The sequence below is a fragment of the Actinia tenebrosa genome, unplaced genomic scaffold (genome assembly GCF_029948245.1).
Source record: "Actinia tenebrosa isolate PJP-AT-01 unplaced genomic scaffold, QUT_ActTen_1.0 PGA_scaffold2__45_contigs__length_23673736, whole genome shotgun sequence".
In the NCBI taxonomy this organism is placed as follows: Eukaryota; Metazoa; Cnidaria; class Anthozoa; order Actiniaria; family Actiniidae; genus Actinia; species Actinia tenebrosa.
Genome location: NW_028292579.1, coordinates 14,212,682 through 14,325,130, shown reverse-complemented (window position 1 = coordinate 14,325,130; position 112,449 = coordinate 14,212,682). Strand labels below are relative to the sequence as shown.

Below are 112,449 nucleotides of genomic sequence, written 5' to 3'. Positions count from 1 at the left end.
AACGTATCAAGACCAAGAAATTCTCTTATACTCTACGTATCATGATACGTTGCGTTCATTACTCATGACACGTGAGATTTCAAAAAGATTTCCATTGTCGGAAATTCCAGGATTTTCATTATTTCATGCAGTGGTATTGCGCAAACAATACCATTAGTGTAATTACTTTCATCTGGTCTTCTGCTTAGTAAACTGTCACGGACTGAGTCAAATATTGCGCAAAGAAAAAGCAACAATAAATTAGTTTTAACTGGCTTTCTGTATGGTCAAATGTCAGTCAAAAGTTACGCAAAAAAAAAAAAAAAAGGAAAAGAACACCACATCAACTATTTACTTTCATCCGGTCTTCTAGTCAAAAATTGCTCGAAGAAAAATGACAAAATTTAATTTTAACTGGCCTTCTGTTTGGGAAAATGTTAATCAAAAGTTGTGCAAAAAGATAACATCGCTTAAGTGTAATTACTTTCATCTGGATTTCTGTTTAGTAAACTGTCATTCAAAAATTGCGCAAAGAAAAACAACAATGAATTAGTTTTAACTGGCCATCTGTATGGTAAAATGTCAGTCAAAAGTTACGTAAAAAGATAACATCGCATCAAGTTTAATTACTTTCATCTGGTTTTCTGTTAAGTAAAATGTTACTCAAAGATTGCGCAAAGAATGTAACACCGTTTATTCCCTTATACAGTAATGGACCGTTGGGCCCAGTCTTGGAAAACAAAAATATTTTACTCAAAAAACATTAACTTTGAAAAGTTGATGTTACCTACGTACGACGTACTTAATCTAATGCAACAATTGTTTTCGTTAGAGGCTGTTATGGTACTATTGATTTACGGTCTAGTCCTAGTGTCATTTCGGATGACTGATCAATCTACCAAGAACCGAAGGACAAAATGCAACATTCAAGTGGACAATTGTATTTTGATGGAAATGTTCCATTACTTCTTAACTACCCACTGATAATGTGCAACAAACAAATGTAGTGCATCTGTAAGATGTATAATTTATTATCCTTGGCGTTGTGTAAGCATGGTAATAAACAGGGTTTTTTTTCATTCAAACGTGGGACGTCTGTCATGCTGTACTTTGTCAGTGTGAGTGAATAGAATCGGCGAACATGCCTCAAATAAAAACTTCAAGAAAGATGCGAGCCAGACTTGTGAGTTTAAATAAAGAACCATACTTCGGGAGTAAATCGGAAAGCAGCCAAGCGAGTATGAGACCGTGCATGGTGCGAAAGAATTTGATGTTATGATCATTAGCAAACAATAGAATTCCCAGAGCATCAAATCGTTGGGAAACGATCAATGTTTTCTGTATCTCCCGTTCGCTTTAGATCGTTTTAAATTAGATCAATGGTCTTGCAATTTTGTGTAATATTAATTTAAGTTCTAATTTGTATCCTGACGTAGTTTTGAGAGAAATTATCAGCGACTTTTAGAATAATGGAAGATCTAGAAAAGATTGACTAGAAAATGGCAATGAAAAGTGCGCATCAAATGTTTAACCCATCTTATGCACTATACGTTTTCACAAAATCGCATAAGTCGATTACCTTCAAAATGTTCTTTTTAAAACTAGATACAGAGTAAAACTGAATGAGCAATGACTTTTGTGAATTTATAGCTCTGAAATATTAATTTCGGCCGTATCAAATCCATTGTTTAGTTTTGAAGTAGATTATGCACTATATTTAAATAATCTCAAATATCTCATAATTAGCTAGATTTTTTCAAAAATCCCTGCAAATGGAGGCATCTAGTGTATAATTATGTAGTACGAAGCATTTTAGTGTTGAACGCTCTGCAAGGCTAACATTGCTCTCTAAACGAAAACAAATATTTCATCATAATCACGTGTTATGACGTCCGATCTCATTAAAAACTGCATCAAGCATTAATTCAATCTTTATGTGACTTATGTGCAAAAAAGATTTGCAATCGGATAAAACACGTTTACGCACAAGCGTTTCAAACGTGGAAGGTAGCGTTCAAGCGTGAGGGGGTCCAGCCACCTTAATGCCGGAGGAAATATAACATGAAGAGCATATTACAACAAATATTCGTCCTTTATTTAGCTTTGTAAATTTTTAACAATTCGGTTGTTTTTAACCAGCTATCGTATGTTTTTCGTTCAAGAAAAAGCTTGGTTCGCCTCCTATCGCGGGGTCCAGTCGGCAAAACAAAGAGACTTTCATTAAATGAAATATAAATTTTTACCAAATATTCAACTGCTTATTAAGCTGTTCGAGCAAGTATGATTATAAAAATGAGCTTAAATTTGTGTTGTTGAAAGATGTTATTGAATAAAGACCTACTAGACTTTCACTCTAAAAAGCTAAAAATATTCAAAAATATTTACAAACGCCAATTTACTGCCAAAGAAATGAGTCATTTTGTATTTTGCATTGCCTTTTGCATTATTTTTTTATTTTGTCTCAGTTGTTCTTGTCGACTGTTTAAATGAATGTAAGCTCTGTTTTTGGAAAACTGTAAAAGACCTTTTGAGTAAACCTCATTTTTTGCTCACCTTAACCAGTTTTCAAGTCTGTTTTTTGGTCTTGATTTGTCCTAAATCTCCAGATTTTCGATTTCAATGAAGACATCCAAGGTAAATTTTACTAAACTTGATATTTTATTGGATTATCTGTAGCTAGCTTTCGTTTTTCTTTAAATAAAAGAGATTCAAAAAAAGACCAATTCCAGTGGAGTTTTGAAGGAAGTTCGGCCAGTTTTGTCATTTAAATAAAGCCGTTCTCAATAAAAAGTAGATTGATCGCCACGCATTACAAGATTACAAATAGCCGAAGCAATGCTCAGATTGTATATGTTGAAATGTGCGAAGGTCTAACGAGAATTCACTCCAATAAATAATCATTAATTTACCGACTTGTATGAAGGCAAAATAAATAGCATTTATAAACGTATTTCTATAAAATATTTGCTCAGTTCACAGTGTAAATAAATAGTTTCATCCGAAACAAATGTAGGAGCCGTGACCATTGAAGGTCAAGATAAATAGTAATGTAAATCAACGCGCATAACGCAACGCTTTATGTTTATCGTCCCGATCGGCCGATTATCTTGTATATTCAGTTTGTGAGCTCGTAGGTCGAATGTTTGCTAGAATAAAACACACAGCCCGCCTTTGAAATTAAAAACAGAGAAAGCGTTTTCAAATAAATCTTCTTCCAATTATACTCTATACTTGACTCAGTTGACTCTATCGAAGTCGTAGTCGAAGTCGTCTTTCGTATTAATTGAAGTTCAGATAATTAATTCATCACAGAAATCGCTTTCAAACTCAACAAAATAGCGAAGAACTAGGTGTTAAAAGGAAAATAAAAAGGACAATTACTCATCTTACTAGATAAATTGAGTATTCAAAATATTAAATCGAGCGAAGTATTTGGAATCCTTTGAGAATGTCAACAAGCATGAGGGCACAGGAAGACCAATCTAAATATTCGAAAAGTGCAACAAGTATCCACGAGTTCGCCAAAGGGCCTTTGATTAGGGGCAATGACATGATGACAGGGTGTGGGGTTAATGTGTGGAGCATGTAGGTTAAATACCTGCACCTTGACCATTCTTCTGCTTTTGACTCCATTTAGATTCCATTAACTTCAAATCATCTTCATTGTCTGACAACACCACTTTACTGGCCCCTGAACTGAAATTTTTTCGATGGGCTGGTTTTAGCAGTTTAACAAACACAAATTACAATCATGGGTGTTTTCTATTGGCTTCTATTGGAAGAGTATACTTTAAAGTATGAGGAAGTGAGATCAAGAAAGGAAGAAATAGTAGTCCTTCATTATTCCCCTTCCAATTCTCCTTAACAGACATGCAAGAACAGCAAAAACATGGATGGCTAATATGGAGGAGGTTAATCTGTCAGCTTTGTTTGCATGGTAATTAGGTGATAATAATATATTTTCTTTTATACCCGATCCAGTTAAAGGGTTTTCAATATATTGCTTTTCAACACTTGTTAAAGAACAATGAGGATTGGTATACACATCTGATGTACTATAATTCTAGACTGCAGTTTCAAATAACTAACCTTGTACTTCAACCTGGACTTTCCTGGACTTTCATCACATGAAAGACTCCTCATGCAAGAATCAATGCAAGAATCCCTGTAATAATAAAGAAATATTATCAACACTTTATCAGAAATTGCATTATTTTCAAATTATGAAAATATTTTAATATTTAAAAATAAAAATAAAATCATACTTTCTTATCTGGACTTAGTGGCGAGTCTGTTATATCTATGGCAACAGAAAAACTGTTTGGGAGCTCAGAGGTCCCACATGCAATACAAAATGCTGAAGATACATCATTTATAAGAGTGCAAGTGTTGCACACCCAAGTCTTTGCATCCTGAAAAACAATTACTGTCATTTAGAATCATAATTCTTAATCATTATAAATCATGTAAAAATGATAGCTATAAGATTATAAAGATTAGAAAATATAATCAAGCTAGAAATCTATGTTAGTTTTCTTTATGAGGGGAGGTGAGATCAATAAATGGCTGTAGAAAGAATTGAAATAGAATATTGCTTTATCAATATAACTTAAAATAATAAAATCATTCATTCTTGACGCTATTCCTATGCAATTATTTTATCTATTTTGTAAAATTATTTTTCTTATAAGTCTTAGTAATGCAGTTAATTTGCATGTGCACATAATAGGAGTACTTTAATAAAATTGTGTTATATCGTGTAAGTAAATATGGAATAATTTTAGGATGAAAACCCTGTAATAGTTGTGAACATCACTTGACTGAGCCTAAACAGGCATCAAAGAATGTCTCAAATTTAGTGCAGAAAAAAGAAAAAATATTTACATGATAAAGGACCAAAATATCCTTACTACCAGTATCCCTGTACTATAGGGAAATACCCTTCACTGCCCTCTACACACAAAATTCAGCTAAACATTCATCTTCTGTGATGTTATCCAGATCGAATCTTTCATATTGAGAGTAAGGAATATTCGGATTTTTTTGGTTTAAAACATCATACAGCACCAAAAATTCTCCTTCATCTACAAATTCATCTAGAAAGAGATTTGCGAGGCATATTTTCATATTTTTTCTGTTCAACATTTCTCTAGAAGATAACAATAGTAGCAGCAGTAAGGGGGACTCGCGGTCACCATTCGGAATTGCCCGGGAATTACCCGTGTTTATGCACTAGCGTCCCCCGCGGGAATTACCCGTGTCCCGTTATATGTTGCTCGAAGATTCCCTTACTGCTGCTATGTTTGCGAAGGTTAAAATATTTGTGTCGCAAACGGAGGATAAAATATTCCTTAGATATAGATGGACACCATCAAAAGCATTAGTAACAAGACTGTGCGCCGACTGCGAACTCAGGTGCTGGACCGCTTAGACGCCGACTTTGCCTTCACGACATTTATGGAGGGATATACAGACGAGACGATGGACGAGGAAAGAGCAGAAAGGATAATTGGCTTGATGCCCGAAGGTAATTACTGCCTGGAGTTGACGTTTATAAAGTATTTAGACGGCGAGTGGATAATAGAAAAGGGCAGGAATCCAATACGGGCGTCTGGCAAGAAGGACCTGTTCGTTTTAAACAAGGACACGCGTCCTGGGGCGCTGGTGGGCATCGACATGTTGTTCTACGAAGTTGCTTACCCGGTCACCGTGGTTATTTACGGTGCGTATGAAATTAAGAACCCGGACGTTAAGAAGCTCAAACCAATGCGGCATCCGGGTAACTGCGTGGGTAAGTTAGTTAGAGAGTTCTTCGAGGATTCCTCTAGGGGAGGTAAGCTTACGTTGAAGAGAAGAGAAGCCATCAGGAAATGGGAGCATGCTACTCGTAGGGCAGGAGCCACCATTGAAAACATCAAGAAGTTAGAGGTTGCTTTAGAAAGGCGCATACACGTGAAAGACATCACCGACGGCTTCATTTACTCCGGGACGCACAAGTATGGGGGCCGGGGTGCGCCTATCGTAATTTACCAGCATAATGCACATGCGTGGGGGGAGTTAAGGTTCCCAAAGAAGAAAGAAACGCGCGTTTACAAGGAGTCGCCGCTTGCAGAACTAATGCACGAGAATTCTATTTGGTTAATGGATGCGGAGGAAAGTCAATTCATCACCCAAGATGGTACTTTGTATCGTCCTGAAGTGGAACAGCTGAGCATTCAAAGCGCCTGTGAGACTTTAGGAGAAGACTTCTCCGACGAAGTGCTTAGCTCCCGTAGCTTGGACTTCTTAGCCGCGAAGAAAAGAAACGGGTGGAAACCCACGCCGGAGGAGTTCGGAGACATAGCTAAAGCCTGCGTGGAGCATGGTCATGGTGGACTGTGGAACATGGAGTACGACGAAGACGAATACGTGTCGCTGGATATGAAACATTGTTACCCCGCCAGTTTTAAAGGCCTCGGCGACTGCAAGGAATATTACGACCGTTACGGACATCCGGACTCGCAGTTCTTCCGCGTGGCCTTAGACGGCAGCTACGACGCCCCAGCAACAGGCTTTGTACGGTTGACCACCTGGAAATTTACAAAAGACTTACATCCAATAATCTATGCGTGGTATGGAAAGCACCTGCAGGAGAAAGAATGGATACCCATACCGCTATTGAAGTTCTTCGAAGAGCGTGGGCTGCTTACCTACACAGCGCATGAAGCCATACTTTGTCACAGCGCCTTCACGCAATGGTTACCGGAGCACAACCCCACGGCGCGGGTGGTCATAGGAAAGTTCACACAGGGCGCTAAAAAAGGCGAGAGACATATGCAGCGATGCCTAATAACGGACGAAGGCGAGCTAAGCTTCCTCATCAAGCGCACGCATGACAAAGGAACGATGGTGTCTGTAGAGAAATGGGACTACCTTGTCGACGATAAACTACACGAATGGAATGCGCTGTGTTATTAACAGGACCATCGACCGCAGTATTACCATCTGCGTGCCAGCATGCTCGCATATGCGCACATTAACCTTCTCGCAATGCTCTTGCGGTTTGACAAAGAAGATATCCCCCGCGTAGCCACGGATTCCTTATACGTGAAACCGCACGTATTGGAAAAGATGAAGGAATTCTACACTGCCGATGAACTCGCAGAAAGTGGCCAATGGCACGTCAAAGATGAAGAAATAAAAGCCTGGAGGGCACGCGTAGAATATCACAGGGGCACCTCCGGTGCCTTGCACACCCAGGGCACCGTAACGCCTACCAAAGAGCCACTGCCCTCAGTTGCGGACCCTATTTCCTACCAACGCTTCTCTTACCTTTACGGTACCGGCGGCAGCGGTAAGACGACGCGTGTGTTAGAACTCTTTCCGGCCTTAAAAGTGCTAACGCCAACGCACCGTTTGGAACGAGAACTCTGCGAAGTGGGCCACAACGCGCAGACCTACCACAGCTTCTTTCGTTGGAATGGTCAAAAATGGGTGCCGGAAGGTATCCACGACATACCTCCGGTGATACTTTGGGATGAGATTTGCACCGTGCCTTTGGAAATCCTCAAAGAATTCGTAGAGTTCCTTCGCGGGAAATGTCAAGTAATATTCGCCGAAGATCCCTGCCAGCCTCCTCCAATAGCCGGAGAGATGCCCCACGAATGGCTAAAGGGGTTCAGTAGACCATGCGGAGGAAATTAACGCCGACTACCGCAGTAAGGATCAAGTAAGAAACCTGAAAGCGGAATTAAGGGGCCTTAGTGATGCAGAGCAATGCAAGACACTGCGCAAACGCGTACGAGCGAAGTCCTACGAGGACTTTCTATACGCCTGGCATCCAAAGGATCTGGTGCTGAGCAGCAAACGCGCAGCACAGTCTCGCATACAAAAGGATTTGCTAAATATACACCGAGAGCGCTTCCCTACGCATCCCGTACCTGTTTGCTACAAACCCCACGACACCCGCATGCAAAAAAGAGACGTCTGGGTACCTGGTAGCGACATCCAACTGCAAAATGCGGTAACGCACGATAAAGCCTGGGTACCCATAGAAAAGGTGGAAAAATTAACCTCCCATCCAGACTGGCGCTTGGGCTATTGCATGACAGTCCACAGCGCGCAAGGGCTTACCATAAAAGAAACCTTATGGATCATAGACCAGCGGCTGTGTTGGAGCAACCTTATCTACACTGCCGTAAGCCGCGTAGAATATGCCAAGCAGTTAAAAAGAGCCTGGGGTCTGCAACTGCGCTACGATAAGACGCCAGAGGACGTAGCCAAAGAGAATATCGCCAAGAAACTCCTTCGCTACAAGCGGCACGACAAAGAAAAAAATATGACGTTCGACCTATGCGTGGACGACGTCTATAAGAAAGGGGCAAGGTGTGCCAAATGTAACATACCACTACTATGGAGGTTTGACCCAAATGACGATCAGCAGTTCTCCGTGGATCGTATAAATAATAAGCGCGGGCATTGCAGAGGCAACGTAAGACTGACATGCCTAGAGTGTAATCGGGCGCGTGGTGCTGCGCTACTTTGAAGGGCAGCTAGCATTACTCTGAGTCTTTGGGAACTATGAGCAGCTCTTCCTTGACAAATCCGCGACTTGGGCCATTTAGGTAATACAACACGGGTTGCCCTTCCTTGGTGACGGACTTTGAAATCTCATGCGTTTCCAGGGACCAGTTAGGATCCGTGGCTCTCTTACTGCCACCTTCGAGTTCCTCCGGCTGATAGAGGTATCTGACCACTATGTCGCGGGGTAGCTATTCTTCCTTCAGTGCCGACCGCCCTTGAACTTCTGACGTAGGACTTGTGTTCCACGTGTTTCTTTTTTATGGCATCCTTGGGTTTCATTCCTGTAGCCCTGGCCGCCTCGTTGTTCAAAGCCGCGACGACCTGGGGGAGCCTCTGAGTCCATTCCCTGTTGCGTTGGGAGGGATCTTCCAGCTATTTCCAATACTGGTACCCAAAGAGACGCTCGGCCAGGGTCTTATTAAATCTTTCGACGATGCTCTGACCCCTGTGGTACTCTGCCTCGGCTCTCCTAATCTTAGTGTCGTGGTCTTTCAGGGTCTTAGTAACGACGCCCATGAACTCTGTCCCCGCATCCACTTGCAGCAGCTTAGGCCATTTCAAGACGTGCTTATAAATCCTACCTAGGGCTTCTGCGACTTCCCCAGAATCCTTGCTGGTTATGGGTTCGGCGTCCTTGTATCTGCTTGCGATATCGACTACGGTCAAAGCGTATTTATAGGTCTTTCTTATCACCTTATCGTGCGGTAAGAAAAGCAAATCCGCCTGATGAACTTCATTAGGGGTATTTACGGTAAAGCTGAGCCTGGGAATGTACTTGGGCACGGGAAGATAAACCTGCCAGAGGGTTTGTTTTCTTAGCCAATTCTTAGCCGTTTCTTCTGATACCCTGGCGGCGGTCGCGAGTTTCTTGATGGCCGACGCTCCTTTCCAATAGCCTTCAGGCCCATAGTAAATCCTTTTAAGTTTGTCCTCAGTTCGACCCATTATATGAATTCCAGGACGAGATTAATCTTGCGTCCGTTGAAAGCCACCGTCTTTCCGTCCACTTTAATGGTGATGTTTATGCTTTCTACCAAATTAGACAAATCATAGCACAAAGAAATGGGAGTGTATTCTACTGGGTCAAATGGATTACCTTTGGGCAGAAACTTGGACATAAGAGAAGACTTTTCTCCATTGTTGTAACTATGGACCAAGTCGCAATAGACTTCGTAAGAGGATGCGACTTTCCATTTCACATCATATGTATTTCCGCTATTTATCGTGGTACTAGTAAGACCCAGGAGTTCTACCAATGGACTGCCCTTTAGATTGGCGCTCCCATTATTTCTCTTGAATGTCATTTCATGGGGCAATCCTGTGGTAAGAGTATATCCATGCTTTGCTAGCTCCTTAGCCAGTGTTATAGGGGTGTAATGGGAATCTGGCAACTTTGGTTTGGTGCAGGAAGTTCCGATGACAAAGCCGCCAATCAAGTTATACCAAGAATTGTACAAAAAACAACTTATGAGTCGAACCTTATGAGCTTTAATGGGGGGATTCAAATAAGTGGTAAAGTCATTCTTGTCGCTTTCCAAAAAGACGATCATTATATTCTAGGCGCCACTGCTTAGACTAATTACGCCAAAGCTACGCCTACTGCCAGCCCTGCGATTCCTACGAAGACCAGCTCACTATCTTTTTGTTTCTTAGAAGGCTGGTAGTAATTCTTAAACTGAGGCCTTTTTAACCCCGTTAATGCCGCGGGGTGCGCCTGCGCATAGAGCTTAAAGGCGTAGTCTGTATTTTCGAAGTTCTTGTCTGCCTGCATCTTGTCTTGGTAATTCTTGTGCAACCAATCCCTGTAAGCTTGTCTTTTTCCATCCCAAGCCGCCACGTCCCTTTGATATTTCTCCAGCGCCAAATCGTGTCTCTTCCTCTCAACGGTTAAATCTCCACTTTTGTCGCCTCTAACTAATCTATCCAAATACTGACCACCATAATTAGCTCCAGTGAATGCTAAAGCTGCAATGACTCCACCTACGACCACGCTAGCCATTATATATTAGAAAATCACAGGGATTTTCACACCGTAGGCAGGTACTTTTCCTTCTGTAGGTAATTTCTTAGCATGATGGCCCCGCATACGGCAGCGGTCATCTTGGCAAAGTTACCAAGGTTTTTACTTGGGTCCTCAGTAAGGTCCTCCTTTAGGACTTTCTTACCTACCCAGCCAATAGCGGCGATGATGGAGGTTGTGATAGCAGCTTCTTGGACGGCGTCAATTAATTTGGTTGACATTATGTTACAAAGCGAGAAGGTTACTCCATTTCAGGGATTTTGCTTTTTCTAACGGGCGGCTCCGTAGGCGTGTAATGCGCTGGCTCCAACTTTACTTTTGGCTTTGCTGCCCGCCATTGTAAGTAAAGGCTACCTGCTGCTATGATGACTCCCAACGCGCCAATGACGTAGCCCGGATTAATAAAGGATTCCTCTTCTTTTTCCTCCACCTTTTCTTCTTTTTTGGCTTTGTTCTTCCTGTTCATCTCCGCGAGCTTCTTTCCGGCAGCAACTCTGCCTGGAGATTTAGCCTTGGTAATCTTCTGCTCGGGCTGCTCTACCTTCGACTCTGGTTCACTCATTTATATCTAAGGACTTGAAGGACTTGATAAGTAACTTAAGGTAGCCTGGGTAAGTACTTGAGAAGGACTTGATAAGTACTTGAGAATGACTTAAGGACGACTTGACTAAGTACTTGAGGCGACCTGGGTAATTCCTGAGGACGACTTGACTAAGTGATCAGGTACCTCAGTAAGTGCCGCCTGGAAGACCTTTTCGACTTCTCTGTCCTTCTTGAAGTCCTTCCAAGAGGCCCCAAAGGTGCCCGCAAGTTCCTTCAAGTCGATGTGCTGAGCTACGTGAAGTGCCGCAGAGGCGACTGCCATTAACTTACCGCACTTCAAAGACAACCACCCACAGGTTATCTTAAGTTCTTGGGTGATGACATAGTCCTCGCTTATGTCCTTCCGCAGTTGCTCCACGTCGTCTATGGGCAGCGCAAGTCCAAGCAATTTAGTCGCAAGTCGGATGGCTGAGTCTGCTACGGCTTCCGTGGTCTTACTTGCAAGGGCGGCCTCGTACCTCTTATGGAACTTTTTGACTTCCTCTTCCGACAACTTATTAACCTGCTCATGGGTAAGTTCCTTGCCTATCATTTCTTTGCACTTTTCCGAAGACACCAGGATGTTAAGTTGTTCCTTGAGGTTACTTTCATCTAGCTGCGTGGGGACTTCATCTAAGAGCTGCTCAATATCCATATATATTAAAGATCGCAGATCTTTATGGAATACGGAAACCTCAAAGAGAAGATCATCTTGGAATGTTGGTGCGTTTTTAAATGACGCATGTATTCATGCAACTGTTCCTTGGATATCTCACCGCCGTAGTCAGAAAGGATGGTTTCCAGATCAGACTTACTTGGAGTATAAAATACGACAAGTGAACCTATGTTTTCCCTAAAGGGCTTAGAGACGCTGGTAAGCTGCTGGGAAAGCAACCAAACGCTAATATTGTCGTGTCTGCCGCTGAAAGCGAGCTTCACTAATTCGGAGGTGCGCTTTTTTACGTCGTCCCCGCAGGCAATGTCATCCAGTATGAGGAGTGTCTGTGTATCCTTAGGGAATTGCTTATGCCAAAACTTAAGATGGCTGGATAACTCGTTGGGGTCTAAGATATCTACGAAGAAGTCGTCATCTTTCACTCCTATGCCCGTCCAGGTGCGGTTATTCACGTAGGTGGGGCATAATAGCACTATGTAGTCGAAACGGTATCTAAAGGGTCCTAATAGCTGCTCTACCACGAACTGGGTCTTTCCGCAGCCGGTGGGTCCTACTATCGGAGCGTTACAGGGCATGTGATCTGGGTTCATTATATCCCTTCTTTCGAAGGGAACTTGTTCCCTGATATATATGGAGCCAGTGGAAGCAGTGCAAAGAATTGTCGCCGACGCAAAAGATAAAAGAGACACCATAGAAATGCAAAGGGAGGAGATAGACCGGTTAAAAGAGCGCGTGCAGGAGTTGTACGATGAAATGTGTGGCCTGAAGCGCGCGGAGAGGTTTGGTGCGCTGATAACTATGGCGGGCTGGGCGAAAGAGTCCGTTAAGGACTTCATTCGGTATCCCTTATAAGGGCTATTAAATCCTTATTATATATGGAGTGTGAGCGGTGTAACAAGGAGTTCAGCAGCAAGCAAATGTTAAAATACCACCTGGAAAAGATGGTATGCGTTAAGAAGGTGCGCGAAAGGCGTTGCAAGGAGTGTAATCATCTGTTTAGCAGCGTGCAGATGTTGGAGTATCACGTTGATAACCGTGTTTGTTTAAAGAACATCTGTGAGCGCTGCGAGGAGGACAAAGATGAAGAGTGGCATCGTTTCCGTTGCCGCGGCAATTACGACTTAGAAGGCGCAGCTTGCTTAGACCATGGCGACGTTGCGGCGCGATGTTGTCCAAAGGAAACCAAAAGGCGGTTAACGCAACGTAAGAAAGAAATCGATCAGCGCTTTGCGATGTTTGACCGTGTCGAAGGCGTGCGCTGGGAGGATAGGGAATATTGGGAGGCGCCCTGCGAGCGCTGCGGCTGTCAAAGAAGTGACCAACATATTTGGCAGTGCTTGTATCCGCAGTCTGATCCCGTCACCTTTAAGAAGTACTTAGATACGTTCCAAAGTTGGAGCGGTAATAACTTAAAAGATAAGATCGCCCGTAAGGGCTAGTAAGGAAGTTAGGTCAGGGTTTGCGCAAAGAGTTTCAAATCCTGATCTTATTTTTATTTATTATTATTAAGGTTCAATAATAATAAATAAGAATAAGGACCCCTTTTAAAGGGCCTTGCAGAGCCCCTAAGTATATGCTATACTACGCAGCCGCCTTCTTAGGAGGATTCCTAATCGCCTTTTCAATATATGGACTGTATTACGTGCGAACCACCTGCCGACTGCATTACCCCTTGTAAGCCGCCGACACCCAAACCGCGTAAAAAATACACCTGCCTTCATTGCGACAGGGTATTCCCCGAAGGATCCTTTGTGGGCCACTGGTGCTCCGCGGATCCTAAAGCGCAGCGGACTTTAGCAGACGCGCTAGTAAGCTGAGGAACAAAGCTTAGCTATGCAGAGGACTCTCGGGCTCATACTTAACCACGTCGAATACGCACCTGCCATCCTTTTTACCATGACTCATAACATGGGTAACGTCCTGCCCTTCGATGGCGTACCTTATTCTATCAGGCGCCCAAAGGGTGTATGTTCTTTTTTTATCCTTTAAAACCAAGCGCAGCCGGTCCAAGTCTTCAAAGACTACGTAATTCTTTACCACCAAATCGCGCCAGTGCGTTTGTATGAACTTTAACTCGGCGAATTTGTCCTTATCCATTATACCTATGGAATATTCTCAAATGCGTTGCCAGAGTCTGCGCGCTTTTAAAGCGCTTACAGCACCCGCGGCAGGGCAGGCGAATTCCTTGTGCATACTCCGTGATCTCCCTGCAAATGACATCGTAGTCGTTGCCAATTATTACCTTATAGCCGTTTTCTTTGTACCTCTGCAACAGGCGTCGTTGATCCTCAGATAATACCCCGTTGCCTTTAGGGGCCTTCAGCTCTATGCAGAATCCATGGTATCGTACGTGTGCATTCAAGATGAGCAGGTCGGGCTGACCGCGTTGGTAGCCCTTCTGCCAGCACTTTATACGTTTGCCGTCCGAGTCCTGCAGTTCACCTAGACCAGGGGTCACGAGCATTTGGGGGTAAAACCTGCGGATGTAGTCCACTACCTTTTTATGCAGGTCGAATTCATTTTCGATCTTAAATACCAACTTGTTTGGACTGTCAAACCGCTTTTCTATCTCGTACTTGCCCGTTTTACGCAGCGCGGGTAGGACTTCCTCAAAGACCCAATCACGAAACTCCACAGCTTTGGGTAGCTTAGAGCTAAATATCAGTTCGTACAAACCAGGTTCGGATATAAACACGGAATGTGGTTGCGTAGTAGGGGAGCGGCGATTTGAAGCCCCTTGTAGATCGAGCCATCTTTTCTGGTATTTCTCAGATACGTGTGCTCTAATTGCATCTCTAGGGCGCTCATAGCCCAACGCCAAAGCCACCTCCTTTGCTTTAAAGTACAGTTTGTCGCCTTGCACTATGCATTGCAGTTTGGTTTCGTTGTTTTGAAATACGCGAAGCATATTATACGTAAGGAATATTTTAATAGGCAACGCTCTTTAGCTGATTCATTTCTACGCTCAGTTGCGCGTCAGACACGACGAAGACGTAGCAGTTTATCTTGTCGCCGTCGCCGGCACTGGCGTTTTTGGTGCGCTTGATCTCCAATGTTATGCCATCCTGCGTATTTACTAGACGTAAACCCTGACCATGCAGGTCTTCGTCGTTAATGGTGCGCATATCAATCCACAGCGCATATTTATCCTTGAAGAATTCCTCGGGGCTAATTTGGTCGCCAAACTTACGCTTTGCCTCCCTATAGACGTCTGCGGGCTTTATTCCCTGGGAGTAAACCTTGTTTGGGACTCCGTTGATATTCACGCCGACGTTAGTAATGTTGGGGTTATGGAAGGCCTCGGAGTTGCGCTTGCCGGCCTCGTAGGGTTTGGCAAACACTAGCATCAACCCCGTGAGACTTCTTCGGGGGAGGTTAATGCTTTGGTTGATAACCTCATCCGTCTTATCCAAGAAGCTAAATGTCTTATACATCACTACGTGGTCGTAAAGGAATGCCTTGCCAGAGCTGTACTCCATGCCAGCGCTACGGGCCAGCTCTTCGCTGTATACCGTTTCGTACTGCAGCTCTAAGTTGGTGATAGAATAAGGATCAACGGCCCCGCTAATTGCGCTGTCCATGCCTCCAATGACGTTCGTAGTGTCCGCCAAGGTTACTTCAAACTGTAACTCGGATAACTGTCTGGGGTAGTACACGCCATGACTCGTAATCACTTCAAAGTCCAAAGGGATAACGTACTTGCTACCATAGGTGGCCTTTACCCTTGTTGCGTCTGCTACTGCGGTTGCTCCGCTGGAGTCCGTAGGCGCCGGGTTGGTGTCGCTGCGAAGCTTACGCAAGATAACGCTTCCAATTCCTTGCTCTATCTTTTGTGGACGGTCGAAGGCTGTTAGCCACAGATCCTTATACGTGGTGTACAGATCGTACCTGTTCAAATCCAAAAGGGATTCCCCTGCGAACTTGATTCTCATCTTAGAGACGAGGTTTCTGCCCACGTTATTGACGGTATAGCGCTTGTCCTTGGTGCTTGGTTGTATTGATAGGTCAAACCTCAAAGCCAGGGTGCCGGGTACTAAGACTAGGTTATCCGTTAGGCGGGGTACGCCTACATACAGGGTTTCTCCTGGCTTTGCGCTGCTGGGGGTAAAGGTGACCCGGTGAAAGGTGCGTTCTGCTTTCAGCCCGCCAACCTGCTTAGGTAATACGTTTGGGTTTAACTTTGAGCTTATCATATATAATGGAAGTAGAAGGAACGGATTTTGATCCCCTTACCGAAGAAGGTCAAGTAGACATTAACGACGATGAGTACGAATCCCTGCTGCCGGAAGCGGATAAGCCGGGCTTCTTTGAAAAGCTACGTCGCAAGTACGGTTCAAAAGCCCGCGGCGCCTTACGCAGCCTTACGGACAGGTTCAAAAGGGAAAACCCCGACAAATCCCTTCCATCTTACATGCGAATGGACGACTTAGGACCGGCCCCCGAAGCTCCTAGCTCCGAGTGGTTGCGAAAAGTACAAGCGGAAATGGATGAATCCATGGAAGAGCCGCCAGACGACTTTGAAAGGCTTAGGGAGCTATTACCCGAGTGGATGCCAGAAAAAGCGCAGCTAATGTTTGAAGAAGACGAATACGGTAGGGAACTAATCATGGGTAGGCTTGCTAGAAGCGGCGCTAAGGTCTACGTCATCCGCGATGGAAAAGGAAGGTTCTTTGCTGACCCCCGAATTCCTCCAACTTTAATGGCAGCTATTGGCGAAACGGTACCCGAAAAGCTACTTACCGATGTACGTAAGAGATATCCTAAAGCCAGTTCGACTCTTTTAGAATTCCAAAAAGGTCCTAAGGGGCAAATTCAAATACGTTATGTAGGCAGAGAAAAGTGGTACGACTTTTATCAAAGCAAAAAGTCTAACGCACTTAACAATGCCTTACCGAAGGAAATAACGACAGCGCTAGGCAGGCCCGACTTATCCATGCTGTCCAGCTTAACTAGTAAGGAAACTATGAGGCTACAGGAGGAATTCCTTAAAGGCATTAAGACCCCCAAGGCTACCAGTCAAATGCATGCCATCGCTGGAATTCTGGATAGGGATCAAGGAAAGCTCGCAAAAATACGAGCTACCAAGGAAAACGTAGAGGAAAAGCTAACGAGTACGCCGTCGGGCAGCAGCGCTGCCTTGCAGCTGCAGCAGTCTTTAGAATCCCTCAACATGGAAGAAAAAACGCAGCAAGAACTCATAAACAAACATAGGGAACAACTTGACGAACTTACTGGGCAATTAGATGAAAAAAGCGCCGAATTGCAGCAGCAGGCGGAACACATTGAAGAATTAAAAAGAGTGATGGATGCTAGGGAAGTGGAGTACATGAAATTGAGACAACATTCGTACGACATTCACGAAACGGAAAACTTAGATAATAAAAGACGCATAGAAAAGCTGCAGCATGAAAGGGACGATGCTAGAAATAACTTTGACCGCGCAGTTAGAGACATCGGAGATAGGAACGCTGAACTTAGACGCGTGGGTGCGGAGCTGGAAGCCTCGGTAATGCAAGAGCGGCGGTTAAACACGGAAATCATCGTTAAGGAGGAGCAATTAAGACAAAGAGAGCAAGCCATAGAGGACCTGGCTTTTGTTAGAATATATTTAGGTTTTGACAGGGTGAGGCAGCTTTTACTCACTCACCAGTTTGAATAGAAGCGTCTGCGACGTTGCGATTGGGCTTCTTCAGCGAACCAAATTCATAATGGGAATCTTAAAAGAAAAATCAAAATAACAAAGTAAGAAGAACAGGCAAGGGCTTATCATTAAGGCAGGTGACAGGTTGATTTACTATCCAGTATTGGGATGTTGTGATGGAGAGGAACATTCAGGGGAAGGTCAATGTTACCTAAGTTCTTCATTCCAAAAACCTTGGCCAATAATCTCTTATTAAGTTTAAACTGCTCCAAAATCTAGAAATAAACAACTGTTAGGTCGCATAAAATTATTGTGACATTTTACGAACTGTTATGCTTACCACGGCTGCCAACATAAGGTTGCTTGGATACACCTGATGGTATGCAGCTCTCAAGGATTCAAGGTTGAACTTAAGAGGCAATGTCTGTAAAAATCAAACATCCGGCGGCCAAGTTGAAAAAATCGATTTGGTTCATATTTGGTCCAAAGACGTAAAATACCACCTAAATAAACGTACTGATGTTTATTTTGAAAAATTTCACTTTTATTTTGAGAAAATCGAGAAAATCCATTTTGGCCGTCGGCGCCCTCTATTCAGCTTAAATTCGAGGTGAAAATGATAGGTCTGGAAAAAGCGCTCGCGTATAAAAATGAAGCAAACTAGAGAAGATCTGTTTTTGGAATATGGTAAAGGAAAGATTAATGATTATTTTAAGCTAAAATATGAATAGGGAAACGCGATCTAATAAGTCGTCAGGGACTATTTACAAACTACATTTTTCGGGTTTTCAGAAACTTTAATTTCACCCTTAGTTTGCAAAGTGCATTTTCATGTGCACCGGGTGTTCGGATTTATCTGAAATTCCAACCATGATACCTTCGAATGTTAAGCTAAATCATATGTAAAATTCAGCTTGGGTTATTAAATGAGCGCGATATACGAAACTCTCGAATTCGGATAAATTTGGCTTGTTAGGGGTTTGCATCCAATCATTCCAATGAAACCAGTTCGAGGCAGACAGAGCTAACCGGCCTATATTTTCAATATATTCAGTTCTGACATTTGATTTAATAATTTTATTTGTTGAATATTGAGTGCAATACATTGTATTTCTTTGCCTTTTTTCGACATTAGTACGTTTAAAATACTGTGAACCTTACTACCACTTCGAAACAAGCATGTAAACACATACGACGGCACGACTTATATGATAATTTACAAACGCCCAAATAACATGTAAATTAGTACTTTACGAGTTCTAAAAAATTGTTAGATTTATGTCAAAACCGAAGGCTTAAAAAACCACAATATAACTGGGTGATCCGAACTAAAAGATAAATTGCTTAAATGTTTAAACCTAGTACTGAATTTCGGGGTTTTATAATTTCTGCTCGCCGTATACTGACCTGAGACAATGCGTATATTACCTTTAATCCAACTCACTTTTCAACACAGAATGACAAGTGTTCTACGGTTGGTTCCTTGCAGAGGTATTTGGAAATTGCCTAATTTCGCATCAAAGTATTTTCTTTAGACTAAGATTTCATTTTGAGGAAGCCCGAGATTAATTTTCACAGCCTTTTTCATTCTGCTTATGGACCTTCCAGACTTTGTCGTAATAATACTTGCTTCAGTATCGATAATGGCAATGCCGGAATGGCGTAAATGGAATCTCCAATCTCTTGAAAAATCCCGCTATCCGCGATTGGTTTCGCGTTTAAAATCCAAGAAATAAGATCACTGCAAGGGAGTGGGCAACCCAAAAATGTGACCAAATATAAAAATCGTACCTTTTTTCCTGCGGGTGAAAATGAATAAGTCTTATTTATCTAATTATTTGATAATTTTAGTCTTTTCTTTCGATATCAACAAGCTAATGTTTTGCACCTAGTCCTAGTGCCTTAATTGTACAAACCCCCTCCCCCCCCCCCCTCTCTTCTGGTCAAGACTTCGATAAGCCACTATTGCACGCTTCAGCGTTCCTTTCCATTCCGTATAAGTAAAGCCGACCACTTCGTTAACAAAAACTAAACAAGTCACCCGACAATCTCAGTCATGCTCGTGTCAAACGTTCAAGACATTTGTTGTGAGGGTCACTGTCTGAACTACACAGTCAAGTTCACCGAAAAGAATATACTTAAACATGATTTAACGACCCATTCTGTTCAGTTCACATTTGTTTTGTTTTATCCGGAGAGCTGGAGAGGTTGTAGAAAATCTTGGAAGCGAGTTCAGTGGGGATCAAACACTTGGTAATTATGTTGAATATCTCTTTGCCTGTAAAGTCGACGATCTAAAGAATATATCCGCCTTTGCCATCAATTATTTTGAGCTGCAGGAGCAAAGGTTTACCATCGAGTCTAATCGATCAATGTATGGCTTCTTCAAAAAAAGCAGATTACCAATAGATGGATCAATGACATGTTCAATTTGATTGAGAAAAGTGTCACGGTCAGGATTGTGATTGGGCACATAAGCAGTAGTGATAGAAAATGACTTGTCACAAACTGTAAGGTCAACTTTCAGCAGGCGTCCATTAGGAAAAGAGTGAGTATTCTCCACATTACAAGAAAAGGAACGATTAATGAGGATAGCAACCCAAAGCAGAACGAGAAGAAAAGAAGGAACCATAAGCAAGAAAAGGAGAGTACTTAAACCAGAAATCCAGTTCTTGTTGAGAAGTGGAATGAGTTTCTTGGAGACAAATGTTGTCAAGGTTTAACGATAGAAGCCAGATGAAAAAAGATGCCCTTTTAACAGGATCACGGAGACCTTTAACATTTAAGGTGGCAATCCTCATTAGGAAAATAATTATACGACCAAACATTCAATAAGCTTTTTTAGCATTCCAAAATTGCAACAGTAGATTTAATAATTAATTTTCACTTTCAAGTTATACATTTGACAACGCATAAATTATTGCACACATACATAACTTAACATTCGATAGATTCTATTTCAATAACTGCAATAATAATTTTCAAAAGAATAAAAGACAAATAATAAATAACTTAAAAAGAAAGGTAATTAGGACTTCGTCTTATTAGATGTAGGGCGCAGATGAGGGTCAGCAGACTGCATCTTCAGAACAGTTGGTAGAATTTTTAACGAAGCAGGGATGTGAGATTTCGAAGGTCCCTTTTGCACAATATTACTAAAAGAAGGGGAAGGCAAATCAGTCCCTACTGACAAAGAAAAAAGATGAAGAAGAGCCTTGAAAATTAGAAACATGAGATTGAGGTTGAGACGGAGTCAGAGGAACATTCGCAAGAGAGTCTTGCGAATGGGTATGAGGGAATAGAGTTCTAGAATCAGAAACAGTGACAATGTTGGCATTGACAAGAGAATCCTTTGATTGAACATTAGGAAATAAGGATGCAGAAGCAGTATTAGGAGTGGGATCGTTAATTAAAGTCGTACTCTTGTTATCAGGTGTTTCCATAACAACCTGGGAGAAAAGAGATGGTGAATCTTGAAGCTCTTCCACATTTTCTTCTGTATTGTCTTCTATATTCTCTTGATCAGGAACCCCATTCATAATCTCACTATATGTCTCCGAAAGATTGCCAGTTGATCCAAAGAGTTCGCTTGGTGTAGGCTGGTGTTGAAAATGTGTTCCAGGATCTACATCAAAAGTCTGAATGGTAAGGTCGCGAGTTATCAAAAATTCAGGAGGATCCAGAAGAAAAGTGTTACAATCGTAAGAAGAATGACTTGGATCACCACAATTTCCGCAGGATCCAGAAAGAGGGTAGTTACGATTAGAATGACCCCACTAGTTACAATGAAAGCAGCAAAGAGTTTGTCCACGATAGTGAACTCTAGCAGTGTAAAGGTCCAGCAAAATTCTGGCAGGTATATGAGAATTAAGAATCATTAAAAGACGTCTATCCCCAGTTTCAAGACCATACTTATCCAAATTCCTAAGCACTTCTTTGACTTCCCCATATCTCTCAAATACACCTTTCAGAGTTTCATCAGTTAATTCGCAAGAAAGATTAGAGACAGTAACAACATGGCTTCATCCTCAGAGTTGGGTTTTTTGTGAAATTGGGGTAAATTGGTTAGGGTTAGTTTGGACTTGACTAGGGTTTGTGGAGAGTTAGGGTTAACTTCTTTCTAGGGTTTGTTTGTGCGAAGAACTTAGGGTTACACATAGAGCTAGGGTTGGGGTTGAAATCCAAGTTAGGGTTAAAATGCAAGCTAGGGTTTATGCAGACTTAGGGTTAACATTAGTAGCTAGGGTCGAGGAAAAGTTAGGGTTCATTTGGAGCTAGGGTTCAATTGAAGGTAGGGTTAGGCCCGAAACTGCGGAAAAAGGCACATACACACGCGGAAATACGCACACTTTTGCGGAAAAACGCACACGGATGCGGAAATACGCACACGGATGCGGAAATACGCACACGGATGCGGAAATACGCACATGGACGCGGAAATACGCACATAGATTTATTTCCGCAATTTGTGTGTAGAACCCTCTAAGTAGTGGGGGTTACCTAATTAGTTAATTATATGGCAGTTTAGGTCATTTTGGCAATGTCTGGGGAGTTTGACACATAGGTCATAGGCACTTGAAAGGGTGTTTGTCCCACTTTGATAAGGTCTCATGGGAAGTCTTGTTGGATTCGAACCAACCTACCGAGAACGGTAGACCATTAGACTTTTTGGTTTCCTGAGACCAAATCAGTGTTTCCTTCCCTTTTTTCAATGTAAACTTATTTAATCCACAAAAGAATGGCAGGACCTACTACTTGTCCTTCTTCCACAGAGACCTTACGTTTTCTACGCAGCGGTCCTGCCATTCTTTTGTGGATTGCCTTCCCCAAATGGAAGGCACAGAGGATTTAAACTGCTCCCTTATCGCGAGCCTTGACGGGAGGCTAGACATATTAATCAAATGCCGTAGCTTTGTCTGTATCTTCAGGGTGTCCTCTGCTGACCATGGTTCCCTGCTCTTCTGTGGCCTGCAGGAAAAACGTACTGTCAGTATGGCAGCTGTAAATAATATATAAGCAGAAAAACACTTCTAACCTTCCCAGCGATGGGAAATTGTCCTCCCTTGTGTTGTCGCCGGAGGTGGAGGTGGAGGTGGTGGTGGCCGAGGTGGTGGTGGCTGTGGCCGAGGTGGTGGTGGCTGTGGAGACACATGGGGTGCTGCTCCTCTTCCTTTAAAACAATTCGGATATCAAATAGAAGAAATGAAAGATAGGCCACGTCTGGCTATGACAACTTACTTATTGGACATTGTCCTCTTTTCTTTAATGAGCTTTGCAGCCTTGGCAGCCATGTTTTTCCTCTCTCTTACGTTATAAAACCTGTCAGCCGTTCTAAAGCAACACAGGAGAAAAGTATGAGCATATGCTCCATCTGTCGTACATGAACTACGAATAACCATCAATGAATGCTTACCGTTTCCTGTGACACATCAGGACACTTAGTTCGTCGCGGTCCTTTTCTTCTACCGAACGGTCAGAGTAAAGTTCACTGACTATCCCCTTCCTGACATGAGTGGAGGAGATTGGCCGATTGATCACTCCTGTCGCTTGGACAAAACTGGTCAATCTCCTCCACACATTGGTCAGGCTGGGAGCGCCATTCACCATGAGAAACAAGTAGTCTTTTGACTGTGTGTTACAATGGAGTGGTCTGCGGATAATGCAGAGTAACAAACTATTAATGACTGTTAGAATACTACCCAATTCGATAATAATGCTTACCTAATTCCATTAATATACCCTTGGATGTGTTGCACGGTCACTATATATAAGAAAGCAAAAGCGGACCCATATGTGGAACAACTTATTACACTTTTCTTGGTATCAAATTGTTCCTCTTGCCGTTATGCATGACGTTTGATGGTTTGAAAATTGCAAAAGATTCAGTAGTAGGGAGCAAGAAATGAAAAACTGAGGTGTCAAAAAAGCATGTCTTACCTTTAAAACGTCTGGACAAAAGAGAAACAAGGGAAGGGGGTCACGAGATATAGACTTAGTGAAAAACAATGGAGATATTATACTTTTAATTTCTTTATTCCTCACAAACGTTTAAGTTAACCTCATAACATGTGCAAACGTGGTGTGGGGAATCACATGTTATTGGTGGCAGCGTGGGAACATCGTACGGCGCATGAGCAATACCGATATCTTAGTTCTACTAGAAGGATAATAGCTAGAAGGAGCCGGAGCACGGAGGTGATAGACCTCAGTGAGTAGATCACCTGCATGTGCTCAGCGCATAATTTCCTTAAATTGCCGCTGACCAGTGATTTTTCAAAGTTTGAAATTAGGCCGTTTTCAAAAAATTCTCACACGTTCGTGTAACAAGTTAGAGCTCTGATACTTTGTATCTTGAGAGAACCGCAGTAGAGCTTTAACATACTGAAAGCTTATTGGTTAAAGTCAAGGTCACGAAATTGGTGGCCGAATGTTGAAACTTTGACAACGTATAACTCCTTTGCATTACACTTAAATGATATGAAACTAACACAACTAGTAGACATTAACAAGGACAACATACATATGACGTCATAGCTCATTTGCATACATAATTAGGCATTTATAAATTTTTTTCTAAAAAACACTTAAAAATCCGTAAAAAATTCAGAATAAAAGATTCTTAAACTAAATTTCATGTGTGTAATAGGTCTTATTGATACCTTTCAAGAGATGTGCTTGGTGTTTCGATAGAAGTTCATTAAAGGGCCGAAAACTGAAGTTATTTTTTTTGTTTTTGTTTTTTTTAAGGTAACTTGTGTACCTTATATCTATGAACCTTTAACTTAAATCAGAAAACGTTTCCTATGAAAAAGATAGCTATTATTATGTTCTACACAACAAAGGTACTTTGGTTCCCGTAAGACTAAAATCAAGGTAGTTAGACGCGTTTACGTCGTGTGCATTTTTGCGGAAATGTGATTTTCGACCGCTTCTGAAAAATCAGAGTTTTAATATTTTTCAAATCCGTAATGATGAAAAGAAAGGCCTCTTCGACACCAATCCATACACCAAAAAGCATTGGCATAGCACTTTAGGAAAGCTTTCAAAAATCGAAACCTAAATTTGCGGAAAAACGCACTTTCCAAAAAAAGGTTAAGTGAGCGTAACTCCCTCCGAATTTGACCAAACTCAGATTCCTTCACAGGATCATCCTATTTTCCCATGACACATGTGTACCAAGTTTGAGCTTAATCGGACTTAAAATAAAGAAGTTAGAAAATAAGGGTTTCTTAAAAAAATGAGTTTGTGTCACCGGTCACAGTTTCCTACACCGTAGTACCCATTTGCGGCCGATTGGATAATTACCCCTCAAAAATAGCCCCGGGTAATTTTAAATATATCTATCTTGTAGAGCTTGAAACGGGCTTTTTCCGTGGAACATGGCAGCAAGGAGATATCACGTGTGAAAGTCATGTGTTTTTTTTTCGCGAAATTTTCTTCAACAGCCCATAATTTTTTCAGATCACGTGGGTAAGACTTCAAACCAAGACCTTTATGTAGAGGGGGCAAAGACCTTTCCAGTGATACCAAGAACATCCACTTTTGACTTAAAACAAAAAAGCAGATTTTCGAGTGTGCATTCGTCCGCAGTTCCTGGTTAGGGGTAAAATCCAGGCTAGGGTTAGCATGCAGCTAGGGTTAGGGTTCAATCCAGGCTAGGGTTAGTACGCAGTTAGGGTTAAACATGGCCTAGGGTTTGAGCACCCTTAGGGTTCAGCATCTAGCTAGGACTTTGTACTGGTTGTTATGAACACAGTGGAAAGTACTACTATTACTGCTGTTGTTGTTATGTTTGAATTGTTCGGGGACTAGCGCGACTAACCCTGAGAGGACTGCCTTCATGATCACGGTATTTGTGCAGCTGGGCTAGGAGGCCCGGATTCACTTTATTACAAAAAATAAACAATTTTAACTTACCTTTACAAACTATACCTTGTGGGATGTGTTTTCGGCACTCGAGTGTGTGGGATCGGCTCGTGCTCTGATCCGAGAGAGCGCTTGCTGAGCTCAACTCTCGAGCGTTACAAATTCCTTTTTTTTTCTATTTACATAACGATGAATTAACTCAAATCAAGAGAGGCTCAGATTCAAGCTGCGAATAGCCCGTACAAACTCCCCGGCCCCAGCACTAAGCGGTTCCCTTCCGCAGCTAAGAGCCAGAACGCTCGCGCAGTCACTCGCCGCTCGAAGCCGGTCCGCTCTGAAAGCAATAAACAATAGATTTCAAATCCTTATGATCTAGGTAATTAAGGAGAGAGCTAGATCTCTCTATCTATTTATTGATGTTTACATTGTTATCGCCAACCTTTGGCCTTGGAAATGGCACAAGATGCCTTTAAAGGCCCAAAGGAAGTTGGTGCTCGAGCGGTTATGAGCAACTAAGATCTCGTGGTCGCGTCCAATGAAATATTTGACATTTCGTACAAAGTACGTGACGACATGATCAGGTTTCGATTCATCATCAAAAAAATATATATTTCTATATTTCCATAGCGAGTACTTGGCTATGGAAGTCAAATGGTAAAGAAGGAGACTGGCTTGGTCAGACTGAGGGGAGTTCGTGATTACGCCAACGTATGACAAAGGTTCACGAAACCCTAGTTGTCTCGCTAGCACAGTCACAAAGTTCCACAGTTTCCTAGCAACCGGACAGAGCCAAAACAGATGTTTAGTGTTCTCTACTGCTCTTCTATCGCACGAGCGACAGAAGGAGTCGGGAATCACTTGCCATTTAAATAATTTGACTGCTGTTATGAGACCTGAATGGATGATTTTCCAGTTCAGGTCAGCGATCTTGTTGTCAACTGTGTTGACATAAAGTTGTTTATAAAAATTCCTTATATCAATATTATTCCATTGCATGAGTGGAGACACATTATTCATTTTCATTATGGTAGTATAAAAAAATCTATTTGTCTGTTTTAGTAAGGTCTTGAAAATCGGAGATTGTGCATCTCGGAACCCATATTCTTGGTTCACGAGAGTCAAACCCGGATGAGTTGTCTCGATACGTCTCCGCCACGTGAGTGGAAGACTCCGCAGGACAGTAGATATTTCTTTGTCCAAGCGGTTGTCTTTCGGAGGGTCTCCAAACAATTCCTGGATCGCATCCCGCGGAAGAAAGCCGGCAATAAACTGATAACTGACGTCTTTTACGAATAAGATTTCATTTGTGATGCAGTGACCAAAATAGATTGACTTTCCGGTGGTCAGGTCTTTAATCAAAGGATTATCAAACAATGGCGCTTCAAGAATCTGGTCTATCGTCCATGAACCATATAGAGTACTCAAGTGTGACGTCACGTTGTCCCGGCGACGGATTTTTGCGTTCTAAACAAACCAAGATGGCGTATGACGGCCACAGTGCATGGGTCATTTTTCTTTGGTTTTACGCAAATAACTCTGTTTTTTAAACTTCTTACTATAAATAGTGTAAAGATATACTTCTAGGAATTGGCATTGTTCACTCACAATTAGGATAATTCGACATTTTGTTGTGTTTTTCGAGCGTTTATATTACTGCAGAATTCTGCGGCTCACTCGAAGCCAAATCAAAATGGTTAACTGCTTCGTCCCAGACTGTAAACATCACTCAGAATCACATACCTGCACTTTCTTTACTTTCCCAAGCAAGAAGAAGAACTTGGAAGAACATAAGCGATGGATTCGCTTGATCAGGTATGAAACATGTCCTTTTTTTTTTTACCTCAACACTTGTTTACAGGATGCTAGCTCGACCACAACACCGAATCGATGGATTACTTTCCATATAGCAATACGGTTTATCGTATAAACACATTTCCTGATCGAGATTTTATTAACTAAGTATTTGTTATACATGTACTTACAATATTTTTTGTTTTTTGTTTTAATTCAAATAGGAGAGATGACAGACAACCAGGTGCACATTCACGTGTGTGTAGCTGCCACTTTAGAAATGGCCAGAAAAGCTTTGGTCCTGAAATATTCGAGAGAAATGCAGACAAGCTATTTCCCTGCCAAGATGGACCCCCAAGAAATAAAAAGAAGAAAAGTAGTCCATTAAAAGAAAACCAATTAAACATCCAGGAAATTTTGGAGGAATATCAGGAGCAGCAGAACAACAACAGTGCATCAGATACATGTGATACTAAAATATCAACAAATGAAGTGCTATTAGCAGCAGAATTGGACATGGTCAAAAGAGACTTAGAAGAAAAACAACAATATCTTAGTTATATGAGCACACACTACTCTGTGTCAAACTTAAGTACAGAAGTCATTAGGATGGAGACAGGCTTACCAACAGGGGAAGTGTTCAATATTGTAGTTAGTTATGCTGCTAGGTTTAAGGATTCTATAGCATATTTTTCTGGTTGGAAAGTTGATTCACTAAGTTTTGAAGACCAGATTTTCTTGACACTTATGAAATTACGTCAAAACTATACTAACCTCCATTTAGCCCAGCTTTTTTCCTGCAGTCATAGTACTATTTCTAATATTATCATAACATTTGTCCATGTTCTACATGAGCTACTCTTTAAAGACATAATGACAACCATTCCATCCAGAGACAAGAACAAGTTAAGCGCACCTTCTTCATTTTCACAATTTATAAGTTGCAGAATTGTTATTCACTGCACAGACATAGAATGTGCAGCCCCAGGTTTAATGAGTCAGCAAAGTTTGACATATTCAAGTTACAGGGGGATGAACTCTTTTAAAGTTTTAGTGGGCGTGGCCCCTAATGGAGTCATTACTTTTGTTAGTAATTGTTACCCTGGGTCCATTTCAGATAAGGAAATTGTCAAGCAATCAGGCTTAATTAACCACATGCAAACAGGTGACTTAATTCTGACAGACAAAGGCTTTTTAATTCAAGATTTAGTACCAAAAGGAATATATGTCAATATACCACCATTCTTAGAACATGGTAAATTCACAGAAAGTGAAATTAAAGTAACTAAGTCAATCGCAAGATGCAGGATTCATGTTGAGCGAGCAAATGCCAGGCTCAAGGATTTTAAGATATTAACATTTGTTCCACCATATCTCAGGTGTCATTCAGATAAGCTATTTCAACTCTGTGCTGCATTAGTAAACCTTCAGTTCCCATTAATTAAGGAAGGCTGCACAAACTTTGAATTTGAGTAATATATTTAATTTGATAACTATTAAGAACACCTTTAATTAAGTACCATGTTTCTAGCTATACTTATCCTACACATTACATAAACTTCAACTATAGGAAACTTATGAAAATTTACATGAACGAAAAATAGCAAAAAAATGAATATTCTTTCAGTTTAAATGATTTAGTCATGATCACATTTACATACATTTTTAAAAACTTAGATATCTAATACATAGATTTCTTAATACAAGGACTGAAAAACTACATAAACAACATGTAGTTATAGAGTGAAGGCATAAACCCAATGAAATAGATATCAGACCCACACACAACAGAAGCCTCAAAATTCCATGCATTTTTTCTTTTGCATTAGAATGAGATTTTTCCATTGGGTTTAGTGTGTTCACTCAAGTTCTAAAGTTCTCCCTCTAAGATTTTGGGAAAAATGTGAAAAAAATAAAAATCTACAAGAATATCAATATTGTTCAACCATGATGGATCCCTCTTGATATTGAGTATGGCAGTTTCTTTGGTTGTCCATACAACAAAATAACAAAATTCTCTCTGTGTTAAAAACATCTGCCCCTGTACTTGGTGCCAGTAAACATGGTCAGTCTTCAGCTCATACTTCCCATCATTATTCGTCTTCAAACAGAAACTATCATTGGTTACAGCTTCGGCTATCATGCAGTTTCTCTGGGTGTAGGGACATTTCACCTCAAGCACATGCTTTCTGCCCACCAGTCCATCAGGGGAGGCACCAAGTACCCCAGTCTTGTCCAGCCAAACCCCGGTTTCCTCAACAGGAAGTCCTGTCAAAGTTTTAAACGATTTTACTGCCTCGCTTTCATTGGTGACTCCCCAAAGAACAGCCTTCACTCTTGAGACATCATACTCTCCCAAGAGCCTTTTGATGAGGGATGGTGTTGCCCGTTTTGCATTCATAACACACCCAAAGTTACTAGCAGTAAGACGCCCTTTACGTACCAGGTGCCACAATGGGTTGTCCCTCTGACCCTGGCTACTTCTGGCTATTTCTCTAATTATTTCATCTGACACTTGCACTTTTTCCTGTACAAATGCTATCTGTTGCTGCTGCCCTTGGATATCAAGAAATTCTTCGGAATAGATGATTTCCTCAATAGTTGGAATGGGTAACATTCTTGGTGGGGCAGGCTCAGGTCTAAGTATCCAGCAAATACCAGTAAATTTGCCATAGCCACGAAGTTCTGAATATAAGTATCCTCGATCCTCCTTAGTTGGTGTTCTTCGCAAAGCAACATAATCTTTACTAGGTGGAAACATCTCTATGACTGACAGTGGACTCGTGTTGTCGGTCTTTTTCTTTCTCCAAGAGCATTCGACATCTGTTCGGCTTAGATTGTGTATGCCATGGATGAAGAGCGCTGCCGCATGACTACATTTGTATTCTCCTCTTGGGCATTCACACTGCGAGGATCTGATCTTATTATTCTCGTCGAGATAGATCTGGAATTATTATAAAAGTGGAAAAAGATCAAAAGGGTATAACATTACGAAATTATTAAGCATAAGTGGTTTCAATGACTATCGTGACGATCGATACTGTCAATTGAAAACACATGAAGTCTGATAAACAGCCGATTTTCCTCTAGCAAAAAATGTTTTTAAAGCTGATTTCCCTTTGTTGATCAATTGTTTGAAGTTTTCATAAAAGGTATGGCGATTGCTAATCCCAATGCTCATAGTTAAGCCGAGTTAAGCGGATAATAATTGTTGTTTTACACATAAAATATTGTGACAGTCTTACCGTGACTTTATACACTTTGTTCTTCATGCTTGCTTTGACTTCACCTCTTAAAACACCCTGATCATAACTAAAACTTTCTACATGTGCAGATTGGTAATGATTTTCACCTCTTGATATAGATTTCTGCTCTTCTACGAAGAAGGAACTTAACGATGCGATCGAGAGAGACGCCATCTTGGTTTGTTTAGAACGCAAAAATCCGTCGCCTAAGCAACGTGACGTCACGGCTTGAGTACTCTATTCTTGACGTGGTTTCGCGCCCAATACAATCCAGCTGATTAAAAGTTCCTTATAAAATGGAAGCATCGTCCTGAAATCTATGTGGAAATAGATTGAGATCAAACATTCGAGCACCCAGATTCGTGCCGACGTATTTGCCAAGGAAATGAAAAGCCAAGTGTCTCCATTTAATTAGCAAGTCGTCGGACAGTAGTAATTTAATCCATTTTAGTTTAAGCGCTTGACTTTTTTTAACAAAGTCAATAACTCCCTGTCCGCCGAAGTTGACAGGAAGCCGACAATTATTTTTCTTAACTGGAAAGTTGTGAGAGCCCCAGAAAAATTGCCATAAGGCAGATTCTAGGGCTTTCACAACCCACAAAGGCATGACAAGATCTGAAGCAATGTACCACGAAGAAGATGCGGCAAGCTGATTAATCACACGGACTTTGCCGCGCAAGCTTAAAGTGCCTATCACCCTTCTGACAATATTCACAGTATTGATTCTCCGTGGGGTAAGATGTGGAAAAGCCCTAAAAAATTTCAGTTTGAGTGCGGCTCCTTGAAGTTATAAAGGTTTTTCTATGCCATATGCTAATGTTGTGACGTATGAGGAGTAATCATTTAATATACAAAACATTACTGGCACAGATAAATTAAATTTAAAATATGTCATTGTTTTGCCCATTGCTCTTATAGAAATTATTGCAAGCTATTTTTCACATAGAAGCCGGTGTTTCGAAATACAAGGAACAACAAATAACCATAAATGCCTCCTCATACGTCACCTGCATTAGCATATGGCATGAAAAAATCTTCATAACTTCAAGAAGCTGCACTCAAACTATAAATGTTTTTTCAGGTTATTCGACATCTTACCCCATGTAGAATTAATACTGTAAATATTGTCAGAAGGGTGATAGACACTTTAAATCTCTCTTTAAATTTTCCAGGTCTGGAACGTCTTACAAAATTTGTCTACTTTATTAGACCAATTTTCTCGGTCTGTGTCGGAATTTCCGACCCACAGGCCGAGTACCTTGATTTTATCTGAAGTCCAAGTTACTAATAGGCATTAATAGGAACTTCAGAGTCAGGAGCGATTTGATTTCGCAATGAGCCGCTTAACAGACCTTCGTATTTTGATAAGTTTATGCGAGCGCCGGAAGCGCTTTCAAAAACATCCAAGAGATTAAAGCATTGTTTTACGGATGCCATATCTGAAAGCGTTGGAGTTGTGTCATCTCCACATTGCGAGATAACACTACTCGTGTTTGCTTTCGGTAATGAGATACCGCGAATGTTCGGATCGTTGCGAACCAAACAAGCAAATGTCTCAGCGATCAAAACATATAATAAAGCACTAAACTACGACCCTGTCTCACACTGCGGGTGAGAGAAAAGGGTGCAGAAATAAAACCATTCACTTTAACACAGCTTGAAATATCGGTGTAGATGGTTCGAATCCAATGAATAAAGGACGGGCCGATGCCAAAGGCTTCTAAACATTTAGATAAGTAGCTCCAATCAACCCTATCCAAGGCCTTCATTTGGTCGATTGACAGGAATATCGCCGGGATATTTTCGTCGTTGGAGTACTGTATTAAGTCCATTATCAACAACAGATTGTGGCCGATATTTCTACCTTTAATGCAACAACTTTGATCTACATTGATTATTTCACCAAGGACCTCTACTAGCCGTAGACTTAGAACCTTGGTGATAACCTTATAATCTAGGTTACACAGGCTAATCGGTCGCCAATTGGCGATGTGAAGCCTGTCTCCCTTCTTGAAAAGTGTTGAGATAAGAGCTATACGCTGAGACGGTGCGAGTGAACTCGTTTCGTAACAAGCATTAGCCATCTCTACAAGATCAGAACCTAATATATCCCAGAAATGTTGGTAAAACTCGGCAGGAAAGCCATCCGTACCAGGGGATTTATTCTTTGCGAATGCCTTTACTGCTTTAGTACATTCTGATGGGGGTAATTTACCCTCGCATATGTTTTTCGCATTTTCAGTGAGTGTGTGTTCTAAAAAAATTCAGAATTTCGTCTTTTGTGATCAGTCGGTTCGGCCGAGTATAAATTCTTGTAAAAATGTACATGTTCGTCAAGTATCTGGTAAATGTTATCTGTGACAGTTCCATCCTGTTTCTTGATGGCTCTTATGAGGGTTTGATTTCCTCTAGATTTTTCGAGGTTTGCGAAATACGAATCATTTTGCCTCGAGTTTCAGTCATGTCAATGTCTCGTAGTTTAGCCTTCAAATCTTGAAAGCGTTTTACGTCCCCGTTGCTATTTCTTCTCTCAAGTTTCCTTAGTGTATTTCGTAATTGTTTTTGTAAGAGGCGCTTGTGCTGTTTGTTTGCTCTAGAGCGAGCACGTGAATGCGAAATACATGTTTCGGAGCTTGGATTTTCCCGAATCCCACCAATCCAGGAGGGATGGAAAATCCGTCTTTTTAGTTCTCCAATCGCTCCAGAAGATTCTGATTTTGTCATTAAAGGCTTGTTCAATTAACAGTGAAGTGTTTAATTTCCACGAACCCCGACCGCGAGGCACGTTTCCAAATGACAGGGTCACGTTTATCATGTTGTGATCCGGTGCCATTGGAAATGGCTGGATGCCGCCGGCGAGAACATGATTCTGTTTAGTGGTGTCTAAATAGAATCGATCAATTCGGCTTTTCGATCCGTTCGAGGAAAGTAAAGTAAAGCCTTTTGAATCTGGATGAAAAATTCTATAAATGTCTGATAATCCTAGTGACTTTGTTATGTCACGCAATTGTTTGTTTGTTGAATCGGAAAAATTTCTTACATAATCAGTATCAAGAGAGACATCAGTGATGCAGTTGAAATCACCGCCTATTATATTTACGCAGGAATCATCACCAGTATCCACATAGTCAGATAGTGAATCAAGAAACACACGTCTTCGATCAACGTTCGACCCTTCAGAGGGGGCATAAACATTGACCAGCTTCAAGAGCTGATCCATGAATACTGCTTGAACTTGAATAACTCTGCCGTCCTTGTCGGACTTTGTTTGCTTTATCTCAATGTCAAGAGAGCGGCGAAATAGTATAGCTACTCCCGCTTCCCTTTTAGAGAACATACTAAAATTATGCTTCCCTCCCCACTCCCTTCCCCACGAATCAATATCTAAATCAGTCCCATACGTTTCTTGTAAATAAAATGTCTCCAGTTAAATTATTCAGTGAATCAAAAATCGCGTGGCGCTTGATTGGGTCTCGCAAACCGCGAACATTTATGTTCGCGACGCGCAGATTGCTAGAATTATTTAGTTTAAATTAAAGAATGATAAATATTGGCTTACTTTGAGCTTTTTCTATCTTTTTTGAGCACCACTTTCGTTTTTGACGGCGAAGAAGGCGATAGAGTTCGCTTAACCGCCCTGGTTGTGGTAATGTCCATTGACTGCTCTTTATTCGCTGTTGCTGTATCAGTTACCGGTGTTACATTTGATTGTTGCTGTTCTTGTTCTTGAGCGGTTTCTTCTGTTTTTTCTGTGTTTTCTTCTTCGTTTTCCTTTCGGTTCTCGTTTTCCTTTTGGTTCTCGTTTTCATAGTCAGACTTCGACTCCGAGTCTGACGGATTTCCTTCGGAATCGGGTTCTGAATCCTCGTTGTTGTCGTCATCTTTCTCATCTTTAGCCTTGGCTTCTTGAGTTTCTTGCTCATTCTCGCGTGTTGGAATGGTCTTCCTCTTAGGGCATTCTCTGCTGTAGTGGGAAAACCCACCGCAGAACCCACAGGTTTGGATCTGGCCCTTATGCGAGACTCTAGCTCTGAAAGTCCCAATATTCAAGAACGATGGAATGGCATTGGCGACTTCCATAGCTACAATGCGCGAGCCAGTCTCGATGTTGGTTCCATCATACAGTTGCCGTTTCACTTCAATGATCCATCCATACTCTGCCATGGCGTTCGCTACGACTTCAGAAGCCATCTCCGTTGGTAGGTAGTGGACATACACGTAAGTTGTTCTATATCCAAGTGGACGCGGCTTGATTTTGGACCCATTGAGCTTAATGCCTTCGTGCAGAAGGGACACGACGATCGATTCGTTACGCAGAGTATTGTCCACATTATTTCCAGGCATGGTCTGGATGCATTTCACAGCATCTTTAGAGATGTTGTGGCATAATGCCTCGATAAACTGTGCCTTATCAGGCATGACCGCTAAAATTGAAGCGTACTGTTGTTCTCCGTTTCAGTTTACTCATCTCGCTGTTTCTTGGGTTGAGACCAGAAGATGCGATGGCACTATAACTCGCCATTTTGAATAGATATAATCTTATAATATAGAATTGCAATCGGGACAGGCACGGGGGTTCAAAATACTGTAAAAAAAGAGCTAGGTCTTCATGATCACAATGAACCTCCCGCGTCAGGTAAGTTTTTTTGTTTTTTACACGCGTACAGAAAGGGATTTCTGAAGCGTTAATACTGGAGGGTACTACTGGTACGCCAACTATGCTGGGGTCGTGAGCCCCACCTCCAAACCAACAAGACGGCATCACATTGACACAAAATACAACCAGCATGACTCATAGTGGAGACAACTGGCATTCCATGGTGCACAAAACCGATTGCACCCACAACTCATGCTGGGCAGGACTCATCAGCATGTCATGACACCACCGTCAGAACTACTACAACGAGTGTTCCAAACTGCATGGCGTCGCAACTCAAACAGAAAGAATACATTCAATGCGCAGCGTCGCCAGTGGGCACCAGGCTCATTGGGTATTCCTTTAACTCAAAAAGAACAAAATTAAACAGTCACAACAAAAGAACGGTTCATCAGGCGACCAACAGAACCGCCAGCTCCTCATTTGCGTTCAAATTTGCGCCGGCCCGAGCCGGACTTGCAACGTTTGAACGCAATGGAAAGAATGAAGCGGAGGCGGCCTTGTATGGAGGCAATGGCAGTAGCCGAACAAGGTCGTAGGCCACGGAAACGGAAGTCGTTTCGTTGTAGCCAGATGGTGTGTTTGGCCACATGCACCATGTAGGTGTAAATGGGCGGGACACGTTCTTGTTGGGTAAACCTATACAAGACACGGCGCTCGGTCAGGTCAGGAGCATCGGGCAAGCCACGATGAATCACTGAGGACACCCAACCAAGCGCACTCTGGGTAAAGGGACAACCAAAGGAAAGGTGAGGAATGTCCTCACAAGGATGACCGCAGAAACATGTTGGATCCACGTGATTCCAACCAAAGCTGGAAAGAGGTGCCGTAGTATAGAGGACCCCGTGCGCAATCTTCCAAGCGAGGTCAGTGACCTGCCTGTCGATCGCGCAGCAGTGGACCTGTTGCCAGGCATCAGGCCACACTACGTCAGGGTAGACGGGCGTGAACTTCACGACGCAATGCGGAGGGCGGCTATTCTTTTTCGCCAGCAACTCGTAAGCACCTTTCACAGTCAGCGTCGCCACAGAGGACGGGCTGACTGACCGGTTGAAAAAGATATCGTTTCGACCAGCAACGATCCCTCCATCGAGGGCATTCCAAGCTTCCACGACGTCCCGGTAAAAGGGTGGCAATGAGGTATTTCGTGGTCGATAGGGATTTCGAAGGAAATCCCTAGGCAACTCACCCATGAAATATCGAAAGAAGGCTTTCCACTTCGGGACGTGGAGTCGAAGAATCTTCTGACCCATTGTCCATGGAATGCGAGAACCCTATACCTAAAGCAAGGGAACCCGATTCCTCCCTCCGTGGTAGGTTGACAGACCGTAGCGCATGCAATCAATTCCTTCTTGTTGGACCACAAGAACGAATGGATTGCCCGGACAACCTCAACGGAAACCCATTCTGGCACAGGGAGCACAGAAACAGTGTACCACAGACCCGACAAAGCAAGGGCATTAACGACCAGGCTCTTTGCACGGAAAGAGAGCTGTCGTTGACGCCACGAGTCCAGGACATTAGTCAAGGACTCGATTCTGGGACGGAAGTTCTGTTATTCTAAATTCTCTGGACCAAGAAAAGTACCCAAAGTAGGAAGGAAGTCAGAAGACAAGCGAAGCTGGACAGGGGGATCAGTACGATGACGCCATGGACCAAGCCACAAGCCCTTGGACTTAGCAGCATTGATCCGCGCACCTGACGCCTTTTCGTACAGCCCATAGATCTCAAAACAGGCGAGCACAGCATCATCAGAAGCACAGACAATCGTCGTGTCATTCGCATACTGTGAAATCACTGCTTGTCGGTTAGGATCCGACGGTAAGGGGACCCCCTTAATCCTGGTACAAGATCGAATGTTACAGGCAAGCACCTCAGATGTCAGAACATAAAGGATAGCGCACAATGGACATCCCTGGCGGACCCCTCGAGAGAGGTCAAAGAAATCAGAGATGTAACCATTGGCAATCACTGCCCTAGAAACACCAGAATAAAAAACCCGTACCCACCCAAGGAATGAGGGGCCCAAACCCGTAGCAGAGAGCTTACGGTGCATAAAGGACCAGTCGACCCGGTCGAAAGCCTTTTCTTGGTCCAGAGAGAGAATACCCAAGGGTATATCTCCAATTGTTGCTTAGGGAATAATGTCTCTCAAAAGAGAAACATTATTCCCAATGAAACGGCCGGGAATGCCACACGTTTGATCTTCCGCCACAACGCTACCTATGACCTTAAGAAGGCGACCAGCGATACATCTGGTCGCAATCTTATAGTCGACATTAAGGAGCGTTATGGGGCGCCAATTCTTCATATTCAAAGGACATCTACAGGCGACGCTGTAAAGAGATCTCGGTAGAAATCTTTCCAGGTCGCCAAGATGTCAAACATGTCGCGAAAGACTTGTCCATCAGGTTTGCGGACAGCAGAAATGTGCTGTCTACGCCCCCTACTCTTCTCAAGACGGAGAAAGTAAGAGGACGAGGACTCGTCATCTTCCAATCAACGCGCGCGCGCATTGACCTGGGCAGCGCGAGCTGCATCCAGGTCAAATGGGCGAAGTTCACTCTCCAACTGTTTCATGCGAGAGAGGACAGAAGTCCGACCCAGATCGAATTGGGACCGGAGAGGCCAGCTCATCCAAAAAGGATTGACGTTCAGAGCGCCTTTTACAAGCACGTGCCTTACGGTAAGTAATAGTGGCGTCCCTGATCTTGATCTTGCCCAGATCCCACCACGTTTGAAGGGAAGGGTACTCGTGGTGACGAGTTTGCCATTGCCCCCACAAGGCTTCAATGAGGTCCTGTTACTCGCGCTCATCCAGGATGGATGTGTTGAGCTTCCAAAACGAAGGTCCCGGTGCGATGGTATCCGGGACATGGAAGCTCAGAGTGATGGCAGAATGATCAGAGTACGGGCAGGGCACGATGTTCGCCCCACCCATCTCGTGGGCCCACTGTTTCGGAAGAGGATCAGATCAATTCGGGAGGAGATAGACCCATCTGGTTTCGTCCACGTTTAACCACTGTCACGAGGATGGTGTCTTCACGCATCATGACAGTCAGCATCATTCATCAAGTCCAGGATTGCTCCCGAACTCTCAGAGTACGTGCTGAGGGGGGCTGATCCCTTGCGATCAACACGACGGTCCAATACAGAATTAAAGTCGCCCGCGAGTATCACAGGAATACCCAGGTCGACTGCGTCTTGTACCTGGATGAAAAATAAATCTCTGTCAGGATTACGGTTTGGGGCGTACAGAGAGACGACCCTAAACACCGTGACCTGACAAGAGAACTCTGCTTGAACCCACCAACCAACATCATCACTCCAAAGCCGAGTGACTTGGAGAGAAGAGCGGTAAAGAATGGGCACCCCACGAGAACGATTTGTTCCAGGGGATGAGGCACATTCATAGCCGGTGGAACGAAACCAGTTGGACATTTTGTCTACAGAGACTGCATGAGTCTCCTGTAAACAGACAATGTCCGGGTGATGGTGTGATAACCACTGTCTGAAAGCATCTCTCCTAACATCTTGACGTAGGCCACAGATGTTAAGACTCATGATGGAAACTGCCATCGAAAATTGTTGATGGAGCGCGAGTACCAGGCTTTACGGGGAACGGTCCCGGTAAGTCTTATTCCCAGCTGGAGGTGGTGAGAACGGGGGTGAGGGAGTGTCACCCTTATGGTGTCGACGCAGTCCAGATGCAGATGACCGACACGGTCGGTCTACCGCAATCACAGGCATCTTGTGCACACCAGGACGGGCCTCAAGAGACTGCGATTGACTGGACTGGATTAAGGGGGTGTCAAAAAGTGGCTGCGAACAGTCCCCCGCAGGCCCCAAAGACCCCGAGGAATCAACCTCTCGACCAACTACCAGGTCCTCCAAGCTGTTGACAACCTGGACAACACAGCCCAGGGAAAGCGCCGCAAGCTGGGAATCACTGACCTTGGGAGCCAAGGACCCAGATGGAATGGGAGTACTAATCTCCCCAAGGGTAGAATCACCCACACTGAACGAGGGAGAGGGAGAAAGGGGCAATGGGATGTTCTCCAAAGTAGCATCCCCCACCGTAAAGTCAGTTGACACAGGACTCCCACTCTGTCGAGGAGAATAAGAGGGGGACCCGCTGGGGTTCGACGGACACCCTGTATAACAAGGCCTCTCCTGCCCATGATCGTGTTGTGGAGAGGACACGCGAGAACTGAAAAGTGGCCCCGTCTGGGAGACCATGCCACAATGCAGCTCCTCCTCTTGAGAAATAGCCATGCCTGAGCCCTCCTCAGGGAAGTGGGCGACAGACAAGGCATCTTCCAACATTGGAGATGATACTACTCTCCTCGGGAGGGGAGGGGTAGCCTCTCTACTCGCACCACCCCTCGACGGTGTCCCAGGGCCATTGGCACTATTTCTTTTAGATAGTGGAGGGGAGGACAAAGCCTTTTCCTCACCAGACCCAGAGGACGATGACGAATCCTCACTGCTGTCATGGGGGAACTTAGTGGGGCAATCCCGAGCAAGATGACCGGTGACTCCACACCTCCAGCACTCCCCTGCCCTAGGGCAATCCCGAACCACATGCCCATGTTGTCGACAGCTATAGCAAAAGGTAGGCTGCCCATGGTAGAAAGTGGAAAACCAGAAACCCCGAGATGAGGGAGGGGCTCCCGCAGCTCAATTTTTGCAGTGTGAGAACCAGTCTCGCACCCAAAGACCTTGTTATCAACGACCCTCTTTACCTCCACCACCCTACCATAGTGGCTCAGGAGGGAAACAAGGTCGTTGTCAGGTACCTCATACGGGAGGCGATGGATTTGGTCAAAAGTCCAATTCACATCAGCCTCCCTCAGGGAAAAGAGGACCCCTTCACAAGTAAGCCCCCGACAAAGGACCTCGTCCTTATATCGGAGGCAAGAAAAGGTGACACTCACCTCAGACCCCACGGGCTGAATACAAGTTTCTTTTGCACTTGTCAAGGCTCTGAGTTGCAACCCAAGCCTGCCATAATAATGTACTCCTTTAGATCGAAGCACTCTTCTTATACATTAAAAATAGAAAAGTCTTTAGCTTTCATTATTTTTGTATTAAATCATGTTTTGTGACAGACAGTAGAAAGAGTTTGCCATATGCATTGTGTTTTTTTAATTCTTTATTTATTTTATTTTTTAAAAGTTAAGGACCAAATAAAATAGATTTTCCATCTATCAATCTTACAAAAATGTATAAATGTATTCAAGGACTGTAGAGATGAAGGCCTTTAAGGAATTTTTTTGACCTTGGTTATGCAATTCTGAGATCCTAATCCATCATGTTTATGGTAGCTGCAGATATTTATCCTTCACATTGCTTAATAAGTATACCCCATATTTTAATTTTAGAATTTCATTGTTTTTATACACAAATTCAGTGGATGAGATGGTTGTTAGTAGTATGGTTTTGCCTTAGACACACTGTTGTACTTATTTGAAGAATTATTAAATATCAATGCCTGACTCTAGGTCAATCTTTATCTTCAGCTCCAGGTTAAATTTATTGAAACAGCTCTCATAATATTATATTGGTAGCTCTTTTGTTAAAGTGCTACTACGACGAAAATCGCTCGAACTTGGATTCAGCTGAAACTTCCTGAGAATACTCTTTAAAGGTCCAATAATCACTGTATGAAGTGTTTTCTCGATATTCAGTACGAAAGTATGATATTTTTACGATTATTGTTGGAGTCTGTGACGTCATACACTCAACATCAAACATTGCTACATATATTTCTTTGTATATAAATCCTTAATTTATTTTATTCCTATGAAGCCCAAAGGGTGGCTAATGTGCTTATTTCACATTACTTGTGACCATAATTTATATTTTGGGGTGTTTGGGTATTTCTTTCTCTCTTTACTACTGATATTTGATCATAAACTACAAAGCAATGTATGGAGCGATGTTCGATGTTGAGTGTATGACGTCACAGACTCCAAAAAATTATCGTAAAAATATCATACTTTCGTCCTGAATATCGAGAAAACACTTCATACAGTGATTATTGGACCTTTAAAGAGTATTCTCAGGAAGTTTCAGCTGAATCCAAGTTCGAGCGATTTTCGTCGTAGTAGCACTTTAAATAATTTACAGTATCTGATTTGATTAAATACAGAAGCCAGAATCATATTCTTATCAGAATTATGTTATCATCTTGAATGAAAAGAGGAAAACAGAGTTTCAGACCTTATTTAGTCAGTTTCGTTTGCATATAGTATAATTTCAGTCTACAATAGGCCAAGAAAAGTAGAATCTTTACTCAAAAAGGTTTAATCCTATTACAAAACAACAAAACACTAACCAAAAAAAGCAGAGAGCTTTAACTAGTCTTAGGCCTAAAGGTAAAATGCTATTAATGAGTGATTAAATAAAGGAAAACAAGTCCTCTTTGCTTTAACTGAAATATTGTTAAAACATATAAAAAGAATTAGTGTGTTATTATATTATAAGTGTGTAAATTATTGATAATCAATAAACTTTTATCTTATGGTTGTTCTGATTTCATGGCAGCATTGTAACCTTCCTTCTAGTGGTCTTACACTTTATGCAAAATAGATGAATTCATATTAAGTCATACATGTAGTATATTCCCAAAACCCACTTTTAGCATGTTAATATTGATAATGTTGATGATTCTATTTATAAAAGGCTGAAACGGTTTAATGATCGACCTGTTTTTAACTGACTTCTATGATGAAAATAGGTAAGCTTAAAAGTTATTTATTAAATAAATAGGTTTGGAAGCAAGCACTTAGTGTATTTTTTGATGATTTATTATCTGACAAGAAAAATCTAGTAATGTTGACTTTAATAACTTTAACTTAAAAATAAAGAGTTAACATAAAGTAAAGTCATTAAGGAATATTTTCACAAAGCGTTTAAAGTTCTTCGGTCTCACTTCTTCCCTTCCAAACACTGCATGCATGCAGCATGAATGCTGTAGTTTGGAAGGGTCTAAGCAAAATACCTGTATGGTACACAATAATAGGAGGGGTGTCGACAAACCATTGACCCTACCTTTTGGACCCTCTTTCTGGACCTGAATCTGGACTACCATCTGGACCACATAATGTCAAATGATTAAAAACAAATCATAAAATACAAAAGAATGGTAGAGATAATTAACACTAAGTGCACTTCACACTTATTCCATTTAACTTATTTGAAGTCATTTGACCATTATGTAACTCTTATGATAACTACCAACATGCATCAAAATCTTAACAAACAAAATAGCTGCATTACCCTGTGGACGGAGGTCGATTTATTGTTAGCTGAGAAATAATAATTAACAGAACCAGACAGTACTCTGGCTACTGGCACCCATGACTATGTAGTTGAGAATTAATTCTTGTAAATGTGAAAAAGTGAGCTATTGATATTCACAGTAATTGAATTAAAGGATTTTAACATTTTGTGACTGAAAGGACTGAAAGCAAACAAACATCTGTTGGAGTAAACACTTTTGAAACAGGCTAAAAATAGGTTAGAATGTATTCATCCACAATTGTGGACAACAATGGTGGCTACTGGTACCTCTGTACACAGGGTAAAGAACTATGTTATTAATGTAATATAACACAATAGCATTCATATTACATCTCAGGAACCATTTGTTGTATTATTGGACTTGCAGCTTAGCACCAAAGTAGAATCTATAATAAATATTATTCTTTTATTTGATGCATTACAGATGGAAATTAGTTAGAATACAACAGCTCTAGATAGGATATTCCTATCGCACAATCTTTTTTCAAGTAAAGGTTTAAATAGCTGTACAGCAATATTTAAGGCTTATCTAAATAATTATATTCAGTGGAGGATCCAGAGGGCTCCAAGGGGTGGACTGGACCACTTTTCAAATTCAAAATGTAATTGTCTCACGATTTACACATTATACAGCCTGTTACATTTGAATGGCTCCCCTCCCCCTTTGAAAATTCCTGGAGCTACCACTGACAAAGAATATTTATCGCTTTCTTAAGGCCTGGAGGCTACTGAATATTTGTTATGAATTTTAAAGCCTAGAGGCAAGAAAGTCAGTAGTTTCATGTTTAGTTGAAAGATAATAGTCTTGTTCATTACGTCTTATAGTGTATTCAGAGTCGAGCTGATCGGCAACACAGTCAGGAGGACCATCTCTCAGGAGCTGCCCACAACCAAAACACTTGCGGATGTTGCCTTTAATTTCAATTAATGCATACTCCATCCCAAAGATCGATTAAGTCGTTTATCGGTGGCTGCAGAAAAGTGTTTATGTGAAGTTTGGGCTCATTCGGCCCAGGGAAAACTCCTGCAATGATCATGTTTTCTGGCTTAAACCGCTGTTCCCGTGGAAGATTCATTACCACAAAATAGATAACCCCAATTCTATGTAGCCCGTGCTTTGTAGGTTGGAACCAATCAACATTAAGCATCAAACCAAAGTTGTTAGGAATGGAAAGGAAAGGCTCACCATCTACATCTTGAAAATCCTTCCAAAGTTTTCCCTCATATACAGTAAAAACCCGCACATAAGAACCACTATTTTCTGAGTTAATGCTAAAGTGGTTCTTGTTTAATTGGTGTTTAGTGAGAAATTAGGGTTAGGTGGTTCTTAACTGGTTCTTATTTACAAGGTAAGAACAATTCTATTACAGTGTACAGTTGAAGGTGTTTTTATTAATAATAAAAACAATAATACTGTATAACTTAACTATATATATAATATATAAATAATATAAATGATAATATAAGTAAAAAATAATATAAAAAATAATATTACTTAAGCAGCAGTAAGGGGGACTCGCGGCCACCCCCCGGAATTACATGGGTATTCCCCGCGCTCATGTACGTGCGTCGGCCGCGGGTATTACCCGTAAGGTCGTTCTGGGTATTACCTGCGTAATTCGATTCGAAAAGCTCTCTACGGGTTTTACTGGTGCCCCACATTACTAAGTTAAAATATTTGTCTTACATACAATGCATGAATGTAAAGAGTTCGTTTATGACTTCTGTGTAAAGTGTTTGAAACCTAAGTTTGTTACCCCGCCACCAAGGAAGTTAGTTTGTTGTGGTAAAAAAATGCAAATAGAAGACGACACGTCAGCACAGTGTTACGAGTGTGGTAAGAATATTCGTAATGCCGTACCAAATGCCACCAGAGGGCAGTATTACGCCAATGGAGGTCGTAAGAAAACACCTTGTAAGAGAATAAAATACTTTAGGCACTGGATGAGTCATATCCAAGGTTATCGACCGGTATATTTAGACAACGAAGTAAAGAAGAAAATCATAGACCACTTAGAAGAGCAAACCCCGCAAAGTCTACGGAAAACGTTGAAAAAATTAAAGCTAGGAAAATATTACAAAGCTATTCCCTATCTTTTGTCTGAAATTACCGGTAAGTCTATTCCCGAGGTTTCTGATATGACAAAAGCCGAGTGGATGTTTTGTCGGTTGGATAAGGATATTCCTTATTACCCTGACGTAATTTATGAAATATTTTACAAAATAGACCCCAACCACCCACTGTTAGGATGGATTCCGAGAAGATAAAAATGCAAAACTGGCGTTGCCAGAAACCCCACTGGGGAATGCATCGCGCAGAACGCCAAGCTATCCCCAGTGGGGTTTTTTACATTTTGGGCTTACGAGGCTTATTTCATCCCGCGCCAGAGGCCCTCTAGTACACACATATATTTTTCTTGAATTGCATTTTTTATCTTTTTTTTACGGTTGCTGTAAGTGGGGGAGGCTTTTTTTTCCACTCACAGCAACCGGTCCAAATGTGTCTGCAGCGAGGCTTGAACTCGGGACTATGGGCCTCCCCAGATCCAAAGTCTACGATCACAAGCGAACGCCAGACACACAGGACGCTTACGTATGTGAAAATTATTATATTTAATCTGCATAATTTCTAGACTGACGTTCGATATGTAAATAGAATCCTGTCACGCTCTTTTCAAAGCAGATGTTTACTGAGCGAGTTTTCTTTGAAGCTCTTCTTTCGCTTCTTGGTAGATCTTTTTGCGAGATTCCTCGGAAAGATCTTTTACGACTGTTTTTTTGTTCCTTATGTCCGACTTTAATTTCTCGTACTTTTCCTCTTCGGCCAGAATAAGCGAGAATTCTACGTCGTCTATCTTTCTGTCACGCAAAGCCTTTGAGACAAGATCGGTAATTGTATTTACTTTAGCCCTTGACAGAGCTATTGTCGTGTCATGCTTGGATATTTTGCTTGACAACTGTTTCATAATGCCCGTAGCAACGGCTGAAATAATACCACAGGCTGCCCCAATGCCGGCCAAGGGAACTCCAACAATTATTCCCGGTCCAGTAAGCGAAGTAGTAACGCCAGAGCCCGTTAACACAACAGATTTGGATCCTGAAGTTATCGCAATTTTATGCAGCGTACTGCGGGCTCTGACGTATTTCTTCCTAACTTTCACTCTGTGAAAAGCTGGGTATACGAGTCTTGATATTCTCGTATACGAACTCGTATATTTGAAGAATACGTAAGTATACGCAAGTATCCGGTAATCGGATATCTAAAGTGTAATGGAATATGCGATTTCGTATACTCCCGTATTCGGACTGTTTTTCCCTGTCATGGAATATCAGGGGTCCCGGTACGAAGCTGATACGTCTAGTATCGACTTCGTATTCTCCTTGATTTTCCATGCCATTCTAAGTATTTGAGAATCACGTATCTTGTATTTTCCGATTCCCCGGGTTTATATCTCGTATTCTCAATGAATCCCCATGCCATTCCAAGTATTCGAGAATCACGTATTTTATATTTTCCGATTCCCCGGGTTTATAATTCGTATTCTCAATGATTTTCCATGCCATTTCAAGCATTCGAGAATCACGTATCTTGTATTTTCCGATTCCCCGGGTTTATATCTCGTATTCTCAATGATTTCCCATGCCATTTCAAGTATTCGAGAATCACGTATTTTATATTTTTCGATTCCCCGGGTTTATATCTCGTATTCTCAATGATTTCCCATGCCATTTCAAGCATTCGAGAATCACGTATCTTATATTTTCCGATTCCCCGGGTTTATATCTCGTATTCTCAATGATTTCCCATGCCATTCCAAGTATTCGAGAATCACGTATCTTATATTTTCCGATTCCCCGGGTTTATATCTCGTATTCTCAATGATTTCCCATGCCATTTCAAGTATTCGAGAATCACGTATCTTATATTTCCCGATTCCCGAGCCTTTTTTACATTTTGGTTTCATCAAAAACATTTTTAATGCAATCATATAATTTTTGTGAAAGATAACTTTAACATGTTTTACTAATGAAATTTAAGTATTGATGAAAACTATAAAATATATAATTGAAAGTTGCTTTCGTTTTCACTTTTTCTTTGGTTTTTTGCTGTTTTGCCGTCTTCCAGCGATTGGGGTGCTTGTTTTGAAGGCGCCGGGCATCTGCTCTGGTGTCTTGGGGTCAGGAAGGGCTAACTCTTGTTGAACTGTTCAAAAAAAAAAAAAAAAAAAAAGGAAATTTACAGTTCCAAAAAGAAAATAAATTAGTTTGCACGTCAGGGACAAATGTTCTATACAATAAACCTGACTAACCTTGAGAAAATGATAGTTTCTTTTTCTTGATATGTCGGTCTTCGCGTACCTCTGCGTCTGATGATTCATCTTTTGAAAACTCTCCTTCTCTGGCAAACTCTTCCTCGCTCTCTTCTTCCGAGGAGTATGTCTCATACTCTTCATCCTCTTCATCCAAATCTTATGAAGAAAATATAATTCATTATTATTTAGCGTTTGAATGATCAGTGAATTTTTTTTTCTGATCATGCTTTCAGATGGCGCTCAAGACCTTTAAGATCACTCTTCGCGCTAATCAAATTACGCCACGCGATGATTTGTTAATGTATAATGAGCAAAAACTCTCTAAATATACAATGATTGATGGCATTGAGGATTTAGAGTGATGTTTTAGTTATTACGAGATAATTTGTTCTAAATGTCTTTGTTTGGGGGGGGAGGGGGGACATTATGACATTGACTTTCAGCTTCCTACAACTTCCTTCCAGCTGACAAAATGCGAAGCCATTGAATATTAGATAATCATAAACAATCATGCATAATAATTATGCCAATAAACAGTCAATTAACTTGTATATAATTACTATACCATGTGCCCCTTTTCCTTTCAAGAATGGGCTCTTCGGAGAAGAACTTCTGCAGCTGCTGTCCTCATCCTCCATATGTTGAGTTCTTGTTTCCTGCGGGTGTTTTGGTCGGTTGCGCTTTCTTGTTAAAGGCTGTGGGTTTTTTCTTGAGAGGGATGGTCTTCCCCCATTTTCCAGATCTCTTAAGGTTGATGCTGTGGTGCTGTTGTGATGTTGTGGTGCTGTTGGTTGACGTATTGAAGTTTGTCGTTGTTGAGAAACAGCCCATGCTGGAGGTCTTGATGGTAATTTCCTCGTACAATTTGCACCCCTCATTCTCTTGTTTTTGAGGTGCTTTGATGTGCTGTCTTTCTCCTTAACTTTTTTCTGTAAAGCTTCGAGGAGGCTTGACAGCTCAGCACTTCTCCAGGATGGACTACGCACGACCCATATCCCTTCCTCATCTCCATCTTCCTCGTCGCTCATATAATTATGGTCTATTTCTGACAGCCTTTCTCTTTCCGCTTCGTTTGCCACTTTCATCCTTTGAACATATCGCTAAATGTAGAAGGACACAAGAAGAAATATTTGTTGTATTAAACATATAATTCTTTCAGTCCATAATATTAAAATGTTCTGTTTTAATAGGTATGATTTAAATGAGCAACAATAAACCCACACAACTGATAAGCGCTTTATAAATTGTAATTATTATTATTATATTATTATACTACTGCTTTGAGCAGTATTACAGCCGTCAAAACGGCTCACGACTCACCCTTCTTCTTCGGGAAGTAAGGATCTTGTCTTTCAGTTTTTTTCTGTCGCCTCTTTCCTTTGTGGCAGATTGTCCAAGTACTGCTGTCTTTTCGTCTCGAAGTATCGAGTAACAGCCCCTTAAGAAAAGATGTGCTTTAATTAATGGTCATTTCAATAAGTATAAACTTTGTTTATAAATTAGAAGGTTTATCTGGTCAAATAGTTGGTTAAAGCCTCCATTTTGTCTATAAAGTTCATTGGTTTGGACGTAAAGAATTTCCCATGAACCGTCAGAAAAGTAACAACAATTCATTGCAGCGCCTCTTCTGATATCACCGGACCTGCTTTGGCAGAGGGAAAGATTGCTAAATTCTGCACGTTCTATAAAAGATTTTGTTAAGAACCATTTTTACAGATCGTTTTCAAATAGGGAGGAAGTAATCATTGTTTAATACGGTGGAAGTAATTTTGCGAGAAAAAGGGCAAGAGCATTGTCTTGGCTCATATTACTTTTGTGTAAAAATCCAAAACTTACTCATAATAACTGGTTTTTCATAGCCATTTTCTTCTTTGGTTAGTTCTTGCACCAGAAATGCCCTCACAGCACTGTTGTGAGGACTGTCAATACTAGAAGTACAATGATAAAACAACGTCATAGTTAGGTACTGCATGTATCAAAAGTCACTGGATTACCGTGTATACTCACCCTTCTTTTCCACGAAATTGCATTTCGTTTTGCTGGTTGTGGGCCAAATGTACATCATCCTGATAAAACATACAAGTTTTAACTAGGTGTGAGTCAAAATTCGAGTCATTTCTGTCCATAGACTATCATCGGTTGACTCTATGGACTGCGCCTTTCTGATTAATCATGTCACATTCAATTTTTCAGCGGTTTTTTTTCATGGAATGACCAGGGTACACATCACAGGGATCGAAATAACACAGGTATCCCAAGCTCTGCATTTTTACAGTAAGTATATATGGGATCGTATGGCTTGGAGATATTATTGGAGAAATACAATTTTCAAAATAAAAACATAGTTTTAGTTGTTGTTTGTGGTTTCTTTGTCCACATTGAAGAAAATGGCCTGCAATTCCACACAGAGGACAAAGAAACCACAAACAACAAGTAAGACTGTTTTTATTTTGACAATTGTATTTCTCCAATAAAATCTCCAAGCCATACGATCCCATATATACTTACTGTAAAAATGCAGAGCTTGGGATACCTGTGGAAATAACGGCGGGTCAAGGACAAGGTCCCGCAATTTTGCTACTTGACCGGCCAAATAAGATTTTGAAAGGCGACAAGTTGACCGGCCAAATTTTGAAGCGGAAAAAATGTTCGCATGTGATAACAATTTTTGACTTTTCAAAAATCGGTAGTTAATGGACAAAAATGTATTTGAAAGGTCATTATGTCCGGCTGTTATTTCGAGCCCTGTGGATGGTGAAAGGTAAATCTAAGATTCCCGATGGAGTATTTAGTGGAGTGATTCAAGGATTAATAAACAATTTCACAAACGGAATTTTAAGTCTTCAGTAAAAATTGGCTATTTCTTTATTTTCAAGCAAAATCGAGGATGGTCTGTTTCATGAATACAGTCGGAAGGTGACAGCTTGTCAAGAAGTTAATAGGCGGTTTTTTCAATGAATGATATTATGTCATTAAAATTGTCCTTAAACACAAAGGGGTTTTCACACACAAAAGAAAACCCAAATACGCTTGCAAAGGGCTATCAACAATAAGAACATTGTTATTCAATCCGCAAAGGAAACTTCAATCAAGTGCTCTTACAATTCCATTCAAAGTAATATAGTTATAAACATATATAATTGAAATAAATGCTTATGGATAACAAAGAAAACCGACCCAATCACGGCTGAGTCTGCGTGTGTAATAGAATAACCAATATTTATTAAATTAGTGCAGCTTCTTAGAGTACTTACTCAGTCTTTTTACGGTGTTAGAAATTCCTTAAAATATTGGTTATGAAATGATTAATTAAGAGTAACAAGAATTTACCTTCAGGGCTTTGGGAATTGGTCCGCTAAAGCTTGGAAGTTTGTGCGGCATTGGCACATGCTCTTGATCATTGCGAAGGTCCGTCAACTCCTGCTTCAGGGCCGCTATCTCTGCTGTGCATTGTTCGACGTTGCCTGCCAGTTTTTCGATACATTGGTTCTGTTTCTTAAGCTCCTCTCCTAAACTCTTAACGCTCTCAAACAAACGAGAGATTTCGACTGAGGAAACAACGATGTTCTCCTCTCTTCGAGATCCACGTGGACCGTATCCTCTGGATTCGCTGCTACTGCCATTTGAACTATCAGAGCTGCCGGCTGCTCTTCTATTAAAAAATGACCCAGTTGAAAAAGGCATGACTGCAGTTTTTTGTTTAGCGATCTAAAGTGATGAATTAACGGAGCTTTGTCTCACTAAGTGAACCCTTTGAAACCAGAAAGAAAGAGGTCGAGGGGGGCACGAATACTGATTATAATTATGAAAAGCCCGCTCTTTTACACAAACACCTCGCTGCTCCAATAGACTGAGAGCAATTTTTTCATGTGATACCCCTAGTGGGATGCCTCGCTCCAGTACCCACGGGCAGATATACGATCGGATGACGTTGTGACGTTCATCTAGAGTTCATGCAACCGAGCGAGTCAGAGACAGTGTGCGTCTTTCATCATGGCGAATGTGCTACCTTTAAAACGAAGATTTTGTGATGGCTGTTGTACCTTCATGGCTAAAACTCAATACTATGATCACTTACCTTGCAATGCCAGTGGTGAGTTGCTAAATATAAATAAACATGCGCATTTTTTTGATAAAATAGCAAAGGAAGTTGATGATTTTTTAACGATATTCTATTCCCTCCACAGCGTCCAAAAAAAGCAAATCTTTCTATTGTGAGCATTGCGAACAAGCTGTCTCAAAGTCAACCTACTATGAGCATAAGATCCTTTATGGAAACAACGCAGAATTGGAAGGCCCTCTACATGGTAATACTTCATCCGCAATGGAAACGCTGGTACAGGAATATTTTGACAGTGAAAATATAAGTGATGAAGAAAATGATATTCAACTCGAGGAGGAGGATCTGAATTTCTTTTCCGAGGAAGGGGAGGAAGGCAGTAGCAGTGACGAAGAGGCAAATCTAAGTGGCTTGCACGATGAAGAGGAAAATGCAATAAACGAAGAAATAGAGCCAGATATTTCTCATTCTCAGGTAGAGATGACACTTCAAGTATCATTGGTTTGTCCCATGGGGGGGGGGGGAGGGGAATTTACATTTTCTTGTTTTCAAATGTCAATTTCTCCAGCCTTGAATCCCCATTAATCCAAACTAATAACCCATGTCGACTTTCCAATACAAAATTAAATTTTTCACCCAGGGATGCCTGTGGATGTTTAAATCTCTTTTGATACACATCAATTTCTTGGATTGGCTGCCATCACCTCCCCCCTATCCCTCGGCTACAAACTACTGAGTCATTGTTTTGGGCTTGAACAAAATTTGAGTAAAATAAGATATTTCATTGGGTACTTTATATACACATGGTTTTAAATTTAATATTACATGTATTAATTTGTAGGCACAAGAATTAGGTGATGGAATCATTCCTGAACTCGAAGAAGAGAGTAATTCAGATAATGGAGATGGCAAACAAGCTACTTGTCTTCATACCTCATCAGAGTCAAGAACACTCTTGATGTTTTTCCTTCTGTGGCAATCTCTTTACAAGGTTTCAGATAAAGGCATTATGTTGCTCCTTAAATTCTTGAAGGGAATGTTATTGTATATTGCTGAACTCTGTGAATACGAAGCTCTTAAAGAGTTTGCGAAATGTATTCCAGAAACAATGTACATGGTCTACAAAGCATTGTGGTTTGAAAAGGATGAATTTGAAAAGTATGCTGTTTGTCCAAAATGTAAGTCATTGTACACCCTCAAAGACTGCATAATCAAGAAACCCAATGGACATACTGCATCTTTAAGATGCAGCTATGTAAGATACCCACTACACCCACATAGGACCAGGAGACAACCATGTGGAACTACACTTTTGAAAAAAAAGCGATCATCGAATGGGGGTTCTTATCTATATCCAAAGCAGATGTACTGCTACAAAAAAGTTATTGAATCTATTCAAGACTTAATCTACAAGAAAAACTTTTTAAGTGACTGTGAAAAATGGAGAGATCGCAACTTACCAAATGGTACATTGGGGGATGTTTATGAAGGTCAGGTCTGGAAAGATTTCCAAACAGTTAATGGTGAACCATTCTTGTCAGCTCCCAATAATTTTGGGCTAATGCTCAACGTGGATTGGTTTCAACCAACCAAACATGGGGTGCACAGTATTGGAGTGATATATTTGGTAGTCATGAATCTACCAAGAGAGCAGAGGTTCAAAATGGAGAATGCAATTGTGCTGGGTATAATTCCTGGACCAAAGGAACCAAAATTGCACATAAACACTTTCCTCCAACCACTGATTGATGAATTGGTAGATCTTTGGGATGGTGTTTTGCTTGACAGTGGTAATGGCATTTACGAGAAATATAGAGCTGCTCTCCTTGCTTTATCATGCGACTTACCTGCTATTAGGAAATGTGGGGCTTTCATGGGACATGGAGCAAATAGAGGTAAGATTTGTGTCATTCATAAGAAGATGTATACTAATATTATTTTAGATGTATAGCTTTAAAACAATAATTTCAAATGAATTTTCTTCTTCTTGATATATCATTAAGGTGACATGGTAATATAGGGTCTTATTTGCAGCCATTATTGGTGTCAGGATGCCTATGCTTTCTCATTCCACTAATGGCAGCTCACTCAAGTACGACATTCCTTTCCCTTTATTTAAACCAATTACACAACTACTAAGGCCTGGTTCACACTAGCGTTGTAATCGTAATCGTAAACAACATACGCAGACTCGGTATCGCATTTGTCACCTAGGTGTGAACAAAGACAAACACTGTTAAGGAGCAGTACGCTACTGAGTCTGCGTATGTTGCTTACGATTATGATTACGATGCTAGTGTGAACCAGGCTTAATCCTCATCCGAGAGCAAAGGTCAAGTGAGGATTAAATGATTACCATCCGAGAAGAATATTAATTGTAAAATACATTTCTTGTGAATTCTTTCCCTAAAATACTTTGGTTCTACAACTTCCTGATATCTTATTGGTCAGGTTTTCAGTCTAATATGTAAGCCTGTATCTTATTGGTCTAAATGTTGTATTCATGTGAGCAGCAGCTAGTGGGGAGGGAGAGCACAGCCATCCTGACACTAGAAACAGCTTTGAGGGAGACCAGGTAAAATACAATTATTTTATATTATTATATATTTTACTTACTGTCTGGCTTCTGATTGGATGGAAGCTCTCAGGCAAACCCTGATACTGTGTGAACTCAACATGATAATCTTTATCTGTAGGTTTTTCTGCATATACCGTCGTACATTTATCATGTCGAGTCAAATGAGTTCAGATTGGAGTTTTAATAATAGAGTTTTTTTAAAAGAATTAAACCTTCATTCTCAGTTTACAAGATGTAAAATAAAGCATATTTTATTGAATTTGGTTTTCGCATGATATTGTAAGTATAGTAATTGCTTCTGCAGATAACACAACATTGGTCATGATGATTTACAATATTTATGCTAAATCTTATTCAATAATTGTTTATTACCATGTTACCTTTTGATATATCAAGGTGAAGAAACTAAATTTTCATGATATTTTTAAGACTAAACATAAAAAAGTAATTATTGCTTGATAGAGGCCAACTTTAATACAGCATGTTGGTTCAAGACAGAATGGAATTAAAATGGTGATTAGAATTAGATTAGAATGGTGTACATAGATATAACTAAACTATATATTTACTACATATTTATTCCCATTTTTTATCATTTAAACAGGTTGTAATAAGTGTTACAAGCAATTTCCCAGGGCATCTTTTGGTGAAAAACCTGATTTTTCTGGTTTTAATAGAGATGATTGGGAAAAGAGAACACATGAACAATGTAAACGACATGCTGAATGCTACCAGCAAGCTGATTACCATAGTGCTGCAAAGGCCAAGGATTGTGCTAGTAAAACTGGGGTCAGATATTCTGTGTTGTACGAGTTACCCTACTATGATGCTGTGAGATTTACACTTATTGATCCAATGCATAACCTTTTGCTTGGAACAGCAAAGCACGTTTTGAATACTTGGGTTAAAGAAGGGATTTTGAGCAACAAAGATCTCATAAAGTTACAGGCTCGTGTGAATAAAGTAAAGGTCCCTTCGAATATTGGACGTTTGCCAAGTAAAATTGCTAATGGATTTGCAGGATTTACAGCAGACCAGTGGAAAAATTGGGTTTGCATTTATTCTCTTTTTACTCTTAGAGGGATTATACCTAATGACCATTATACAATGTGGTCGGACTTTGCTCAAGCTTGTACAATTTTGTGCTCAAAAGTGCTGACTCTACAAGATCTAAATAATGCTGATGAGAAGCTAAACCAATTTTGTTTAAAGTTTGAGGAACTGTTGGGAAAAAGTAGTTGTACACCCAATATGCACCTACACGGTCATCTCAAGCAATGCATTGTGGATTATGGGCCTATTTACTCATTCTGGTGTTTTTCCTTTGAGAGGTATAATGGCATACTTGGAACATATCAAACAAATAACACCAATATTGGTAAGTAATTAAGTTTAAATTCACTATACAAATGGTATTCTGATTTAATTTTCATTAAGTGTGTATACGCAGTACATCTAGTACTGAATCTTAGAACATCAAGTTAATCAATGAATTGTCAACTATTTTTTATGAGCTTGAAATTAGCAATGTATCTTTGAGATATCAAGGATTATACTTCAAATATGCTAATAAGCATGTGTACTAGAAAGAGTTATTGAAAAAATGGATTGCATTATTTTTGTATCTCTTGTTCTGTAAACACTACTTAATTACTGAAGAAGTTATTTGTCCAACTAACATTGGAAAAGTTAAGCCTAGGGGGGGAGGGGGGTATGGGAAAATGAATGAATTATTCAGACCATTTTCAAGGCACAAAGCAGTGATATAAGCCAATGAAACAAGTAGATAAAAAACAACTAAACAAAATCAAAACCTGCTGTCTCAGGGAGGTTGATCAACTTCTGTGCTCTTCATGAGAATGCTGTACTTCCTAAAAATTCAGTGATTCTAATAAATAAAGCTGCAATGTAACCTCACCTTTTTCAGGTATTTCTCCTAAGCTTATGGCAGCATCCATATCATTAAGAATATGGCTGGCGGTATTCATTTCTTTGCAATATTGCAGGATTTTCGGTAACCAATTATCTGTTAGATTATCTTTCATTGTTCTTGTGATACTCTCATCATCGAGTATTCTGCACATTTCAGGCTTTATCTAAAAATAATTATTAAAAAATATCAAGTACTCTTTAAGATTAGATAATACCTGTCATTCCCAAAGGGGCACTTGTACAAAAATAGGCCAAAATCTTTGTAACTTTGCCGCCATTTCCAGCCACATGTTTCATTTTTTCAAGTATTTCTATGATGTATGAAAATTTAATTAAGCTTACACAGCAATGTACATATCAATTGTCTCCTAGCTTAATTTTACGTCCATTACATTGTATTTGGTTGCACACAGGAAAAAAGAAATTGCTGTAAGAAGTGACTGATTGAGAATGGCTGTAAAGATTTTTTAACAGAACTTTTAGCTCAACTGTGATGATGACAAAAAAATTGATCCTCAAAAGATGCCATGGTATATATTTAATATGAAAGCACTTACATGTGGTGATTTCTGCAGAGGAGGATATTCTGCAAAAAGTGACTTCAGTCCCAACTGCTGCTCAATTACTGCCTTTCTTCGTAGGGGATATGTTTCTGTCATTAGGGTTTGGACAGCAGATTGGTCTGGTCTGCTACTGCGGCAAATTTTCTTGAGCTGCTTAACCTTTGCTCCCAAGGTTTCATCAGTCTCGTCTTCTGGAATTTCTGGAACTGAAGACCACATCTCTTCTGTTTTTCTCGAGGTCTTCTTTGATGAACCTGGTGTGCTGCCAGGATCACCTACTTTTCGGTATGCAATACTCCTTCTAGCAGAAGACCTCTGCAGCCTTTTTATTCGGTGTTTAATTTTCTGTTCCCAAGAGCCCTGATTATAATAAATAAAATATATTTACATTATAAATAAACTCCCTAGAAACAACAAAAACAAAAACCGATACTGCTACAACTCCATTACGCCCAATTACTAGTGATTTTGCTTGCTTAGGTTACATGCAATGTGTGTAAGAAATTGGTTGTGGTACACATATCTTATAATACTTTTGAGCTGTATATTTTCCTGTACTTAATATACTTTGATCAATAAAAGGTATAGGTAAATGTAAAAGATACACTGGACACTCTAATGTACGTACTTTCAATATTAATGATTTCACTAGACTGTAAAAACTCAAATTAAATGTGCTCTATGTGCAATCAAACAAATCAAAACCCAGATGATGTCAGGTGCATCCTCACATCAACTCAAGGAAAAGAATAAGAAACATACCCATTCATTTGATGATGCAAGTATCTTTTTGTCTTTTGTAAAGGGATAGGCTTTAACAATTTTTTTGGCCACTATCACCCTCTCAGACTCTGTGGGATAATCTTGTGTTTAAGGAAATCAGAGTACAAATATCCTTTACAAACTCATTTCTCTGACTATTGTTGAATTTTTGTGACTTTATACCAGCTTCAACATTAACTGAAAACTAAAAACAAAATGATAATTGTTAAAATTTTCAATTAAATTCCTAATAAAAAACTTAGCTTGATATTGCAGATAGTGTAAACAACAGGGTTAAGGTTTTTTAGATTGGTATTTACTGGTTTGGGAAGAACTTTATGTGGTTTGGGAAGAATTAAACAAAAAGACAAACCAAAGGCTTTCTAGTTTGGTGGTCAATGCAGGTCAAAGGGATATTTGAAAGCTTATCATAAAATGTCTGAGTACAAACCTTAGATGGAATGTTAAAATTTCAGCCCAATTAGCTGGTACATTTTTCTCATTCGCTCTGCCTCTTCCAGGAGACCCACTGGTACTATCAGGGCTCTAGCAGATAAAAAAGGAAAACATTTTCTAGGTTGCAAGAACATAATATGCACTAGCATTCTTAGTTATTTCATGTTGAAAAGGCAACTATATATTTACTCATATACACATCTTTGTCTTTAAACAAAATTGTTTATTCCAATTAATCTTTAGTACCATAACAAATAAAAGAGGGGTCTGGAGTCCCTGGAGTTTCCCTCCATCCACCCTTGTATATTAGTTACAAATAATTTGCAATAATAAGTTCATGAATTATTGTGCAAAATTTCACTCCTTGTGTGTGTATGCTTTACTTTCATGCCTGGCTGTTACTGCATTCAGTTTTTTCAGAAGATTGGGAAATGTTATCCTGTATCTTGGGTTACTTAAAACACACATATCTCACAATCCTAGCAATGTTTTTGAAGCTACCTTTCTGGCAATTTTGCCTATCATGAAGCCAAAGGAGTACACATCACTTGCTTTAGATTGTGGTGACAAACCTTTATATACTTCAGGTGCTATGTGCTTATGAAGAATTCTATACTTCTTTTGTTCTTCTAAAGAAAGATTCTTACACTTGCACTCACTGATGTGTAGTGATTTGTTAAAATCTATGATCTTGGGTATAATCCCATCATCCCTTTTTGACAAAACAATATTGTCAGACTTAATATCGTTATGAAGAACATTGTGCACTTCATGCAAATAAATAAACCCCTCACAACAACTTTCAAGTATAGAAACCCACCATTTCACCTCTTGGAAAGAATGATTTTTATCCTTAGAATAAAGAGCATCGGAAACTGTCATCACAGCTGAATGGGTTTCAGAATAGTTACATAGCTCTAAGACAAGAACTGGGGTACCCTCAAACATACAACCCAGGAAAAAGGGAATACATCTATGACTAAATTGCTGATACAACAAAGCTTCCCTAACAGCCATATCTTTGCATATCTCATTTTGGTATTCTTTAACTGCAACACCAACAGTATCTATTCCAATCTTAAACTTCATATATCTACATGTTCCAAACTTTCCTGCTCCTATTACAATTTCTTTTCCATTTGCCTCAGTCACTTTTCAAGTTGATCTTTTCGTATCTTTTTTAAGTTGGCAAATTTCTGTTCCTTTAAGTCTATTTCCATTGATTTACACTTATTATAAAAAGTCAAAGCTGTCGCATGTGCCTTATTGCATTCCTTAAAAAGTTTTGTGTTTTTTATTTGAGCAGTGGCCATGGCTTCAAGTTGTATTTTCTTCTCCTTTGCTTTAAGTTTTTTTTTCTTTGTTTTCTGCCTATATTTGCGTTTTTGACGTTTGGCAATTTTTCCAGATGTTGTCTGGTTCACATATAACTAAAAAGCAAAAATTATACCTTGGATTACTATTCAAAAACCATTTAATATTCAGTCAGTTTTCTTACCGCCCCAGTTAAGCATTTGCAAACACTTTTGAAGAATCTAGCATTACCAAAAGCCCCCATTAAAGTTAACAGTAAAAATGCAGATGGCACTAGCCCCACCTCAATTGAATGAGGTATCTAACGTTACCATATGCCCCCATTTACGCCAACTTTATTAATGCAAATGGTGCTAGCCCCACTCCAAGGTGATTGATTTACTTAACCAAGAATGGCAAACTAGAAAAAGACCTATATATCACAACATGAGTGGCAAGTGCATTGTTTTGAAGCATTTTTTAAAAACATTTTTACAAAAACTCTTAAGCTTTGGTGGGTCTTAATGGAGTGGATTAAACTTAAATTCACAAGGATTATAAATAAATAAATAAATAAAAAATTAATTAATTAATTAAAAATTAAAAAAACTATCAAACAAAAAATAAATATGACTGCCTTAAGATTTTAATTCTGATTGCTTAATTCGAATTCTGAAACAACGAACAACATAATCGTCAAGTGTAGAACATTTTAAAATTCCATCCACAAGTAAAAAGCTATTAGATATGACAATTTTATCAGAATGAGCTTCCTACTGGTATGTAAAACCATGTTACACTAACCTTGCATTTATTTGAAGCATCTGAAGGTGATTTTGATGAATCTCCAACGGGATGAAGAGTTGGCAGATTAGGCCCATTGTCATTGCCACTACTTGGGGGAGAAGCTGATGGAGTAGGGTCTGCTGGTTTTTTTTTTTTTTGTTGTTTTTTTTTTTTTTTTGCTGCTGGTTTACCATACTCGTCAAAAATCTATATAAGGCAAATTTATAAAGTTAAAAGGTGATATGATGAAAACCAGGGTAAGCAATTATATGATATTGAGTTTAGAAAGAAAAAAAATCTTGCGAATAACAGCACAAACATTGATATTCGGAGTAGAGCCTGAGGCACGTTGTGTCATGTGATAGTGATATTCAATGTGTTTGAATATCACTAGCTTGTCTAAAGTTTTTTTCTTATCTAGGCACACTAATTAGTTCAGTCTGGACTTTCGACATTAGACAGATAAAATTTAGGTCCCAGATTTTTAGTCGGCGTACCAAAGTATATACCTGTGTTACGGAGTAGAGAGGGCTATACATAATAAAAATTCTAGTAAGTTTGCTTTTCCTAATTTTTCGGGTAGTTTCCGAAACATATCTATTTATATTGTATGACCAACAATATAATTATTGAATGCTGAACACATTCCATGCACTTGCTTATTTACTCAGGTTATTGCAGAGAAAAAGCGCTCAATAATGATGGTACATGAAGTCCTTATTGAAATTATACACCATAGAAAATATTACGCTCTTTATTTCTCGAAAAAACCATTTATATTGAGTTTTTTTTGGTTTGGAACTAGTCAGGGACTTTGCTTTTATGTCACGCAATTCCCGTGACATACTCAAAGTTTTACTGAATTTACTGGCTCACTGTGTCGCAGAGAAATAAAAACCGCAAGATATTTTTACATTTCCTTGCTGTTGAGTCTTTCTTTAGTAGGATCCAATGGATAGATTGCATTAAATACGCCAGACTTTTATAAAATCGACCCACGAAAATCACTTCTATTTGCCCTCTGTCACGTATTCTAAAAGTAGCCCTCGCATCATGATTTTTATCTTTTTTTCAAAAAAAGCAAATTATTTCAAAGTACTTTCAGATTGTTATGTACGACCTGCTTTACATTGGAAAAATAATTGTTTGTGAAAATACTTTTTGTCTTTGATGCTGCAACCCGTCGAATATCGGCTATTTTGCCCGTTTAATTTATGCAAAATCGAGCGAAGTTCGGCTCTGGAAAGAAAATCGTGTAAAAAATTCATTTTAAAATATTTTTAAAAATTAAATGCATTCCAATTACTTTTGAAGTAAGACAGTTTTGTTGGCAAAGTTTAAAGGGAATCTGCTTCCCTACCCGAATTGCACCGGACCGTTTTTGCAGAGACTGCCTCTTAACCTCTTTGATATGTTCAGGGTTATTCTGTTTGCATTTTGCAAATGCTCGTCTATTAACCTCTTTGATATGTTCAGGGTTATTCTCTTTGCTTTTTGCAAATGCTTGCCTATTAACCTCTTTGATATGTTCAGGGTTATTCTGTTTGCTTTTTGCAAATGCTTGTCTATTAACCTCTTTGATAAGTTCAGGGTTATTCTCTTTGCTTTTTGCAAATGCTTGCCTATTAACCTCTTTGATATGTTCAGGGTTATTCTGTTTGCTTTTTGCAAATGCTTGTCTATTAACCTCTTTGATAAGTTCAGGGTTATTCTCTTTGCGTTTTGTAAATGCCTTTCTATTTACTTGCCTTGTCTTTTCAGGATTGCCCTCCTTATATGTCTTAGATGCTTGCTTTCCTTGTTCTCTAATTTTTTAAATGTTATTTAACCTTCTCAGCTTACTAGCTTTATTTTCTGCATTTCTAAAATCCTCATTCTCTCTTTTTCTCATTAATTCTCTCATGTAAGCTCTTCTTGTCTCCTTTCTATTATCATCACTCACTTGTTCCCCTTGAGTAGTACAAGTTTGTATAGGATTATTACCACTTTCATTCATAACATTTTCAACAGCTGCATCATTAAGATTGTCAAATTGGTTTCTGGATTGTTCACGTACAAATAAAAGGGTAGTTGAAACATAATGTATTTCATCTAGGTGCCCAATGTTAATCCTTATATGTTCATTGTCAGGATTTACTGGACTAATAATACTAACTGGGGAAAACCTTTCATTTGATTCTGTAATACTTATAGTTATATGCATGGCATCTGAAACTGCTTGTACAATGACTGCATCTGCCCATGTACCTTGTTGTGACATACTTACTAGATAACTTGCCCATGATCTAAGTGTGTTGCTTTCAATAAATCTTTCTGGGTTGTTTGATAGATACTGAACACCAACCCTGCGTACATGCATATGATAGTCAGCTACACCATCTGTGATTCTTGTTGGTTGTAATGAACTGCACTGATGTGTTAATTTACCTGTCATTTTCCTTCTAGTTTGCACTCATCAGGATACTGCCTATCGGCTGTGAAAGGCCAGGTCGCAGAGATCCCTGTGGAAGGCCAGACTAGCTTAGCTATTTGAGAAACCAAGCAGAATCCAGTAATGCAATGGAATTTATGGGATTTAAGAACTGTATGAATTACTTGTTGGAGACGTGTGGCCTGGGGATTACCACATTCGTATCAGATGGACATACAACAATTGCATGCCATATGAATAAAGTACTGACCCAGATTAAACACTACTTTGACTTATGGCATTTAAAAAAAAGTAGGTGCCTTGCTGACACTATGTGCATTGTTGGCAGATCTGATGTTGCTCTAAGTTGCAGTTATTATGGAAGCAGGCAAATAGTATAGCTTCAAGTAGTATAGCTTCACTTGCATGTTTCTTTGAACAAAAGAATATCTCAATGCCGACTCAACAGTAATAGCTGCTGCCAGTGTGTGAATTGATCAAGATAATGTATTTGTATAACATTTTATTCTTTCTTACAGAAATAAGGAAAGTACTCTCTAAATTGACCAAAGAAAAGGCTTGTGAAGTTCTAAAGGATTGGATAAGGCCCTGTGAGAACCACTTATATTGGAGTGCACAATCAACACATAGTGGTGATGGTAATCTTATATGGGCAAAGTTTAAGTCCTTCTTTAGCCATGTAATCAATGTGCACAGTGACCTTGGTGATCCTTTGTTCAACAAGTGTGCCCATAGGGAGATCAGAAATAGAACCTGGTTAGAAAAAGGTATCACTGAAGAAAAAAGACCTTATATTATTGTTTGTTATACCATGGATACACTTATTTCAATAAAGTTAGTCACCAAAAACCTAGAAAGCTGAGATCACTGAGTGTCATGGGAAACTTTTCATATCAAAAAAGGATATATATACAAAGCTTTTTCAATACAAACTGCAGCTCGATGATACTCAGAAGAGGTGAGACTGTAACCGGTAAAAAATTCAGAAGTCCATGAATAGTTATCAAGCGGTTGGACGTGTAAAATGTATCTACCCATAATCCTTGTGGGCCTCAGCTTCATAGCTTTTCAGGTGACTAACTTTATTGAAATAAGTGTATATTAAATGGACTATTGTCTAAGCAGTTGGGTATAGTCAATTCTTCCCTTGCACACACTCTGTTATCAAGGACACATGTTATTTTCTGTCCTGTTTTTAATCTTTACATTTATCTTCTTTATTACCTTATGACCGTTGTTTTGTTACTTTGTGCAATGTTGTCATTTCAGTTTGTATGTGTACTGTAGGTTCAACAGCCCATGACAAGTTAGTAACTGCACTGTCGAAACCAAGCCTCATTAGAGGAATAAAACAAGCCTCTCCTCTGGACCAAACAAGTGGTTTGGAAGGTTTCCACTCCGTCGTGAATTATTTCGCACCCAAAATGATCGCATACTCATATGTTGGAATGTACAGCAGGTACTCTTTGTGTTTCCAAGTTCCATTTTATTCAGACTGTGTGTTTTCTTTATTTCTAGGTATTCGACCTCTTGCATATTTAGCAATATGAGGGTCAAAACAAAAGACTTTTGATTTCTTGACAGCTAGTGTTTGGTCCCCATATTGACCTGCACTTCAACATGCTGCAAGAGATTTATAACCCTAAGTTTCATCCTATGTTATTTGTAGGCGATGCAGTTACATGTAGTTGCTTAGATAATAGTAATTGTATTCTGCCTTTAACATTTTCTGTTGCACTTATTTTGTGTTTACCAGAGGGTATAATTTAGATGTAATTTTTGTTTTTTAGACACATCTTAGCCATTCTCCACTTTAATTCCAACTTATACAGAGAAGTTAAGTACAAAGCTGATGGGACTGAGCAGTTGAGGGTGTCATATCCAAAGTTCAAAAACGGGGAGGCCACAGTGAGGAATGTGTGCATCACCCAAAACTTTGGTAAGAAATGGTGTTTAATAGTTATAATATTTCCCAACAAAACTTTAATAAATGTTATGCGATAACAAATAAACTCACCTTCAAGTGTTATTTTACAGATTATGTAGAGGAATTGTATGACACCTTCCTGACAAGCAGCAAAGAAGAAATTAGAAGTGCCAGAGATGAACTACAAGAAATGACTCCATCCCCTATGAACTCGGTACTTCAAAAGCAGCCTGTTGCTGAAGCCATTCAAAAAGGACTGGAAAGAAGAAGTATGGAAGTTGCTGATACGCCTGCCACTACACCAGGTATGGGTGGCCTAGTATTTTTTTATTCTTATAATGCCTATATGCATTATTCTGAAAACCTTGTATCTATTTCATAGCATTGCAGAACCAAGCACAGGTCCAACATGAAGTTCCTGCAAATAGAGCACCCCCGAAGTGCAGACAATGTCAGCAACCCATGAAGGGGCATAACAAAGTTAAAGATTGTCCAAGAAATAACAAAACATAAATATTTTTATTAGCATGATATGTACAGTAATCAATTTTTGTTCCAGTTCTTAATTAACAAAATAGCATTAATTTTCTCATTTAATGCACCATACCATCAAACAAACTATTTAATAGGAAAACCAAATGCCAAAACTTAGGACCATTGTGAAATTATTGCCTATTTCAGTAACATAGAAGCTGGAACCAGAATGGAAAATGACATAGTAAACCTCTGAATAGTTTGAGATACACCAGAGACTTTTTGCTGTGCTACTCGTGTACCATTTCAGTCTAAGGTTCTATGTTCTGAGTTTTGAAACTGACATTTTTTACAACCGATAGTGGGTCCAGTTCGTCAAACTTGTATATAATATTATGTATTTGATAAAGCTTCATAAAGCTGTAAAAAGTATACTTTATTTTACTGATTTATAGTAAAAACATTCATCAGTTAAAAAAAGAAATAAATAAGAGTAATTGCATAAACATTGAGTCTATGATTCTTCATCCAAATCAAATCCGGTGTAAGTTACTTCACTTGTACCAAGAGGAAATGCATCTCGTATGGCGAGGTACGCACATGCTGGTAAAGGAATTCTCCTTGATCCAAGCCAGCCATGAATGAGGCGCGAAAATTCTCTATAAGCGATACTTCTCAAAAACCTATGAAGGGAACGGGAAATAAATTAGGGAATAGATTCCAAGACAACATAAACACTTCTCCACTTTATATAGGTGTTGACTAGTAGTGGAGAGAAGTGTATGTACGTGAAAATGCCATGGGAGGGTCATGGAAGGGCGAAAGAACTCTCGCTTTCAAAAAACAAACAAACAAATAGATAGCTCTTTAGACCTACATCTGATAATAATGTTGTCAACAACAACAACGGCTATTCCGAAATGAATGTAAAGCAACCTTTTACGTCAAACGTGAGTAAGTCTTAACTACTGTAAGGGACACGCACTGAACAATATTACACATTCTTACCTTTCTTCAGATCCTGTTTGACGATATTTCTGCTTATTTTTCGTCTTGAATCTGTCGGCAGCCATTCTCAAACTCCACTTGTTGAGGCAAACCGGTTGGAATCCAGGATGTTGAGTCACACAGGAAAGTTCAACTTCGGGTGACAATTCTTGTCGTACCAGATCTGTTGTGAGGGATTCAACACAACCTTCTATTTCCGTGCAACAGTAACATTCGCTTATGTTTTGGAGGTTCGTGATTGCACAACTTCCGCACTTGCACCTTCAATAAATAAATAAGAATAAATAATAAATAAAGAATAAATAAGTTTGCTAAAAAAATCTGTGTTTACGTTTCACATAATTCTTAACTTTAGGAGTTGAATGCGACCACGAGTTTCTCGCTTACCAATCGCTAGCTGGCAATTCGCCGGTAAGTCGCTTCTTTAGCTCTGATTCAAGCTCTTCGATTTCCTTTTGCCTCTGGTTATATTGGTCCATCCACTGATCACTTGCTATGGGCTCATCCTGATAAGCGCCTTCGTATACATCATCGAGTTCAGCTCCTGCTGTAGATGAACATTTGGCGGTTGTCGACGCGTCAACCGTTGTCTCTTCAAATTCCTCTTCAAGATCCGATATATCACCAATAAAAGAGCCTAAAGAGCTCTCAGTATCCGAACAGCTTAGTGACATTTCCATTTATGTTGTTTTCCAGAAGATTTCGATGTTTCGAGCGATAACAAGGAATACAAGGGAGCAACAAGCATGAACGATGCCTTTACTTTACTATAGCTTTGTATAGCTTGCTAGTTCGCGTACCTTAGCTGACGTCACTCGACCCAGGCCCCTAAATTGCACGAGGAACCTCTAAATTCGGCAAGGGCGCCAAATTCAAATTTATATTACGAATCGAGCTTTTACCCAATTTGAAAAAAAATAACACTATGTTTATTATAAATTCAATATCTTTTGATAACCAATGCGAATATTTTGGGTTCAGTTGCACTTTAAAGACGGCATACAACTTAAAAACATGGGACATCCCTACCACTTTTGTATGGTTTTTCTGTTTTTGACTTTATTTGATTGAATTTCCTCCACGAAATGTCCAAATATAGAAATCACATTGTATTAAACTGTGAAGGTTTTCTTGACAACAAGAAAATTGGTTTCCTCCCCCCCCCATTCCCCACTTATTTGATATTTACAATTTATGCGTTAACTGAAATAATGACAAATTCACTATGTTACATCAGTGACAAAACCCACCTTGTGTACCAGAAGAGTCTTTTATGGGCAATCCATTGTCAGTCACCGATACAATATCTTGGTCAAAAGCAGTGTCGACTGTAGGTGTTATATACGGAACATTAAATGTAGCCTCTCTGATTGCAACGAAAGTTTAGTCCTCATCAAGAGGGCATATTTGTACCCATTTAAGCTCATTCAAGTTACGACAATTTTCAGACAAAATGAATTTCCTCTTTTCAAGCACAGAAGAATATGCATGTCGCTGATGAATGACTGGTTACTGCAAATCTGTTAGTCATTTGCTCTGTTATTATTATTCTCATGACATGTTCTCAACATATGCATGTAGTGATATATACAAAAATGCAATAAGTTACCATTTTACAAAGCCTTTTGCAATTGTTAATTTTATGAATATGTGACGCTGTTCAGAACGGTACTGTTTTTTACTAAGTATTGCGGCTTCCTTCCCAGGGAAAATAAGAGAAATACAGAAGTAATATTCTAATGACAGCATTTATTATGAAAACAAATCTTAACGATAAACGATAAACTTAAATAAAGCGCTAAACTAGAAACGTATTATACTAACTTATTATACTAACTCATTATACTTGATTCAGAGTTCTGGTTCGATGCTCAATGTTCAATGTTCAATGTTCAATAACTGCTCACCCAAACGTTTGCCGTCGTTAAACTTCCACCAACAATTTCTTCTGTATCTGTTAACCCACTATCCTGTCTTCAAATAGTTGACGAGGTTCCTTATATCCTGCTCCTGCTCATCACAGCTCTTGTACGATCTTTCGTTGAACAAAACAACTGACTCCAAAACAACTGAACTTGCTTACGAAATATTGTTCCATATTTAATGAAATTCCAACAATAGAAAGACTTAAAAGCCTAAAATATAAAGGATTATGTCATTTCTTTCTTCTTACTAATCCTTACAAATCCTTGAAAAGCGCTGCCATTAGACCATTATATTTTAACTCTCGAGGGGCTTCAATTATTTCGTCACAGAATGTTGTAGCTATGCGTTTTGTATTGATTGTGGCCATGGATTTCTTGAAAGAATATCTTTACGTAAGTGCGAAGAAGCATCAATCGATCGACACTTTAAAATCAACTGTTTCACCTAAGGACGAACCATCAATTGAAAAGGTGAGCAAAAATCGGTGGCTCTACTATAGTCAACGTCATTATAAAGTTTATTAATAAAGTTTCATGTACGTATTTTTACCAGAAACGGTTTGATTGTACGAGATTCTATAAATGGCTGTAGTGGCTGCTCTACAATGTTAGTCAGTCAGTCAGTAATTTTATTTAGTGAGGGTAATTCGGTACGTTGATCACCTCAAAACCGAAAACCAAGAAGTAATCCAAAGTGAAAGAAGAGCATTTTCGTCAAGTGACTAAAACTACTTATGGGGGTCTCTGGGGAAGGTACAATAATTATGTAAAAACTGTATGGAACTGAAGTATAAACGAACGCGATCGAATTTCATAATGCTGAAAAGATTTGTTTGTTTTATTTTTTTAAGTTTATGAAATGATAAAGAGAACGCCAGATTTAATACAGTTTAGCTGTAGATCTCGAAACTGTTTTCAGATTTTAAACGAACGGAACTTTACTAGCAAGGAAAAACTAACTAGTAAAATTTATATAAAAGCAAAATGTCGTCAAGTGCTAATATTGTAAACTAACTTGTAAAGTTTATATGAAAGCGAAATGCTGCTCGGTGCTAAAATGGGTTCGAAAAGGGATTTCCCCCGGCTATTTTCGGGGGAGAGATGCGATTGCGGGAAAATGAACCGAAAAAGGCGTGCCCTAGTTACGTAATCGTTTTTTGCTTTTGATTAAGTATATACGAAAAAATATACATGTATAAAAGCGTATGTAAAATTAATTAAAGTCGAAGTTTTTTTAGGATTTATGATATTGCAAACCATTGTCAAACGACCGGAACTTGGCAGCTAGCAAGGAAAAAAATAACTAGTGGAGTTCATATAAATAAAAGACATTGGTTGTTTAGTTTAATTTTTTAAATTGCAAATACATATAACCATCTTTGTTTATCTATGTTTATCTTTTTCTTCTCTTAGAGGGCGGTGGTTGACTCGGAAGTCGCATTTCGGTCGTAGCTAGAATGATAAAACAAATAGCGAGTGGTTAAGATATAAATATCCCATAAAGTCAATCGGAATCTTGTAACATCTTATACATACACCAGCGTAATCACACGGAGTTTCAACTTGGCGGTGAAAAATACGTTGTCGAGTCTGTAAATTGGGGAATTGATCAAGGATAAAAGCAAAATTACGTAGAAGCATTCGATCCCTAAGAAAGAATAAAACATATTTCACTAACTTAAGCCTTGTTAAACTACCACTGATTTATCCCATGACATTTTTGTTACAAAACTCGGCAGAATGATGTTAATTGGTCACTTACCATCTCTCATGAGGACGAATTTGTGGATTATTCTACAAGTTAAATCAAATGGAAAACAATTAATGAGATACTTAAAAAACATCAACGAATGATGGATCTTAGCATTATCCGCCTAACCTTACCTGGTCAATGATGGCCAAATGACCTTGGAGGTAGCTTGCTAGCTCCTCCAAGCAATCCTTTACGTAAAAACAGATTATAGGGCAGTTAACCCCTTTAGATTTATTTTTCTTTGTAAACGAGGCGGTCGAATGTATCATAGATTTCGGATCGCAAAACGGCGATGTCGGCAGCTTTTCTTAAATCGCGATTTTCGCAAAAAGAAAAAAGTTTTTCCACAAAAACCATATACTGTTTTTTCTTATATCATAGACTATGTTTAGGTAAAGTTTAAGCAAATTCTAATTTTCAACCCTTGCCACCGATTTTTCGGGTTTTGGTGACATCGGCTCTTAATGTCTTATATCTCAAACTCATTACTAGTTTATATGTTCAATAATAAATCAGTATTAGGTTGGGTGGATGAGTATGTATGTGAGCCACCTTGACCTTAAGATGTCATACTTTTACGTTTTTAAATAGGGTAAAAGAATTTTTAGACTCTAAAAACAGTTTCCTTACCACTATGCTACAACTTTAATTAATCCTTCCCATAGATTATGAATCAACCAACCTAATCGTAACACCTTAAAGTCAAAATAAGCACAAGCCTGCTTTTCAGTGTTTAGAATCTTACTGGTGATTATTATTTCTTTCCTATCATTTGTACCTTTTAGTTGTGCAGGTGACCAAGGACATTTTTCAACTCCTCCATGGTCATTCTGCACAGCCAAAATTACTTGGGATATCCTTTGCTGCTATCTTTCTGTCTTGATACTTAAATAATAAAAAATACAACTTAGATACAAGGTTATCAATATTAATCAAGTATTAATCCACTGATGATGGCAGCAGGACTGCCGAAACATGTCTATTAAAAGAGTCATATTATACCTGAAGATTATTAATCAAGTAATTATATAAGGAGTGAATAAGAGAAAAATATCAAATGCCCTTGGCCTTGATATTTTTCTCTTATTCACTCTATTTCATTACACACACCGAACAGATAATTTATTACTATTATACTATAATTTTAAAAGGGTAAATTTTACACTGTGAAAATATTAAAAATCACTGACGTTTTGGACATTAGGAGTCGTCGCAGTAGCATCCAAAACGTCAGTTATTTTTTTGATCTTTTCATGGTGTAAAATTTACCCTAAAAATTTAGAAACACCGACACAGCTCACACTAGTTTTTAGCTAGTTATCTCTCAATATTACTCAAGTATAAGAGGCCTTATATGATAAAATTTATGATTTCAAAATTATCAGCCATGAGTTTTGATTATGTTTTGGTAGGGATTCTTCTGGGATTTGAACTCTAGGCAATAAATTATTTAGGGTGATAAATAAATGCCAAAATATCTCTGAAGAAAATTGCTGGTGTAAATTTTTAACATTTATAACCATTTAACAGCCATACTTTGAAAAAAATATTATGGTTGGTACTTCTTACCTTTCATCAAAATTAAAACCTGGAAACCTCGTTTTCCATCAATGCGTTATAAATGCTGCAGAAGTCTTGCTACAAATGAAACAACAATAACATATATACATATGATTAGACATAATTAACAAAGCTTGGTTATGTTTCAATCACAGATAAAGGCTAAAATTAGTTCATGTGTAGTATATTTTTTATAGCTAGCCATCTCTTCTTTGAATACGTCTATACACCGAATCTAAATATGGCGGACGGCGCGGGGGAATTGGGCCGTGTTGCACGGAACCGAGGCTGGTCAGTCGTCACGTTGCGAAGTTTTCCCTTCGGCTTTGTTATTTACAACTAGAAATGTCAAAAAAATATGGAAATTGTCCTTACAGAGGAAGATATTCCAGGGGCTAGTCTCCGTGGAAGACAGCCTTGTTTTCTAAAGAATAAAGAGCTTCGTTTTTGGCTTAAATGTCGTGGAGATTCGTTGAAAGGCCTCAAAACGAAGGCACAGTTAGTAAAAAGGTGAGAGAACTTTCACGTATGCATAAAAATATATCCTGAAGCCTTACTGTAAAAAAAACCTTAATATATTTAAAGTAATATCATTTTATTGTATTCAAGTTTATCATTTTACGAGGATCAGAATGTTAAGCTAAAGATATCGCACTTACCGATCGTTTCGATGATGAAAAATTTGTTCGCGGCGTTCGCTCGACTTGTGACCTTTCTCAAAGGCAGACTCTTACGTTTTATTATTTAGAAAATCTAACTGAAATTAACCCTACTTACAACATTGTTTATTGCTTTACTATATTACATTTAAATAGGGAATATTTTTCTGTTTCAGGGTCGAGGAATATATCAAGTCCGGTAGAGATAAAAATGTTATTGATCCTGACTCATGCCAAATCTACACAAAACGCAAACTGCGAAAACAGGCTTGCAGTACTAACGACAAATCTGATTCATCTCTGTCGCCAACTTGAGTTGCTATATTATTTTTCTCCATTTTCTTCGGATCCTCTTTCTCTTTATTTGATTGCAGTGCTGAGACCCTCAAAAGAATAAAAGTTGGTTAGATTTTGAGGGCTAAAAGGAACCCATTTCAAAGCTATAACTTTCTTACCTCGAAATCGTCAACTGTTAGCTGTATAAGACGATCCAGTGCAGGAGCAATAGAAGCTTCAGGAAGGTGGTTGCCTTCGACAAAAGCCTCCCATTCGCATAAGGAGCTGATGGCGCCAAAATCTTCCATAAATCGAAAATAAGATTAATTTCGAAAGCAAAGTTGATGACCGAATATAGATCACGAATTTCAAGGTTCTCGCTTTTTATGCTAGTCGTGACTCCATCTACTCAATGACTCAAAATTGCCGAGTCATTCTGTTTTTAATCAACATTTCGCGCCACTTTGTCCAAAATCTCATTTTTATGTACATAGAAATCCCGCCACTTTTTCATAGCCTCATTGCATATGTACATTGCTACATTTTGACGTCAAGTCCGAAAACCCAAAGGACCAATCCGCGCCACTTCCGGAGACGTCATGACAAAAGGACCAATAATAAACCTCAAACATTTTTGCTGAAAAAATTACAGTTTTAATTACCCTGTGACGTCATTTCCACAAAAACCAAAGGACCAATCCGGGCCACTTACGGATGACGTCGCGACAAAAGGACCAATCATAAGCCTCAAAACTTTTTGCTGAATAAATTACAATTTTTGCTGAAAAATCCGGATAATTCCATGCACAATACACTACTCAAGCAACAGTCACTCAGTACCGACTTGTATCAGGAAGGCAACAACTTTCTTAAATGATGAGTACTTGAAAGACATTGAAACTGCCAGTGATTCAAATGCATTTTATTTTAAAGCACAATGTCATCACAGCTTTAGAAAAAACGACCCACCTCACAGCATAAAACTTGCTCTTTCAATCATATCAGGAGAGGTGATGCATGCAAATTGCACTGGCGTTGCTGGAAAAGTTGGGTTCTGTAACCATTCTTTAGCATTAATGCTTAAGATTTGCAAATTCAGCTTTTACGAATGCAAAAATGTTGACGATCTAGACAATGAAGGTGATGTTAATCCAAAAGAACCTTGTACTTCTAGATTGCAACAGTGGCATAAAAGGGAAAGAGGGGATGTGATAAAACAACAACCTGTAATGGATGTCATTGTGTCAAAAACCAGCAATGAAACTTACACATCTACTTCAAGAAAACCAGGAGTGAAGTGCCTTTTGTATGAAGCTAGGAATAGTATACAGAACTAGAGACAAGCTGAATGTGAACTACAAGCAAAACGTCAAGCAATAAATACAAAAATGGCATTATCACAAATTATGGGATCCCATATATCAAACCCACCTGATTTGATTGAACCAAAATTTGGTAGGTGTGCTCAGTGCTCCTATGGTAGTTATCAACTGGACTTCACAGAGGACAATTTTAAAGTATACATGGACATATCCTCGTGAAAGAGTGTCTCAAGATGTACAAGATATTTATGAATACCCATTGTTACTTTTGTCTGATAATCAAGATAATGACTTTACAATACCACCTAACCTGAAGGAGGCAGAAACTAATTTACTGAACAGCTTAAGAGTTGGCAAAGCTAAATTGAATGATATTGAAAGGAAAACAAGAGGACAATCTGGAAGTGATGACTGGAAGAAAGAAAGACAGTTCAGATTCACTGCATCAAATTTTGGATTGATTACAAACAGGAACAACAGATATACTAGGCATGGAAACCAATATGAAAGTATTGCAATAAGACAGTATCAAAAGTACATGTTATCAATGAAAAAGCCAGTTCTTGTCTACAAGTCAGGTCTTGTAGTTAGCCTTACTTCACCATACCTAGGTGCCTCACCGGATGGTAAAGTGATCGACAAAAGGTGTCATGCACCCTTTGGACTGATTGAAGTTAAGTGCCCCGAAACAAAGTTCATGGTGACACCCCTTGATGCCTGTTCACACGAAGGATTCTTTTTAGAGAATTGTAATGGTCAGCCGAAACTCAAACACAATCATTCCTACTAAAAACAAGTTCAAGGTCAACTAAGAATCACAGGGGCAAAATGGTGTGATTTCATAGTTTATACTAGCAGAGGAATGAGCATTGAAAGAATTAAATTTGATGAACAGTTCTGGCTCAATTTACAAGAAAGTCTTAAAAACTATTACTTTACCCACTTCATCTCTAAAGCTGCCAGTGAGTTTAGCAGAGCCCAATAACTATAGAAATGACTTTATTAAGCACTAATGAAAAAAAGTTATTTATAAAAAATTCAACTTGTAATATTTAGAATAGAATGTTAATGTCAACAAACAACAACAAAATAATTTTGTATTATTAACAAACCATATAAGAGAACAAAAAATAACCTTATTATTCAGGTCCATAAACAACAAAGAAATCATTGTGCATAAAAAATCAATCACTAAACTTTGTTTCATGTACAGTGTTATAATTTATTTTGACACTGATAACTTATTTCCAAAGTCATTCTAGCTATTGGCTTTTTCTGAAAGAGCAAAATGACAATTTTGTTTTGTCACATTCACTTCTAACTTAACTTAGACTGACTATTCTTTCACAGATGATGGAAAATCACTTTGTGGTACAGATGTTTAGAGTTAGTACTCAATGATTATCATGATTCAGTTCTAGAACTTAAATCTAATTTTGTAATGTTAGTGAGTGGGAGCAATAATTGATTACTCTTTTGTTAGATAATTTTTTATTCTTACTATCCATGATTTATGTTTAAGCTGCATTTACCGAAGCCAACACAACATTAAAATTCTTTGAATCTGCAAAATCAATAAATATTTTTGCCAAAAATATGAGATTTTGATAATGTTGTGTTTTGAGTCGTTCATGTTTTTCTATCACATTTGAAGTGTATCATAGTTAATGTGTAGCAAAAAAAAAAGAAAATGAGGGGATCATGTGTATTGCATAAAAATGCACAAACAGTTCACATTTGATTGACAACTCGAAATATACTAAGTGGAATAACCTTGTCCCAGGTATGAAACTTTTTGATTTTGTTGATTGCTCTTTCAACATGAATTCTAACTCTAGCTATTTTCTGTGTTTTAATAACATCTTCAGCAGACATTTGTGAATCACCTCCTAGAAATGGTGGGATGTTGTTCTTGACACCCAAAGGCAGAAGATCATCAATTTGGAATCCTTTGTCTGCCATGACTTGTCACCATCATCAAACTGTTGGGATAGAAACCCACTCCCAGTAACAATTTCTCTGTCACTGATGCTCCCAGTGTGAAGCTGGCTAATAAAGGTTAATGCTCCACTAGGAGCAATACCAACCAAGGCTTTCAAGGTCACATAATTCTTATATGAGCTGAAAAGCTCACTGTTCAGAAGTAAACTACTGGGCATCTCACATCTTACTTCTGTGCAGTCAATAATTACTCTTGTGTGGGGATATTTCTCTTTAAATATAGCAGGCATAGTCTCATCAACAGTTTGCCGTGATGGCCATATGCATATAGGAGCAAACTTTAGGTACATAAAATTTATCCAAGTGGTAAAAAATCCGCTTATTGTTGACTGTGCCACACAATAAAGATGGGCAAGGTGTTGTTCGGCAAAACCCCTCCTCAGCCTGCACATTACAATAAAGAACTGATCATTTGGTGTTATTTTGCTTTTACGACCCCTTTTATTAAACCTATCATCTTGTTCATTGTCCTCATCGTAAAAGTTCTCTGGGACATCATCCCTTGACTGTTCTTTCTGGCGAATGTTTTCACATTCTTTCCCTGGATCAAGGTATTCAAAAATAGCGTTATAAACGTTGATGTTAGGCATGCTTGTGTAGAATGCAATATCTTTGTCGCGATTGAAGCGATTAGCATGAAATGTTCTCGATCTAAACTCCAAGTTATTGTTTTCAAGGCTCTCTACCTTCGCTTCAAGCCTTTGGTTTTCATTAAAAAGTTCCTCAGAACGTCTCTTGTGGTTCTCTACTTCTCTGTCGAGCAAGGCAAGTTTGTCTTCTAATTTTTTAATATAAATAATAGCTTTATCCAATCTCTCTTCTATAGATTGTTCTTCTTCCGGATGAATCACGATATCCGACTCACTAATGATGCTTTCACTATCTTCTGTAGTGTCTTGTATCTTTTGCTTCTTTGATGACGATGGATTCAACGGCAATCTTTCTTTTCTTTGGAGAAACACTCCACATGAATAATGAAGGAATTGACGTGTTTAATGGATGAACCCGTCTGGTTAACGTTTTCCTAAGATAGAAAAGCTTAAAATGGAGGGAGCAAACTTTGGTTTTTTCAGTTATTTGGAACTCCTTTCCTTCATCTCGTCGAATAGCATGGATCCATTGGTTTCTCCTCAGAGGGTCCTTTGGGAAATTGAAAAACAAGACTTTTTCGCTATCCTTCGTTGTATATCCTCTTTGGGTACAGCCTACAACACATCAGTGTGAAGGCATAGTTGTAATAAAGGAGAATTTTGAGTTTAAACTGGATATTAGTCACTAAAATCTTCGAAGCATTTACTATAAACAAAGTGAGAGCTAGGTAATAGATGACTGACCAGCCTCGGTTCCGTGCAACTCGACCCAATCCCAATCCAATTTAGATTCGGTGTATTAAGTAATCACATTTTTTTATTCTAATGCTATCAAGCTTCGTATTTCAACAGATCCAGATTCTAACTAATACTATCGACTTACTTTGTCAAATGCTCTAGACCAGGAACTATTTATAGTAACATTTACATAATGTAAATTTTACTCACTCAAAGGAATTTCAGGAATGTACTTCGATGACGGATTCCTCTCTAGAATCCCTAACCTTCCAAAACTCCCGATCCAGGAAGTCAAAATTATTATTTCTTTTTATAAAAAAGTATCAACTTTAAAAATAATGATATCTTGATAAGTTTTAAAACTGCAAATCAACTAACTTAGAATATGTCAAAAGCCATGGCCTTCTGCATCGTGGCAAGGTGTGAAAACATTCGGATTCTTATTTCAAACCTGAATTCATCTTTTACAAGAGACGATATTTCAGTATTTCTTTAAATCATTTCTTAACCACTATTTTAACTTACCTTATAACTCTGTGGTACAGCAATCTTCTGGTTCATTCGTTGCTTCTTTGGACCAGGAGGCGAGTCCTCTGTCAACCGGTTTTCGATGTTCTTTAACAACTGACATTGTTCTTCGTCACGATCTACAATAATCTTTCTCAGTTCTTCAGAGCGACTGTCCAGGAATATCGAGCAAAATCGAAAATTTGTGGCCACAATCAAAAATAAATAAAAGTCCTTCATTTTTGGTCTGTAGACACTATTTGATGAGTTTATGAACGTACTAAAAAGTAACTTATGGACCAAATTTTTCTACTTTGTATATTGGGCCACATTTGCATCTTATTATCGTTATTGTATTGTATTCATTATTTTCAGTCCTGGCACTGATTATCTACCAAAAAGTGACAAAAACGGATTGCATGACCAATCATAGTGCATGATTGACATATGATAAAGACAATTATTTAATTTGGCTATCGGAGGATGCTCAAAGCGTTTTAAGATTTTTCCCAGCACTTTTTCAGAGAAAACTGACTATTCAGGTTTTGATGTAAAGAATTGGCCTCTGCGTGATAATAGAATTCACAGAAAGCATGCAATGGAGGTTTAAAATGCTTCAAACCACGAAAAACGCGCAAACAAAAATGGTGTCTATTACAGTAGCCTTCTCAAGCTTGAATACTTTGATGCAGTGAGAATGACAGCCATTGATCCCATGCAAAATTTGTTCTTGGGAACATCAAAAACTTTATTCAAGCTCTTGGTGACAGAAGAAATACCTGATAAGTATTAGAAACATTAGAACAAAAGCTTTCTAGCTATGATGTTCCTACTGGATTTGTCAGGCTTCCAAAGAATATCTTATCAAATTATGGTTGTTTTACAGCATCACAGTGGAAGAATTGGACTCTCACATACTCAACATACTGCTTAATTGGCCTCATTCCTGAAGCTTATTTTCGATGCTGGCAAACATTTCTCCTCGCTTGTCAGCACAATGGCACGTCCTGTAATCCCAGAAGTGGATATTGCAAGAGCAAATTGTTTGTTCATAAAGTTTGGAGAACAGTTAGAAAATGTCTTTGGAAAGAAATATGTAACACCAAACATGCACCTCCATTGTCATTTAAAGGTTTCTGTTCTAGACTACGGACCAGTGCATGCATTTTGGTGTTTCAGTTTTGAATGTTACAATGGTATACTGGGAGATACAGCCATGAATGGACGCTCAATTGAAGTATAACTGATGAGAAAGTTACTAGCAGGAAAATTCGTCTATAATACAGTACTGCCAAGAGAATTTAAAGAGACTTTTCCTTCCTTGTTTTCAGCACAATAATACAATTCATGCTGTATATTTTTTGAAAAGTGCTGGCTGTTACGATCTAAAGGAAATTGATTGGAGGGATTTAACCCTTATATCCTTTCCAAGGTCATATCGGCTTATGAACTTAGATATTGATGATTTGGGTCTGCTGCTTAACTGCTCAAAATGTTGTATCTTAATGAAGATATCCAACTCAATTGCCTTTCAAATGTTGGAGGGAAATTTGCATATGTTTGTCTAGGAACTGAAAAATTTGGATCAAACAAGGAAAGTAGAAGTACACGATCCTCAAGGGTGATGGCTTCTTGGGCTGGCGAAGAAGGAAAAATAGAGCTGTCATCATTTGCTAGGCCAAGCCAAGTTAAATCCTACTTCCAGCATACTGTTACAGTGAATGGTACTTCAAATCAGCACGTCTTGTCATGTGTACAGTGGTACAAAAAGGATGAAGAAATAGATGTGTTTGGAAAACCGTCACAGGTCTGGAAGCTGAAAGACACTGACAATCCCTGGTCTAGCTATTTTAGAGAATAGAAAATACATTCGCTTGTACTGTTAAGCGCACTGGCATTGATAAATTGATAGATAGTCTGATACCAAGACTATTTCATTGAAGTATTTTTTAAGTAGAAATTCATACATAGAACATAGATGATGAGACCAAAAGTCATATAGTCCAAAAAATATAATTATTTCCTGATTTATTCATTTGTAATACTCAGCCATTGGGAAACTTTAAAAGCCATTTCGGTCTCAGCTTCTGTGTTTCATGTTTTTTAAACCAAAAAAAAAATTGTAGTGTGTACACGTTTCTAGTAAGTGTAGGAGAATTATACAAAGATGCTCTTGAAATTCAATGAAGTGTTCCTAATTCCGGACGAACGTATTCACTATGAACATATTGTACTTAGCTTGCCTGATTTGCGCTGATTATCTTGGTCAAATTTATGATTTCAGTTGTTTTTTTAAGGTTTTCAAAGCGTAGTTTTCTCATGCTAGTAATACTACCCAAAACGTTACAACAGCAATGATAAACAATTTATTCGAAATGGCTAACAATAATATATCTCACGCCGTCGAAGATATATTACAAGGTTTAAGTGTTAGAAAAGCTGCCAAAAAATGGTGTATTCCTAGATCAACACTTCATGACAGAGTTATAGGAAAAGTGGTAAATTGTAAAGCAGGTAGAAAACAAATATTAAGCCCAGCAGAAGAAAGCCGTTTCGCCGCCTGGCTAATAGAACGGTCGCGTCTTGGTTTCGGTGTGTCAAAAGAAGAATTTCTGAATGCAGTGAAATCATTTGTCACCAAAACAGATCGCAAGACAATTTTTAAACAAAACAGGCCCGGTAATAAGTGGTATCGAGGTTTCTGAAAACGTAATCCTCAAGTCAAGCTTAGGGCAGCGCGCCCTCTAGATAAAAAACGGGCTAAAATCACACCTGGTGAAATATTTGACATAATACCAACCATTTGATGCATTCAATATCGTCAGATTCCAAGAGTTTCCAAAAGCAGGACGATAGACCTTGGGGCACGGCCTATGGGAAGGCCTGCTATTGTTTGTACGGTCTCGTTGCGCTTCGCATCTGTAACTATGTCCCACAGGTGCCGTGGAATCGTCTCTAGCTCGGGAATCCAAACCAAACATGCATGCTCATCGTATTTGTTCCCGTATTCTTTCGTGACCTTGAGACTCATTCCTATCGGGGGCTTAATCTTGAACTCGTGATATCCTTTTATCACTGCATTAATTATGAGAACTTTAACCATAATGAAAACAAAACTACGCGGAATCAAGTTGATCGACGAGAGTAATCACATTACATCATTTGTATGACATAAAAAGTGGGCCTTGCCTTTGGCCTGCAAATAATGCAGAAGGACTTGCACAGGGCAATAAGTATTCTGGCGATGGATATTGATTGAGGAAGAGTGCTGGTTATAGCTATGTTTGAAATCCCGAAAGGTGACTTTGAGTGCAACCACAGAATTGAGAGTCCACGAGTTCTGATAATTGATCAAGCTGCAAAGGAGGAATGTGATTGTTGCTAGCTCGAGCAGTCAAGGCTAAAGAGGCCATGGCCTTATACAATGCAGCTTGGTAATGAAATTCCGTTACTGAATCAAAAGCTAACAGAAGTTTGTGTAGAATAGGTAACGTTATCGGTAGTCGACTGTCACATCTAAATCCCACCTTGCCAAAGCCCTTAAACATTTGAGTCACAAAAAAGATCTGAGAGGGGTTTGGAAACCCATAAAGCTTATGGGAGAAACCGATGGCCGAAACATAAGTATTTACAGTTGAGGGTGCATAGTTTCGCTCAAATAGAAAGGCTATGAAGAGGGTTAACATCGTTGGTTGAATGGGTAACATAAATAACACCGAATTAAAAACTGCACTAAGGAACAGGTTATAAAGATTACATGCCCTCCTGTACACTGGTAACGAAGAAGGCTGTATAATAGATTTGATCAATGAAGCCACTACATCTCCCAATTGTGAGGCAGTAGGCGTGGGTGGATTTCTGTGGGGAATGGATTCATTGAGGCTGGTGCCATCTGCTTGAATGCGGAAACCTGCAGGCGAGATAAAGAGTCTGCTAAAAAGTTGCATTCTCCTGGAATATGCTTGGCTCGGAAAAGAATATTATACTTCCAACAGATAGCCACCAGCTTGCGAACAAATTGCATCAAGACTGCATCTCGACATGACTCTTTGTTGATGACATGAACTATGGCTTCATTGTCAGTAAAAGATAAAACGCACTGATTGCCTAGCTGTTCGCCCCACAGTTAAAGACTCAAAACTATGGGATAAAACTCTAAAATGGCAATGTTTTGACCAAGCCAGCCTTCAGGCCATTCTCCATAGCACCAATTGTTCCCACAAATAGCACCGAAGCCCAGGGATCCTGCAGCATCTGTGTAAAGATTTAACTTATGAGAGTTGACCCTGAGCAACATATGTACCTGTTTCTTCCACTTTTATAAGGCACTGGTTGTGACCATTACAAATGAGCTTTTCATCTTTGTACCAGGAGTACAATACCCCAAGTTCATCGTAAAAAATTGCAATGACTCCGATTATCAGGTTGTTCTCACTGTAACCACCGATAACATCTGGTCCATACAGAATCGCTGGAACTGGTTCGTTTTCTGGAAAACTGAAAATCAAATAATCAGTAGTTGAATCCCACTTATTTTGGAGGTATATGTTATCGTTGATCATTACTTCTGCCACAAAGAACTTGTCTTTTAAAGGATTATACTCTTCATCACTATCCAAACATTCAGTAGAACGTGCTTCATAGGTGTTGTCCCAGCCTGAGATAAGAGCATAACTCAGTCTACCAGAATACTCTGATGTTATACATGACACAAATACAACATCAAGATTTTGCTGGGATTGTCCAGAAATACATAATCTTTGGTGGATGCTTGCGATTGGCTTCCCTACTTCCTCGTTGCTGCTTTCTTTTAATTCAAGGTCTTCTCCATCTTCCTTTTCATCTTCTAATTCTTCTCCATCATCTAACTCTGGTGAGTCGTTGCCTTCTTTTAATTCAAGATCGTCTTCTTCCTTTATCTTCATCCTCTATTTTTTGCCATCATCTTCCTGACTAATAAATAAAACTTTATTTTTGAGGCGAATAGACATATTCTTCTAGAATGAAGGTTGGGTTTCTTCTCTGATTGGATCACCCTTGACGTTTCCCACTTTTGCTTTTGCAAAATTGAAAATTAGACAAGAGGGAGACCAAAGCGTCGTCAATATAGAATACAACCCTAAAGCCTCGTGTGACGTTGTTTGCGTTCGGCGAGCGGTTTGATCGACGAATAACACCTTTCTGATCAACAATCTTAAACTTTACTTTAACCTTTTCTTGTTTACATCGATTTACATTGATCAACAATAAAAAAGGGATCACAAATGGGAATCAAAGGGATCATAAAGGATCATAAAGGGTCATAAAGGATCATAAAGGTTCGACCATTTGTCCGCCAACCTCCCTTCTCTCCGCTCTCGACCATGTGCTTCTATCCCATAATTTCACTCCACAGGTAACCCATTAACATGGCTCCCCAAAAATAAACACATTTTTTACAACAATAACAACAATGTCAATTTTTTATCAGTTCTTCATGGCTCCTCGTCGGGGATTCCCGGTTCTTCCTATTCAGCTTCTAGGAGGAGGACCAACTTAGCAATTGGTCGATCCAGCGTTGAACCCTTGGAAGTACGAACCGTTACTGATCTGACGAAACCTTGATCATCCGAATGTGTAGTTATCACTTTAGCTAAAGGCCACTGACTTCGGGATGTGTCGCTGTCCTTTACTAGTACTATGTCTCCACTAACAAAGTTACGTCTCTTCCGTTGCCACTTGGGTCTTGCTTGTATGTTCTGCAGGTATTCTGTTTTCCATCTGCTCCAGAATTGATCCGTCAGATGTTGCACTCGTCGCCACCTCTTTCTGCAATACATATCCTCTGTTTGGAACTTGCCGGGTGGTGGTAAGACGATCTTTGACTTTCCGGTTAACAGCATACTTGGAGACAGCGGTATTGGAGACAGTGGATCGTTGATCGTGTCTACGGTGAGGGGACGACTATTTATAACTGCTTCAGCTTCACAAATAAATGTAGTAAGTGACTCTTCATCGAGTCTTGATCCATGTTCCTTCATCAGGGCTGCTAAGATGTTCCGAACTGACCTAATTTGTCTTTCCCAAGCTCCACCGAAATGACTGGCAGTGGGAGGGTTCTTGATCCAATCAATATCATTCTTTAGGAGTTCAGATCTAATCTTGTCGTCATCCATTTCGTCGATCGCTTTTTTCAACTCGTTCTCTGCTCGAACAAGATTGGTTCCTTGATCACTGTACAACTGTCTGATAGGACCTCTTCTTGCGACAAATCGGCGCAACGCTTGTATAAAAGAATCTGCATCCAACGAATGGGCTACTTCAATGTGTACTGCTCTACTGGATAGGCACGTAAATGATGCTCCATATCTCTTTACTTCTTTGCGTCCGATCTTGATATACCACGGCCCAAAATAATCCACGGCAGAATTAGTAAATGGTGGTGCGGCTTGCAGACGTGCATCAGGTAGGTCTGCCATCTTCTGCTCACCTACATTTCCGCGTAGGAAGCGACATCTCACACATTTGGCAAGCAAACTTCTAATCGCGTGGCCGCCACTGACAACCCAGTATCCGTTTGCACGTAGTTCGTTTAATGTGATGCCTCTTCCACTATGCTGTGTTCCTTCGTGATAATGGCGAATAATCAACGTTGTAACATGTCCCGACTTTGGGAGTATGATAGGATTTCTTATAGCATCATCTACTGCCGCTCTTCTGAGTCGCCCACCGACTCTGAGTATTCCGTTGGAATCCAAGTAGGGGTCTAACTTGTAGAGTGTACTAGACCTCATGACTGACTTCTTATCTTTGTCCAGTTTTCGACTTTCGCCTTTCGCTCGCGTTTCTATGTCCTTTAGCAATGATATGTCCTTTTCAAAGGCACTTGCTTGCGTAAGCTTGATAATTTCTGTTTCGGCTTGCTTCAAATCGCTCACTGTGACAGGACTACAACTCTGTTGGCGGTCTTCCTTTATGATGTTCTTTAACTGTTGTTTGTACTTTAGGCACCAGGCCACTACTGCTCTTGCTCTTGTCCACTTTGAGAATCTTTCTAGACGCTGTAGCACATTGCTCCTTTCTTGAACACGGTTAGCATGCACTATGACTTTCTTGACTTCTGGATTGTCATCATCCAGCTGGAGTTTACATGATGGCTGTTGAGGCCATTGTTCTTGTGACTGCCAAAGGAACTCCGGTCCACGAATCCATTTTGACTGCTCGACAAATTTTCTTGGCATCAGTCCTCTCGAACCTTCATCTGCTGGGTTCGAGGCAGACTCAACAAATCTCCAGCTGCCTGGGGACGTGAGATCTCTGATAATCTGCACCCGATTTGCTACATATACACGAAAACGTCGCGCTTCGTTACTTATGAAGCTCAACACTACTTGACTATCAGACCAGTAGAACTCTTCGAGACTTTCGTATTCTAGTTCTTTCTTTAGTGCATCAGCTACCTTTACTGATGTTGTGGCTGCTGCCAGCTCTAGCCTTGGGATGCTTACAGCTTTCTTTGGTGACACTCGTGCCTTGCCATGTCATGTTCGTCTTCTAATATCTCAATATAACGTTCGTGGACTTCTTGAAACTTAATAACTAGCTGGTCAAAATATCCCATCTCTATTTGTACGATTCTTTCGTTTTCAAGGTTAGATAACAATGGCTTGATTTTGTTCATCTGTCTGGTAATATTCGACAACGCGTACTTACGATTCTCCTTGCGTTTTTGTGTCTCAAATTCTTTACCTTTAGCTGTCGGAATCCTTTCTCTGGCACCAGTACAATTTTCTGCAGTCAAATCGCCTTCCTTTTTACCCATTGAACCGTTGAAATCCATTTCGTTGTTGTTCTCCGGGTGCTGTAGCGGCGAAATGACGACTGGCGAATTCGACATAAATTCGGTTGGAAGCGTTGGAATATTAACTGCTAAACTATTCATTAGACCAAGAAGACCAAATTCTTGAAATTCGTTCTCTATATTATCCATTTCTGCTGTCCATCGGTTGATCCTTCGCTTGGAGGCTGAACTCTCTGGTCGAACTGTGACGTTGTTTGCGTTCGGCGAGCGGTTTGATCGACGAATAACACCTTTCTGATCAACAATCTTAAACTTTACTTTAACCTTTTCTTGTTTACATCGATTTACATTGATCAACAATAAAAAAGGGATCACAAATGGGAATCAAAGGGATCGTAAAGGATCATAAAGGGTCATAAAGGATCATAAAGGTTCGACCATTTGTCCGCCAACCTCCCTTCTCTCCGCTCTCGACCATGTGCTTCTATCCCATAATTTCACTCCACAGGTAACCCATTAACACCTCGGAATCGCAAGGCTGCATAGACGTGTTTGAGAATTTTCGTAAATGTACGAGGGGCTAGTTTTTACCCAAACGGGAGACATGAAAACTCTTAAAGCGAATTTTCCCAAGTAAACCGTAAATATTTCTTGTCATTAGGATGAATAGGAATGCTAAAATAGACATCTTTTAAGTCAATTGTTGCCATAAATTCGCCTGGTTGCAACAAATGCTTGAAATAATCGATACTTTCCATCTTAAAATGGATAGTACGAACAAACTCATTGAGTGGTTTAAGATTGATGACTGGTCTAAGATCACCTGTCTCTTTGGGAACCAGGAATAAATTCGAGATAAACTCATCTGAAGGGTAGTTCGTTTTAACGATCGCTCGTTTAAAGAACAATTGTTTGACCTCAGAGGCAATTAAAGCGTGATCTGAGTCAGAAAGAAGTCGAGAAACCGGACGACGACATTTCCGTGGTTTTGTCTCGAATTCAAGACGATAGATTGTAGAATCCAAGGGTCTGTGGTGATCTTAGACCATTCATGGACTTTATGAGCTAGATTACCAGAAAAAGGAGGAACACTTACATCATTTACTTGTGTTTCTGAGCAGCAGTGTCTGACTCTGTCGACTGCTTTTTGTCGTAACGAGGCGTCGAGCGGTTCTGATTGACTTTGTTGTAATTGTTGTTGCGCCGGGCTTGGCCCGTCTTTGAAGACAAAAAATCCTTAGAGCCTTGTCCTTGACGGTTTCGGTTTCTGTTTCCACCACTTGCTCGAGTATCAGGATTCCTGGTGATCTTGACGGCAATTCGTCTACTTTCTAAGACAAGTCATCTCCTAAGAGATGAGTTGTAACTGGAGTAGAAGCGGAGCATAAAGACTGGCAGTCTCTCCTTAGAGAAGCCTCGAGCAAATCTCGCCGCTTGAGTGATGTCTGAAAACCAGTATTCCCAATGAATGCAGGAGCATCAGAAAGGGCTCCTAGGAGCTCTTGTGGTTCAAGGAGTTCTTTCTCCTTTTTGGCCTTTATAGCTGATTCAGCCAAGACACTAAAACTTGTCCAGTTTTAACAATTATTTTTTGTATTTCTTGGACGCCAAGGTCCACAGATTTTGCTTTGTGTGGAAGCTCGTTCCACAAAGGTGAATTCACCAGTGGCACGTACAAGAGCTCGCAATTCTCAGGCCTGTGATATTTCTGAAGCAGAGGCTTGTCTTCAATAGGCTCAATACTAAACGATTCATTTACTCGTTTCGCCAAAGCTTCTTTGACTTTGGAACCTTTATTCTCTTGATCATAGAAGATGGAGGGCGGGAGTTCAAATTCGGCGTCGTCAGATAATATATCGCTTGTCAAATCGCCGAGTGCGGCACTCGGATCATAGCTCAGTTGAGCACGTTTTGGTGATGGTTCATCATCCTTAACGTCTTGAGATCTCTTTACGAGGTTAGACAAATCATCTATCGCCGACACAATGGAGTCTATTCCTAATCTCTGTTGTAGAAAGGACAGCGACTCTTCTGTGAACAACTCGGTCGGCAAAGATGGACCGTCATCTTGTAGAAGCGGCAAATCGTCATGATTAACCGTATTATCTGCATTGAGAGACTCTTCGGTAGACTTCGGCATTTTTCTTCAGGCAAATTTGCTGAGAAATATAAAGGCATAGGAACAAAGTCCCTTTGATAGTCAACTCGTTTACAAAATTGTATCAAGTAAAACGAGCAAGGAACGTCAGCTTACCTTGTCCGCTGGCACAAAGAAAGGAGAGGTCTGGTCTGTCCGGCGTTCACATTATATACCTGTTTGCTAATTGCATAACAATGGTTTTCTTTGGAATGTGGCAAGTATGTGGAAAGTACGCATAATAAGAGCATCATGTGTAGTATGGTGAAAGAGAATCATCTTCTGATTACTTCTTTAATAGCATGCAAGCTCATGCCTTCTTGATATGGTTGGCGTCTGACACCCCCACCTTCTGTGAACCTGACTTGGACATATTTTCCATTTGCTCGTTTCTTTTTCCAACCCAAATAGACATATAAGGGCTTCCTCCCCTAAAGAAAACAGTTTGTTTAATTATTAACAGAAAACAAGCTTTTTGACCATTCTTACAACTTAGTGAGATAATTGCTTTTATATGATAACATTAAAAATGGTATATTAAAACAATGAATCTAATAACTATTAAGACCATGAAGGGAATATCTGTGTATGTCGTGATGCTTCCCGGCCGGAAATTATGTTTACTGTGCTTGCGTCGCTAACACGTAAAAGCACATTGCAAATTAGTTTACCTTGCTCGTTCTCGCAGAAGTTCTAGCTTTAATTCCATTAGATTTCACATGCATTATTCCAGAATTAGACGCATTTCTTTGCTTCCGTATGGCTGTGCACAGTTCTCAGATTCTTTGGTCTTGTAGCAGGAAAAAATCACCGCTGAGCACGATGTCAGAAGACGCTATTCAAACATTGAAGTTTGAAGTTTGTAGTGGCCCTCCTCGTCCATCGTAGATTTGCTAGTTTTACATGCTGCTGTTTGTAATTTCGGTTAAGTTTTCGGCGGATCAACTATAAGCAGATTTTCATTGCTTGTTGTTTTCAGACTTTCTTGAATTCCCAGCGCTAAAAGGTAGTCATCACTGAGCTCCTGGCCTGGCTCTTGGCAGGAAAGTGCAATGAGCGATTTCTTGAGGAACTGATGGAGTGTATTGGGCGTAAAATATATTAAAAGACGACAAGAGAGAGGATGAAGCTTAGACGCGCACAACTTTCAACTTACGACACACAAAACGTTGCTCGTGATTTGCTCGGTTTGTTGTTTAGAAGACTGGGGACGGCAACAAACAAGATGGCGGACAGACAGCGTGTGGACGACAGTAGTACAGCGAACCAAATTATTTAAAAGAAAGAAACTGGAACCTCCAATGTGACCTAGCTAGAACTATAGCACGGGAATTTATGAGCAAAATAGTAACATCACATATCTAAACATGAAAACTATAAGCATTCAAGTCACAAAATAGCACGATTAATCGACTTAACTGTACCTTCTTTGTTGATCGCAAGTAGGATTCGCTGCATTGCTGCGGGGCTCGATGATCTTTGTTGAAATAAGACGAGTGCTTACAGTTGAATAAAACTTCCTCTTTTGCCCATCCGCTAACCAACCTTTCGATTTCAACGCTTGAAAATTTCTTTTCTTCGTCTTTGCATTGTTTTGTTTTCGTCGTTGTTTTCATAATATTTGGAAGTGCCATTTCTGGTTCCGGTTCCATATCGTCACCCTCTCCAGCTTTTTTCGTGTTGCGTGCGACAGTTTTGAGCAGGTTGTACGGTTAATTTAGACGGAGCAATTTGAGTTGTAGGGATGTCGTGAGCGTACGCGCGTACAAGTCGTAGGCAAACGTTGTGCCGTCTAGATTGGCCTTTAAACAGTGTCCGTGAGATGTTTTCTACTGATCGCCGAAATCCACGTATTGCGCCGTTCTTCAGACAACTTTTTTATCTCTTCTCCTTGGTTAGTGATTATGGAAGGTATTCTAGCCATATACATGACTTTATCTAGCACACTTCGGGTTCCACAACCAACAACTGCACACAAAACCATGTTGCTTCGCTTCGTTCGCTTATGTTTGTTTACAATACATGTGCACCAATATGGCGGCCGATTGCTAGTAGATCACGTGACTGAATACGATCTATATAACTTAAGCTGCAGAACGCCAACGCGTGCGACACCGTCGAAAAAATTGAAGCGCTTCAACCTTCTATTGTATCATTATTTCGTGTTTGTCTAGCATCTTAATCAATGAACACCCCCGTCTTAGAGTGAAACGACGTCTTTTTGGAGCGGTTTACTTAAAAACAGAATCAGCAAAGATAAGCTTTTGGCGTAGCTGTTTTCTGTGCTAGGTGTAAAACAAGCGCATTTTACTGAAACTTGGGTAAACTTACATATGTGGCCCAAACAGTCCTCAAGCAATAAATTTTCTGCACAGTCAAAAGTGGCGAATTAAGTTTTTAGTAAATGACGTCGTTTACTCAAGCCTATTGTCCTTGTCGCTTGCAACCCAAAATTTCTTTGTGATAATTTTTGGTGGAGTAGTTTTATGTTATCAATATTCTCCCGAATGTTCCCTCATAATGTTCCCTCCCCACTATTTAGGATGCACCCCATCCCCCCCCCCCCCCCCCCTCTCAGTTCTCTTATTTGAAGTAATCTGACATATAAGTATTTGTATGCTATATAAATCAAAATACAGTGAAGTCTCTAAAACAATGAAAGACGAATGCACTTTAGTAGACCCTAACGATTTTTCTCAGATTAAGTGCAATGGAATGCAAAGTAAAGTCATTTTACTGCCAAAAAAAAAGTATGTCGAGGTAGAGATTATAACAAGGAAAAAAGACAAAGAAAACAAAGATCTTTGATCAGCGTCTACCTAGTCTTCTTTGTGTTCGTGGTGGACGGTTGCAAGATCTGAAGGCCCTACTTTGCATTGCACAATGGCGTGTTTGCCTTGGGGCCTTGTCATCCTTCTCAATTTCTGTTCCATGTAACAATTTTTCGCAAACGCCTTGGCCCTTTCGCTCTCATAAAATTTTTTATCTTTTCTTTCTCGGAATTTAGGGGGATTTACAGTTTCCCTTTTTCCCATTTAATTTGTTTTGCCCAAATACGCGATGTAAGAGTATTGACGTCTTTTTCTTAATTTCTTGACCCTTAATTCTTCCACTAACACTGTGCGAAAAGTAAAATTTTCGGTCTCATAATATATAAAAAAACACTTCAAAACCGTTTTTTCTCATCTTTTAAGCTGCTGATGTCGGGAACATGAACATATGTTATAACCAGCTAAAAAAGAATTCGAATACCTTGGTCGAAGTATAGTATATGAACCAGTATACTATAGACATTTATTAACGAGACGTAGGTCATATAAGAAAACCACGGCGTGATTTCTCAACCCTTATTTTATATGAGTCTTCATATTTTAAAAATATTTTAAAAGTATAATTGTTAAATAAGTATTAGGATTTGAATTTGAATAACTTAGGAACCGTGGATTCAGTTAATATAAAAGTGCCAGTTCTTTGGAAGAGTTGCTGATATCGGGAACATGTAACTCAGTCTAAAAAAGTCAAAAATCCGAATACTTTGGTGATGCATCGAGTGTGAACGGTATACTCTAGACACATTTTTAACGAAGGGTATGTCTTATAAGAAAACCAAAGCGTGATTTAGTACGCCACGTTTTCTGAAGTATCCGCAACGAAAACTTAAGGTGAACAACACATTTGTAATGCGTATCGAATACTTCAGTTTGACAGCCGGTTAGGGTGAGGTTTTCGATGTCTGAATATTATCGAAAATTCGGTCTTTCGCACAGTGTAAGTCCGCGATTTGTTCTTCTCCTATTTCGTCGTCTTCAACTTTTTCATAAGTCTTCTTTCTTCTTTTTTCTTTCTCCTTCTGCTTCATTTCTTTCTTCTGCTGCTGCTTTTCTTTTTTTTTCTTTCTTTTCTTCTTTCTTCGAGTTTCCAAAAGCGAATTCCTTTATGCAAGTTTTAAAATGCTTTAGACTTTTGGGGCCAAGTCTTTTTACACATACATTAATACATACATACATACATATATGCATGCAGACAGACAGACAGACAGAGAGATACACCTTTATTTAAAAACGATAATTCCGTAAGTATAAAACTTTTTTACATGGAAGTCGTTATGAATATGATCAGTAAAATATAAATATATTATCCTAAAAGCTAAGTTGAAAATTTTTATAACAAAGAAATGATTTAAATAACAAAGAGAAAAATTCTACTGAGCACTGCCGGCACGCTATCTCAACAGACGTTTTTAAAATTCATTCTGCTACACTTCTTTCTTCTTCTGCTGCTTTTCTTCTTTTCTTATTTCAGAACGAGTTTCCAAAAGCGAATTCCTTTATGCAAGTTTTAAAATGCTTTAGATTCAGGGCCGAGTTTTTCCTCATCTATCTTTATTCCAATCTCGTTATTTTCTTGAGCTTGAAGCATCTGTCGTGAACCAATTAACATGAACTCATTCTTTGCTATATTAAGACTTAACCTATTTGCTTTAAGCCAGTAGTTAAGATTGAAGAGTGCACAGTTCATTCTAATTTGGAGATATTTTCTTCGATTGTTATTATGACATGCCTCGTTCTAGTAAAGTGAAATACAGACTGAACCATCCTTGTTATAACGTGCGTCGCTCTATAAAGTAAAATAAAGTAAAATCCATCTTTATTACTTATTATTGATACTACAGTCAACTCCGACACACACGGACCGAAACATAAACATAAACTAATCAATCGCTATATAACGATATGCCTTATTTTACAATCTCTTACAATATTTAGTTTTTTTCATGACCATACTAGAACGAAAATACATAAAAATTACAATGTTTTTATAGCCATTTTATTTAAATACACCAAATTAATGATATTATAATGATCAGTTTCAAATACCTTTGTCAACATCACAAAATAACATTTTTATTGTTCATCGTTGAGACATATCAATGTCTTTTTTCAGAATGCTTAAGGATAGTGGGTACAGTTGTCACGGCGCACTTTTACTGCGCACATAATGTAATCCACAGGAACTCCAATATTTCAAAAATAAAAACAACAAAACGAAATAAATGCGTGATCATTGTTGTCATTTATTTTAATTGAAATTTTTTCATGGGTGTCTGTTGGGATAGTTTAATAGTACTGTGAAAATGAAAGTGAAAGTTGTGAAAAGGAGAAAACGATAACTAGATTTGTCAGAAATAGAGTACTGGTGAAGCGACAAAAACTAGACGAAAATTATCAAGCAGCGGAGCAACCTGAAAACAAACACAAAATTATAATTGAAGGAAGGCGAATTATTGAGTTAGATTACCTGATGGAGCAGTTATAAAGTGGATGTAGTGAATGTAAAGAAGCACTTTCTGAATTGATCGACAAAAGAAAAAGCTTTGACTTGGTAGTTTGTTTTACATTCAATGCCAAAGCGGAGTTTTAAACTCCGTTCTCTCGGAAAAAACTCACCGCGATCCCCGCAAAAAGAAATCAGGCCCGCCTATATGGGACATCAATAAGAAGTTAGCAACAGGTGAGCTATCAAGACTGTTTCTCTATCTACTTATTGTTGTATATATCAAGTGTTTTGATTGTTTTTGGTCGGTTTGCGTGCGAAAATTGAAACTCATCTGCCTCACAATGGAGTGGAGAGGAGTGCGGCTGCGGACTGAAACATTGCATCATTATTATTTATCATTTATTTTTAGCTGCTATGCATACTGGTCTTGGTGCAACTGGTATTAATAAATTAGTTTCATCATTGAATATACCCTGGATTAACAGAAAAACGTACAAAAAAAGAGAAGACGAAGCAAGCCAAGGAATAAATACTGTTGCTGAAGTATCTTGCAAAGAAGCAGTTAGGGAAGAAGTTGAAAAAGTGTTAGAGCACTCTTAATCTATGTAAGAAATCTGGCTTCTGCATTTTGCGAGAATATTATGATAGTGGTAGTAAATGTTAAAATGGAAATGATATATCTGTGAAATGGTTGGAGAAGGGTTTTTGAAATAATTCAGGAAATTTATGATGGCTACTATTTTTTGTAACCAACAATTTAGTCTTACTAAAACTTAAATAATTGAACAAAGAGTGGGTTGGAATAACCTGTAAAAACACAATATATATATTTAAATTATAGCACAGAACAGTGCAATATTGATGCAAGCATTTATGCTGGATGGCAAAAGAGAGGATCTAGACGAGCCTATAATAGTTTATCTGGTATGTAGGTTGACATCAATATTAGAAACAATTTCAGGAGAAAATATTTAAAAAATATTGTAAAAGTAAGAATGAAGTTATTGATAAACAACAAAGGGTTCAGGAAGAAGGATTGTAACAATATACTTTATTTGAGCTTTATTGATGGAAACTGTCAATGATCAAATATGTTATTAAATGTATCTACATCAATACATTAATAAGTATATAACGTGACTATAATCTTTTTTTTTTACAGGCCATGCAACAATGATAGGTTCAAAATATAAAAAAGTCCTTGCCTACAAAGTCAAGTCAAAACGCTGCAGGAAATGTGAAAAAGGAAAAATTACAAAGAAACCCCAAAACCATATATGTGCCATGAACTGGACAGGTTCTGCAAAAGCCAGAAGAGCCTGCTTTGGGAGTTGAACTTTTCAAAGACCTGACAGGTAAATTTCCCTTTATTTATAAGTTAATGGGTTCATTTTGAACTTGATAATATTATTAATGTTTATTATGTAATAGTAATAGTGCTATATGTACCAAATAAATAATTATAAGTACGTAATGAGTAAAGTGTTTAAATTAATTTTCTTAAATTGATAGGGAGTGTAGAAACTACCCAAATGGATGATACAACGAAGACCGTACAATACGGTATTGGTAACATTATCTTGAATGGAGATACTACTACAGTATCTCACATTCAACATTTTCAATCACGAAATGACATCCGGTAAGAAGGATCGTCAAACATCATTACCTTCCGTGACGGATCGTCACGACCTGTAACGACCCGTCAACATTTTCGAGGAACCCTAGATGATATGCTTTTGAAAATTTCTAAGTGCCTTCATTTTCATTTGCATATTCACATTACGGCTCACTTCCTGTAATGTATCTGTATTGGGTTCCCTGTCTTTTTCACGAAATGACATCCGGTGAGACGGATCGTCAATTTTTCATGACGATCCGTCTCATTTCGTGTGTATTGGACAACCCTCAACTGTTGTCAAGTTTGCAAAAGTTGGCATTACACATGCAGTGCTCTTCTACCATGGAAATGCGTACAGATTGGAGAAGGTAATTTTCTGCACAATGAAAAAACACTGCTCAAAATTATTAAACACTCAAGCCAGTTCAATATATTTGACTTACAGTCAAACAAGCTCACGCGTTGACCCCCAGAGTCGATTAATGAAATCATTAGTCAATTATTTCTTTTATAGATTGCAGCATGTTCTTCATTCTGCTGGTAGACTTATTACTTTGACTAAAAAATATGATCATATTACTCTATCTTTAATTGAATTACATTGGTTGCCTGTTACGCAACGTATTATATTTAAGATAGCTCTTGTTACGTTCAAAGCTTTGAATAATTTAACACCATGTTATATTAGAGATCTGATTTCGTCTTATCAGCCGTCTCGTTCTCTTCGTTCTTCTACGAAGAATTTATTGCAAATTAACAAATATAATCGTAAGTATTATAGGGGATGGGGGTTCCAAAACAACGACCACCGCAGGATTACCCGTCTAAAGTGAATTCCTCGATTCGTGCCGTTATTACCCGCATCCCGCGTCTATGTAGTTAAATATGTTAGTCTATATATGGAGTATGAAGAATGTAAAGAGTTTGTTTATGACTTCTGTATAAAGTGCTTGGAACCCAAGTTTAAACCCACTAAACCAAATAAGTATATTTGTTGTAGTAAGAAAATGCAAATAGAAGACGACACGTCAGCACAGTGTTACGAGTGTGGTAAGAATATTCGTAATGCCGTACCAAATGCTACCAGAGAGCAGTATTACGCTAATGGAGGTCGTAAGAAAACACCTTATAAGAGAATAAAATACTTTAGGGACTGGATGAGTCATATCCAAGGTTATCGACCGGTATATTTAAACAACGAAGTAAAGAAGAAAATCATTGAAAAAATTAAAGCTAGGGAAATATTACAAAGCTATTCCCTATCTTTTGTCTGAAATTACCGGTAAGTCTATTCCCGAGGTTTCTGATATGAGCAGAGCCGAGTGGATGTTTTGTCGGCTGGATAAGGATATTCCTTATTACCCTGACGTAATCTACGAAATATTTTACAAAATAGACCCCAACCACCCCCTGTTAGGATGGATTCCGAGAAAATAAAAATGCAAAACTGGCGTTTATTTTGCCAGATACCCCACTGGGGAATGCATCGCGCAGAACACCAAGCTATCCCCAGTGGGGTTTTTTGCATTTTGGGCTTACGGGGCTTATTTCATCCCGCGCCAGAGGCCCTCTAGTACATACACATATATCTTTCTTACGACCCACCAGAGGGTGAACTCCGGGCACCGTCCCGAGACACCCCCTGACTTTTCCAACTTTTCCTCACGAAACCCCCCATCGCGGGGTTGAATCGCACTTTCTATTTTTTCTTTTCCACCCCTCCCCCCGCGGTTGCTGTGAGTGGGGGAGGCTTTTTTTTCACTCACAGCAACCGGTCCAAATGTGTCTGCAGCGAGGCTTGAACTCGGGACTCTGGTCCTCCCCAGATCCAAAGTCCACGATCACAAGCGAACGCAAGACACACAGGACGCTTACGTATGTGAAAATTATTATATTTATGTCTTGCATTCTAATTTGCATATTTTCTAGACTGTCGTTCGATATGTAAATAGAATCCTGTCACGCTTTTTTCAAAGCAGATGTTTACTGAGCGAGTTTTCTTTGAAGCTCTTCTTTTGCCTCCTGGTAGATCTTTTTGCGAGATTCCTCGGAAATATCTTTTACGACTGTTTTTTTGTTCCTTATGTCCGACTCTAATTTCTCGTACTTTTCCTCTTCAGCTAAGATAAGCGAGAATTCTACGTCGTCTATCTTTCTGTCACGCAAAGCCTTTGAGACAAGATCTGTAATTGTATTTACTTTAGCCCTTGACAGAGCTATTGTCGTGTCATGCTTGGATATTTTACTTGACAACTGTTTCATAATGCCCGTAGCAACAGCCGAAATGATACCACAGGCTGCCCCAACGCCGGCCAAAGGAACTCCAACAATTATTCCCGGCCCAGTAAGCGAAGTAGCAACGCCAGGAGCCCGTTAACACTACGGATATGGATCCTGAAGTTATCGCAATCTTATGTAGCGTACTCCGGGCTATGACGTATTTCTTCCTAACTTTTTCGTAGTGTTTTGTTTGCCCTTCCAAGTAAGCCAGTATTAAATTTGCTTTGTTAAGTCTGAAATTCTCTGCGTTTAATTCGTTAGGCGTAGTATAGGGAAGATCTGGGTACAACTTAGGTGCTGATGGTATAACATCCATTATATATACTAATGTACGACGCTTTTGGGAATGATATTGAGGAGCAGCCACATCATGACAACAGGGACTACTGGAACTGGAGAGCATTTAGGAAGATGTTTCCGCATGCAGACCCTAGTAAGTTTGAAAGAAGACCCGACGGGATTTACTTCGACGGTGAAAGAATGTACAGTAATGCGGACTTGGAGCCAAAGGCGACCGCCGAGCATCCTAAGATTTTACCACCCGGCCACGTTGAATATAGGAAGACGGTAGAAAAGGAGCCAAACTTCCCAAAGAATCTATTCCCGACAACAGAGGATTACCCATTTTACGACAACAAAGGTGGAGCGGATGACTTTGCTAAGATGGTTACCTTTTTGGAGATTCCCGTGGGTCCTACGACTTTCAAGACAAAGGTCAGAGACATCTTTAGAGAAACTGCCATGAAACATAACGTCCTGAAGTGGAACAGCTGCGCATTCGAAGCGCCTGAGAGACTTTAGGAGAAGACTTCTCCGACGAAGTGCTTAGCAGTCGCAGTTTGGACTTCTTAGCCGCAAAGAAAAGAAACGGTTGGAAATCCACGCCGGAGGAGTTCAAAGACATAGCTAAAGCTTGCGTAGAGCACAGTCATGGTGGCCTGTGGAACATGGAATACGACGAAGACGAATACGTGTCGCTGGATATGAAACATTGTTACCCCGCAAGCTTCAAAGGTCTAGGAGATTGTAAGGAATATTACGACCGTTACGGACATCCAGATTCGCAGTTCTTCCGCGTTGCGTTGGATGGTCGCTACGTCGCCCCAGCAACGGGGTTCGTACGGTTGACCACCTGGAAATTAGCAGCGGGTCTGCACCCCATAATCTATGCGTGGTACGGAAAGCACCTGCAGGAGAAAGAATGGATACCCATACCCCTATTGAAGTTCTTTGAAGAGCGCAAACTTTTAAAATACACAGCGCATGAAGCCATACTTTGTCACAGCGCCTTTACGCAGTGGTTACCGGAGCATAACCCCACAGCGCGCGTGGTCATAGGTAAATTCACGCAGGGCGCTAAGGAAGGAGAGAAACACATGCAGCAGCGCCTGATAACGGACGAAGGCGAGTTAAGCTTCCTCATCAAGCGCGCGCATGACAAAGGAACGATGGTGTCTGTAGAGAAATGGGACTACCTTGTCGACGATAAACTACATGAATGGAATGCGCTGTGTTATTACCAGGACCATCGGCCGCAGTATTACCATCTGCGTGCCAGCATGCTTGCCTACGCGCATATCAACCTTCTCGCAATGCTGTTAAGATTTGACAAAGAAGATATCCCCCGCGTAGCCACGGATTCCTTATACGTAAAGCCTAGCGTGTTGGAAAAGATGAAAGAATTCTACACTGCCGATGAACTTGCAGAAAGTGGCCAATGGCGCGTCAAAGATGAGGAGATAAGGTCTTGGAGGGCACGTGTAGAATATCACGGCGAGCACACCCAGGGCACCGTAACGCCTACCAAAGAGCCTCTACCTTCAGTTGCCGACCCTATTTCCTATCAACGCTTTTCCTATCTGTACGGTACCGGCGGCAGTGGTAAAACTACGCGCGTGTTAGAACTCTTTCCTAAGATAAAGGTGCTAACTCCAACGCATCGTTTGGAAAGAGAACTCTGCGAAATGGGCCACGACGCGCAGACCTACCACAGCTTCTTCCGTTGGAATGGACAAAAATGGGTACCTGAAGCCATCCACGACATACCTCCGGTGATACTTTGGGATGAGATTTGCACCGTTCCTTTAGAAATCCTCAAAGAATTCGTAGACTTCCTCCGCGGAAAATGCCAAGTAATATTCGCCGGAGATCCATGCCAGCCTCCTCCAATAGCCGGAGAGATGCCCCACGAATGGCTGAAAGATTTCGTAGACCATGCGGAGGAAATTAACACAGATTACCGCAGCAAGGATCAAGTAAGGAACCTGAAAGCGGAATTAAGGGGGCTCAGTGACGCCGAGCAATGCAAGACGCTGCGCAAACGTGTACGAGCGAAGTCCTACGAGGACTTCCTTTACACATGGCATCCAAAGGATCTGGTGCTGAGCAGCAAACGCGCAGCACAGTCTCACATACAAAAGGATTTGCTAAATATACACCGAGAGCGCTTCCCTACACATCCCGTGCCCGTTTGTTATAAACCCCACAACACCCGCATGCAGCGCCGCGACGTCTGCGTACCCGGTACCGACATCCAACTGCAAAATGCGGTAACGCATGATAAAGCCTGGGTGCCCATAGAAAAGGTGGAAAAAATAACCTCCCATCCAGACTGGCGCTTGGGCTATTGCATGACAGTCCACAGCGCGCAAGGGCTTACCATAAGAGAAACCTTATGGATCATAGACCAGCGGCTGTGTTGGAGCAACCTTATCTACACCGCCGTAAGCCGCGTAGAATATGCCAAACAGTTAAAAAGAGCCTGGGGGCCGCAACTGCGTTACGACCGCACCCCAGAAGACATAGCAAAGGAGAACATTGCCAAGAAACTCCTTCGCTACAAAAGACACGACGAAGAGAAGGGTCATGTCTTTGACTTATGCGTGGACGACGTCTATAAGAAAGGGGCAAGGTGTGCCAAATGTAACATACCTCTACTATGGAGGTTTGACCCGAATGACGATCAGCAGTTCTCCGTGGATCGCATAAATAATAAACGCGGGCACTGCAGAGGCAACGTAAGGCTAACATGCCTAGAGTGTAATCGGGCGCGAGGAGCAGCACTACTCTGAGTCTTTGGGGACTATGAGCAGCTCTTCCTTGACGAATCCGCGACTTGGACCATTTAGGTAATACAACACGGGTTGCCCTTCCTTGGTGACGGACTTCGAAATCTCATGCGTTTCCAAAGACCAGTTAGGATCCGTGGCTCTCTTACTGCCACCTTCGAGTTCCCCCGGCTGATAGAGGTATCTGACCACTATGTTGCGGGGGAGCTTTTTTTCCTTCAGTCCGACCGCCCTTGAACTTCTGACGTAGGACTTGTGCTCCACGTGTTTCTTTTTTATCGCATCCTTGGGTTTCATTCCCGTAGCCCTGGCCGCCTCGTTATTTAAAGCCGCGACGACCTGGGGGAGCCTCTGAGTCCATTCCCTGTTGCGTTTGGAGGGATCTTCCAGCTCTTTCCAATACTGGTACCCAAAGAGACGCTCAGCCAGGGTTTTATTGAATCTTTCGACGATGCTCTGACCCCTGTGGTACTCTACTTCGGCTCTCCTAATTTTAGTGCTGTGGTCTTTCAGGGTCTTAGTAACCACACCCATGAACTCCGTCCCCGCATCCACTTGCAGCAGCTTAGGCCATTTCAAGACGCGCTTATAAATCCTACCTAGGGCTTCTGCGACTTCCCCAGAATCCTTACTGGTTATGGGTTCGGCGTCCTTGTATCTGCTTGCGATATCAACTACGGTCAAAGCGTACCTATAGGTCTTTCTTCTCACCTTGTCGTGCGGTAAGAAAAGCAAATCCGCCTGATGAACTTCATTAGGGGTATTTACGGTAAAGCTGGGCCTGGGAATGTACTTGGGCACGGGAAGATAAACCTGCCAGAGGGTTTGTTTTCTTAGCCAGTTCTTAGCCGTTTCTTCTGATACCCTGGCCGCGGTCGCGAGTTTCTTAATAGCTGACGCTCCTCTCCAATAGCCTTCGGGCCCATAGTAAATCCTTTTAAGTTTGTCCTCTGTTCGACCCATTATATGAATTCCAAAACAAGATTGATCTTTCGCCCGTTGAAATCCACCGTCTCTCCGTCCACTTTAATGGTGATGTTTATGCTTTCTACCAAATGAGACAAGTCATAGCTCAAAGAAATGGGAGTGTATTCTACTGGGTCAAATGGATTACCTTTGGGTAGAAACTTGGACATAAGAGAAGACTTTTCCCCATTGCTGTAACTATTGACCAAGTCGCAATAGACTTCGTAAGAGGATGCGACTTTCCATTTCACGGGTATGGCTGTGTCGGTAATTGTCTTGCCCGAGGCACATAATAAAGATCCTAATGGGTCAGACTTTCCAAAAGTTACTGAATAGTTTGGCATATTATGTTTGAGGGTCATTTCGTGCGGCAATCCTGTGGTGAGAGTATAACCGCGCTTGGCGAGCTCCTTAGCAAGGGTGATTGGCGTGTAATGTCCATCAGGGTAGCATTACGCCTTGATAATTGCCGCCGCCTTTATGCTCAGTGACCAAGGCATTGACTAGATTATACCAAGAATTGTACAAAGAGCAACTTATGAGCCGAACCTTATGGGCTTTGATGGGGGGATTCAGATAAGTGGTAAAGTCATTCTTGTCGCTTTCCAAAAAGACGATCATTATATTCTAGGCGCCAAAGGCGCCACTGCTTATACTAAATGCGCCAAAGCTACGCCTCCAGCCAGCCCTGCGACTCCTACGAAAACCAACTCACTATCTTTTTGTTTCTTAGAAGGCTGGTAGTAATTCTTGAAGTGAGGCTTTCTTAACCTAAAGTCGGGGTGTGCTTGCGCATAAAGTTTGAAGGCGTAGTCTGTGTTTTCGAAGTTCTTATCCGCCTGCATCTTGTCTTGGTAGTTCTTGTCCAACCAATCCCTGTAAGCTTGTCTTTTTTCATTCCAAGCCGCCACGTCTCGCTGATATTTCTCCAGCGCTAATGTCGTGCCTCTTCCTTTCGGCGGCTAAATCTCCCCTTTTGTCGCCTCTGACTAATCTATCCAAATACTGACCACCATAATTAGCTCCAGTGAATGCTAAAGCTGCAATAACTCCACCTGCGACCACGCTAGCCATTTATACATTAGGCAGGTACTTTTCCTTCCGTAGGTAATCCTTTACCATGATAGCCCCGCCTACGGCGGCGGTCATCTTAGCAAAATTAGCGAAGCTCTTGCTTGGGTCTTCAGTAAAGTCTTCTTTGAGCACTTTCTTACCTACCCAACCAATACCAGCAACGATGGAAGTAATAATGGCTGCCTCTTCAACAGTTTTCAATAACGCGGTTGACATTATATTACAAAGCGAGAAGGTTATTACTCCATCACGGGTATTTTCCTTCTCTTAGGGGGCTCCTGCGTCACATGCACGGGTTCTAATTCTACCTTTGGCTTTGCTGCCTTCCATTGTAAGTAAAGGCTACCTGCTGCTATGATGACTCCTAACGCGCCGATGACGTACCCAGGATTAATAAAGGATTCCTCTTCTTTCTCTTCCACCTTTTCCTCTTTCTTTGCTTTGTTCTTCCTGTTCATCTCTGCGAGCTTCTTCCCCGCCGCGACTCTGCCTGGAGATTTAGCCTTGGTAATCTTTTCCTCCTCTTGGGGCTGCTCTACCTTCGACTCTGGTTCACTCATTTATATCTAAGGACTTGAAGGACTTGATAAGTAACTTAATAGGACTTGACTAAGTACTTAAGGACGACTTGACTAAGTACTTGAGGCGACCTGGGTAATTCCTGAGGACGACTTGACTAAGTGATCAGGTACCTCAGCAAGTGCCGCCTGGAAGACCTTTTCGACTTCTCTGTCCTTCTTGAAGTCCTTCCAAGATGTTCCGAAGGAACCTAGTACCTCCTTCAAGTCGACATGCTGAGCTACGTGAAGTGCCGCAGAGGCGACTGCCATTAACTTACCGCACTTCAAAGACAACCACCCACAGGTTATCTTAAGTTCTTGGGCGAGGACATAGTCCTCGCTAATGTCCTTTCGTAGTTGCTCCACGTCGTCTATGGGCAGCGCAAGTCCAAGCAATTTAGTCGCGAGTCGGATGGCGGAATCTGCTACGGCGTCCGTGGTCTTACTTGCAAGGGCGGCCTCGTACCTCTTATGGAACTTCTTAACTTCCTCTTCCGACAACTTATTAACCTGCTCATGGGTAAGTTCCTTGCCTATCATTTCTTTGCACTTCCCAGATGACACAAGGATGTTAAGTTGTTCCTTGAGGTTACTTTCATCTAACTGTGTGGGGACTTCATCTAAGAGCTGCTCAATATCCATATACATTAGGAGTTAAAGATCGCAGATCTTTATGGAATACGGAAACCTCAAAGAGAAGATCATCTTGGAATGTTGGTGCGTGTTTAAGTGCCGCATGTATTCGTGTAACTGTTCCTTGGATATCTCACCGCCGTAGTCGCTTAAGATGGTTTCCAGATCAGACTTGCTCGGAGTATAAAATACTACGAGAGATCCTATGTTTTCCCTAAAAGGCTTGGCAGACACTAGTAAGCTGCTGGGAAAGCAACCAAACGCTAATATTGTCATGCCTGCCGCTAAAGGCAAGCTTCACTAATTCGGAGGTGCGTCTCTTTACGTCGTCCCCGCAGGCGATGTCATCCAGTATGAGCAAGGTTTGCGTATCCTTAGGGAATTGCTTATGCCAGAACTTAAGGTGGCCAGATAACTCGTTGGGGTCTAAGATATCTACGAAGAAGTCGTCGTCTTTCACTCCTATGCCCGTCCAGGTGCGGTTGTTCACGTAGGTGGGGCAAAGCAGCACTATGTAGTCGAAGCGGTATCTAAAGGGTCCTAATAGCTGCTCTACCACGAACTGGGTCTTTCCGCAGCCGGTGGGTCCTACTATCAGAGCGTTACAAGGCATGTGATTTGGGTTCATTTATATCTAATGAACCCCATTTATGTATAATGGAGCCCGTGGAAGCAGTCAAAGCAATGGTTAACGTCGTCAAAGAAAAGTCAGACCTACAAAGGACGGTCGAAATACAAAGGGAGGAGATTAGACCGGCTGAATGAACGCGTAAAGGAGCTATATGAGGAAATGTGTGGTCTGAAGCGCGCGGAAAGGTTTGGCGCTTTGATATCGATGGCTGGCTGGGCTAAGGAGTCCGTTAAGGACTTCATGCGGTATCCCATATAAGGCTTATTAAATTCTTATTATATATGGAGTGCGTGCACTGCAACAAGGAGTTCAGCTCAAAGCAAATGTTAAGATACCACGTCGAAAAGAAGGTGTGTCAAAAGGTGCGCGAAAGGCGTTGCAAGGAGTGTAATCATCTGTTTAGCAGCGCGCAGATGTTGAAGTATCACGTGGATAACCGTGTCTGTCTAAAGAATGTATGCGAGCGCTGCGAGGAGGACAAAGACGAAGAGTGGCATCGTTTCCGTTGCCGCGGTAATTACGACTTAGAAGGCGTGGCTTGTTACGAGCACGGCGACGTCGCAGCTAGGTGTTGTCCGCGCGAGACCAAAAGAAGGTTAACTCAACGTAAAAAGGAGATTGATCAGCGCTTTGCGATGTTCGACCGCGCTGAAGGAGTGCGGTGGGAAGACAGGGAATATTGGGAGGCGGACTGCGAGCACTGCGGCTGTCAAAGAAGTGACCAACACATTTGGCAGTGTTTGTATCTGCAGTCTGATCCCCGCAGCTTTAAAGAGTACTTCGATGCGTTCCAAGAATGGAGCGGCAATAACTTAAAAGATAAGATCGCCCGTAAGGGGTAGATCGGACACTTAGACCATGGTTTGCGCAAAGAGTCTCAAATCTTGATCTTATTTTTATTTATTATTATTAAGAATATTTAATAATAATAAATAAAAATAAAGGCCCCTTTTAAAGCAGCCTGCAGAACTAACTAAGAATAAATAAAAATAAAGGCCCCTTTTAAAGCAGCCTGCAGAACTAACTAAGAATAAATAAAAATAAAGGCCCCTTTTAAAGCAGCCTCGATATATGCTAGCCTACGCAGCCGCATTCCTTGGAGGATTCCTGATCGCCCTTTCAATATATGGACTGTATTACGTGCGAACTACTTGCCGACTGCATAATCCCTGAAACTTGTAAGCCGCCGATACCCAAACCGCGTAAAAAATACACCTGCCTTCATTGCGACAGGGTATTCCCCGAAGGATCCTTTGTCGGGCATTGGTGCCCCGCGGATCCTAAAGCGCAGCGGACCTTAGTGGACGCGTCTAACCACATAGAGGAGACGGGGCAACCCTCCTTTCAATGTCAAACTCCCACCGCCCGTTCTGCTTACCATGCGAGCGCAAATGGGTAAATTCCTCGCCCTGTATGACGTACCTGACCCTATCAGGCGCCCACAGGGAATACTCAACGTCGTCGTACTTGAGGACCAGCCGCAAACGGTTGATATCCTCGAAGACGACATAATTTTTTATCTCATATGCAATACCTTCCATTAGATCTCGCCAATGTATTTGCCTCACCATTATACCTATGGAATATCTTTAAATGCGTTCCCAGCGTCTCCGAGGTCTTGAAGGCCTTACAGCACCACCTACAGGGAATTCGTAGGCGTTCAGCATACGCGGCGATCTCCCTGCAGATTTCGTCGTAGTCGCTGCTTATAAGCACCTTATAGCCGTTTTCTTTGTACCTCTGTAAGAGTAGTCGTTGATCCTCAGATAATACCCCGTTGCCTTTAGGGGCCTTCAGCTCTACGCAGAATCCACGGTATCGCACGTGCGCATTCAAGATGAGCAGGTCGGACTGACCGCGTTGATATCCTTTCTGCCAGCACTTTATACGTTTGCCGTCCGAATCCTGCAGTTCACCTAGACCAGGGGTCACGAGCATTTGGGGGTAAAACCTGCGGATGTAGTCCACTACCTTTTTATGCAGGTCGAATTCATTTTCGATCTTAAATACCAACTTGTTTGGACCGTCAAACCGCTTTTCTATCTCGTACTTGCCCGTTTTACGCAGCGCGGGTAGGACTTCCTCAAAGACCCAATCACGAAACTCCACAGCTTTAGGGTAGCTTAGAGCTAAATATCAGTTCGTACAAACCAGGTTCGGATATAAACACGGAATGTGGTTGCGTAGTAGGGGAGCGGCGATTTGAAGCCCCTTGTAGATCGAGCCATCTTTTCTGGTATTTCTCAGATACGTGTGCTCTAATTGCATCTCTAGGGCGCTCACTAGCCCAACGCCAAAGCCACCTCCTTTGCTTTAAAGTACAGTTTGTCGCCTTGCACTATGCATTGCAGTTTGGTTTCGTTGTTTTGAAATACGCGAAGCATATTATACGTAAGGAATATTTTAATAGGCAACGCTCTTTAGCTGATTCATTTCTACGCTCAGTTGCGCGTCAGACACGACGAAGACGTAGCAGTTTATCTTATCACCGTCGCTCGCACTGGTGTTTTTGGTGCGTTTGATCTCCAATGTTATGCCATCCTGCGTATTTACTAGACGTAAACCCTGACCATGTAGGTCTTCGTCGTTAATGGTGCGCATGTCAATCCATAACGCATACTTATCCTTAAAGAATTCCTCGGGGCTAATTTGGTCGCCAAACTTGCGCATGGACTCTCTGTACACGTCTGCGGGCTTTATCCCCTGGGAGTAGACCTTGTTTGGAACGCCGTTTATGTTGACCCCCACGTTAGTAATGTTGGGGTTGTGAAAGGCCTCGGAGTCACGCTTACCGGCCTCGTAGGGCTTAGCAAACACCAACATCAACCCCGTAAGACTTCTTCGGGGGAGGTTAATGCTTTGGTTGATAACCTCATCCGTCTTATCCAAGAAGCTAAATGTCTTATACATCACTACGTGGTCGTAAAGGAATGCCTTTCCGGCGCTGTATTCCATACCGGCGCTACGGGCCAGCTCTTCGCTGTATACCGTTTCGTACTGTAGCTCTAAGTTGGTAATAGAGTATGGGGTTGTTGTGGTAAGTGCAGTGCTTAGCCCACCAATAATGTTATTAGCATCTGCTAAAGTTACTTCAAACTGTAGCTCGGATAACTGTCTTGGGTAATACGCGCCGTGATTCGTGATTACTTCAAAGTCCAGTGGTATGACATACTTGCTACCATAGGCTGTCTTTATTCGCTTTGCGTCTGCCACTGCGGTTTCTCCGCTGCCGTCAGTAGGTTGCGTTTTCGTAGGTGTGCGGACCTTACGTAGAATGACACTACCAATTCCTTGTTCTATCCTTTGCGCGCGGTCAAATGCTGTTAACCATAAGTCTTTGTACGTGGTGTATAAGTCATACCTATTCAAATCTAATAGCGATTCCCCGGCGAACTTTACGCGCATCTTAGAAACAATGTTGCGACCCACGTTGTTAACGATAATCCTTTCGTCTGTGGGGCTTGACTGCACCGCTAGGTCGAACCTTAACGCCAAGGTGCCAGGAACTAAGACTAGGTTATCCGTTAGGCGGGGTACGCCTACATACAGCGTCTCTCCTGGTTTCGCGCTAGAAGGCGTGAATGTGACCCGGTGAAAGGTGCGTTCTGCTTTCAGTCCGCCAACCTGCTTAGGTAATACGTTGGGGTTTAACTTTGAGCTTATCATATATAATGGAAGTAGAAGGAACGGATTTTGATCCCCTTACCGAAGAAGGTCAAGTTGACATTAACGACGACGAATTCGACGCATGGACTAAAGGCCCGGAAACCGACCCCCTAATTTACGACGCAGCCTTAGAAAACAAGTATGGTAGTAGATGGAAAAGCGCCAAGGCCACCGTAAGACGCATGTGGCAATCGAGGAACCGCGGCAGCCCCACCCCTGAGTACTTGGAACTTCAAAACGTGGAGCAGCCGGAGGCAGCTGCGCGGGAAACCGTAGAGTGGGCAAATCAAGAACTAAGGATGCGTTATCCCCACCTCGATGCTGACGGCGTAAAACTTACAGAGCGCGGAAACAAAGTCCTAATAAGCGTTAGACACCTGAGGTATCCCGACAAGGACCGCTGGACAAAACCACAGCTCCTTTTCGACGAAAATGGCTCGGTTAAGGTTAACGTGGCAAGATTAAGGGGCTTCCAAGTGGCTACCCGAAGTGCGTTAGAAAGGTTGGAAAATTTGAATGGAAGGGTCGCACTAGAAAAACGCGCTGAGGGGCTGCAGAAAGCGTTGGAAGAAAAAAACATAGAATACGCAAAGCAAAGTCAACTACTTGCCAATGCTGAAAAGGGGTCTAACCACCAAAAAGAAAGAATGATAGCAATGAAAAACGACTTAGATAGGGCCCTTCGCGAAAGGGATAAAGCCCAAAGGGACTTAGAAGAAGCTCAAAGCTCACATGCTCCAACGGACGCGCTACGAGAAACGTTGGAAGAAAGGGAGGAAGAATATATGAAGCAAAACCAGCGGCTTGCCGACGCTCACAAAAGGGAAATTGAATACAAAAACCAATAAATAAGTGAGCTGGTAGAACAAAGAACCCGAGTTCGGCGTGAAAGAAATCAAGCACAAAAGGCCCTTAACCTTGCCCTGCAAGAGTTGGACTTAAGAAGCGAAGATGCTAATGACTTACAAACTACCATAGCCGGCTCTTTGGTGGAACGGCGGCGGTTGGTTGCCGAAATTAAGACTATGGAAGAGCAAATCCGGCAAAGGGATCAGGCCATCGAAGACCTGGAGGGTCAAATAGAGCGGCAGCAAGAAGTACTTTCAGACCAAGCTCGCTCCGAAGAAGAAAGGGAGGCCGCCCAAAGGGAAGTAGATACGCTTGAAATACGCCTTGCGGAATTACGAGCTCAAAAGGAAAAACTGGAAAAGGAGCTGGGGCTTACCACCAAGGAAAAGGTAAAAAGAGCCGTTTTGAAGTATGGCGTTCCACTGGCATTTGCGGTCGCTATTAGCACCGTAGTAGGAGTTATCCTATCCGCGCTTAAGGCTACGGGCGCGGGCGTAAGCAACTTAGGTAAGGGACTAACGGACTTGGGAAAAAAGATGGCAGCCGGCCTTCCTGGGCTGCTGGGTTCGGTTGTTTCCTTGGCACTTAGGGCCGGCGGCGAACTGTTAAAGTTCGTGGGGAATAACATTTGGATCTTGGTTGTCGCTATTGGAGTGGTACTCCTGAAGAAGATGAGGGGTTAATCTTATCCTCGTATGTTACTGGGGGCTTATCGTCGTCAGGCATCCGAGGTGTTCTCGACTGGGGATAAGTAAAGATAGTATTCGCGCCGCCTTGGTAATTTGGCACCAGGGGTAGGGCAGTCATAGTAGAAATGGGTTTATGGCACCAAGCACTATTGGAGGAAGCAGCGCCTTGACCATTTATTCGAAGGTAGGCAACGTCATTGGGAAGAACCTGAAGCTTCGCATATTGACAATTGGCTATCATGTGAAAAGTTATTGACGTTATGTCCTCTGTGCTTCGCGGTGGGGGCTCCGACGAAAAATGGGCCGGGTTCCTATTATTATCTTTTTTTCTGTAAGGCAGTAATGAATAGTCATTCTCATCAACAATCCTAAACCCAGCATTGCACGAATACCCCGTGTTAATGGTAATAGTACACACGATTAATCCCAAGCCCCCAACCTTCACCCACAGCCCGGTGTCATACCAATGCTGTTCTAAGTATTCCTTCTCCTCCAAATAATGAAGAAACCAATCTTCCTTCGCGTGTGGGTTCATATATTTCAGGGAATAAATTCCCTTCTATAGACTCATTACCGTAAGAGTGCTAATGGTCTTGTGATTGTAGATAGTATCCCTTTGATTTTCTATGCTGTTTATGCAAACACTCCCGGTGTCATCTACTCTTATCTGCAGCTTTACCTTCCCGTGGCAATCGGCAACCATGTGGAAAGTCCAAACCGATAAATTCTCGGTGCTCAGGGGGTTTGGCTCTACGGAAAAATGCACAGGCTCCCTGTTGTTTGTCTTATTTCTCATAGGCTGCAGTACGCCATTCTCATCAAGGAACCTGAAGCCCACGTTGGCATGGCTGCTCGTACCAATGCAAATACTGCATATTATCAGCTTCTTTCCTGGGTAGTTCAAATTCACGGACATGCCGGTGACATCAACCCAAGATGCCTGGGTGTATTTTTTCTCGCCTGTGTAAGTCGTATAAACACAATCTACTCCAGCTACGTAGGGGTTATTCATCGCCATATATAATAGCTCAGACCAATACTTGCAGCTGCTAGGCCGGCTTTTAGTAAGTTATGGTCATATTCCTCAGGTATCGTAGGCAAAACCTTCTTTGATGGTTTCTTAACTACGGGCAGCTTTGCTTCGTGTGACTTTTTTGGCTCCTCTACAAAGTGAGGAATGCCCTTGGTAGTATCAGAGTTCACGTCATTCACCCCAAACTTCATGTTCTTAGTAGCTCGTTGAAGTTTGTTGTTGTATCCTACTACAGAGCCAGTATTTATAGATAAATTACTAGGCATTAACCAACAACCCGGGGCTACTGCATAGTCCAACCTTGCCTTAGAATTTTGTATAGCTAGTTGGTAACGCTGTACGCCCTTGCTAATGTCACCCTCCAAGATCGAACTTTCGAATAAGATCAAGGCTTCGGCTCGCGTCTCTTCTGCGGCGCCGGTATTCCCCACTATGCTTGATCGGGTATTTACTTGGGCTCCAAGGATAGAATACACGTAAGCTTCTATGCTGCGGTTCAAACGGGCAAGGCCGGCTTTGGTTAGTCCTTTACCTTCTGGGGGTATGAAATTAAAATATTGCTTCGTTTTCTCGTCGTTGGTAATCTTAATAATCAGTGGATTGGCCCCTGCATACTTACCACCCTCGTCTTTGAACAGAGGTCCGTCTCTAACTTCCTTAGTGGTCTTAGCATTTGGTTCAAAGAAGGTGCTACTGTCGTGAGTTTCTTTATGATACCCAGTATTCCATCGTAGTTTCAACGCATGAACTTCCTTATCACTTAGCTCGTGTCCACCAATCCCCCAATAAGCCCAAATGTGCCCTAGACCATTGTTAGCACCGACAGTGCATCTAAAATCCTTCCCTACAACACCGAACTCCTTACAAAGCCTGTTATAGGCCGGAACGTCGTATTTGTTATCTCTTGGATAGAACGCAGCATCTCCTGGTAATGCAGTAACGCCCATCTCATGCAGTATTCGCCTCACCGTAAAGTGAAAGTGAAACATAAATATCGAATTCTTCATCAAGTTTGCGCTTACCCCACAACCGCTGGTGGCACACCAAACCGCAAAGTTTAGTTGCTGCGGCCAATAACGCATGTTTGGACCACTTAACCATTCATGAGATTCCTTAGCGGTGGTATGAACAATGGGCACGTTTTTGAAGATATCTCGCACCTTTAACGAAAAGGAATGGTTGTTAGAGATCCGCATGTTCAACGTTAGGTCCAAGCTTGGATGTTCATTAAACGTAACTGCGGGTATCGGATAAGTACTGGTACCAAGCAATAATTCCTTTGACCAACCTTGCACGGGATTAGGATGCTTCAGCTGAGAGTCTATCTGATCAACCAGCGTAGGCTTCAAATCCCCATTGCTGTACATCCTAGAGCCGTTATAGTAAATCCCATCGGGTCTCCTTTCGAACTTACTGGGGTCTGCATGCGGAAACATCTTCCTAAATGCTCTCCAATTCCAGTAATCCCGGTTGTCGTGATGTGGCTGCTCCTCAATATCATTCCCAAAAGCGTCGTACATTAGTATATATAATGGATGTTATACCATCAGCACCTCAGTTGTACCCAGATGTTCCCAATTATCACACTACGGCACCAATAACGGAACCTAACGAACTAAACGCAGAGAATTTCAGACTTAACAAAGCAAATTTAATCCTGGCTTACTTGGAAGGGCAAACAAAACACTACGAAAAAGTTAGGAAGAAATACGTCAGAGCCCGGAGTACGCTACATAAGATTGCGATAACTTCGGGGTCCATATCTGTTGTGTTAACGGGCTCCGGCGTTGCTACTTCGCTTACTGGACCGGGAATAATTGTTGGAGTTCCTTTGGCCGGCGTTGGGGCAGCCTGTGGTATCATTTCGGCTGTTGCTACGGGCATTATGAAACAGTTGTCAAGCAAAATATCAAAACACGACACGACAATAGCTCTGTCAAGGGCTAAAGTAAATACAATTACCGATCTTGTCTCAAAGGCTTTGCGTGACAGAAAGATAGACGACGTAGAATTCTCGCTTATTCTGGCCGAAGAAGACAAATACGAGAAATTAGAGTCGGACATAAGGAATAAAAAAACAGTCATAAAAGATATTTCCGAGGAATCTCGCAAAAAGATCTACCAGGAGGCAAAAGAAGAGCTTCAAAGAAAGCTTGCTCAGTAAACATCTGCTTTGAAAAAAGCGTGACAGGATTCTATTTACATATCGAACGCCGGCTGTCTGGTTCATATGCAAATTAGAGTGTAAGACATAAATATAATAATTTTCACATACATAAGCGTCCAGATGTGTCTGGCGTTCGCTTGTGATCGTGGGACTTTGGAGCTGGGGAGGCCTAAGGTCCCGAGTTCGAGCCTCGCTGTAGACGCATTTGGACCGGTTGCTGTGAGTGAAAAAAAAAGCCTCCCCCACTCACAGCAACCGTGGGGGGAGGGGTGGAAAAGATAGAAAGTGCGATTCAACCCCGCGATGGGGGGTTTCGCGATGAAGAGTTGGAAAAGTCAGGGGGTGTCTCGGGACGCTGTCCGGAGTTCACCCTCTGGTGGGTCGTAAGAAAGATATATGTGTATGTACTAGAGGGCCTCTGGCGCGGGATGAAATAAGCCCCGTAAGCCCAAAATGCAAAAAACCCCACTGGGGATAGCTTGGTGTTCTGCGCGATGCATTCCCCAGTGGGGTATCTGGCAAAATAAACGCCAGTTTTGCATTTTTATTTTCTCGGAATCCATCCTAACAGGGGGTGGTTGGGGTCTATTTTGTAAAATATTTCGTAGATTACGTCAGGGTAATAAGGAATATCCTTATCCAGCCGACAAAACATCCACTCGGCTCTGCTCATATCAGAAACCTCGGGAATAGACTTACCGGTAATTTCAGACAAAAGATAGGGAATAGCTTTGTAATATTTCCCTAGCTTTAATTTTTTCAACGTTTTCCGTAGACTTTGTGGGGTTGGCTCTTCTAAGTGGTCTATGATTTTCTTCTTTACTTCGTTGTTTAAATATACCGGTCGATAACCTTGGATATGACTCATCCAGTCCCTAAAGTATTTTATTCTCTTATAAGGTGTTTTCTTACGATAAGTAGCGATATTATCTGAACAGGTGAGAGAGACGTTAAGGCATTGCTTGTGACAAGGAATTTCTTTTTCAGTAAATCAGCACACTCGTCTCTGGTGATACATTTACCAAACTCTGATTTAATCAACGCTCTCCTCATTTTTAAAGGTAGAGCTTCAACTCGATACACTTCTTTTGCATCTTCTGGGCTTGAAGTGCTAGTAATGCTGGTTGTGGGAATTAAATTATTACCTGTTTTCTGTAACGACTTCATTTTCCGTAACAACTTTATTTCCAGATTTTCTCTACTATAAGGTTTTCAGTAAGAGATCGTCCAGTTGCCAGTTTACCCTTGAACGTGAAAGTACAATCAAACTATTTCAAAGATCCTTTCGACCACTCTCACTTACTTGGAGCTCCTCGTTCCACTCCCAAGCACATGCCCCCGATCTTAAATGTGTCGCGCCCCAACCCTACCCCGAGGGACACTAACAAAACACAAATTGACACTTCAGGAAAAATACATTCCGTTAACACCTTCCCCCTTTTTTTTTATTTGGAAGGCTAAGTGACTCAGTTGGCTACTTTGATTTGTCGGTTTTCTGTTTGGAATCAAGGATCCAGCCTGGGTCCGTCTTCCGGTTGCGTTTTGCTCTTCGTTCTACCTTCTCTTTTTCCTGTTTGTGGGGGTTTGGGATTTCAGTCAGACCTTTCTTTCTTGTTTTGTACAGTTCCAGCGGTTTAGGCTCTTGAGGACGTAAGCCAGAAGGTGTGCAAGGCAAGAGAATGTAACGTGTTTATTAGTCCCTTTCCGTCTTCACGCTTGATGCAATAAACTGGGATATCTGAATTAGGCTTAGATGTAATCAGATATGTTACTTTCC

At 40.5% G+C, this 112,449-nt stretch overlaps 7 protein-coding genes and 2 pseudogenes across 8 annotated transcripts; 5 read left to right on the top strand and 4 right to left on the bottom strand.

Annotated features, from left to right (window-relative positions):
• The first annotated feature begins 27,016 nt into the window (after positions 1-27,016).
• LOC116286789 (uncharacterized) lies at positions 27,017-28,593 on the top strand. 2 transcript variants are annotated; one of them, XM_089034580.1, is made up of 2 exons: positions 27,017-27,138; positions 27,345-28,593. In XM_089034580.1, the coding sequence occupies exons 1-2, from the start codon at positions 27,017-27,019 to the stop codon at positions 28,591-28,593; spliced, it is 1,371 nt and encodes a 456-aa protein (XP_088890706.1). The 2 variants fall into 2 exon arrangements, with proteins under 2 accessions (XP_088890706.1, XP_031549228.1); XM_031693368.1 differs by having other exon boundaries at positions 27,342-28,593.
• A 191-nt stretch (positions 28,594-28,784) lies between these two features.
• On the bottom strand, positions 28,785-30,587 carry LOC116286787 (uncharacterized). Its single transcript, XM_031693365.2, has 2 exons — positions 30,363-30,587; positions 28,785-30,061 (listed from the first exon to the last, which is right to left on the bottom strand). The coding sequence occupies exons 1-2, from the start codon at positions 30,534-30,536 to the stop codon at positions 28,988-28,990; spliced, it is 1,248 nt and encodes a 415-aa protein (XP_031549225.1). The 5' UTR covers positions 30,537-30,587; the 3' UTR covers positions 28,785-28,987.
• Positions 30,588-47,992: 17,405 nt separating this feature from the next.
• On the bottom strand, positions 47,993-50,324 carry LOC148909329 (uncharacterized). The gene is made up of 4 exons (XM_089034087.1): positions 49,971-50,324; positions 48,648-48,706; positions 48,477-48,568; positions 47,993-48,078 (listed from the first exon to the last, which is right to left on the bottom strand). The coding sequence occupies exons 1-4, from the start codon at positions 50,322-50,324 to the stop codon at positions 47,993-47,995; spliced, it is 591 nt and encodes a 196-aa protein (XP_088890213.1).
• A 277-nt stretch (positions 50,325-50,601) lies between these two features.
• On the top strand, positions 50,602-54,734 carry LOC148909328 (uncharacterized). The gene is made up of 4 exons (XM_089034465.1): positions 50,602-50,733; positions 50,828-51,174; positions 51,542-52,595; positions 53,883-54,734. Exons 1-4 carry the CDS (start codon positions 50,634-50,636, stop codon positions 54,662-54,664), a joined length of 2,283 nt encoding a protein of 760 aa, XP_088890591.1. The 5' UTR covers positions 50,602-50,633; the 3' UTR covers positions 54,665-54,734.
• Positions 54,735-61,709: 6,975 nt separating this feature from the next.
• Positions 61,710-64,381, top strand: LOC148909327 (uncharacterized). The gene is made up of 6 exons (XM_089033512.1): positions 61,710-61,792; positions 62,020-62,268; positions 62,789-62,960; positions 63,292-63,440; positions 63,539-63,733; positions 63,811-64,381. The coding sequence occupies exons 1-6, from the start codon at positions 61,735-61,737 to the stop codon at positions 63,939-63,941; spliced, it is 954 nt and encodes a 317-aa protein (XP_088889638.1). The 5' UTR covers positions 61,710-61,734; the 3' UTR covers positions 63,942-64,381.
• Positions 64,382-64,416: 35 nt separating this feature from the next.
• Positions 64,417-65,782, bottom strand: LOC148909326 (uncharacterized). The gene is made up of 3 exons (XM_089034086.1): positions 65,298-65,782; positions 64,911-65,171; positions 64,417-64,585 (listed from the first exon to the last, which is right to left on the bottom strand). Exons 1-3 carry the CDS (start codon positions 65,588-65,590, stop codon positions 64,417-64,419), a joined length of 723 nt encoding a protein of 240 aa, XP_088890212.1. The 5' UTR covers positions 65,591-65,782.
• Positions 65,783-70,442: 4,660 nt separating this feature from the next.
• On the top strand, positions 70,443-73,390 carry LOC148909325 (uncharacterized; annotated as a pseudogene).
• A 3,461-nt stretch (positions 73,391-76,851) lies between these two features.
• LOC148909324 (uncharacterized) lies at positions 76,852-77,580 on the top strand (annotated as a pseudogene).
• A 4,168-nt stretch (positions 77,581-81,748) lies between these two features.
• On the bottom strand, positions 81,749-84,210 carry LOC148909323 (uncharacterized). Its single transcript, XM_089034085.1, has 2 exons — positions 83,729-84,210; positions 81,749-83,615 (listed from the first exon to the last, which is right to left on the bottom strand). Exons 1-2 carry the CDS (start codon positions 84,208-84,210, stop codon positions 81,749-81,751), a joined length of 2,349 nt encoding a protein of 782 aa, XP_088890211.1.
• Between the last annotated feature and the right edge of the window lie 28,239 nt (positions 84,211-112,449).

Bases quoted from the DNA above. Each gene is read 5' to 3' on its own strand.
- LOC148909323 (XM_089034085.1), bottom strand. From the start codon at position 84,210: ATGGATAATATAGAGAACGAATTTCAAGAATTTGGTCTTCTTGGTCTA. The intron at 83,616-83,728 runs GTAAGCATCCCA...CTGGTCTGATAG, and splicing joins GAGTGTCACCAAAGAAAGCT to TCAAGTAGTGTTGAGCTTCA.
- LOC148909326 (XM_089034086.1), bottom strand. From the start codon at position 65,590: ATGGAAATGTCACTAAGCTGTTCGGATACTGAGAGCTCTTTAGGCTCT. The intron at 65,172-65,297 runs GTAAGCGAGAAA...TATTTATTGAAG, and splicing joins GAATTGCCAGCTAGCGATTG to GTGCAAGTGCGGAAGTTGTG. The intron at 64,586-64,910 runs GTAAGAATGTGT...TTCCCTTCATAG, and splicing joins CAAACAGGATCTGAAGAAAG to GTTTTTGAGAAGTATCGCTT.
- LOC148909329 (XM_089034087.1), bottom strand. From the start codon at position 50,324: ATGCCTTTTTCAACTGGGTCATTTTTTAATAGAAGAGCAGCCGGCAGC. The intron at 48,707-49,970 runs GTAAATTCTTGT...ATGTTTTATCAG, and splicing joins CAATTCCCAAAGCCCTGAAG to GATGATGTACATTTGGCCCA. The intron at 48,079-48,476 runs GTAAGTTTTGGA...TCTTTTCTTAAG, and splicing joins TGAAAAACCAGTTATTATGA to GGGCTGTTACTCGATACTTC.
- LOC116286789 (XM_031693368.1), top strand. From the start codon at position 27,017: ATGGTTAACTGCTTCGTCCCAGACTGTAAACATCACTCAGAATCACAT. The intron at 27,139-27,341 runs GTATGAAACATG...TAATTCAAATAG, and splicing joins CGATGGATTCGCTTGATCAG to GAGAGATGACAGACAACCAG.
- LOC148909327 (XM_089033512.1), top strand. From the start codon at position 61,735: ATGAATAAAGTACTGACCCAGATTAAACACTACTTTGACTTATGGCAT. The intron at 63,441-63,538 runs GTAAGAAATGGT...GTTATTTTACAG, and splicing joins GTGCATCACCCAAAACTTTG to ATTATGTAGAGGAATTGTAT. The intron at 63,734-63,810 runs GTATGGGTGGCC...TCTATTTCATAG, and splicing joins TACGCCTGCCACTACACCAG to CATTGCAGAACCAAGCACAG.
- LOC116286787 (XM_031693365.2), bottom strand. From the start codon at position 30,536: ATGGCGTCTCTCTCGATCGCATCGTTAAGTTCCTTCTTCGTAGAAGAG. The intron at 30,062-30,362 runs GTAAGACTGTCA...TAATAATTCCAG, and splicing joins ACAAAGTGTATAAAGTCACG to ATCTATCTCGACGAGAATAA.
- LOC148909328 (XM_089034465.1), top strand. From the start codon at position 50,634: ATGGCGAATGTGCTACCTTTAAAACGAAGATTTTGTGATGGCTGTTGT. The intron at 50,734-50,827 runs GTGAGTTGCTAA...TTCCCTCCACAG, and splicing joins CTTACCTTGCAATGCCAGTG to CGTCCAAAAAAAGCAAATCT. The intron at 52,596-53,882 runs GTAAGATTTGTG...TCATTTAAACAG, and splicing joins GGGACATGGAGCAAATAGAG to GTTGTAATAAGTGTTACAAG.